Source organism: Mesoplodon densirostris, chromosome 10 (assembly GCF_025265405.1).
Source record: "Mesoplodon densirostris isolate mMesDen1 chromosome 10, mMesDen1 primary haplotype, whole genome shotgun sequence".
In the NCBI taxonomy this organism is placed as follows: Eukaryota; Metazoa; Chordata; class Mammalia; order Artiodactyla; family Ziphiidae; genus Mesoplodon; species Mesoplodon densirostris.
In genome coordinates this window covers 106962228-107103342 of record NC_082670.1, presented here as the reverse complement: position 1 = coordinate 107103342, position 141115 = coordinate 106962228, and the positions used below count along the sequence as shown (strand labels likewise).

Below are 141115 nucleotides of genomic sequence, written 5' to 3'. Positions count from 1 at the left end.
TTGCCATAATTACAGGGAAAAATAAGTTTTGGAACTTACGTAACCCCACTGCTCAGGCCCTGAGGGTTAGGCCCAAATTGCTTTTCTTTTCCAGGAAATTCACTATTGCACAGCTGCACCTGCACACCAGGGTCACCTCTGTGGCTCACAGGACGTGCAAAAGCACAGAACAAGAACTTGGTTCTCGACCCCATTTCTCAGATGAGGCCAGACGAGGTTCAGGGGGCAGAAGCGTCTCGTGCAGAGTCATGTGATCTGGACATAGGACAATCTTCAAGTCCCAGTTCCCAGTTATCCTGCCTGGAAACCTCTCCAGTGTGGAGACTGTGGGTGAGCAGGACAGAGGGAGACTTGCTCTGCCTGAGAGAGAGGAAAGGAAGGCTCTGGAACTGGTGCCCTCCTTTAAGTATGAGTGGGGGTTGGCAGGCCGAGAAGGGGGAGGAGTGCACCAGGCAGAGGAAACAGCATGGGGGCTGGAAAGAGCAGAGCATGTTGGGAGGAAGTGATCGTCCCCTCCAGCTGAGTGCCGGTGGAGGGCTGGGCTGGGGAGGAGGTTGAGGTGGGCTGGCCAAGAGGCCCAGAAGCAGCGGGAGGCACTGAAAAGTCTCCCACAGCTTGTCTTCTTTAATCCTCACAGTGACCCTGTGAGCGAGATGCTTCATTGTTCCCACCTGACGCATGAGTAAGTGGAGGCTCAGGGAGTTTTAAGACACAAAGCCAGGAATTAGAACCCATGGCTGTAGGGCTCAAAACTGCCCCCTTAACCATGCTGCACCGCTCCCAACTCTCCTGGCTTCCTAGTTCAGCTCAGCCCGGATACCTAGGCATGAAGTTGCTCAGGCCAGGGTGGAAAACCATCAGGATCTCCAGGAAGAGGGAAAAGAGAGGAAACCGCTTGCCCAAGGGCAGGGCAGTGGCAGGGAGCTGGCTGCCAGCCTCAAGCCTCTGCAGAGCCGTTTCCAGGGTGAGGAAGCCCAAGAAGCATGGAGGCAGGGAAGGGGGGAGTTATGGGGAAGCCGGTTCCGAATGAATTGTGGGCTTCCTGGCCAGGAAGTGAGCATCCCATCCCAGGAGGTATGTAAGCAGAGGATGGACAGGGAGGCAGGAAAAGGCAGTCTTGGATCAGATCCCTCCCAAATCTGCTCATCTGAGCTCTCAGGAGCCCCCCACTTCTCCTGGGAAAAACCCTTCCTGGCTATTGGCAACTGAGGGATGTCATCAAATGAAGCTCCAGGAAGAGGCTACTCCCACCTGAGGGGTCCATTTGCTTGCAGAATGTTTCCCTCTTCAGACGTCTCCAGCACCTTGAAAACAGTCCCTGAGTAGAACCTGAAGGAAAGGTCCTTAGTGTGCGGAGAACTCTCTGTGCGGTCCTGTCTCCCTTGAGCAGGAAGCAACAGACGCAGTAGCAGAGAGAAGAGGAGTGACCAATGGGGCATCGCACAGCATGGTCCAGGTGGGCCTCCTGGAGGAGGGATGTGGCCAGGCTCAACCCTCTGGGCGAGGCCCTCTCTTTGGGTTAGAGGGTCCTTGACGTCGCCCTTAGTCAGGAATGAGAGTGTTTGTTTTTGGCTGAATATCTTCCCGACCGCAGACAAGGACAGAACCGCCCATTCCAGATTTCTGACAGCTTGGGAAACTACTGTGGGTCCTGCCCGGTCACCTCGCTTCCTCCTGGTGACCTAGTGCCCACCCCTGAGGCCTGGGGTCTGGCTGCCAGATTATATGAGAACCCTGCTTGTGACAAAAGGTGTTGACAAAATTCACTGCCTTTCCTTTTTCCCCATCCTTCCAGACTCCGTGGTCCCTCCCCTCAGATCTCATCTCCATAGCTGTTAACCTGGGTGGTTGGTGTTTCATCAGAGACAGCAAGGACAAGCATCTTGGGCAACGGAACAGCATGTGCTGCAGCCCAGAGGCATGACAACAGTGTGGCCTCCTCAGAGAAGGGCACAGGTGCTCTGTGGCTGAAGCACGAGCCTCCTGCTGCATGGGTGAGGAGACAGATAGGCAGGTTTGGCCAGCTTTCCAAGGCCCAGAGCACTAAGGACCTGTGTTTTATCTTAGAGTGATGGGGAGCCCCAGAAGTTGAGCAGGGGAGTGCCATGGTCAGAAATGTGTCCCAGAAAGCTCCCAATGGATTGGACAGGTGAGAGCATGGAAGCTGGGAGATTGGGGAGGGAACCAGACTGAGAGCCCAGCCCAAGCATGGTACAGAGGAAGAGACCAGACAAGCACTTCCAAACAAGAAAGGCAGGGCCAGGTGATCAGCTGGTTGTGGGCCTGACATGTGGACATTAGGGCCCCCATTATACAGAAAAGGAAACTGAGGCTTAGAAGGAAGTGACTTGCCCATGGTCACTCCTCTAGGGAGTGATGGAGCCAGCACCATAGATCCAAGTACAGCGCTGTCTTTCTCTACTGCATCCCCCTTAGCAAAGTTCACCACCTTTGCCACCTGTGGCCGTGATTTGCGAGGTGATTCACTCCCCCTAGCCAGGCCCTGGTGAACTCCTATTCATCCCTTGATGCCCACCTCCTTAAGGTTGCCCTCTCAGACTGCTGCAAACAGAATCAGTCTCTTTCTTGGGACAGACAAACTCTGGGAAGTTTGTCTGTCCTACTGCCTGGGAGGGCCTTGGGGGCAGAGGGCCTATCTCATCTCTGTCTTCCCAGCACCCAGACCAAGGCCAATATACAGTAGGTACTCAATAACTGTCGATTAGAGACAGATGAATGAACCAACAAATGAGTAAATGAAAGAATGATAACACATACACTCAGGAGTACAGATGGTCAAAGACAGGTTTTTTGTTTTTTGTTTTTAATTTTTATTGGAGTAAAGTTGATTTACAATGTTCTGTTAGTTTCAGGTGTACAGCAAAGTGAATCAGCTATACATATACATATATCCACTCTTTTTTAGATTCTTTTCCCATATAGGTCATTACAGAGTACTGAGACAAGTTCCCTGTGCTATACAGTAGGTCCTTATGTGGAATCTAAAAATATGATACAAATGAACTTATTTACAAAACAGAAATAGAGTCACAGATGTAGAAAACAAACTTACGGTTACCAGAGGGGAAAGCGGGGCGGGGGGGGGGGGTGGAAATTGGGAGACTGGGATTGACATATACACACTACTGTGTATAAAATGGACAACTAATTAAAGACAGGTTTTGAAGTCAGACAGGCCTGGACAAATCCCAGCTCTGCATCTTGCGGGCCAGTGGCCCTGGGGCTTCAGCCCCCAAACCTTGGCTTGCTCCTCCGTGGAGCGTTGGCATTCACCCTCGGTGTGCAGCCTGATGAGCAAGTTTGGGAGCACACTGATGACAGACAGCCCAGAGGAGCGCTTGAGCACGTGCTCCATGAAGCCAGCAGGCCTGGGCTCACATCTTGCCTCTGCCACTTAACATGCGTGAGTTTGGACAACATGCTTGACTGCTCTGTGCCTCAGTTTCCCCATCTGCAAAATGGAGAATAACAATGCTCTCCTCGTAAGGTTATTTTGAGGATCACATGAGGAAATGCATGTAACATGTTTACAACAGAATGTGGAGAGTAGTGAGTGCCAGACAGGGGCTTGTTACGTGTGGTTGTTCATGACACGCCTGACACGTGGTATGTGCCTGACGGGCGAGGGTCCTGCTCTCCCACCCCCTCTCCTCCATCCTGCGACCCAGGAGGGGTGCTGCAGGGACACAGCTGGGCCAGAGGGGACTCTGATTAGCAGTCAAAGCCTCAGCCTATCTCTCCGGAAACATCAAACACTGCAGGATCTCCTGCTCCTCCAGACAGAAACCCCACATAGACATCAAATTAACCGCCCACGTCAGCAATAATGGCGTTCATTTCAGAAACTTCAAGGAGAAGGAAAATATGAAGCACGTCTTGCTGTGATGGGACTTCAACTTAATGGTTTCAGCCTCTGAGCTCCGCTCCGGAAGTGCCTTTTTAACATGCTCCTTTTAAATCCCAAACGGTTCCCTTCTACTCAGCAAGGTCGATGTTACTATGAGCATGATTACTTTACTTGCCTTTTTAAAATAATATTTATTTATTTAGGCTGCGTCGGGGCTCAGTGCGATCTTCGTTGCGGCGTGCAAACTCTTAGTTGTGGCAGGCATGCGGGATCTAGTTCCCAACCAGGAATTGAACCCGGGCCCCCTGCCTTGGGAGCACAGAGTCTTACCCACTGGACCACCAGGGAAGTCCTTAGCTGCTGTTTTTTTTTTTGAGCCCTAAGTACTAGGTGATGAGCCCAAATTATATGATAAATCCCTTCAGCCCCGTAATGGAGTGTCATTCCTGATAGAAGGAGGAGATGAAGGCTCAGAGAGGTTGCCAAACAAGCCCAAGGTCACCCAGCACGGAAGCAGGGTCAGGAGTTGAGCCTACACGTATCCGACTCCAAAGGCAGTGCTCTTCACACCAGTTCTTAGTGCTGGCCTCACGTCAGAATCAAATGAGGAAGGACTTCCCTGGTGGCGCAGTGGTTAAGAATCCGCCTGCCAGTGCAGGGGACACGGGTTCGAGCCCTCATCCAGGAAGATCCCAAATGCCGCAGAGCAACTAAGCCCGTGTGCCACAACTACTGAGCCTGTGCTCTAGAGCCCATGAGCCACAACTACTGAAGCCCGCACGCCTAGAGCCCGAGCTCCACAACAAGAGAAGCCAGCGCAATGAGAAGCCCGCACACCACAATGAAGAGTAGCTCCCGCTCGGCACAACTAGAGAAAGCCTGCATGCAGCAACAAAGACCCAACGCAGCCAAAAAAAAATAAATTTATATTAAAAAAAAAAAAGCTCCCCAGGAGATCTGCCAGGCAGCCAGGTTGGCAGGACAGGTACAGGGGATGGGGGCTCATACCCAGGGGAGATGCATCTGACGGGAGAGTTGCAACCCATGCAGCTCTAACCCTTGCCCCCTCAGCTCCCCTCAGCCCCACAGGAACAATGTAATCATTCGAGACCAGACCCCAGGCTGAGAACTTCTGGAAAGCTGCAACTCCACCAGGAGTCAGCAAGGAGGCAGCAGGTGCTGGGGCAGAACTTCTTCCAGGAGCCGCTCTTGGGCTGGAGGCTTGGCTGCATCCCCCTGATCTGGCCTGGACCCCTCCGCCGCTCACAGCTCAGCACAGGCCTGGCTCTCCAACCTTTTATTCCTCTTTCAGCAGTGGGATCATTTCTTCAAACAAAATCTGGGGAATTTGGCTTGTCCAGACTTTGACTCAGGCCCATTCCTGTTGATGTTGCAATGAAATGTCTCTGAGCCTGCATCCTCCCACCAAAAGCTCTTCCCAAATCCACAAACGCAGGTCCTGGTTGCACATCCACCTTCCCCGAGGCTGGCGGATTACACAGCCCCTGTAAGATGCTGGCTTCCAATCCCGGTTCTACTGTTTCCGAACTGAGAGGCCTTGGGATGGTCGCTTAACTTCTGTGAGTCTCAGTTTCCTCATCTGTAAAATGGGCACCTACCTCATATTCATAGAAAGGCCGCCAAGATTGCAAGAGAGAAGAGGGTAACACCCTTTGCCAGTGCCTAACATGCAGGAGGCACTCAATAACGACACTTGTCAGCCTGATTGTGATAGGGGAGGGACAGCAAGCAGCCTAGACTGCAGGCCTCTGGGATTCAGAGCCCACAGCTCTGACCCTGAGTCATTGTCCTGCTGCCAGAGATTGACTCCAGGTGGCCATCCTATGGGTCAGAGGCCAGCACACCCACTGATGCACTCCCGTCCCCTCCCCCCAGGCCACCACACCAGCTTTAGTAATTAACACAATGAACCTGGCCCTGGCCAAGAGACCCACTGGGTGCCACTGCCCCTCACACCCCCCTCTAAAGCTCTCTCACTCCACCCCCACTGCCACCACTGTAGTCCAGCCCCCCAGTGGTGCTCATTTCCTCCCTCCCACCCTGTCTCCGGGCTCAGCCCCTTGAGTGGATTCTCCACCCAGCCGAAACCAGGTAGATCGTTATAAAGCACTGTGATCATCTGTTACCATCCTCCATGGCTCCCCAGTCCCTCCATCTCAGCCAGCTTCCGGAGTCCTCTTGTGACCTGGCCATAGACTCTTCATCACCTCCGGTCTCCACTGTATGCTCCACCCACCCTGCACCTCTTGGTGCTGCCCAGGTGTGCCAAGCTCTCTGTTGCCTCTGAGTCTGAGCCTTTGCACATGCTGTTCCCTTTTCCTGCTGGAATGCCCTTTCCCCATCCCCTCTGCTGGTCAACTCCAGTTCATCCTTCAGCTCAAGTGGCTGGAGCCTTTGATCTTCCCTATGTGGGTCTCCACAGGTGACTTGGGCTTCCTGACAGCATGGTGGCTGTCAGGAAGAAGACCAGATGGATGGTGCCTTGCCTTTATGACCTAGCACTGGAAGCCATTCAGCATCACTCTGTCTTTGCCACAGGCCACACAGACCCAAGGGAAGAGAACATGTAGACTTTACCCCCCAAAGAGAGGAGTGTCAGAGCCATATCATAAGAAGAGCCCGCGCAATGGAAGATGTTGTGGCTATTCTTGGAAAACAGAAAACAAAAAGAGGGGGAAGGAAAATGTAAGAACTCAGCACACAGCTGGGGCCACCAGTGCAGGGTCTGGTGTCCATGACCTCACTGACTTACAGCTAGTGCTTCGGTAGGCGGTATGGCTCTGACTCAGTCAGGAAAGTTGAGCAGTGTTAGTCTCGTCTGCAAAGCGCATGAGGTGTCATGGGAAGATTTCTGTGTATATTGGAAACATTTACAATTTAAAGCTCTAAATGTTAGTGATCTCGAAAATTCCCCTGTGTTGCTGAAAAAGTAAGATGGGCCACAAGTGATTTCAAAGAGGTCTGGGGCAGGAGAGATCGGAAATTTTCCAAGTACACCTGGCCCACTAAGGATCACGTCCTCTGAGGGTTGTTGGGAGAAAAGGATCTACCTGGCATCCATCTTTCCAACCACAGGAAAGGCCTGGAATATTCTGGGGGGAGGTCCAATTTGTTCTGGCATGCACACACTCCATGCAGAGGTTACAGAAGGAAATTGTAAGATGGTGCTGAGGGTGCTGGTGTGAGCAGAACCAACCCAGATTTCCTCTCTTCTCTTTCACCCTGAGTTCTGCTTTCTCTTTCCTTTGCCAGTTGGGCCCAGATAATTCAGATTTCCAGAGTGTGAGGAATCTTCAGACCCCATGGTTTAGCCAGTGACACCCTATCTTGGCTGTTACAGCTGTGGGACTCCCTCACCCTTGAGCGTTCGGCTGTGCCATGTGGGTCTCCCTGGGCCTCCAGCAGTGACACCTGCTCTGTCTCCTTGGCCAGGAAACGTGAAGCTGTGTGACTTGAATCATGTTCCCTCACCTCTCTGAGCCACTCCCAATAGCACCCTGAGCTGCTGGTCTCACGGAGCAGTTAGGGAATCACCAGACAAAAGTGCTTCATGAAGAAACTGACAGGCTGTACAGTTAGCACTCATGGTTAGTAGTAATGGAGCTCCATCCCAAGATGAGAGCAAGGGTGCAGACAGAGAAAGGAGGAATTTAGGAGCTCTTTTGCTTCCAAGTGTGAGTGAAACTTTCACTGAGCATTTACTGAGCACCACCTGTATACCAGGGCCCAGAAAGCACCATGGACACAGTGATGCCCACGATATATGTGGCCCCTGCCCTTGAGGGCTCACTATCTGGACTGTTCCAGAAACAGAACGTGAGGTCTAAGCAGAGACCCGAAAGATGGAGAACCATCCAGATGGGAGGTGGGAAGGGTTGCTTTCCTGATAGATGGAACAGCATATGTGAGGGCCCAGGGTCCAGGGAGAAGAAGGGCTTCTGGAAGGTAGAGTTTCAGCACAGAGGTGGAGCTAGAGGGGGATAAATAGTAAGAAAAATAAATAAATAAAATATATAGCATGCTAGGATTTGGTAAGCGTTACAGAGAAAAATAAATCAGGAAAGAGACTGAGAGTATGTAGGTGGTAGGGGTGGGGGTGCCATTTTAAAAAGGGGGAAGCCTGCACTGAACAGAGCCAAGGAAGTGAGAGTCATGTGAGTATTTGGGGAAAGGGCCTTCCAGGCTGGGGGAAGCAAATGCAAAAGTCCTGAGGCAGGGATGTCCCTGCACTTCGGAGGAATAACCAGGAGCCAGTGCAGCTGGAACAGAGAGACCAGGGGAGCATGGTGGAAGGTGAGGTCTTGGAGGTAACAGGGCTCAGACTGCACAGGCTTTGTGGGCCACTATGAGGACTTTGGCTGTTATCCCAAATGAGGTGGGAGCCATGCGGGGGGCGGCTGAACAGAGGAAGGATGAGGGCTGACTTTAACAATATCCCTTTGGGCTCTGTGAGAAGAGGCTGAAAGGGCAAGGAAGGAACAAGGGAGGAAGCGAGAGATTATGGTGGCTGGAGCAGGTGGCAGCAAGTAGATGTGGCAAGAAGTGATGGGTTCCTGGATGTGTTTTGAAAGTGGAGCCAACAGAAACTGGAGAGAGAGAAGAGAGGCATGAAGAGGGGAGGGGAGGGGGGAAAGAGAATGGAAAATCCATGGCGCACACACCTCTGCTCCCTCCTGGGTCCGTGACAGACGTCATTAACTGAGACCTTTTCCCCGTTGATCCCAGATTGGTCCTCAGACTCCTCCTCAACCCAAGCCTACAAGCCATTATTCCCCCTAATCCAGATTGAATACTGAATGAGGTTGGAAAGCAGTCTAGGTTCACACAGGGATGGAAACCATTATTTTGGGACATCTACCACATGCCTGGCACTAGCTAGTTGCTTTTCTCTTTATTTATTATAATTTTCAAATTAGTTAAGTAATTAAGTTCCACCTTTATTGAGATCTAATTGACATATGCTGCTCGTTTTTCACATTCTCTCATTTCAATACGCACAACACACACTGTGTGGTTGGCATCAGCATCCCCATTTCACAGATGAGGAAACTGAGGCTCTGAGAGGTATGGACACTGGTCCAGAATTTCCCAGTTAGGAAGTTTAGCACCAGGGTTCAAACACAGCAGTCACTGATTCCAGTGCCACCCCCAGCTCCCCACAGGACACCTCCCTCCCCACCCTGCCCAGGCCTCACCCACCACACCTGGGCCTCCTGGCCCTGTGAGGCTCTACATTCCAACAGTCTGGTAGAGAAAGGTGTGGGCAGAGCACACCTGCAGGCTGAGAGCCCCGCCTGCCAACCCCCAGGCCATCACCAGGCGGGGAGTTTGGAAGGGTGCATGCAATGACGTTGAGAGCTGGGCGCTGGCTGGGGGCTGGCCCTGCCTGGCCAAGGTTGTCAGTCACTTCTCTCCTTTGGCACATCTACAAGTTCAGGGCCAAGACTTATTAAGGAAAAGGTAAAACTGAGGACACGGCACCGTCAATACCTGGAGGTGATGCCAAGCTCCAGGGGGTGTGGCTGGCCGTCATCACCTGAGCCACTCTCTTCTCCAGTGGGGCATCTTCCACATAATTAGAGAGTAGATGCGTCTGTCTGTCCTGATGTACTGTGGGGTCTCTAAGAGGCTACTGTGGCTTAGGAGGACAAAGAGAGTCATGATTCCATGGGGGGCTCCAGAGCCAGACAGCCTGAGCTCAGATCCTGGCTTGGCCACTTACCTGCTGTGGGGCCTTGGGGCAGTTACTTTACCTCTCTGGGCCTCTTTCCAGGTGAAGAGGGAAAAGTAATAGTATCCACCTCATACAGTTTGTGAGTATGGCGGGTAGTATACATGTGAAACATTTAGCACGGTAGGTGCCCAGGAGAGCAATAGTAGTACTATTACTAGTAGTATTATTAGTATTTCATCATCATCATCATCATTATTCATCCCTGAGTCCTCAAGATCCATGTGGACCTGAGCAGGTGCCCAGTAATTCTGTGGAGAAACACAGTGACAGCCAATCTCCTTGAGGTGGTAGTGGGGGCTGGGGCCTGAAGGGTATGAGCCCATGTCAGTCACCATCTTGCTGTGTGACCTTGGGCAAGTCCAGTGCCCTCTCTGGACCTCCATCTCCCCTTTGTTCACGTGTCGACATACACGAAGGTCCTCCCAGCTCTGCGGCTCTGTGACTAGACTTTTTATGGGCACCTGCTGTCGGCCCAGCCCAGGGCCACGTGCTTGGTGAGGAGTTGATATCAGATTGGGAGGGGGCTTGGGACCTCTGGGCTCCCAGTCCCTTGGAGGGGGTGCTTGTTTTCTGAGGAGGGGGGATTGGGTCTTGCTGGCTTTTTGGTTTCCCCATGCGCATCCTCCCACTCCCCCGCAGGCTGAGGTCCACGCTCTCTCCCTGGTGTGCAAAGCTCCAGCCTTTTGGTACCAAGCCCGCTCTCCCTCCTCCTTTCACACTCAAGTCGGCTCCACCTCCTCCAAGAAGCCTTCCTTGACTCAGGCTAAGTTAGTTACCTCCCTGGGCCAACTCATGGCCTTCTCTCATGAGAAGTTGGGTGTTCATCTCTCTACCAGACAGCTCTTGGAGGGCAGGGGCTGTGTCTGACCTGTGCTACGTCCCTGGCACCATGGAGTGCCAGCCATGTAGGCACAGGGAGTCTTTGATGAATGAAGGAAGGGAGCGAGGGGGAAAGGAAGGAAGGAAGGAAGGTCGGAAGGAAGGAAAGGAGTGGAGGCCACCGAAGGCTCTAGTCTTGGAAGGAAGAGAGATCTTCGGCACTGTCCGCCTGAAGGGATGCGATGATGCTGAGAAAAAGGCCAAGAATCAGGAGCCACACAGATAAGGATCTAAATCTGGCTCTGCTCTGTCCTAACTGGGCAAACTTCCCCTCCGCGAACCTCAGTTTCCTCATCTGTCACAAGCAGGCAATCCTCGTTGCCTCTCAGGCAGGCCCACATGAAAGCCTGGTTCCCCGAGATCCTGGAGATGGTGTGTATGTGGTTCTGAAGGGTCCATGCTCGGTGGGTTTCTGTCTCCCCTCTTCTGGCCATGGGCTCCCCAGAACCCTCCCTGCCTCGCTGGCTTCCCGACACCAGGCTGGCCCTGACTCACACACAGGGTTAGGGTTAGGGTTAGAGTTAGGGTTAGGGTTAAGCTGCACTGGCCTAGCCACCTACGCTGAGCAAGGGACGGTCGCCCCACAGGCACCTGCGGAAAGGACAGGTCCTGACGAGGTGCCAGCCTGTGGGAGTCTGAGCAGAAATCCAGGCAGGCTGGGCAGCCCCTACTCACCCCACCCTGGCCAGGCAACCTCAAGCAAGTGACCAACAAATCTGAGCCTCCATTTTGTCACCTGTTAAGTGGAGATGTTCAGGGCTGTCCCAAAGATTAAAAGAGCTGTGGATTCAGGGCTTCCCTGGTGGCGCAGTGGTTGAGAGTCCGCCTGCCGATGCAGCGGACACGGGTTCGTGCCCCGGTCTGGGAAGATCCCACGTTCCGCGGAGCGGCTGGGCCTGTGAGCCATAGCCGCTGAGCCTGCGCGTCCGGAGCCTGTGCTCCGCAACGGGAGGGGCCACAACAGTGAGAGACCCGCGTACTGCAAAAAAAAAAAAAAAAAAAAAGCTATGGATTCAGAGCCGGGCATGGCCTTTGAGAAGAATCTCACTGTGTGAGAGCCCTTCCCTTTGCTAAGCTAATGCCTTCAGTCCTTCTGACCAAGGTGAGGGCTCAGCGCAGGGTGGGGTATCCTGGATGCCTCTCTGCCACTGGCTATTCTGTCCTTTAGCAAACCGAAAGCAGGTCTCTGGCTCTGAGCTCCCCCAGGTAACAGAGTCTAGAAAAAATTATTACAAAACCTTATTCTGTCTTGCTTTTATTTGTGTTTCTGGTACCTTCTGTTCATAGCAGCCGTTTCTCAGGTGTGACGTGGCTTTTCCTTTCTAAATATGCTGACCTAAGCAGTAGTGTCGGGCAGCAGAGGGCTTGAGCTCAGGGACCCTGGGGCCAGATGGTCCTGGTTCGAGTCCCAGCTCCGCTCCTCCGTTGCCCTGTGCTTTCAGGCAGCTCCCGCCTCAGTTGCCCCGCCTGTACAGCACGAGGATAACCCCAGGACCCCTGTCTGTCCTGAGGGCTGTTATGATGGTTGATGTGTATGCAGTGCCCAGGGCCGGGTCAGGGTTACCTCTTGCTGTGAAGACAGTTTAAGAAGTAAGTTGACATAGAGCACGCTTGGGACTAGTGACTGCAGCCATCACGCACGGCCTGGAAAACGCCAGCCTGCCCCGCTCCGGCAGGCCTGCTGCTACCTGCCCGCCTCCCTTGTAAGCTCCCTGGCAGCATCAATGTTAATCTCCAGGCGGGTAAACAAGCGATCAGGTTTCCCAGGCTTTGTCCTGTTACTTGGAGCAGTTCTCAGGCCCTTCACTCTCCTCCACCACCCTCCTCCCACCAGCACTGCCCCCACCCTGCCTCCAAAACCCCGGGTTCCCTCTGACCCTCACCTACGCCTCAGTTCCCTCATCTGTGAGGTGGGCAAGATACCTAGCTCTCACCCCGGAAATGGGCATCGCGCTGTGCTGAGAAGTGGCTCAAACGCTGGACGGCAGGGCCCCAGAAGGTTCCGCCGTGCCCTGCACGCTCCTCTGCTCACTCCCCCAACGCTCAGCCTTTTCCAGCCGGGACCCTCCCGCTCCTTCCTGTCCACCCATCTTTGCCACCCCTCTGACATCCCATAGTATGGAACCAAGAACATTACCTGCTACCTGGCAGGTGGACTGGGGCAAGGAAGGCTAGCAGAGGCAGGCCAGACCTGGGCTACCCGCTCATTTGACTCTGCGTGCCTCAGTTTCTGCATCTACAAAGTGGGAATAGTAACCGTTGCTTCCTCACGGGGTTATCCTGGTGGTGCCCTGAGCCACAGGCCTGGTGCACCCTCATGCCCCCATGACTGTATTACTGGCATCATCATCTGTTTGAGAATGAAACGGGAGACAATCCTGCCTTTTGCACGTCGTTTCCGGCACTGTATTCAGTCTTAGCACGTATGGAAAAATTCACCTCGTCTCTCGCTCTCTGCACACATCTACCTTGGCAGGATGGCCCGGTGCCTCTCACCTGCCCACCACCACGTGCCCATCTCTAGAGCCTGAGAGCCGCGCCCCGCCATCCCACCTCCACCGAGGCCAGAGCCCTGGAGCACGGCTTCCAGACCCCACCTCTGAGCGGCTCCTCCCCTGCCGTCGTCCCTCCCAAAGCCCTCCCGCTGCCGCCAGGGTCCCCTGGCCAGGCCCTGTGACGTGTGGTTCCCCAGATATGCCTCCTGCCTTCCTGGCTGGGCCTCCAGCCCGGAGGCCTCTTGTGCTAGCCCCAGCCCGTCACCCGCTAAGATCTTTCTCCTACTTCACAGCCTCGGGCTTTCTGGACAGACCGGGCGGCGGGGGTCGGCTGGGCCTGGTCTGGATCCTGGCTTCTACCACTGACATGCTACCTGGTCTTGGCCAAGCTGCTTGTCCTCTCACAGCCTCGGTTTCCCTACCCGGAAAACAGGATCATGTTAGAGATCAAGGAAACATAATTTATGGTGTGGTTCCCACACTCCAGGCACCCAGCCAAGCATTTCACCCACATGATCTCATTTTCCTTTCCCAGCTGCACTGTGACGTAGGTAACAACTGTGTGCCAAGCGCTGTTCCAAGCACGTTATGTGTATTCACTCATTTACTCCTCAGAACAACGCCATAGACAAGGGGCTGGCATTATCCCCGCTTACTTATGGGGAGACCGAGGCAGGGGAAGGTGGAGGGACAGAGCTGGGCAGTCAGGCTTCAGAACTCATGCACTTGGCCACTGGGTGATATGATCTCTGAGGAGACCCAGAGAGCAAGAGTGACTTGTCCAAGTCCACACAGCTGGGACAAAGCAGAACTGAGTCCAAGGATGGAACACTCCAAACCCTACACCCACAAGGCCAGCCACCTAATAGAGTCTCTGTAGAAGGGATTGAATGGGACTCCCACTGAGGGGAGATCGCTTCCTGGGGAATCTGCAGGCTCTTCTCAAGGGCCCCTTTCTGCTTGGGGTGGAAGTGAACCGTGAGCAAGGGTAACCCTCCTACCCACCTGGGAGCTCCTTGACTACAGGGACTTGACCTCATTCACCCATCCACCTACCTACCCACTCATCCTTTCACCCATCCACACACATACCCCATCCATCCACCCACCCATCCATCTGTCCATCCATCCGCAGACCTATCTGCCTATCTATCCACCCATCACCCATCCTTCCTTCCATCTTTCCATCCATTCACACATCCGTCCACCTACCCACACTCCACCTTTTGTCCACCCGCCCACCTGTCTTTCCATCTATTCATCCAGTTTTCCTTCCTTCTTTCCTACTTTCCTTCCGTCACGCATTCATCCATTCATCTTTCCATGCATCCAGCTAGCAGCTCTTCTGTGCTAGACCCGGTGCTGGGCTGTGCTGAGAACCTGGGTGAATTGTCTCCAGTCCCTAATATCCAGGACTCACCCCCCAGTACGGGAGACGGGGCCTTACAATTCAGTGGGATATGGTGTGACAAATGCTGTGGCACTGAGGCAGCAGGAAGGGCTCTGATACACCAGGAAAGGCGAAGACTCTGCTTAGGGATCAAGGAAGAGTTCCTGGAGGAGGTGTCCTTTGAAGAGCATCTGTATGAGCCAGGGCTCTCTAGAGAAACAGAACCAATAGAAAGTATAGAGAGAGAGAAAGATTTAGTTTAAGGGATTGGCTCATGTGATTATGGAAGCTGGCAAGTCCTACTTCTACAGAGTGGGCCAGCAGGCTGGAGTCCCAGGAAGAGCTAGTGTTACAGTTCAAGTCCGAAAACTATCTGCTGCAGAATTCCCTCTTGCTCAGGGGAGGTCAGTCGTTTTGTTCTCTTCAGGCCTTCAACTGATTGGATGAGGCCCACCCACATTATGGAGGGAAAGCTGCTTTACTCCTGGTCCATCAATTTAAATGTGAATCTCATCCAAAAACACTCTTACAGAAACATCTAGTATGATGTTTGACCATATATTTGGGCACTGTGGCCCAGCCAAACTGACACGTAAAATGAACCATGACAGCATCTGACGTAAGGAGGAACAGGGGCTCAAAGCATCCTAGGCAGTGAAAACCATCCTTACGTCGGTCCAGAGATGGGACGCAGCTTTCGGACAGTGGATTCCGCTAAGGGCAGAGAATGTGGGCAGCAAGGCCAGTGAGTAGGTGGTCCTGTGCTGACACGCAGAAGGGAGCAGTTGCTGAATTCTGACTCCCCAGGCAGATCTGGGGGAAATGGGGTGGTTCACAGCTGACACTGCCCCTCTATTCCCTTTCTCCCACCCCAAGGCCTTGCCAGGCCCAAGCCGGATGTGGTGGACAGGGAAGAGGGCCTGGCAGACCGGGCTGCCTCCAGCTGCCCCTGGGTTAGGGGCCCTGTATCTGCTCTCGGGGCGGGGCAGGACTGGCCGGGTTCACTTGTGCCCCCCTCTCCAAACTCTGATGTCTCTCACCCCCAGCTCCACACCTCTACCTGTGTGCCTCCTCTGTTCTACTTTTGTCCCCGGCTGTGTCTGCCCCTCTGTCTCTCTCTCTCCATCTCTGAGATAAATGAGGCATACATCAATGGCTCTTTCCCTCCCAGACATTCAAGCATCCCAAATACAGAGACTAGCCAGCTGGAAACATCTCAGAGACCACTTTGTCCAACAGCCAGGACAACTGAGGCCTCTGAGTCCTGCCCAGGATCACTCAGCAGGTGCGAGGGGGTAAGGAGTGCCTCCCACTGCCACCAGCTCAGGGGTGGGCCATCCACAGGGCTTCTGGAGTCTGGGACCCCCTCTCCTTCTCTCCAGCTCCCACAGCAGCTAAACCTAGAAAGAGCAGCAGAACCTTGAAACAGCAGTCAAACCCCAGGCTTGCAGGAGGGGCTGGTCGCCGAGGGCCGAGGACTCTGCTTGGTGAAGAACAGGCTCCTTGAAGCCTTAGGGCAGGAGAACACGCAGGCCTCCAGGGGAGGAGGTCAGGGGCGGCGCCACGTGTGGGCCTCCGTCTCTTGGCCTCCGTGACCCCACCCATCCTTGAAGGCCAAGGCTGGGGCCTGGTTGGGACGTCCGCGCCCCAGCCCCTCTCTGGCCTGCGCCCTCAGCGGCCCACACATCCCGCTCTTCTGTCCTCCTCAAACCCAAGGTCTGAGGCCCAGGAGCATGGAGTTCTAGCTGTGTGGCCCTGGGCGAGGCAAGACCCCTCCTCGTAGGAATGGAGCTAATCCTACTCCTGAGCAGGGCTCTGGGGGCAACCAGGTGCCAAGTTCCTGGCATTAGTCTCCGTGTGCCTCACTTTTCTGATCTGTAAAATGGGGAGAGTGGCCTCTGCTTCCTAGAGCTGCTGTGAAATCGAGTGAGTTCAAGGTAGAAGTGTCTAGAACAGTGCTGCACAGAGCAGGGGCCATGGACCTCCTCCTCTCCCTGCTGGCACTGTTATAATCTCTGTTCCCACCCGACCAGTGGCAGGGCAAGACAGAGAAGATGCCGATTACGTGTGTGTCTGCTCTGGAGAAATGGCTGATTCTGCGATCTTGCTACCAGGGCCACCCAGAGAGCAGGAGGCCTGGACACTCGCTCCAGCTCTGCCGGGTGACCACAGGCAATCCCTGACTCACCCTGTGCCTCAGTTTCCCCATCTGGGACATGATTTCACCCCAAAGCTTCTTCCAGCTCTGACGTGAATCAAATCTGGGAAATTTTGGCAGAAAGCTCAGCCCACCTATTTAATGTGAATTGTTGGGCAGACCACCATCCTGGCCCGAGAGTAGCAGTGCCAAGGTCAGACCCAGGCTGTCTGACCCAATTCCCAAGCTCTTGCGTCAGCCTGCCGTATCTCCCTCGAGGGTGGGCCCCTTGAATCGCCTCACGATGGGTCACTCTGAAGCTGCTGGGGACATGGGAGGCAGAGAAAGATGGAGTTTGAAATAGATAAAGCAACAGGGTAGGGTGGAAGGGACCAACAGGGCCCTTGGCACTTGGTGACACCCCAGATAAGATTTCCAGCAGGGCCTGCTGTGGTCTGAGCCCTGAGCTGTCTCTGAGGGTGACCTGAATTGGCTCTTGTGCCCGGTTCGTGCTTGTGTCAAGCCGGTGTCTCCTGCCCGAGCGATGACGTGGGGGTGGGCAGGCTCCCCTGACAGCGGCCGCCCCTGGCAGGGTGGGCGGGGCCTGTGCCAGGCACCAAGGGCTGAAGGTTTTGGTGGGTGGGTGTGGGGTGCGGGCTGTGGAAACCCTGTGAGAAGCAGCTGCCTCTCCTGGGGAGGCGGAGGGCGGAGGAGACGGCAGGGGAGGGGTTTCCACAGCCCCATCCTTGGGGCGACGTGACCCCGTGTCTGGTGCATGAGCTGACCGCCGGCTGTGTCCGCGCCGCACCCCAGGGCCCTCCCAGTTTGGGGACAGCGCCAGCAGCCAGCGGCCCTGGGCTCCAGGCTGCTCCCTGGCGCCCTTGCCGGCTGTGCTCTGCCCACACCGGGGAGGGGAGATGCATGTCAGGGCACTTCCCACATCTTCTCCCACAGGAGCCAAGAGAGCCGGGCGGCCCAGGGTCGCACAGCCAGCTCACGGTCCGTGGCTAAAGCTCCGTCTGCCATGGCTTGCGGCTGTGCCCTCCTGACCCCTCATTCTCATAGACACTGGGCCCTCAGAGCTGCACTAAGCACCTGGCCCAGGGCAGGGAGGGGCCTAGCACATGCTCGTTGAATGAATGAATGAATCAGTCAATCAATCTGGACAAAACTGGAGTAGAAGCACCTCGGGATCATTAAATATCAGATGCTCTAAACAATGTTCAAGCCTCCCTCTGAGCAGGTACCATGGTTATCCCCAAATTACAGTTGAGGAAACTGAGGCTTCCAGTGGAGTCTGGCTCAGGACCGGCTTCTTCAGCAACCCGGGCAGGAGGTGTCTTATGGAGCCAGGCAGTCCCCCTGTGACTTGTGTGTTGTGTCCCTGGGCTACCTTCCCAGGGGACATCATGTCAAGGCCCCCTCCTGGCTGCCCCCCGAGGGCTGAGATGGCCTCAGTGCTAGCCCGGCTGCATGGTCTCTTCCCCTTCTGTTCGTGGATCTTAATAAAGGAGGTTGTGAGCCACATCATTTGGGGCTCAGTAGGGGGGTTTCTGCCCCTCAGAGGCTGGCTAATCCCAGACAAACTCCTTGATCTCTCTGAGCCTGCTTTCTCATCTGTAATATGAGAACCAAAATCACACCTGCCTGAACCATTGGAAGTGAAGCAGGAACAGCAGTTTATGTAAGAGCCTTTCCGTGGACCACTGTATATCAGTGAAGAATCAACATCCTGCAGCTTCGTGTACCAGTTTGCTGAACCTCAGAAATACACTGCGGAGGGAGAAAAGGCAAGTTCCGGAAGAGAGCGTTCGTGTGGTCCTCTTTATAGAAAGATTAAAGACACACACGACCTTTGGTACATGTTATTTGTAGATACATACATAAGTTTTAATAGTAAAAGAATAAAAATACATTTGAACGAGAAACACCAAGTTCAAGACTTGGTTACCTTTGCGAAGACTGAGAGGCGCCCAGAGGTGTGTGTTCAACTTGCCCAATGTACCCAGATGTCTCAGCATCCTTTGTCCCACCTGTGCCTCGTCCAGGCGAGTGATGCAAGAAGATGGGACCAGCATGGTGGCAAGGACGGAGAGAGCGGGTGTTTTGCAGGTATATTTTGACAGGCATTGCCTCTGGGTTGCCTGTGCCTTTGGGCAACCGACTTGACCTTACTGAGCTCAGTCCCCTTGTCTGTGAAATGGGGACACACTGCATGGAGGGCCGTGGGGGCTCAGTGGAGTAATGCCTGTAAGGCACTCAGCATGATGCCTGCCTCGCCAAGGTGCTCATTCAGCCGTGATGGCCTTAACCACTGTGGTCTGTGCAAGTGTGGGGGGGTGGAAGAGGGGGGAATCTGTGCGGGGCTCTGAACTTGGGGCTCTGAAGCTGGGGCAGCCCCTCAGGAGCCCCCCGGTAGCCCAGGGCCTCTGCAGCTCTCCCTGTGGAAGGAGGTCAGTCCCAGGGACATTTTGCTCCACTGCAATCCCCAAAAATCCCTCCCCATGTGACTCACGGGCCCCACTAATTGGTCATAAGATTGACCTTGACCACAGAGGCTGAGCCACACGACTCCATACCGCCCTCCTCCCACGTCATGAAGCCCTGGGCCTGCAGGGATGTCCTGCTCGTGGTGTAGGAGGGGCAGCACCTGCGGCCCAGCGCATCCCAGAAAAGCCAGGCCACCGGCTGCTGCACCCGCATCTGTCTGGGCCCCAGGCACGCACTTACAAGGCCTGGGAGTAGGCCTTGTTCCGTGTCCTTGGCCAGTCCTTCCAGCCATGAGCCTTGGTTTCCTCATCTGTCAAATGGGGATATGATCGTGCCCACTGCAATCAGATGATGGGTGGACGTTGCTTGACCGGAATAGAGCTACTTTTACTACTAGTAATCATCTCAAAGCCAGCTCCAGACCCTGTCCCTGACACAGGACCATACTTTGAAACACTGTGAGGGCTGTTTCATCCACTGCTGGATCCCAGTGTCCAGCTCAGGCCATGGCACACAACACAGTGCGTGAACAATTGCTTTGTGTCAAGTAGGAGTTGGGGAGTGTGTCTCAGGAGGCGTGGGCTTGAGCCCCCCATCTGCCCTGACCCCTGTGTGACATTGTCCCCCACCTGCCTAGTTCTCCTGGACGTCCACACCAGCTCAAACGCCACCTCCTCCTGGGGCCTTCCCTGATTGCAGGGCCGGGAGCTTTCTCTCTCTCCTAGGTCCTTTTACCCTTTGTCCCAGCACTCCTGACACGTCAGCCGTGTATGTGAGGCCTTGGCTGGTGTGTAAGGCCCTGGCTAAGGAGGCTCTGTCCAGGTTGCGCAGCTTATTCATCCTGCGTGGCTCACAGGGCCTGCCCACCTAGTGAACTCTCTGAATGGATGGAGTTCTTTCTCTGCTTACCTCACCCCTGCACACCAAGGCCTAGCACAGGGCCTGGCACACCGGATGACTGGAGGGTGGGCAAATAGACAGAAGTTTTTCCCTGTTACTTGCCATCGACTGCCCACGTGCCTCCAAGGTGGGTCCCAGAGATTCTCTCCTGACAGTCACACCCTTGTGCAGCCCCTCCCACCGGACAGGGCTGTGTAACCCATAGGATATTGCAGAAATGACGGTATGTGACTTCTGTGGTTGAGTCACACAGCGTTGCAGCTTCCGTCCTACTCGGGGGGAGGCAGCTGCCATGAGGGCAGCAGCGCTTGCAGAGGGCCCGAGGCCTCCCACCAGCAGCCAGCACCGACAGCTGGCCCTGTGAGTCGGCCACTGGGAAAGCAGGGCCTCCAGGCCCAGTCAAGCCTTCTGATGACAGCGATCTCATGAGAGACACCCCGCTAGACCAGAGCACCCAGCTAAGCCACTTCTGAATTCCTGGCTCCCAGAAAACACAAGCTGTAACCAATGTTTGTTGTTGTTCGGGGTAACGTGTTACACAGTGATGGGTAACTGACACAGGCAACATTGGGCCAGAAGGATTCATGCAGGAGCCACTCCCAGGGCACTGGGAGACGACTTGCCAGGTACAGATGACAGGCAGGGGCCTGACCCTCCCACCCTGGACCACGGTGGGGAGGCATGAGTCTGAGGCCTGAGGAGGCCGGCAGAGCTCTCTGTCCCAGGCCTTAGCTGGGAACTTTCTGTCGCCAGGAGACAGGTCTGACTGTTGTCAACACTGTTTGTCCCTCTGGGGCAATGTGAATGGAGCTCCTCAAAAGCAGAGGCCTCCCTGGTGTCCGGGGTGGAGGACTGAGGGTCTTATTAATCAGAACTGCTGCAAGGCCTGCTGGGTAACCAGGTCAGACTCTTCTTCTGTCTTTTGGGGTTTTTTGTTTTTGTTTTTTTGCAGCATCAAACCCCCAAAGTCGGGACTTCCCTGGCAGTCCAGTGGTTAAGACTTTGCCTTCCAATGCAGGGGGTGCGGGTTGGATCCCTGGTCGGGGAGCTAAGATCCCACATGCCTCACAGCCAAAAAACCAAAACATGAAACAGAAACAATATTAGACTTTAAAAATAGTCCACATTGGGCTTCCCTGGTGGCGCAGTGGTTGAGAATCTGCCTGCCAATGCAGGAGACACGGGTTTGAGCCCTGGTCTGGGAGGATCCCACATGCCGTGGAGCAACTAGGCCCGTGAGCCACAACTACTGAGCGTGCGCGTCTGGAGCCTGTGTTCCGCAACAAGAGAGGCCGCGATAGTGGGAGACCCGTGCACCGCGATGAAGAGTGGCCCCCGCTTGCCGCAACTAGAGAAAGCCCTCCCACAGAAAAGAAGACCCAACACAGCCAAAAAATAAATAAATTAATTTAAAAAAATAGTCCACATCAAAAAAAATCTTAAAAACAAAAAGTCACAGTTTCCCCGAATTCAGGCACACCCAGATATGACTAGGATGTCCTCTCTGCCAGGCCCCAAGCTGGGCAATGGGTGCTGGTCACGCAGAGGTGTGTGAGTCTCTGCCCTCTGGAAGCTCAGCCCGGACCAGCCGACGTTGAAGGAGGGCCCAGTCCATGCAGGGGCTGCAGGCACAACCGTCCCCTCCACTACCACCACTGTAGCACTGCTCACTCGCCTGGACTGTTGCAGTAGCCCCCCCACTTGTCTCCATGCTCTGTCCTGGCCCCCTGCAGCCTCTTCTCCTCCAAATGGAACTCAACGTGGTCTTTACAAACGTAAATTAGACCCCGTCACTCTCCTGCTCAAAACCCTCCACTCACCCTGACAGAAAAACGAAAACTTACCTCAACGGTGGAAAGCTCTGGGGCCACTACCTGACCCACCTGAGATCACAGACGGTGGGACCACCTGCCATCCTGGGCATCTCTGGGTGGGATGTGATACTTGGGGCCACTACCTGACCCACCTGAGATCACAGACGGTGGGACCACCTGCCATCCTGGGCATCTCTGGGTGGGATGTGATACTTGGGGCACAGCCCTACCTGCAAAATCTTGACTTGGTGAATTCGATGTGTTTTGCTTCATACGACTTCACGACACATTAGGTGACACCACGAGGAAAACGGTAGACACCACAACTGTCCTGGACCCCATACTCAGTGTCGCCAGACACACCCCAGACGCCCCCCGACAGGACAACAGGAAAGTGTGTAAAGTGTGTTCCGCCCGGAGCTGAGGCTCCTGCATCCTGGTGCTTCCCGCGGGTGTCAGGCTGAGCAGAAGCAGCCCTGCCCGAGAACGCTGTCTGGCCCCGTGTCCACAGAGCTCCAGGACACCCGCACTGGCCTGCGGCGATGGATGGATCCTTGGCTGCCTTGGGCGGGGTGGGGATCACCTGGAAGAGTGAAGGGAACCTTCTGGGAGGGTGGGAATGTTCTCTATCTTGATCTGGGTGGTGATTGTATGTGTACAGATTCACCAAGCTGCATCCTGAAGATCTGTTCACTGAATGTGCGACAAACCTCAATTTAATAAGGCAATTGAATGAATAAACTTTTTACAAAGTCAGTGTCAGGGGAAACAGGTGGGAGACTGTTCTAGCTTAAAAGAATTTGGCATAGTCGTCAAGTACGACATGTAATCCTTCATCAGATCCGGGGTCCAGGAACGAAAAGAAGGAAGGAGGGATGACCCAGCCACGTGAGACATTCAGGGTCAACTTGAGTATGGATTGAGAATTAGAGAATCATTTTAATTTTCTCTAGTAATAATGGTGATGTACTTATGCAGAGGAATGTCCTCGCTCTTAGGAGACATATGATCAAGTATTCAGGAGTCAGTAGGCATAAAGTTCTCAAGTTTTCTTCAAATGCTAAGGGGAAAATGAAAGTGTGTGTGTGGCGGGCGGCAGGTGGGTGGCAGGCAGGCAGCAGGCAGGCAAGTTCCCCGGTGGCCTAGTGGTTAGAATTCCTGGCATTCACTGCTGTGGCCCGGGTTCAGTCCCTGCTTGGACAACTAAGACCCTGCAAGCCGAAAGAAAGAGAGAGAGAGAGAGAGAAAGAAAGAAAGAAAGAAAAATAGCACACCTATGTGAAGATAAGGCAAATATGCCAAGACATTAACAGTGGTTGTGGGACGTCCCTGGTGGTCCAGTGGGTAAGGCTCTGCGCTCCCAGTGCAGGGAGCCCGGGTTTCTATCCCTGGTCGGGGAACTAGATCCTGCATGTAAGCCTCAACTAAGCGTTTGCATGCTGCGACTAAGACCCAGTGCAGCCAAAATAAATAAATATATATATAAAAAAACAACCTAGTGGTTGAACCTAGGTGGAATATATGAGTGTTTATTCTATATTCTTTCAAATGTTTCAAATGTTAGGACATTTTTATAATAAAAGTTGGGATACAATGAATAAAATCTAAAGGTCTGTCTGTGGCCTGTGTGGTCCTGTGTCATCCTGCCCCTGCCATCCCTGATCTCATCCCCTGTCACTCTCCCCCTCACTTTCCCTGCTCCAGCCACACACGCACACGCACACACACACGCACAAGCACATGCACAAGCGCATGCACACGTGCACACACATGCACATATGCACACACGCACACACACTGGTCCAGAATACACGAAGCTCCTTCCTGCCTGGGCCTTTGCACTGGCTGTTCCCTGTGCCTGCAACACCCTTCCCCTCAATTACCACACGGCTGGCTCTTGTCACTCAGGTCTCAGCTCTGATCCCAGGGGGACTCAGTAGCTCAGTGCTGTCCCAGGGACCCCAGCACTTTCTGACGTCCCACCCTCGGTGATGACACCTTCCTCAGCTTGTCAGAGACACCTTCCCTCATGGACACGGATGACGGCTCCAGCCCGGTTACCAAGTGCCCTCAGCTGGGAGAGACGGGGCAACAACTTCCTCCCCTGAACAGTGAGGTGTCCTCTTCTCTCCACGAGGAAAACCTTTCCCAAAAGCCCCTCAGCAGACTCTCTCTTACGTTTTATTGGCCAGAACCTGGTGGCACATCCACCCCAGACCTGTCACTGGCCATGGGCAATGGGAAGGCTGGTGCTCCCTCCCTCTAAAGCAGAGTCCTCTTGGCCACAGGGGGTGGCTACTGGGGAGACCACGCCAGGGTGGTTCTCCCACGTGTCTGGAACTTGCAGATGACAAAGCTCATTTTGCATCTGGGCCTTCTTTTCATTCTTCCAACAGGCCAAGGGAGCAGCTGGTAGTCTCAAGTCCCATTTTACAGATGGGCAAGTGGAGGATCAGAGAGGCAGAATTACTTACTTAGACTTGGCTGGTCCAACTCCAAATCCCCTGTAAGTACAGAAGTTGCAAGGGCAGGGTGGGAAAAATGTCACGGATGTCCAGGAGCTGGGGGTTCCTTGGGACTGGGAAATGCAGCAGGCTTCCCGGAGGGGGTGGCCCTCGATGGTGCCTGGAGAATGGAGGGGGTTCAGCAGGGACTGGACAAAGTGTCAGATGAAGAGAACAGAGTGACCAGGGCAAGGAGGGGCAGAGCACAGGGCACATCTGGGCACCACGGAGGGGGAGAGCTGGGAGGAGGGTGTGGCCAGATGTCAAGGCCTCCTGGAGCACCAAAGGAGGGGCTGTTCTCTGTTCTGCAGGTAGCGGGGAACCACCGAAGGTTCTGGGGGCTGAGCCTTGCAGAGCGAGCTGAGAGAGGAGGACTGGAGGGGTGAGATGGAGGCTAGGAGACTGTGGAGGAGGCTGGCACAGAGCTGCGCACGTGGAGAGGACAGTCGGGGGCCACTGCTTTGGGGAGAAAGTCTCGACTTCCGGGGGATTAGGCCTCATCTGTGAAGTGGCATCTGCAGTGCCCCCACCTCGTGGGGCTCTCACGAGGACTGAAGTTCTAACGGCGCCTGCTCATGGGGGCCTCCCCTGCCCTGGGCCCTGTACTGAGAACTGCGCTTGCTTCTCGTCGCACTGAATTCCTGCAGCCCCCTGTGAGGGTCGCGTTATTTGAAAAACCTCATCCACCACACACAGCTAGGGAAGGGGCCTGGCCGCGGTGTCCTGGAAATCGGGGCCTTTGCCCCAGCTGCCATGTGACCGCCTGCCTGCAGCCCCACTGAGTCAGGCCAGCCCAGCTCAAGGGACCTGCAGTGGCCTCTGATGACCTCACCCACCTCCAGCCCACCTCTGGGCCACCTCTCAGGTCCCCCATCCCTGCCTCTGTCCAAGCTTCATCTCCCAGCCCCGGCTCCCTTCTGACAGTGCCTCTGCCCTCTGGCCAGGCAGAGGGATCTGAGCCTCCTGGAGGCCAAGAAGACAGGCTCGGTGCCAGGCGCCTCCTGCCAACCCCGGGGCACAGGAGTTTTGGTCTCCAGGAAACCTCCCACTTGGAAGAAGTACCTGGAGTCGGCAGTGAGCTGAGGAGTTCCTTCCACTGCTGACTGATGCAGTCCTGTCAGTCATGGAAATTGGCACAGGGTACAGCTCTTCGCAGCAGAACCACCATTGGCAACAACGGCCTCAGGTAAGCCTCTGGCCGGCATCTTCTGAGATGCTTTGGGTGCAGGATGGGGGGGCTTGCCGGCTTCTCAGGTTCGCTCAGGTTTGGAGGCCCCTTAGGCCTAGATGCTAAGTCTCCGCTGCCTGATAGTCCCCTTTTAGGACACTGGGACTCCACTGAGGCTTATCTCCTGTGGCTTCTTGGGCTGAGAGCCCACCACTGTTCCATCCTCCCCGTGAGCCTGGGGAGGAGGTGCAGGGGTGCAGGGGGTACAAAGAGGGCCAGACTCTGCCCCCAGCCTCAAGGAGCTCAGGAGTAATTGTGCAAAATGCACAATGGTCAGACAAATTACCAAGCTCTGTCCCCTAATTCAGGAGGAGCCCTCTGCTTGACCTGGGGAATAGGAGGGTGGACCCACCGAGGGGCTGCTCAAGCAAAGGCATAACAGTGGGAAAAGCCTAAAGGAGGGCTTCCCTGGTGGCGCAGTGGTTGAGAGTCCGCCTGCCGATGCAGGGGACGCGGGTTCGTGCCCCGGTCTGGGAAGATCCCACATGCCGCAGAGCGGCTGGACCTGTGAGCCATGGCCGCTGAGCCTGCGCGTCCGGAGCCTGTGCTCCGCAACGGGAGAGGCCACAACAGTGAGAGGCCTGCATACCGCAAAAAAAAAAAAAAAAAGCCTAAAGGAAAGAGAATCCTTTCATGTGGCTGGTCAGAAGAGTTTAGGGGAGGCAGCTGGCAGTCCTGGTGGAGAGGTAGGCTTATGAGAACTTGAGGGCTGGGCTGAGGGATTTGATCATTCGAAGGGCAATAGGGAGCCACTGAAGGTTCTTTAGCAAGAGAGTGACATGTGAGTTGGCTTTTCCCCAGGGGCTCAAGTGGAAGTGAGCCAGTGAGGAGGGTTCTGGCAGAGGCCGGGCAGGAAGCAGGGCCTGAGTCAGGGACAGGCCTTGGGCATTGCATCCCCATGGCCTGGGGACAGGGACTGACGGGGGGCTGACTGGGTGGGGCATTTAAGCCCCCGTGAAGATCAGGAAGAGGCCAAGAGAGAGGACCCTCTAGGAATTCAAGATGGCTGGGCTTAGCCCCTTTCTGGCACAGGTAGGGCAACCAAGGTCCGAAGAGGGCCAGGGTCCCACAGCAAGTCTGTGGCAGTTGCGGGCCCCAACCCAAGGCTGCGAGCTCCTCATCCCAGGCTCTGTCTGCTCAGACAGCCACCCCCTTCCCTGATCTCTCTGGAATCAGGCCGCCAGGATTCCAGTCCTGCTCTCCTCCCAGGTTCAGTCACATGGGGTGGATTGCTTCATTCCCCTCTTGGCAAAGTGCAGATGATCACAGCACCTGCCTCGCTGGGCTTCCGTGAGGATTAAATGAACTAACGCGGTCGGAGAGCTGAGAATAAGAGCTGCACTCGGGCAGGGCTCAGGAGCCTTCCCGCCACCATTACCCTGTCCCGTGTCCCTCCTGCCCCTCACCTTCCTTCCTCTACTCCACAGACAACTCTTCCCCCATTTTCTTTTCCCCTTCTTAAAAAAAAACAGGCATTCACCTGGTCAGGTGTGTTTCACGAAAACAAAAATATCAAACTCACAGCTCCCTGGGGGATCCGCCAGCCAAGGGGAGCCTCTCCCACCCACATGCTGATCACTGAGCCCTCCCTCCTCTAGGTCCCCCTGCTCCTTCTCATCAAAGAGCCTGAAACTACCACAGCTCCACTGCACAGGGGAAGAGGCCTTAGCTCAGAGAGGTGAGGTCATTTGCCCAAGGTCACACAGCTTGGACGTATGAGAGCTGGGGCTGTCCTACCCGAGAGCCTGTGTGCTGGGCCCCAGTGCTTTGCTGGGGCGAAAGGCTAGCCCTTGGGGGCATTTACCCAAGAAGATTTCACTCATTCATTGGTTCATTTATTCATTCGTCCATGGTCTCTGTGTCTCCTCATGGATCTCGTGTTTCTTGAAGATGTAGACTGTACTGTTTACTTCTGTATCCCCCAGACCGTCGGGGCATAAGAGGTGCTCCTAATAGAACTGAAGAAATGCATACATAAGAATATTTGGGAACATAATACGTCCACACTGCATGCCTTCCCTTGCTCACCAGCTCACTCCCTGAGCCACTGTGCTCAGACTTCCGTCTCCTGCACTCCGCAGAATCCCATCTCTAGGGCCATTGATGGCTGGCCTCCAGGTGGACACATCCAGTTGTCACTGTCAATCCTCTTCCACTGACTCGGTTAACCCCTCCTCCTCCTTCATGATTCCCATGCTCTTCACTGGGCTCCCAGGACATGCCCTCTTCCCTCAACCCCCACCACTCGTCTTCAGGCCCCTTTATGAGCTCCTCTTCTGAAGTCCACTCCTTCAAGGCTGGGGTTCCCTTCTCTCTCAACATACTCTCTCTTGGGTGTTCCCATGGATTCTAAGACACTAGTCAAGGAGGACATGAAGGGTACCTAACCCCAAGCCACCAACAGGAGACCCTCTATAACTAAGACATGGAGAAGGGAACCAATCTCAGGTGAGATAAAATTGGTGGTAAAACTCACCAACCCCACAAGAGGCCTCACCTTCTTTCTTTCACCTTTGACGCAGGAGTAGGAGAAGACCAGCACTTAGTGGGCATCCTCTCTGTGGCCGGCACTGTCCAAAGTGTTCCTTACTCCTTCCCAGCCAGAGAGGATTGGAAGAGGAGGTATTAGTTAGCTCTAGCTGCGTAACAAACATCTGGAAACTAAGTGGCTTAAAATAGTAGCGACTTATTTGGCTCACAATTCCATGGGTTAGCAGTTTGGGCTTGGCTCAGCTGGGTGGTTCTCTGCTGGCCTGAGTCTATGGTCAGCTGGTGGGCTTCCGCACATGGTCTCTCATCCACCAGTGGGCTAGCTGGGCTTTTTCACGTGGCAGGGAAAGGTTCTGAGACAGCAAGAGCAGAAGCTGCAAGGCCTCTCATGGCCCAGACTTGAAGCCGGCACATCGTCACTCCCGCTGCATTCTATTAGCCTGAGCAAGTCACAGGACAGCCCCGAATCACGGCGGTAGCAGCAGACCCCACCTCTTTTTTTTTTTTTTTTGCGGTACGCGGGCCTCTCACTGTTGTGGCCTCTCCCGTTGCGGGGCACAGGCTCCGGACGCGCAGGCTCAGCGGCCATGGCTCACGGGCCCAGCCACTCCGCAGCATGTGGGATCTTCCCGGACCGGGGCACGAACCCGCGTCCCCTGCATCAGCAGGCGGACTCTCAACCACTGTGCCACCAGGGAAGCCCAGACCCCACCTCTTAATGGGGAAGACTACAAAGCATCAAGGTCATCTTCCTATCTGCTGCAGAGACAGTCTTCATTTTACAAAGGAGGCTGGTAGTGACAAAACAGCCGGGTGGACTCCAGCCCACTGACCCTCCCACAGACACAGACCTGTGGGCCTTTGAGCTCGGAAAGGCAGGCCTCACCGAAGAGGCTGTTCAGAGGGGTCCCAGGCAGGCCGGTGACAAGCAGGCGCTTGACTCAAGAGGAGGATTAAGGACACTAAATCCGTCCTGAGGTTTGAAGGGTGGCCAAAGCAGCAGGGCACTGCTCCAAGTGCAGGCCTCCCTCCAAGGGAGGGGAGCACAGTGGCCTCCCCACCCGACTGCCTGGCTCCAGCCTTGCTGGCCCAGCCCACTGGGAATCTGAGTAGCCAGCATGTGCCAGGCCCAGGCATCCGATGACCAGCCATGGTTCCTGCCCAGACTAGCAGGGCACACAGGTGCCACTGACAAGAGCCCTTGGTGTTTCCCCTGTGGGTGTCCTAAGGGCCAAGGCTGAGAAAAATGAGGCTTTGGAGCCTGCCTGTGTAGAGCCCAGCCTTCCTGCTTCCCAGTAAGGGTCAGGCCTTGGGCAAGTACTGCTCTCTCTGGGCCTCGGTTTCCTCCTCTGTAAAATGGGATTGAAGATGATGCTTTCCTCACAGGAAGGTGACAAAGATTCAGGAAGACAAGCACATAAAGTGCTTCTCTCTGGGCTGGGCAGATGCAACATTGTCCAGAAATGGTAGCCATCACCAACTATAGCCTAGGGCCCTCAGTCCTCTCTCCAAGGCCCGAGTCCCAATGTGACTGGGGATTAGAAAAGCGATGTGATGCATATACCACATAGTACACGTCACCCCTCGGGGCTAGAGCAGCCCCCATCCATCACACTGATTTGTCTGTGGTGGAGCTTGACTATTCAAGGCATCTGGGCTCAAGTTTCCAGATAGCTTCATAGAATTTCAAGTTTTCCCACTAAATCAGTTTTTTTTTTTTTCAATTTCATTTTTCAACAAATTGTTGGCTATGAGAAGCACAGGTAAGGGATTCTTTGGATCATCGTAATTATTACTCAGCAGTCCTCAGTCTTGGCTGCATATTAGAATGAGGTGGGGAGCAGGTTAAAATGCAGGTTCTTGCACCTGACACCAGACCAAAGGAATCGAGTTTCAGGAAGTGGGTCCCGGGGAACAGCATTTAAAAAACGCTTCCAAGGTGAGTCTGATGCATAGGCAGGGATGAACCGTATTCTAGAGATTATAAAACAGGGAAGGGGCTTCACTGGTTTAGGAGGGTCAGGGAATACTTCTCCGAGGGCAGGACCAAGGTTGAGCAAACTGAGTGGGTAAGAAAGGGGAGGAAGAAGATTCCCAGCAGAGGGGACAGTGGGCACCAGCTCCTCAAGGCAGGAAGGCACTCAACAGCAAGTTAAGGGAACGGAAAGGTCCCGGGTGGGCTGGAGGAAGGGCGAGCTGCCTCCTTGGGTTCTTCTTTTGGTGGGGTTCATGGGGGAGATTTGAGACCGGGACCTTCCTGAGGGCGAAATCTGTGCAAAGAGGCTCTTTCTTCCCAGATAAAAGGGAGCAGCAAGGCCAGGGGAGGGGAATAAATTAAAATCAGCACGTGGGGACTTCCCTGGTGGCACAGTGGTTAAGAATCCGCCTGCCAACGCAGGGAACAGGGGTTCGAGCCCTGGTCCGGGAAGATCCCACATGCCGTGGAGCAACTAAGCCCGTGTGCCACAACTACTGAGCCTGCGCCCTAGAGCCCGCGAGCCGCAACTACTGAGCCCACGTGCCACAACTACTGAAGCCCACGTGCCTAGAACCCGTGCTCCGCAACAAGAGAAGCCACCACAATGAGAAGCCCGCACACCGCAACAAAGAGTAGCCCCCTCTTGCCGCAACTAGAGAAAGCCCGCGCGCAGCAACGAAGACCCAACGCAGCCAAAAATAAGTAAATAAATAAATGTATAAAAAAACCAAATCAAATCAAATCCGCATGTGTTGGGCTGGGAGACGTCCCACAGTCCGATAACCCAATGGGTTTTAAGCGTTTTTAAGCTATTTTGGTGGCTTTTTGTCAAACAAAATATTTTGCCACTGTCCCTGTAATGGTTGGAGGAAAGTGATGGTGATGTAGGCGATCTGGGGTCCTGCCCCCTTTGACCTTCGCCACCAACCCTCCCCAGGTCCCCTTGGGACTCTGAGGAACCCAGTTTGAAAACCCCAGGGAACCAAGGCTCAGAGAGGTATGATGGGATTGCCCAAGGTGCCCCCAGTCACGAGGGCAGGGCTGGGGCAGGACCCTGGCCCCCTGGCTCCCTTTCCTGTGCTCCTTTGTCCTGGGCAGAGTCCCCCAAATCTTTGTCAAGTAGGTCTCCCTTTACAAGTTTTTCTTTTGCTACAACTCACTTATGGGTTGAACTGTGTCCCCAAAAAAAGATATGTTGAAATCCTAACCCCCAGGACCTTATTCAGAAGTAGAGTCTGTGCAGATGTCATCAAGTTTAAGATGAGGACATTAGGGTGGCCTTTATCCAATGTGACCAGGGTCCTTATAAGAAGAGGGAAATTTGGGGACTTCCCTGGTGGTCCAGTGGGTAAGACTCCACACTCCCAATGCAGGGGGCCCGGTTCCATACCTGGTCAAGGAAGTAGGTCTCACACGCATGCTGCAACTGAAGGTCCCGCATGCCACAACTAAGAAGCCTGCATGCTGCAACTAAGACCCGGTGCAGGCTAAATAAATAAATAAATACATTAAAAAAAATAGAAAGAAGAAGAGGGATATTTGGCTGCAGAGGAAGGTGGCCATGTGAACTCAGAGACACATGGAAAGAAGCCCAGGTGACCCCCGAAGCAGAGGTGGGAGCAATACAGCAGCAAACCAAGAAACAGCAAAGATTGATGGGAACAGCCAGAAGCTAGGAAGTGGCAAGGAAGGCTTCTGCCCAGAGCCTCAGAGGGAGCACAGCCCTGCTGACACCTTGATCTCAGACTTCTGGCCTCCAGAAATGTGAAAGAAAACATTTTAGTGGTTTTTAAGCCATCCAGTTTGTGGTACTTTGTTACGGCAACCTTAGGAAATTAATATACCTCCTAAATCATTACTCATTTAATGTTTTTCCTTCAAACAGACTCATTTTTAAACAACACATTTTGCTAAAGAGCACACATTTTGCTAAAAAGTAAATCTCCCATCACTGCTAGAAATGGAAGCCCACGATCCTTTCCATAAACAGTAGGTGCCTTAAAAGTAAAGACAATGAAAACTGGCTAATCTAGCTGGAGGAAGTTGCCTGATGGCTCTGATCTGGGGATGTCTTTGTTGGAAAAGAAGATGAACAGTTGACAGAGGGCATTGAAGACACACAAGCCCCCAGCAGAGACCTCTCCATGTATCAGAGGGAGAAAATGAGAATTGAAGAGAGAAAACTCCCTTATTACCCGAAAATGTCTCATCCTGAGATGTGTCCAATGATTAGGATTTCAGGATGGCCATCCCCCACCAAGCCCATCCTCCTCTTATGTTTGAGGAAATTGAGGCCCAGAAAGCTTCAGTGATTTGTCCAAGGTCACACAGTGTTGGTGGCCAAGGTTGGATTTGAACCGAACTCCTATGTGCTTTCCAGGAAATTACATGTGAGAGACTTCTTGGTCCCATCCAGCAGCCCCGGGTCATGCTCGGGTGGCCATGGACCAAGCACAGGGACACAGAGTAGGGGCAATAAGCTCTGAAGGCCAAGCAAACAGACTCAGCCTGTGTGTCCTAATCCCATAGCAGTTGTAGCCAAGTGAAGGCCATGCAGAATTATTACTATGCTTCAAGGCAGTTGGACCTGAGCAAAACTTGGCTCACACCGAGGGTTGTAATTCAAGTGATGATCACAAGATTTTTTTACTTCTTGCTTCATTAGACTGTCTGTATCGAAAATCAGCGTCGATGCAGGCAGCCGTCCTTGTCCTGTTACATATAGTCACATGCTAAACAATGGAGGTCATGGGGCCCATCCCCAAACCAGGCATCTCCTTCCCCCTCCTCTGACCAGGTGGCCACCCTCTTCCCTCTCCCTCTGCTTCTCTCTCTTCATCTCTTAGCTTCCATTGCCTGCTATGGCCCCTGTGAAGGAGCAAGGCTTAGAAAGTAGAATCTGATACACTTGAGTTCAAATCACAGCTCCCTGTGTGGCCTTGGGTGAGTGGCTCATCATCTCTGAGCCTCAGTTTCCTCATCTGTGAAATGGGTCTCTTCCTCTGAGGTCATGTCTATGAGCGTTTGACTCAGCGCCTGGCACATGGCAGAAGCTCAATAAACACTGATTTTCTCCACCTTCCAGGATGCAAGCTCCTGGTTTCTCTGCCAAACCTCAACTGCCATGGGAGTTTTCAACATCACCAGCCATAACGCTAACTGTGCCTCTTTATGAGCCGAGTCCTGTTCCTGCATTAACCCATTTCACCTTCCCATCAACTGTGTGCAGGCCATACTGTTACTGCCCCAGACAGAGGGGCACACACCTCAGAGGACCTCTCTGGGATCCTCCCCTGCTGCACACCTTCCCCCAGAATGAGGGTTCTGCAGGGTCAAAGGGAGGTGTACATACAGAGCCGGCACGCTACAGTACCCCAGCCCTGAGTGCTCCACTGTCAGCCCCTCCCCCATCCATCCACCTGAGGGTGGAGAGGTCCACGGTGTGCACCAGGCCCAAGGGTGGATGAGCGGGGCTCCGCGAGGGAGTGCGGGTGTGGCTGAGCTGGAATGGGAGGCCGGGTTGTCCATATAGGTGAGTGTGCAAAGCTGCTCAAGGGTGAGGGCGGAGCCAGGGGTGGCAGGAGAGGGGTGAGGGGGGCCACCAGCCATGGCCACAGGCGGAGGACGGGTTCTCCCTTGCCCCCACTTGAGGTATAGAACTCCAAGGAGACTGAGACATTTTCATTCAAACCTGGCCCCTGGCTCGCCATGAAAATACACCTGCCAAGGTGAGAGAGCAGGATAGCTTCTAGTTAAGAGCGCAGTAGCTTGATGTGTAATTTGTCAATATCAAAACAGTTACATGTGGGTCTCTTTGAAGCCTGGGGGCCACCCCACCAGCGTGAGGAATGGCCTGGTGTCATCTCTGTTTTCTCAACTCCCGACCCATAGAGGACAATGCATTTGTCAAATAAAGGAATGTGCTGGGCCCAAGGCTTTCTATACACAAGTGGCGAAGACCGGGCTTAAAAACAGCAAATAGCGTCTAAGCACAAGCGATGATAACATCCCTGGAGACCAGGTTCAGGGCCCCGGTGGCAGCCACCTCCTCCTTCACTGCCTCGGTTTCCCCACTTGCACAGGAAGGGCATTGGCTTCTCTCCTACCCCAGGGCCTGACTAGGATCCCCCTTGGTAATCTAGACCTAGACCTGTCTCTTCCCTTCCCATCCTCTAAAACGAGCCTCTTACCCCAGGTCAGGCATCTGAGATCTGACAGATAACGTCCTATATCCCCCTTTCCCACCGTCCTCCACATGGTCTTCTCACTTGCTCATGCCAGCTGGCTTTGTCAACTTGGCAAAAATAATCAGAATGATGGAATCACTTTAAGGACTCACCTTGTACAAGCCCTGACCTTCACAGAGCCCCTGGAAGGGGCTCTAGTGCCATCCTCATTTTACAGATGGACAAACTGAGGTTCAGTTAGGGACTGGTCCCTTGCCTAAGGTCACAGCTGGTAAGGGGCAGAGCCTAGAACCGAACACACGTCTCTCTGACCCCTAGATCCCACACATCTGCCCTACAGCCAGAAATCACAGAGAAGAGGGGCCTTCTCGGCACTGCTGTGTGTCCTGGGACAAATCACTTGTCCTTTCTGAGCCTCCATTTCCCCAGAGAAGTGGCCACGGAGGGCGCCTGGGGTCACCTAGAGCTGACAGATTCTGGGATTCCAGGAGTGGAGCTGGGGCGGCTGGCATGCCAGGGGCCCACCCTGTCTGGCTCAGATGACCAGTCCTGAGGGCCCAATCAGGCCAGTCTTGGATCAGGCCATAAGTGGGAACAAAACAGTCAGGGAGCTTGCCTCCTCAGCTTTGTTTATTGTCTGGGAGCTGGGAATATTTTGAATTGTTGTGTTTGGGGAGGGAGGGAAAAATAACCAAATATAAGAAGGCAGCCAGCGAGAGGCCTAGGCAGGAATGCAGAGGAATTAGGCCTGCCTGGGTATGTCTGGGAGACGGTGATGCTCCCAGAGACCCAACACCCTCTGGGTCAAGGATCCTCCACTCTGACGAGACATTCAGATTGCCTGGAGAACGTCATTTAAAAAAAAAAAAAAAAAAAAAAAGCCTCATTTCCTATTAAATTAGGATTTTGGAGGGAGGGTGGGCCCCAGATAGAAAGATTTTTTAAGCTTCCCAGGTGATGGGGATGGGGATGTGCACCGAGGTTGAGAACCAATGCTGCTCTCGGCAGTGCCCGTCAGAGGGCTGGGGAGACGCGATTGCTGGCCCTGACCCAGAATTCCAGATTCCGGAGGGCCGGGCGGGGCCTGGGACTGGGCGTTCCTCACAGGTTCCCAGGCACTGCTGCTGGTCTGGGGGCCACACTTTGAGAGCCTCCCCTCTGTACTCTTATGACTCAAAGCGTGGTCTGGGGAGCAGGGGCATCTGAGCACATCAGAAATTCAGAACGTCAGGCCCCATGCCGGACGGTGCCATCGAATCTGCCTGTGAACCCGTGCCCAGGAGACTGTATGCACTTCGCAGTTGAGGGTCTGACCTAGGTCACCTTGGCTAGCCATTCAGGCCACAGATGGGGAGACCAAGGCACTGAGAAGCAGAGGCCCTCAGGGCTACAGAGCCTTTAAAGATCCCTCGGTGCTTGGATCCAGCTCTCTCCGGGGAGGGGCTTCCATGTGGGGTTGAATGCACAGTCTTGAAGATGGGGGAGGGAGGGGCTTTAACCCCAGCTACACAAACGGTTAGTTTTACAGTTTGTGGACCTGAGTGTGTAGGAGGGGGTACCCAGCACAGGGGTGGCGAGGCATCTGTAGGCGGCTACGGTCCCATTCATTCATTCAGCAGAGGTCTGGGGGCACCTACCAAGGGCCAGGCACTGCTCTAGACCCTGGGAACCAGGTAACTCAGCCCTGCCGTGCAAAGCCGGCAGCCCAGATGTGGAAGCAGTTATGGACAGGTGGACATAAAAGCGATCAAGGTACATTGACATGGTTCTCTGAGTCAGGGTGAAAATATAACCAGGGAGGAGACATTGGCCTAAATGATGGGAAGGAGCCAGCCCGGGAAGGGCTTGGGGGAAAGTATTCCGGGAGGGGGAGCAGCCGGCAAAGACCCTGAGTGGAGTCTGGGGTTTGAGGGAAGCCTGAAGGGCTGTGTGTGTGGCTGGAGGGGAGGAAGAGGTGAGTGACAGAGCCGGGGGGCGGGTCTCAGAGGCTGTGAGGAGTGTGGGCATGGGGCCAGCGGGCAGTGCGTGGGCTGCTTCAAAGCAGGAAGAACTCAGGGGCTCTGGGGCTCTTCCGTTTGATTTTTACTGAGGTATTCATCGCATTGAGTGATACGTTCAGATCTAACGTGTATGGGTGTTTGCAGATGTACACACCTGAGGGGGCTTCACTAGATCAGGAGATGGCACCATTCCAACCCAGAAGGTGGTCCTTCCAGCCAGCCCCTCCGCCACCCCAGGGGCAACCACTGCTCCTATTTCCAAGACCATAGATTCGCACTCCTGATTTAGAGTCCATATAAATGGCCATTTAAACGGTGGTCTGTGGTGCCTGGTGTTTCGGCGATCAGCCCTGGTTTGGGGCATCTCAGGAGCCCTCCATCTGTCTGTCTATTTTGCATAGTCCTCCTCTGGATGTTCCGTCTTTTGGCTCTTAAGAATAATGCTGCCATTCACATGCTTGTACGGTCCTGCGTGGGCGTCTGTTTTCATTTCTCTTCGGTCAATGCCGAGGCATAGCATTGCTGGCAGATCGTTGAGGTGGATTTTTAACATGATGAGAAATGAACTGTTTTCTGCAGTCTCTGTGCCATTCCTGCTTCACCAGCCATGGAGGAGAGTCCTGGACCCCTGCAGCTGCCGCGTGGAGATGGGCCGGGTGGGAGGGGACACAGGGAGGAGGCCTGCCGTCACCAGAGGGAGATGAGGGTGGCCTGGCCTGGGGAGCTGAGGACCTGGACAGCTAAGCTACGTGGTGAGTGAATACACAGGCGCACGTGTTCCCTCCCCACAGGTTTGTCTCCTGCACTGTCCCCTTCCCTGGGGTAGATTTGCCGTCCCCACCAAGGGAGAGAGGGAAGGGCGCCCTGGAGGCCTGCCACCCACAGACCACATCCAGGCAAGGGCTTCCTGGGATCCTCTGTGCTCCGGCCTTGTGCTGGGCACTACCAGGGACCCCTGCCTACTGGGTGCTCCCAGTCGGGCTGAGATCCAGGCTGCTGGAGGGCAGTGGGCAAAGTGCTTTGGGGGAAGGAACAGCATGGGGCAGGGAAAGGCGTGGGTGAAGGCCGGGAGGTAGAAAAGCCCAAGACACGCAGGCGGGAGGGTGGGCAAGCGCCTGGTTAACCAAAGGCTAGACTGTGTGCAGTGCTCTGTGTGAACCTCCACTTACTCCCCACAGCAACATGGCAGAGGGGTTCTGACCAGTCTGGTTTTACAAATGGGGAAACTGAGGCACAGAGAGGTTACACAATTCCCTCTGGGTCACACAGCCCCTGAGAGATGAAGCTGGGATTTGGCAGCAGATAGGAGGAGGGTGGGTGGGCAGGAAGCAGATTCCTGAGGCTAGATGTGCCGATAAGGCCTCTATGGTGCCACCATCTGTCCGTCCACATCCAGAGATGTGGACACGGCCGTGCCCAGGAGAAAGTGACCAGGATGGGGACCACTCGGCCACTCCATCACCATCCCTTCCCCCTTCAGGGAATGAGGTTCTGAGAGGCAGGGAGGCCGGCCAGACGACCCTCGGCAGGGCTGGTGCCAGGGCCTCCCTGCACTGGCCAGATGGCCCAGCATGGCTGGACCCTAGCAGTATTTCAGCAACTCTTGTTGGTCGCCTGATAGATGGATGAGACGGACTATTCCCTGGCAAGGGACGAAGGGTTTTGTTCAAAGCCCTGGATCGATTTTATGTTATTATTGCCAGCTGCTGAGAACAGCATCATCAAGCAGCCTTTTCAAAATTTCATTCACTGCCTTTGAGTCCAGGGCCTTCCGTGAGCTTTCCCCGCAATTGATTTCTGTTCTTGGAATGGGAGGAGTTAGTCCCCACGGAATTTCAGGCCAGGATGTGGCTTCTGAAGGAAACCTCTGCCTGGGTTTCCTTGAAGGTCCCTCCTCCTGCCAACATGTTCACTTCCTTGGTGCTCACAGCCTTGTCCTGGAGCTTCAGACACCCCACCCTGGCAGGGGGGACAGGGCCGTGCACAAAGGACACCCAGGTCTCACACTCAGCCCTTTGCAGGGAACTGGCCGGGTGGGGACTGGCCTCTGGGGAGCCACATCCCCATGGGAGGGGGTGGTTGATGCCTCTCAGCTCCAAGTGACAGTAGGTAGGTGCTCTGAGGTGGCTCCATCTTGCCGCCTTTTCCAGAGAAAGCAGACATTCAAGTTTGTAAAATGTCAACCCTTCCAAACTTTCATTCACGGCAATTAACTCAAAATATTTTAAAGCACAGTGAAGGCCAAAGAAGTACATCTGGGAGCCGGATTCAGTGCAGAAGCACCAGCCCCAGCAAGTTTGAGACCTCTTGTCACAATGGCTCAATGAGGCCAAACTATGATCTCCTAATATGGATGAGGAAACTGAGGCCCAGAGAGCGGGCATGCAAGCCCAAGTGCCAGCAGAAGGGGGCTGGAACCTGGGGGTCTCTGGCCTCCATGCTGGCTCTCCCCACCTCACCCGGCCCTTCTCTGCCTCTTGCTGCTTCGCCTTGGGGTGGAGGTTGGAGCATTTCCTGGTGCCTTTCCTCCTCCTCCTCTCCCTCTCCTGCCCTCTGGGGTTGGGTTGCGGTCTGGCAACCACTAAAGGCCCCAGAATCCCTTCAGTTGAGTGGGGCCTCTGGAACTAGATGGCCTGCTGAGTGACCTTGGGCAAGTTACTTAATTTCTTTGTGGCTCAGTTTTCCTTTCTGTAAAATGGGGGAGATTAATAGTACCAACCTCACAGGGTGGTTGCAAGGATTCGGCAGGTTAAGATATTTAAATGCATTGTACAGCGCCCGGCACGTAGCTAAGTGCCATACGAGTGTTCGTTAAAATAAATGCAATGGGGCTTCCCTGGTGGCGCAGTGGTTGAGAGTCCGCCTGCCGATGCAGGGGACGTGGGTTCGTGCCCCGGTCCTGGAGGATCCCACATGCCGCGGAGCAGCTGGGCCCGTGAGCCATGGCCGCTGGGCCTGCGCGTCCGGAGCCTGTGCTCCGCAACCGGAGAGGCCACAACAGTGAGAGGCCCGCGTACTGGAATAAATAAATAAATAAATAAATAAATAAATAAATAATAAGTAAAATAAATGCAACGAACATTTGTTGAGTACCTGCTGTGTGCCAGGCCCAGGTCTCGATGGAGGCACAAGGACAAGGTCCTGTCCCTCGTGGAGTTGATGGTCTAGAGGAAGAAGGCAGGTGGTTGAAAGGGCCTCGTCCGTGGTCCTGCACCGATAGCGTCTGCACTGCACCGCCCCACCTGGAGGTTAGCCGATCCAACAGGCCTTTCCAAACGGCAGCCGTGGACATGCCGCTCCCCATCACAGGTCCAGTGGCCTCCACTGCCCTTGCTCACTCCCTGCGGCCCTCAGGCCCACGTTACCTTTGCTTAGGGCCTCTCACTCCTGCCAGCAGGCCTACGCACAGCAGATTCCTCTGCCTGGAACACGCTCCCTCTCCCTTCCCCTCAACCCTCTGGCTTAGTCACAGCCTCCTCGTGGTTCAAACCTCAACGCCAGGGTCACTTCCCTGCACTGTGACGTGCCACTCTGCGCTGTTTGCAGTGACACTCGGGGGGTCTGGGGAGTTTTTGCTTGCCGTCTGCTCCTTCAGCTCACGGGGGAGCCTCACGCACATCAGGAGAAGGGGACAGGTGTGGGGACTCAGTTGCTCGATCTCCAGCTTTGGTTTCCTCACCTATAAAAGGGGGGGCAGGTACTCTGAACTCAAAGGAGAGAGCTGAGGTGCCCAGAGTAGATGCCACCCAGAGTGGCTGGGGTGCTAGAGGCACTGCTGGTCCGTCGGCGCTTCCTGGAGGAAGGGGCACCTGGGCCAGCAGAGAAGGGCAGGGAAGGCTCTGGAGAAAGGTGCAGGAGGGTATGTGCCAGTGTCTGGCTTGGCTGGAGCTGCCATGGGGGCAGCCTCTAGAAAGTCAAGCTGGAGCCAGAGATCAGGAGCCTCAGTGAGGAAACCAGGGAGAGATGAAGGGTCACTCCCGAAATCCTGCTCCTCGCATCCCTCCCTGGGTGCCTTCTGGGGCCGCTCCAAAGAGGGTGTTACACAGCACATTCAGGAGGTGGATACAGGCGGGGCCAGGTCTGGCAACGGGGATGGCTCTCTATGGGGCCTGTTTGGTATTTGTTCTTTCAACCTCAATCTAAAAGGTTCTCTGCACACAGCCTCCCAGGTTCAGAGACGGAGTGAGAGAAAGTGAGAGACCAGCACTGGGCTCAGAGAGGGGAAGGGCATGGTGGAAGTCACACAGCACTTCCCTCAGGCCTGGCCAGGGCGTGGATGTGGAACGTGGTCTCTGAGGACCTGCTCATGCAAATAAGGACAAGAATAATGGCACATTCCCCATTTTTAAAAATTTTTATTTATTTATTTTTGGCTGCGTTGGGTCTTCCTTGCTGCGCGCAGGCTTTCTCTAGTTGCGACAAGCGGGGGCTACACTTCATTGCGGTGCACGGGCTTCTCACTGTGGTGGCTTCTCTTGTTGCGGAGCTCCGGCTCTAGGCGCGCGGGCTTCAGTAGTTGTGGCACTTGGGCTCGGTAACTGTGGCTTGCGGGCTCCAGAGCATAGGCTCAGTAGTTGTGACACACGGGCTCAGTTGCACCGTAGTATGTGGGATCTTCCCGGACCAGGGCTCGAACCCGTGTCCCCTGCATTGGCAGGCGGATTCTTAACCACTGTGCCACCAGGGAAGTCCCACATTCCCCATTTTCATTTAAAAATAGACACTCACTTGGCACTTCTGTGCCGGGAGCTCTTCTGAGCTCTTTGCACTGTTAACCTTGTGTCTTCATAGAAGCCAGAAAAGATAAATTCCATTATACATATTTCCATTTTACAGATGAGGAAACTGAGGTAAGGAAGAGAGCCTGAGTAGTCCCCCAAGGTCAGCCAGCAAGGGCAAAGCCAAGAAGCCGGGGTGGTTTCACATCACTTTCTCAGGTCACCCTCCGGCCTGGGGGAGGCGGGAGGGTGGAGTGGCTGTGCCTGGTTTTGGTGGGGGGGGTTGGGGGGTGCATACAGAGGCTCAGAGAACCTGGATGCCGCCCAGGAAGACGCAGTGGAGTGCTTCAGACCTCACCACTCAAGGAGCCCTGGCCCCACCCCATGAGCCAGGTGGGTGACAAGTGGTGAGCTTTGGTGGCTTGTGTTGGGAGGGAGCGAGTAAGCGTCGTGGGCTCTCTCATTCCTAATCGGAAGACAGGAGGGGGCTGAGGACGCGCTGCACTCACTCCTTGTCTCCAGGGTTTGGAGTAAAGAACGCGCTAAGGGGGAGGCAGGGGACCGAGTGCTCGCCCGCCGTAGGAGGGTGTGTGCACGCGCGCTCGGCGAGCCCGGGCTCTTTGTGTCCGAGCCCGAGCGCGCGTGCGTGTGCGGTGTGTGTGCGTGCGTGCGTGTGTGTGTGTATGTGTGTGTCCGTGTGTGGGGCGGGGCTGGCGCCCCGGCCCCGCCTCGGCCCCGCCCCCGCCCCGGCCAAGCTGGTATTTTTCCACCCAGCAGGATGGGTGATGCTGAGAGCTGCCTGCTCAGACAACAGACACGCGAGGTCAGGAAGAAGCCGCTTATAAATTACCGCTTCCTCCGCGCCGCCGCCAGCGCCGAGCTTCGGGTCCTGGCTGCAGCACCGCTCGCTGGCCGGCGCCGAGTCCCGAGGACCGCGAGCTCTGAGGCCGAGCCCAGACTAGAGGGAGCGCCGAGCGCGGACCCCGCGGGCCAGAGATCGAGCCGGCTGGCAGCCCTCGGTGAGCGGAACCGACTGCAGCCGAGTGCAGCGCCGCGGCCGCCCCAGGTACCGAGGGAGAGGGAGCCGGGCGCGCGGAGCCCCCTCCCCATTCCCGCGCCCCAGCTAGCCACGACCTCCTCCCCGCCCAGGGACCCCGTTCCGGCGCCCCTTTCACCACCCAGCGGGGGACGGAGGGTCGCCCTCTCAGTCCCGCTGCGGGGCTGTTATTGTTTCCCGGGCGAAGGGGCTCGGGCTTCTCGTGCAGGAGCTAGGTGTGTGTGTTTGTGTGTGTCTCTTTTGGTGTCTCGATCTCACTGGGGGTCTGCATGTATCTCCGTGTGTGTCTGTGTGTTTCTGAGGGTGGCTGTTTCTCCATGTTCCCAGCAGCATGCACTTGAGTGTCCCAATGTGTGCCTGCTGTTCTGTGACCTGGGCTGTGCATGTGTGTGTTCTAGTGTGTGATACCTGTGTGGCTGTGTCTTCAGATGTTTGCTCTTGTGTGTCCTGGAGTGTGTCTGTGTGAACCTGTGTGTGTGTGACTGTATCTCCGAGTGCCTGGCTGCGCACGTGTGTGTCCCAGAGTGTGGCTCTGTCTCTGGATCCCTGGTTTCGGACACTCATGTGCCTTCGACTGTACCCGAGGGAGTGTCCCCGGTGACTAGAGGGCCACACAGCCAGAGATGGTTCTCCAGAGCAGGCGCTGAGTGGGTAGAGGTGATAGGGCGGCATGGCTCCAAGGGTGCCGCCTGTGTGCAGCGTGCAGGTGGCAGTGCCAACGTCCAGCAGCCTTCAGTGGCAGGATCCAGGCCCCGAGGGACAGCTGGGAGCCAAGTGGACAGTGGGCAGGGAGAGCAGGACACATCCATCTCTAGACCTTTCCCTTCCTTCTGGGGGTTCCTCTTTTGAGCTGGAGGTTCTGGGCCCCCTCCCACTAGGAAAGCCAGAGAGAGGATCTCAGGGATTTCATCCTCCAACCGCTGAGGTTTCGTCCTGGACCGAAGGGGGACCTCTGGGCTACCCTCCCTGGCACTCAGAGGGAGGTGTGTGCTGGGCAGGGCCACCGGCCTGGCTATTTTGGTCACTGCCCAGCCTCTGCCAGATCCTGGCCTCCCCCAAGACCAGCCCCAAAAGCTTGGGAGGCAGCCTGGACCCCCATTTCCTGCCTGGAGAAATAAATCAGCTCAGTAACCGCCCGGACACTTGAACAGAGGGTCTTGGGGCTGAGGTTAAGAGGCACGTGGCTCCATTTGGACTTGGGTGAATTGGCCCATGCTTTGGCACCGCTGATGTTCAAATAAATGTCATGGGGGAGATCTTTTTAAAATTTCTTTTTAATTTTTTCTTGGCTGGAAAGGAGGGGATCTCATCCAGAGTCTCCCAGCCAGAAGGAGTTTATTTTTATGAGAAAGAGCGGGTGAGCGCTTAGCAACCGCCTGCCTCCCTCTCGACCAGGGAGTCATCCGGGGAGTGTGGGGTGGGCACAAGGGAGGTGTGGTGTGGGGGCGGAGTGGGGGGAGGAATTTCATCAGGATGGTTTTGGGGGCGTTTGGAGGGGGCCCGAGGGCAGTGGCTGAGAACCCACCATAGCGTAGGAGTGGGGGACTGGCTAGAGGTCTTGGGCCTGGCTCAGCCCCCTGTTGACCTTGGGCAAACTTTTTTTGTCCTCTGTTTCCTCATCTGTAAAATGGGTGGAGTAAAGTGGTTATGGGGTAAGCTGAGAATGAAAGGCAGGAGCTCTTCCCCAGGGAGCTGAGTCCAAGTACTGTGCCTCTGTCTTAGTCAGCAGGCGACCTTGGGTGATTCCCTCAGCCGCTTTGAACCTCAGCGTCGCTGTCTGGGCAGCAAGGACGCCAAAGCCGGCCTCACTGCGTCCTTGAGGGGATTGAGGGAGATGAGGCAGAATAAGCCTGTGGTAAGCTGTAAAGCCGGGCTCGGCTTCGGAGCTGCCGATTAGAGGGTGTCACGAGGTCCTAGGTCACTGTGGTATGTGGCAAGGGCCAAGGCTCGCTCTCAAGCTCTTGTGCTTCGGGGATGTCCTTGTACCGACCTGTGGCGCAGCCACAGTCACCTCTCCTGCCCTTTCCCTCCCATCTCATCCTGCGGAGATCCGGTCCCATCTGCTTTGTGGAGTTGGGAGGCCCTAGCGAGCGGGTAGTGCCCCTTTTACAGATGGGCAAACTGAGAGCCGCCCAGAGGACTTTGCCTTGTTTGGACAGCAGCAGGATTGGGCTTCAAAGGCCTTCCCTGGGCCAGCCGCGAGTTTGGGCTCTGTGGGGCTTTAATCACTGATGTCCCGGGGAGTTGAAATTGGACCAGAAGCTTGGGAGAACAAGGGACAAAGGCTCCGGGTCTTCAGGGTTGGAGGGTGAGGGCATGGGCCCCACTGGCACCTGGATTCCAGCCCTGGTTACTCATTCTCCCTTCTCTGTGCCTCTCAGGGAGCCCTGCCACCCTTCCTACTCAAGTGTCAGCCCCCCACGAGGCAGTGTGGGCTCTGGGGGTGGTGTTTTCTATCACCGATCAGCCTATCGGCTTGTCAAAGGATTTGGGAGCCTGTGAGACTTTATCTGGAAGTCTTTCCAAAGGTCCCGAAATGATAAGACACTTGTGAGTCATTCAACACATTCCTGTGTATAGGAAAGAGGTGAAAAATAAATGACAAGGAACACCTGGGATGCAGCCTGGTCACAGCTGGAAGGGGTCTGGGTGGGAATTCGGGCTGGCCTTGGAACCCCAGGGCCACCCGCCAGGTGTGGGCTGACCCCCGCCCCCCAACTTCTGGCGAAGGTCATAAGTGAGGGTCGGATTCTTCAGGGCTGCATCTCCGAAGAATGCAATCCCGTGTTGCAATCCCCGTCTCCAATCTCCATGTTGGCTGACTTATCTTGGCCAAAGTGTTTGCTTGAATTTACGGGTTCTGGGGAGGAGCCCTGGGTGTGGAAATGCCCAGGGTGGCCTTCAAGTGTGAATGGGAGCTCTTTTATAACACGCCTTGTTTCTTTGCTGCTGTCAGTTCTGGCCAGGCACTGGATTTGGGGTAGAATATTGGCTTTCGAGGATCTCATAGCCCAGAGGGAGATGGGCAGCGCAGCAGCCGCTGTGACCGTGCTGCGCGTGGGTGCCCGTGCTGAGCGTGCCTAGATGGTAGGGTCACAGGCAGGAGGCATTTCAGCTTCTTAGAGGAGGTGATGCTGGAGCTGGCAGCTTCTGTGGGCAGAGGCACAGGGTGGGCTGGCATTCCGGGAAGGGGGCATAATAGGTGTAAAGGGACAGGGCATGAGATAGCCAAGCGTGTTTGTAGAACAAGCCTCACAGGGACCCAGCGGGAGAGAGGAATAAGAGCCAGGTGTGGCGGGCCTTGGGTTAGGCTTTATTCTGAAGGCAGCAGAGATAGAAATAGCATCAGGCTGGGTTTGGGGACAGCAGTGTCGAAGCCAGTGAAACCCGGGAGACCCTCATTGTGAGTGAGGAATTAGGCTGAGGTCCAGGACTGAAGGTGGCCGGGCCACTGCTAGTCAGGGCACAAAGCATTTTCCATGCCAGCGAATCTTGCCCTGAGCTCTTTTTGTAAACATGGGGTGAAGGCCTGGACATGCTGTCTAACAAGTACACAGGCCATTAACTGTGCCTCTGACCTCCCCGGAGCACACAGCCCTGGCGCCTTGGGTGGATTACGTCTGTCCTGGACAAGGCTTCTTTTGGGGTTTCCCTGCCCGCCTCACCTGCTCAGAGTTTCCTTTTGGAAACCTAAGCTGAGGGGCAGGGATTAGGGGTGGTGGGGAGAAGGCAGAGAGAATGGAAATTGCTCTTCTGTTTCTAAAAACCAACATAGAAACAACAAATCACCCAAAACAATCAAAGGGGGAGGGGGTGTGGGGGGAGGGGCAGGTCGCCTTAACTCTAGTCAGGCATCAGAATTACCTGAGTGACTTTGTACAAATTCAGGTTCCCAGGCCTGGACATATGGAATCTGAATCCCCAGGGGGTGGAGCCTAGGAATCTGTATGTTTAAAAGTTTTCAACTGTGACTGTTAGAAATATGAATATGAAAATTGAGATATAATTTGCATTCAGTGAAATGCAAAGATTCTGTTACAGTTTGTTGAGTCTTGATACACCCGTGTAACCACCATCCAGATCAAGATATAGAAAATTTCCAGCTCCCCTGGAAAGTTGACTTGTGTGCCCTTCCGCTCCCAGAGGCAACCAGTTTCTGATTTCTATCACCATTAGTTTTACCAAGCCTAGAACTGGATGGATTTGTATGGTATATACTCTTTTGTGTCTGGCTTCTTTCTGCTTGATGATTTTAATATACATTCATGCTGTTGAGTATATCAGTAGTTCAGTCCTTTTATTGCTGAGGAGTAAACCATCATATGGATGCCTCACACTGCGTTTATCCACTCTCCTGTGCATGGACATTTGGCTTATTTCCAGTTTGGGGTGATTATGAATGAAGCTTCTATGAGCCTTCGTGTACAAGTCTCTTTGTGGGCATATATTTTCATTTCTCTAGGAGTGGAACTGCTGGGGCGTAGGGTAGATATTTGTTAACTTTATGAGAAACTGCCAAAAGAGTCTCTTTTAATTACGAAAACAATAGATCTCAAGCAATACAGCACTGTACGAACAAAAGGTGATTCTTAAAGATCATTTTTTTAAAAAGTGCAATCTAGTCTTCAGTCATCTGTCCATCATCTCTATCTTCCTATAATAACAATAAAAGCCTTTAAGATTATACATATTCCTCTGCATACAGCTTTGACTGTACCCCTCAGATATCTAGATGGACTTATATTCCTTTTTATTCTTTTTAGATCAGTTTTCATTTCAGTTTTGATTTCCTCTTTGACCCAGGGTTATTTGGGATCATCTGTTGAGCAAGCTAGCTGTAGTTCTGTTTTGTTGTTAACGAAAATGACATCATACGGTTCTTGGTTCTGCCACAACACTATTCAAACAACAGACCATTGTGGAACGGTCACTTGTCAGAACATACAGATCTCCAGGCCATTCTGAACAGCTTGTCTGCATGTGGGAATCACTGACTGAGTCTGGCTTGTCTTAATCACCCCGAGTACTGCCACCTTAGTGAATGAAACGCTTCCACCCAATGGCTTTGAGCTTACTCTGAAGGTGGGCAGAGAAGCAGCCCAAGGCAGCTCAGTATTCTGAGATGGGAAGGAACCAATACTTTTTCAGCACCACTAGGTCCCATCTCCCTTCCTGCATTTAAGCCCTGTGCCTGACTTGGGGGTCCTTACCTCCATCTTCTGGAAGAGTTCATCCAGTCTCAGAAAAGTGACTTACCGCCCCTCACACAGCTGGGACCTGGGAGGGAGAACCGGAACCACTGCCCATCCTCGTTCCACTGCACGTGGTTTTCACTGAGCACCTACAAGGTGTCTGGCATAGGGCCAAAGCCAGAGGGAGGGATAAACAGAACAGCCCCTGGGCTCAAGTAGCTCACAGTCTCACAAGAGGGGAGAAGATCTGTATCAGGAAGAGGTTAATGAACAATCCCAGAGGATTATGCCAAGGGCAGGGAACCCAGGGAAGGTGTCAGGGAGGGTGCGCAGTCCACTGGCTGGGAGTGTGGGGACTTTGGGGTCATGGAGTTAAGCCCCCCTGCCCACCCACTTAATGGATGAGGAGACTGAGGTCTGAATGAGGCCTAGATCAACAAGAGGGCCATTATTCACAGACTTAAGGTTCTCCCCCTCCCCGCCCCGGCCCACCTGCCGTTCAGTGCTGATGAAGTTACGGACAGTGTTTTTACTTCAGTCTCGCACTTTCGATGACTCTCTTCACAGCTCTCCCGTCCTGATTGTGTCACAGCAGTGGGAAGGGGGATGGAAGGGCCAAGCCATACAGATCCGAACGATTCCTTGGGCTTGGCTGTGCAGGAGACACCTTCAGCATCTGGAACAGGGCTTCCTGGGCAGCGGGACCGCCTGCTCAGGGAGGAGCGGGGAGCCTGGCTCTGGTGGGCAGCTCTGGCCACTGTGTGGGACGGAATGGAGGCAGTTGTGAGAGGGCTGGCCAGTGTCCCTCCTGGAGGGCGGGGCAGCTGCCTTCTGGTTCCGCTCACCTTGGGTCCTCAGTGGACAGACACCGGCCCTCAGCTTTGCCCCCGCCCTCCTCCACTGAGCGGAGGCTGGGACCACATCTCTGTGGGGTCCCTAGGGTGGACATTCTGAGAGTTTTTTCCTTCCCACCGCTCTCCTTTGCACACGATGAAGGAATTCTACCATCCGCTTTCCTGCAGAAAGTTCTTAACGCAGCCAGGTTGCCAGCCAGGTTGCCGTCACCTGGTGGTGGTGGAGGGGTGTGGTTGGCCTTGGGTTTCAGCAGAGTCATGCTTCCCGGGGGAGGGGCTTCAGAAGGGGGCGGTCCTGAAGGCTCTGCCCTTTTGCCCCATGGCCATTTGGCACCTGGAGACAGAGGGCTGCTCAGTCCTGACGGTGGACTCAGGCCATGGTTTTAAGAACATTCATTCTATCACCAGATGGCACCTGGTGTCTCCTCTCTGGGTGGATGCCACCACAGCTCAAGACAACAACCTCCTCACCAACCTCCACGCCTCCTGGGCTCTATAGCATCGGGGGCCAGCTCTCAGCATGTCACTCTCCTGCTCCCAAGCCTTCTGTGGCTTCCTAGTGCTTTGTGAAATCAAGTCCAAACTCCTTAGCCTGGCATTCAGCGCCCTTCATGATCTGGCTCCTGGCCAATGTTTATTGTCATCTGCCACCACTTCTCTCTGTTCCCTGTGATCTGGCTGGTTTCTGCTTAGTCCGAGCCTCAGGCTCTCAGCCCTGCCCAGACCTCAGCCCGAAAGGCTCTTCCTCCCTTCCCTCCTAATTCCCACTCTTCGAGGGCCAGCTTGAGGCCACCTGCTTCAGGAAGGCTTCCTGGAACCCCTTAATGGTACATGACACATCGTAAGCACCCAGCAAAGATCCTCTGAGTCAAAGTGGACTTAACCTCGCCCTGCTCTGAGCCCTGTGGACCTTTTCTCTGGCTGGAACCCAGACCTGTGTGGTCTTACCTTTTTTCCAGCCACCTGACCAGAGGCACATCAGGGGAGTGACAGATGCCTCAGCAGCCAGCCAGCACGGGGCCTGGTGCACAGTAGGTGCCCAGCACAGAAATAGAGGCCGTCTGATTCCCTCTGTCCTGAAATGAGAGCCTATGATTTGAATATCTGAGTGGGTCCAAGCTTGGAAATTATATCCACCCATCACTATCCATCCTTCCAACAAATGTGTGTTCTAGACCCTGTCGTAGGCCCTGGGGATGTGGCTGTGAACAGGATGGACCAACTCATGCCCTCAGGGAGCTGACCACAAGAGTTAAGTGAATTGTTACAGGAGCACTGTGACACCAGGGTTTGGATGCCCTTGGCCACTGACTTGCTGTGTGACCTAGGCAAGTCCTTTCCCTGCTCTGTCCTAACCTGTAAGGAAGCTTCATGTTTGAGGGAAATACCTGCTGAGTGAAGGGGGGAAAGACCCTTGCTTCTCTCTGTTGGGGAGCACATGTCACTACATGGGTGATGGTCCTGTGGGATTTGATTGTAGTCCCATTGGTTTTCAGTATGTTTTAGCCCTCGCTCTGAAAGGGGGCACCCGATTTGGGGACTGGAGTTCAGAGATGCTCTGAGCAGAGCTGTAGCAACAGGATTTTAGTGGAAAACACTTCCTTGGAGAAGAAAGTGGGGTTTCTTTTAAAAATATTTATTTATTTATTTATTTATTTGGTTGTGCTGGGTCTGAGTTGCGGCAGGCAGGCTCCTTAGTTGTGGCACGTAGGCTCCTTAGCTGCAACAGGTGAACTCTTAGTTGTGGCATGCACGTAGGATCTAGTTCCCGGACCAGGGATGGAACCCGTTTCCCCTGCATTGGGAGCGTGGAGTCTTAACCACTGCGCCACCAGGGAAGTCCCAGAAAGTGGGGTTTTATTCCATCATTGGTAGAAGAGTATAGATCAGAATAGACCTTTAAAAAAAAAAAAAAAAAAGACCCAACCTGCCAGCCTCTGTCGCCGGGACTGAGCAGAATCTGTTTCTGCTTCCACTTCTCACCAATGCAAGGTGTGGGCTGTTTGCAAAGGATTGCATCCCAGGCCTGAGAAAACAGTACTAGTCGCTGCAAAATCGTCCCCCACAGGCAGCTCCAGGCCTCCTGTATGGTTTGTGTTGTCCACTCAGAGTTTTACAAAATCGAGCCAGTATTTTTTCAATGTGGGTTTTTTTGTTTGTTTGTTTGTTTGTTTTTCTGCATCTGCCTCTGGCCATTTGGTTTCTCTGAACGGCCCTCCGTTGGTTGGGACCCAGCTGCCTTGAGGCAGGGACATGCTGCCGGTGGATCCTGGGCAGGTGGGAGCCTTCCTGCGGTGTTCCTTCAGCAGGACTGATGGTGCAGCGTAGGGAAGAGGGATTCCTACCCCTTTCAGGGGACCCGTAGTGCTTTCAAGGGGCATTTCAGGGCTGGAGCAGGAGAAATCCAGCCACCCCTACCTGCGCACTGCTCTGTGGGTGGCTGGGGGGGTGGCCTGGCTGCAGCACGCACCTCCCAGGGCAGCCCCCTCTGCCAACCTCTGCTGGGAGTTCCGGGTGGTGCTGCAGGCAGAGAGGGTGATTTGCCTCCTTGAATGTAAAGCGTTCAGCCTTCTGGAGAGCAGACCAGGCAGCCGGGTCTCTGCCAAAACCCGCACATCTGAGATCTGTAATTTTTTCAGTGTATTTTGTTGCCTTGACTGAGCCGGGTCTCTGCCAAAACCCGCACATCTGAGATCTGTAATTTTTTCAGTGTATTTTGTTGCCTTGACTGAGCCGTGAGTTAAGCCCCATGGTCCGCACCTACTCGCTAAGCCCTGTGTCGTTAACGACAAGGGGCTTGTCGTTAGTTGGGAGGCTGGGGAAGCTGGAGAATTTTTCTTCCCTCTCTCAACATTTCATTACCTTTGACCCCTGCCTGCCATTCCCCCAGGCCTAGGGGTTGTGGGTGCATCTTGGGTCTGTCCTGGGATGTTGCAAGAGCGACAGTAATAATTATCACGTACGCTAGCACTCCTCAGACTTGGAAGATGTAGGCCTCACTCGCGATCTTGTTAAAATGCCCCTTGCCTGGCAGGAGGGCTAAGGTGGGGCTGAGATTCTGCATTTCTAACCAGCTCTCAGGTGCTGCCATGTTGCTGGTCTGTGCGGGTAGGGCACACTTTGAGTAAAGGAGGTTCATCATAGCTTTTGCCACACTTTGTAAGCCAGGCCCTGTGCCTTATAAGCATCATCTTCCTAACCATCACAAAAGGTACCATCTTCCCATTTTGCATGTGAAAAGCTGAGGCCCCAGAGAGAGCAGGTAACTTGCCTGAGGTCACACAGCTGGGAGGCGGCTGAGCCAGGCCAAGCTCTCTGGGCCGGTGCCACCTTGGAAAGGCTGCTGGTGGGGAAGCCCTTTTCTGCTGAATGGTGTCCGTGGTCCAAAAGCCACAGGAGGCTTTTCAAGGCAGCCAAGTCGGATGTAAATCAAGGAGAGCCAGGGGCCAGCCAGGCCGCGCTGACAGCAGGGTGGCCCAAGGCAGTGTGTCAGGACCAGGCCTGCTGCGGGATTTGGTGCTGGCATACGGCCTGGTTGGGGGAGCAGCTGGGGGATGCTCACAGCTCCTGTACGACCGGTGTGGGGCCTGCCTGGAGCCCAGAGGCACCAAGTCACACTTATTGGCTCCCCATTATTTAGATAACTCCCAGGATGCAGGGCTGGCTGGAAGGGTCAGCAGTGGGACAGGCGGAAGCTGGTACCTGGTGCTTTAGTTGTTTAAAGGCTGGCTCATCCTTGCAATCACATGGGCACTTTCCCTTAATTGGCGGTCTGCTATGGGGACTGAGGGGCTGTGGTCTGCCTGTCTGGGCCTTCATTTTTACACTAGACACCTGCCCCAAGCAACTGGGAAGAATAGAATAGATTTAGAGTCTGGGTCCTCAAAATGTGGTCACTGGACGAGCAGTCTCAGCATCACTGGGAGTTTGTGAGAATGCAGTATCTCGGTCCCTACCCCAGCCCTGCTGACTCAGACCCTGGGGTAGTACCCAGTCCTCTGTGTTTTAACAAACCCTCCAGGCTTAACTTTGAGAAGGGCTGATTTCTCCATCTCCAGCCAAATGCCCAGGGGTAGGGGAAAATCAATCCTAACCTTTGCAGTTGGCTAGAGTGCCAGGGCTGCAGGAGGACCGCAGATGTCATTTCATCTGTGCCTCCCTTTTCTGATGGCCTGAGTGTCAGAGAGATAAAGAGACATGCATAAACTTACACCGCAAATTCAAGGCAGATTTGGGTCTGGGTTCTTAGGATTGCAAGTGGCGATAATCAGTTCAAACATTTACTGACTCATTTAACAGAAAAGCCCAGAGTCGTACTTCAGGTATGGCTGGATCCAGATGCTGAGAGATGTCACTGGAGCTCAGTTTCTTCCTCTCCCTTTCTGGCTCCATGTCCCTCCTCTGTTGGCCCCATTCTCCTTGGGGTGCCCCCAGCTGCACAGGGTGTTGCCCACCCGCACCCCCAGCAAAGCCATCCCAGCCTAGAAAGAGCTTTCTTTTTTCCCAATATTTTCAGCACAAGTCCCTGTTGTCACTCTCAGTGTCCAGTCTTGGTCATGTGCCTGTCCTGGAGCCACTCATGACAGCCCTCTGATTGGCTCAGCCTGGCTCATACACCCAACCCTGGAAATAGGAGGTGGGCTCAGCCCCACCCAGAACCCCATGGGCTGAGAGTGGCATGTGGGCGTCTCCAGGGGGAATAGATGCAGGCTGTCCCCAGAAAAAAGGATCCAGCTGCCAGCACAGTAGCTGGAGATACAGGGACTTGGTGCCATTTCTCTTCTCCTCTGAGCTGGACTCATGCAACTGCTAACGTCTCACCTCAGGTAACATTATACTCTCATTCCTCGGGTTCCTTTAACGTTGTGCCTGTAATTGTGCATTGAACATGCTACCTTCATTTCCCCTTTGTCCCTCTTCCCTTGGTATGGTCCTGGATAACCAGGAAAACATTGCCACTTCCACCACCCACACCTGCTGCAGACATTACTAATCCACCCAGACTTCACAGAGCCGTGCGTCCACCCAGAGAACGAAGCCTCGATGGCATCCGTGTCAGCCCCTCCTGTGTGATTCCAGGCTCCAGGAGAGCAGCAGCCTCAGCTGTCTTGTTCACTGCCGGGTTCCAGTGCCTAGCATATAGTAGATGCTCAATAAATAATTGACTCAGCCTTCCTACACGCAGTGCCTCAGACACAGTGGGTGCCCACTTGAGCCTGGTGAACGTGGAAGCCCAAACACGGCAATGAGGTTGTCTAATTTGGGGGACAGGGGGCTCTGTAGACTGCTGGAACCCAGTTCTGAGTCTGGGGAAGAGGCTCCAAGGGCAGGGCTGCAGGTACAAAGAGGAAAGAAGTGAGCAGCCCTGGAGGCCTCTCTGCTCTTCCACCACCACCCCCTTGCCTGCTAATCTGTTTAACTGTTCATTGAAGTGTAAGATCTTCCTATAAGGAAGCATTTCCTGGTTTTCTGCATTTTTTATTCCAGGAAACCAGGAGAGCCTTCCAGAACAGCTCTGCCGGTGGAATGAGGCAGAGGTGATCTGCCCCCACTTGCATTGTTTCCCAACCGAGTCCAGAAGAACAGAGGTGGTCTATTTAAAAAAAAAAAAAAAAAAAGCTTCAGGGGTCAGTCACACTTGGGGACTACTTGACTCAGCACAGTTCAACAGAGTTTCTTGGCACGGTGATGCTCAGCCTCTAACCAGGTGATGAGTATCGGGTTCTCCATCTGGCTTCGGCGCATCCCTGTGCTCACAGGGGACGGTCACTCACAAACCTGGGCAAGTGGCTGAGCTCGTGGGGGGCTTGGGGGAGCGCAGACTTTTGGGTTAGGGCTGGGGAGCTGCTTGCCTGTTCTCAGCCAGCCACCCCTCCCAGCTCTGGTTCTTGCCACTGACAATTTCAGGGATGCTGCACCCGGGCAAGGGGTGTGTGAGCACGTGCCTGTGTGTGAACACGTGGTGTGTGTGTGTGTGCATGCATGTGCGAGTGTGTGCAGGAGCACCCGGACACCTGGCTTTCCCCCACCCCGGCCCCACTGGGTGTGGACGGGGCCCCTCCCAGTTGTGTGTGCTGGGTGGTCACACGGAATAGAGTCTGGGTCCTGAGTACATCACACCCTGACCAGATCTCTTCTTTCCTTCTCCGCCTTCTTTCCTTGCAATAGGTCCAGAGCGACAGCGCTTTGTGAGGAGCCTCCAAAACGTAAGTGGCATTTGACCTCCCCATGGTCTCGGTGTCTCGCCACGGGTGGCAATGACCCCAGGTGGGCGCTCAGGATCTCAGAGGAAGAGACAGAACCCCCGAGGCCCCAGGACCTTGTCCACAGGTCACCTCTGGGTGGTGGGTCCACGGCCCAGCTTGGCCACCTGTGCACATCGGTGGCAGGGAGGTAGCCCTACAAATGGGCTGAGCACTGATTTCGGAGTCCTGGCCTGGACCCCAGCCTGGCTCTGCACCAGGCGGTGAGGGGGCCTTCGTGGAGTTGATTCTAAGGTTCGGGGTCAGAAGCGTGTGAAAGGGTGAGCTGCTTGGCTCCCAGCAGACAGGATGCTCTAGGAATCGGGCTGCTGTCCCAACTATCTCTCTTTTTTTTTTTTTTTTTTTTGCGCTACGTGGGCCTCTCACTGTTGTGGCCTCTCCCATTGCGGAGCACAGGCTCCGGATGCGCAGGCTCAGCGGCCATGGCTCACGGCCCAGCCGCTCCGCGGCATGTGGGATCCTCCCAGACTGGGGCACGAACCCGCGTGCCCCGCATTGGCAGACGGACTCTCAACCACTGCGCCACCAGGGAAGCCCCCAACTATCTCTTTATTGAAGGTTTTATTTTTTAAAAATTGAATACCTTCAAGAAAGTTGCACGAATGTTACAATGAACTCCTCTAAGTCCTTCACTTAGATTTTCCCATTGTTAACATTTGCCTCCTTTGCTTCCTCGCTTTAATATATGCTATAAAAACAGTCACATTGATATCCTGAATCACTGGGGAGTTTCAGGCATGATGCCCCTTTACCTCTAATCCTTCAGCATGCATTTTGTAAGAGCGAGGCCATTCATTCTCTTATATAAGTACACAATGATCAGCCCTGGAACATTTAACATTGACACAGTTCTGTTATCTAACCTAAGAACTTCATGACGTTTTGCTGATTGTCTAGTATTTATAGAACCTCCCGCGCCTCCACCCCAGTTCAGGATCACAGTAGCGTTTTTAAAAGGGGTTTAATGGGGCAGGAACCTGACGCAGTCACTTTTCTGCAGCTGCCTTCTACACCTTGATTTAAACATTCTCACTATAGGGGCTTTCAAAGAAGTCTTTGACTCGTGACATTCAGTAAGAAGTATACTTTACAGCAGGATGCCGCGTGTACTTAACACACACGTGAAACTGAAACGAAAGTTTCACAAAATGAAACTCGTAGCCTCACAGTCTGCAGGGCTCTGTTCTGTTCTGTTCTCTTTTATAAAAACGATAGCCCTGACCTCCTAATTTGATTGCACGACCCATTAGTACACCCTGCTCTGGAATTTGAAAAACCTGGCTTTCTGGGCAGAAACTTCTCGGGATCAAGCTCCCACAGCTCCGGGGCCAGGTTTGGTTGATTGGGGTCCCCTAGGAAGCCAGGACTGGGAGAAAAGCCTGAAGGCCCTTGGCCTCTTGCTGCCGGTGGTGGACCCGATTCCACCCCAGTCATCAAGCTCCCAGCCCTGGGTCTCTGTCACCGGCAGCCACCGGCCTCTGGCACCACCCAAGACCTGTTCTTCATGCTGTGACATCAGATGCGGAGAATCAGGCTGCCATATCCCTGGTGGTCAGGGGATGCCCCGCTCCGGATCAGCCTCCAGAGTCACCACTGTCATAAATAGCAAGAGGAATAATCGCGAACATTTACGGAACTCTTTAACAACGTCCACGATGCTGCCGAGGGTTTAATGATAGCAGCAGATTTTATCCTGCACCTGTCCTGTGATGGGCGCTGTGGTTCCACCATTTATTGAGCGCTTGCTCTGTCTCGGGCAGTGCTAGCACCTTAGTCGCCTGCAGTCCTCACAGTAGCCCTGTCAGGTGAGCACTGTACAATGGTGGTCCCCATTGTACAGATGGGGATACTGAGGCTCACAGGTGGTGAACTGCCCGCCCCCTCACCCCCAGGTCACACAGGATTTGAACCTGGTTGATCTGACCCTGGTGCCCACACCATCCAGCATGGCCCTCCCCTCCCCCTCCCCCAGTCTGGAGCAGACTCTGGTCCAGCCCCTTCCTGAGGCCTCTCACTGGTTAATGAGTAGCCCAGGGCAGCCAGGAAGCCAGGTGCCTGCCGCTGTGAAGCTGGAATGTGAGTTCTGCTTCCAGATAAAGAGAATCTTGTGCAAGGGGCTTGGCCTTTAGAGGCAATAAACAGAGGCCGGCCTCAGTTCCTCTCCCTGAGGCTTGCTGATCCGTCATACTTGGTGGGAGCCCATTTTACAAGAGAGGCCGCTGAGGCTGAGAGGCCTGTCTGACACCTCCTCCAAGCAGCCCTTTTGGTTTAGTCTTGCCAAAAGTGCTCACTGCCGCCTGACATGGCAGGCAGTGGGATTTGGAGGGAGGTGTCTTTAGAGAACAGTTGTCGTTCTCTGAAGTCTGAGCCCTGCTGGGTGTGCGGCCTTCAGTTCCCACCTGCGAAAGGGGATGGTGATCACTCAGGAGCCTCCGCAGGGTCAAAGAGATGACAGATGTGTGCATGTCCGTTGGGTGTTCAGCAGAGCCTGGGGTATTAATGAACCAGCCAAAAATAGTATTCCTGAACTGGGGGCAACCCGGGTAGTAGAAAGTCCTTGGAGCTGGAGAGTCAGACAGCCCAGGTTCAAATCCCGACTCCATCCCTGGCCAGCTGTACGACCTTGAGAGGGCAGTCAGAGCCTCTTGGAGCCTCCTCTTCCCCACCTGTGAAATGGAACAATAACAGCCCCGGGAGGAGCAGAAAGTGAGTATGGGATCAGGGGTAACGATCAGTCATCACAGTGGGGTTTAGAAGAGCGCAAGAGGCCTAACAAAGTCAGTGCCCCGCACCCAATAGCATTTCTTTTATTTATTTATTTTTTATAAATTTATTTCTTTTATTTATTTATTTTTGGCTGCATTGGGTCTTCGTTGCTGCGCGCGGGCTTTTTCTAATTGTGGTGAGCGGGGGCTACTCTTTGTTGCAGTGTGTGGGCTTCTCATTGCGGTGGCTTCTCTTGTTGCAGAGCATGGGCTCTAGGCACACAGGCTTCAGTAGTTGTGGCTCGCGGGCTCAGTAGTTGTGGCTCGCGGGCTCAGTAGTTGTGGCATACGGGCTCAGTAGTTGTGGCGCACAGGCTTAGTCGCTCCGCGGCATGTGGGATCTTCCCGGACCAGGGATCGAACCCTCATCCCCTGCACTGGCAGGCGCATTCTTAACCACTGTGCCACCAGGGAAGTCCCCCCAGTAGCATTTCTTATCTCATCTCCCACATGGGATCCCCTGAGCGACTCCCCCCAACCTGAAAATCAGATCCACCCTCTTGGGTGCCCAGGAATTTTAGGGAGGGGGAACCTCTCTGGGCTTGTCGTGAGAATTCCAGCAGGGCCTTCTCCACCTGTGCCTCCCCCGACCTCACCGCCCTCCCTCCCCAGCTTGTAAACTCTGGCAAGGGAGGGGGTGTGTCAGCACGACCTCTGACCATCCACCAAAGCACTCGCTGCCTAGAAGGGCCAAGACAGTGAGAAAATGGTATTTATTGTTTGTTTACCCTGATTATAAAAGTCATACAATTTTTCAAATATTGAGATAGGGTTGGCATACAACGTTGATGTAAATTTAAGGTGTACAGTGTGTTGAGTTGCTCCATTGCTATTGTGGTATGAGTGTCACCATAGCATTAGTTAACAACGCCATCCAGTCACTTAATGATTTTTTCTAGTGTTGAGAAGTAATATGTTTTACATACAGACAATTTGGAGAGCACAGAAAAGTCAAAACAAGAAAATAAAATTCATCTCTATTCCTACCATCCAGAGATAAGCACCTAATGGTACATTTATACACATGTGGATAATATACCTTATTTAAAATTTTCCTTTCCAAATTGAACTCGTAACATAGCTCTTTAGGAGCCAGTTTCTCCCAGCACACCCTCCAACCTATTTCTGATAGCGTTTTGGGGTCTTGGGTCTTCCAAGTCCAGGTTTGGCAAACTTCTTAAAGGGTTGGATAGTGTGTATTTTGGGCTTGTGGGCCATGGGCTCTCACCTCTGCTATTGCAGCTAGAACCCAGTCCAAGGCAATAGGCAAATGATGGATGGAGCTATGGGCCAATAAAACTTTATTTACAAAAACAGTGCTGAACCTAGCCCAGGGGCCACAGTTTGCTGACCCCCTGTTCTAGTTTGTTTTGATTTGTTTGGGTAAACCATCATTTATTTAAGTAATCCCCTAGTGAGGAGAGATTGGCTGTGTGTAGTTTCTCTTTCTTGAAAACCACTCTGCTGTGAACATTTTTTTTGTCTATTTTTAATTACGGTAAAATACACATAACATAAAATTTGCTGTCCTAACCATTTTTAAGTCTACAGTTTAGTCGTGTTAAGTGTATTCACATTGTTGTGCAGTCAATCTCCAGAACTTTTTCATCTTGCAAAACCGTGTGCAGTAAATTACACATTGGTCTGGTCAGGAAACTGGAATCGCTAGCATGAAGGGAGTGTGCATTTTTAAGATGCTGGCACTTGTTGCCAAATTATTGACCCTCCAGAAATTGCCCTAATGTCATCAGTGACAGCCCTCAGTCCTTGAGAGAGAGAGGTGGCACGTTTCTGGTGAATGTGCTTTCAGGGTCTTAGCGGGCAGAAGATTTAAAACAATCCATCCCAGAGGAGCTGCTCCCAGTCTGCCAGCCTTCCGTTTTTGGGAAGAACATAAAAACTCAGGAAATATAAAATGCTGTGAATCCTAGGCCTCCTCCGAGGCTGATAAATACACCCTTTAGAGAGAGGAGAGGTGTGTTTAAGACCTAATCTCACCATGAGTCTGGGTGTAACTGTCTTTTGGTCTCTACCTTGCTGTGTGACCCAGGGCATGTCACTTAACCTCTCTGGGCCCTGGGGTCTTCTGTCAAAATAGACTTGATGTAGAATCTCCCTTCTGTGGTTGTGGTGAGGATCAGGGAAGAAAAACTATGAACCTTCTCAGTACAGTGAGTAGCCCATAGCAATTACTGAAAGTGGTAGTTGTCACTGTAATTGGTCTTCCTGTTGCTACTATTACTGTTAATACTTTTGGTACCTCTATCAGGGTAGGCTGAACATATGGACGATAATAGCGTGCGCAGCTCTTTGCAATTCTCAAAAAGGTCTCCCATCTTTCATACTTGCATTATCGTATAGCGTAGTTATTACTGTCGCCATGTAACAGGTGAGAGGTGTGAGGCTCAGGAAGGCAGTGGCCAGCTTGAGGTCAGCCGTGTTTCAGGAGGGGACCTGGGGTGAGCCACATCTTTGGCTTCTAGTCTTGAAGTCAAAGGTGCTGGGAGACGGGTCCTCTGGACCACCAGGTCAAGCAGGAGCCTCCTCTTCTGGCTTAACCTGTGGTGGGAAAGCTTGGGCCTCAGGTGGAGAGAAGATTCCTTGGGCGTATCTTCCTGTCTTGGCTCTGACCCCAACGGGGGTCACACAGGGATTTCTTCGAGGAGAGAGATTATTATTTTAACGTGTGTGGTTCTCTCCCCACACCACCAAGCAATTCTCCAGCACCAGCTGGGCGTCCTACGACTTAAGTCAATACTGACGCTGTTGGTGTGGAGGTAGCCTCAGGTTCCCCAGGTGAAGGGCTCAGTCCCACAAGACTGCCCCCACCCCCGACTTCAGCCCGAATGGCTATGAATCGGAGGGTCCCACGACCCCCTCCTCGGGTTGGATTAATTTGCTAGAGCAGCTCACAGAACTCAGAGAAACATTTTACTTACTCCATCACCAGTTTATGACAGAACGATATAACTCAGGGACCAGATGGCAGAGACACACAGGGCGAGGTGTGGGGAAAGCGAGGAGCTTTCATGCCCTCTGCAGGCGCCCCTGTCCCTGAATCTCCACGTGTTCACCAACTGGAACCTCCCCAAACCCTGTCCTTTCGGGATTTTACGGAGGCTTCATTACCTAGGCGTGATCCATTCAACCTCCAGCCCCTCTCCCCTCCGCAGGGCTGGGGGGTAGTGGGACTGAAAGTTCCAGCCCTCTAATCACTGGTGGGTTCTCCTGGCAACCAGTCCCCTTCCTTAGCTCCCTCCTAAGTCGCCTCATTAACATAACAAAAGACACCTTGATCCCTCTCACCACTTAGGAAATTCCAAGGGTTTTAGGAAGTCTGTGCTGGAAACGCGGATGAAGACCAACTTTATCTTTTTTATCATAAATCACAATATCACAGTTTCCACCCCACCCCCGACCCCCAGTTTTCAAAAACCAGAGCTTCCCACAGTGGTGAAACCTGTGAGGTTTCTGAAGGATACTGCTAACTGTTAGCCTGTGCTCAGCCACCAGACAGCAAGTCCAGAAACCTGGGCTCCTAAAGCAAAGCAGGCACCTCCCAACCCCTGGGGCTGCATTTGGCCTCTGGCCTCGGAGGGCCTGGCTCCCTGGGGCAGTTCCCTCTAGCACCTCCTTTATTTACCCGTTTGCTGGGGGACCTTGGACGAGTCACTTCCCTTCTCTGGGCCTTAGGGTTTCCTCACGTGTAAAACAAGGGTCTGGAATCCTCTCCCTGGGGTGGCTGCTGGCGTGGCAGTGCCGAGCTTTGGCTACGAATGTCAGCTCTGCCATTTCAGAGTCAGGTGCCCTAGTGTAAGGGGTCTCCCTGACTGAGCTGGGTGTTCTCTGTAAAAGGGGCAAAAGTGCACGTGCCCCCCCCCCCCCCCCCGGGGTCTGCAGGCTTAGGAAAGGGGCCGCCCCCACCGCAGCCTGGTCGCTGCTGGCACACCCTCCGTGGGGCCTTACACGGGGACACCTGGCATCCCCTCATTGCTCCTCCCCCAGAGGGAGTTTGGGATTGGCCTGCCCTCCTGCCCCTCATTCCCACCCTCCTCACCCCCGAGTCCCCCTCCTCACTCCTCTCCTCCTCCCGGAGCTCCTGCTCTGTGGGTCCACGAGGGCCCACACCTCCCTCCCTCCCTCCCTCCTGCCACAGTGAGGGGGACGTGGCTCTTCTTTCTGTTTTTGGGGTCCAGTGCCGTGAGATTCTGCTTGTCTTGCTGCCCCCCTAGTCTTTTCTGGGCATCCTGCCTGCCCCTGACCATCTCCCTCATGTGAGCGCATTCTCTTGTCTGTTAAGTTCCTGAGGTCCAGAGGGACGGGGTTCTGATAAGGAATCTAAGGCTGAGTCCTGATGATCGGTGGGAAGTATGCCATGATCGATTAGCAATGTCTGTTGGGGGTGCGGGATAGGATAAGGTGGCATGTAGGTGGTACACGACCCCCTTGGTAGCAGACACCTGCTTTGGAAAAAAGGAGGAGCTGAGAAGACTGTGAAAGTTCTGTGCAGCCACCAGGCAAGAGGCTTCTTCTGGGCGGGAAGAAAGAAAGGAACATGACTATGGGAGAGGGTGACCCTCAAGTCCCAAGTTCCTTAATTCATATTTAGGTGGAGGTTTTCGGGCTAGGCACCCAGAGTATTTGATTCCTCTTATTTTCTGGGTCTCATATTTTTGCTAGATATGGGATGGCGGGGTGATAACACATCAAGACCCTCCAGATGAGGTTGCCAGATAAAATGCAGGTGCACCTGAGAGGTGCAGCGACCTGCCCAAGGTCACACAGCACCTTGACGTTGGGCACCTCTCCTCTGCTGCTTCCTGGCTGTGTGACCTCACGTGAGTCCCATCCGCTGCCTGGGCCTCAGTTGCCCCATCTGTTAAATGGGGACAGAGATCAAGATGCCCAGCGGGTGAACTGGCACACGTAGGAGAAAGCAGCTTGGTGTATTGAAAAGTTGATGAGCTGATTTCTTATTAATGTGGCTTATGAATAATAGCTGTAATAAAGTGCTTTCAGGGAAGGGTTAGTCACACTAAACAGACCAGACATTGAGTGAAGTCTCTCGCCCTAAAAGAGACAAAACTAGAAAAGCTTGGAAGGTGCCGGGTGGCTGCTTCTGGGCAGTGATTCCCGACACCTCGGACCTCTGGGCTAGCTGATCCCCATGTGGCCAGTCCTGAGAGCGCCACGGCTTGGGCACCTGGCCTGAAGTGCTTCTGGGGAGAAGGGTCCCCCCTAACTTTATTAAATTAATTTTATTTCATATTCATAAACATTATGACAGGTGCTGGTGATACAAATATAAGCAAGATAGTGTCAGTTTTTTAGAATTTTACAGTCTAGTAGGTGAGACTGTGTGAATGTGTAAATTACATTAAATTTTGGTGATTTTTTTTTCCAGTTTTATTGAGAATAAACGACATACATCACTGTATGAATTTCAGAGGTACAGCATGATGGCTTGATTTGCATATATTGTGAAAACAGTGACCACAATACGTTCTGTTAACGTCCATCACCTTGCGTAGATACAACAGCCCCCAACTTAAGGTCATGAGGGGCAGACCTTTGCCTTCCCTTGGGCCTTTCCAGTCCATTGAGAAATTCGCATGTTTTCAAACCCTTTCCAGCTCTGCTGAGTGGGGGAAAGGCCCAGGCAAGAACATTTGATGTCAGGGGAAGTTTGGGGAAAACCTGTAAGCATCTGAAAACCGAGAATTGAAAGTCTGCTCATTCAGTCATCAGGGAGTTATGGACTTGTCCCGTGGCTCAGGCCCCTGCTGGGCCCTGGGGACCCAGAGATGAGCCTCTCTCTGCCCAGCCTGGGAACTGCCTGGCCAGCAAATCGGGATGCTGCAAATTGGGCCTCCATTGGCGGGGTCTCTTGAAGATGCTTGGGCACCCAAAGTTCAAAGAACTTTCCCAGAGGCCTTGAATGGCAAAGCATGCCAGCTGGGCACAAAAGGGGAAGGGCATTACTGGTGAGGAAGCAGCCCGTGGAAGGGCTGGCAGAGCGTGAAAGCGTGGAGCGAGGACCCCGGGGCTGAAGGAGCCTGGGTGGCTGGGGGGCTGTGTTCTGGGGCGGGAGGAGGAGCCGGATGGGTGTTGGTGTAACCTGGTGACCCCAAGTGCCCTGCTGAGTGCTTGGTCTTGATTCACTTTGGGGAACCAGCCTGGAATCAGAGTCCTTATTTAATGCTTCCAGGTGTCCCTTAAAGGTAGTAACTGTTTAGTTGTTTTGACAACTGGCTTCTGCTCAGGAAGAAAAACAAACAAGCCCAGCCCTCACCACCCAGACCCGCTTGTAGGAGAATCACAGGCTCGGCCAGAGGTCCCAAGAGGAAACCCACTCTAATGAGATGTCTAACCTAGTTTTGCTGATTCACGTGGTTTGGGGAGCACACGAAGTGCCTTGGGAGGGGATGGCGGTGCCAGCAGACTTGGCTGCTGGTTTGACACAGCACGCTGGATGGAGAAACTGTTTATTTGGTATTTTCCCTGCTTGACAGATCAGCCCTGGGTGTTTGCTTCTGCCTCTCCCAGCACTTAGCTGGATGATGCTAACAACGGGTGGAGTCCGTGTTTGTTGATTTAACTGCATGAAATGCAAGGTGGCTGATCTCTCTGGTTCAGGGGCAAACTGTTTCTCCTGAGAGCAAAGCCAGGCTTGTATTGAGGCACTTCCTTGTACCTTCCCTTGTGTAATGTGAGGTGGCCCATTTTACAGATGGTGCAACTGAGGCCCCGAGGGGAAGAGACATGCCTGAGGTTACTATTTGCCGCTGACAAGTGGCAGAGTTAGGTTCCAACTAAAATCTCTGATGGTGACGCAGAACAGGCGAAAGCGGAACCAGGCAAAGGGTATTTGGGGAACAGAGTCTCACTGGTGGGGTTGGGGGCGGGAGGCTCACTCTTGGGGAATTCAGAGAACAAAGCTGGAGAGGCCAGGAAGGTCTTTCCTCTCCACTGACATTATGCGGGGGAGGGAATTTTGTACAACTCGGCCATCTGGGGGTCAGCCGTAACTGACTGACCAAATAAATAGATGAGTCAGTTAAAAAGGACAACGGATTTCTCCACTATTTATAGTTGTGGCCTAGATCTCAGGTATCCTTGCCCCCAAGGAGTAAAAGGAGACTTTTTCAGATGGCCCAGGCTCTGCACAGGTTGAATAAGCTGATTAAGTCCCAGGCTGCAGTGGATGGGACACTTTGAGGGGGGTCAGGGTGAGAAAGGTCAGAGGAGGTAGGGGCGGGGGGATGCTTCTGGGGCTGAGAGGGTGCAGACAGGCGGGTACACCATTTCCAAAAGCGGTGCAGGCTAGCAGACCCCACACCCCTCCCTTCTTTCATCAGTTCTCTGAGATTAGCCGTATCCCTGGACATTAGCTCTGGGCAGGCTAAATTTAAAGGGTTAAAAGCTCTTGCTGGCCTAAGGGGCCAGTATTTAGCCATCCCAGCAGGTGTACGTAATTAAATGGGAAGGTCCTGTAGAGCACACGGCCTCAGTGAGGTGGATTCTTTTGGTTGCTGCTGTTCTGTGGTTGAGGCCGCTGGGTCCTAGTCCATGAAGATATGTGTGATGTGGGCCCACTCAGGAGATTCTAATCCTAGCTGGTGAATTTGCCAAATGACACCCCTACCTCCTGCTGGCCTCAGTTTCCTCCTGTGTCAGGTGAAGAGGGAGACTTCCTGGTATCCAAGGTCATGGCCAGGAGATGCCCCAGAGCCCTGGTCGAGGACCCAGGACCCTCGAGTCTTGCTTCTTCCTGGCTGTGCAACCCTGGTTAAGTCGATTGATCTCTCTGAGCCACAGATGGGTAAGATCCGTCATCTCATAGGGTGGTTGGTAAGGACTGGGTAAAATAGGGAACCCAGGTGCCAGGTGGTGCCCCAGGCACACTTGGGTGCTCAGCCCAGGGATCTGGTATTCCTCTCTGGAACTGACTGTGCAGCTGGAGGATTTTTCCATACATTTAAGGTATTTCAAGTGTGCTTTTTCTCCTATCAGACTCTCTGAAAATGCTATAAAATCTCATTACCTTTGGGCTGGTTATAGGAAAAAAGTGAGCAGCCATAATCAGTGAAAAGTGATTTAAGGAAATAAAAATATTTAGCTTTTTTTTGTGTGTGTGGTATGCGGGCCTCTCACTGTTGTGGCCTCTACCCTTGCAGAGCACAGGCTCCGGACGCGCAGGCCCAGCAGCCATGGCTCACGGGCCCAGCCGCTCCGCGGCATGTGGGATCCTCCCAGACTGGGGCACAAACCCGTGTCCCCTGCATCGGCAGGCGGACTCTCAACCACTGGGCCACCAGGGAAGCCCTAGCATGTTTTTAAAAAGTTACTATTAACTAAAATCATATCAAGTGGCCAACACAATGCCAGGTACATAATGTCAGCCGCAATTATTATTGTTTCCAGGATGTAAGAACAGCTGGAATTAGAACAAAGGGTTGTTATGACAGTGGTAGACCAGGCTCCTCATTCGCTGCCGCCTGGGAGGAAGCCGGGACCCCTGCACTAGAGCCCCCAGATCAGGGGAGGAAGAAGACACGAGGATTACAGCTGAGGAATGAGCACCTCATTCCTCTGGGAGATGGGCAGGGAGGGGACGGTCAGGGAAGTCTTCCTGGAGGAGGTGGCATTTGAGGATGGAGAAGAGTGGAGATGTGCATTCCAGGGCCTGGAATGGCCTGTAAAAATGCACCAAGCTGTGACAGCCTAGGGTCTTGCAGGCAATGGTGTGTAGAGACGGTAAGCTCTGTGATCAAGGAACCCTCTCTCTGGCTTTAGTTCTGCTAAGGGATGTTCCTAATTGGTGGCATTTTTCTGGAGAACGAAGTCTCTGGGCACCTGGGCTGTGTTGGAAGGGGCATTGTGACCTCATGAGCAAATATTCTGAGACCCAGAGCCGAGGTGCTGGGCATCTTCTGTACTCTCTCTGGCCTCCGATGGCATCCCATTTCCCAGTGCCTGGGGTAAGTCACATTTGCTTGTCCACCCGTGTCTCTGTTTGCTCACAGAGCCCCTGTCCCCTTAGAGGACCACCCTGGGCTGTCTTCTATGATTCAAGCTTGTGAGGTCTCCAACAGCTGCAGTTGCCTAGGAGATGGTGTTCAGGGAGACTGCCCCAGAGGGGGAGCAGGAGACAAATGTGGGAGCCCTTCAGCACTTACAAGTTCTGACCCAGTGGTCCCGCTGGGGGCCTGGTGGGAGGAAGGTCTTCCTCAGAGGCATCCAGCTCGGAGCAGGCCATGGCTCCCCTGGCTGGAACTGCTCTACCAGGTCACCCACCCCGGACCACCAGTAGGACCCTCTGTTTACCCACCTCCTCAGCCCAAATCCTTGCTTGATGGAGCCTCTCAGCCCCTGAGCTGACTGCAAGTAGGTCGCCGGGTGAAGAGACAACGGCATTCCCTTGGGGTCAGGGGCCTCCATGGAACTTGGGGCTCTGGATTTCCTGAGCCTGGGAAAGGGTCCTCAAATAAGGAGTTGAGCTGGTCCAAGGCATCCAAACAGCAGGAGCTGGCGGGAAGGGGCACTGGCTGTGGAGAGCTCAGAGCTGAAACCTTGGAGACTGAAGCTCGTGCACCTGGGCCTCAGTTTCCCCACCTGTAAAATGGGCACATTAGGCCAGATGATGGTGCTGAATTTCATGAACTAGTACATGTTCAAAAATCAAATTGGGGTTGAGGAGCAGAGTGGCCCACCCTCGGGCCGTACACCTATCATTTTACCCCTTCACAGCAGTTCTATAAAAGTGACCATCTGGTCTCACTCTGATGCTGTGAAAGAAAGACAATTTTAACCTCCCCTCTAAATAGGAAGGCTGCAGTTTCAGAAGGTGGGGGCACATGTATCTAAGAAAGAGCCCTTGCAGCCTCCAGGCTTATTAGCCTCTTACTGCACCATGGGCTGGAAGAGGTTTCATCCCAGTTGGCCCCGCCTGGTGTTGGGCAGCTCGGAGTACAAGCTCTGAGAACCACCCCAGCCCTCGCTGTGACTCGCCTTCCTGCTGCTCGGCCCTTCCCCAAGACCAGCCTCAGTGTGAACAGACGCTCGTCCTCACGCAGGACGTGGTGATAGCACCTGTCTGTGTGCCCGCCCCATGCGGAGCGGCGCGCCTGCATCAGCTCACACGGGAGCCCTTCCACCCTGAGAGGTCGAGGCTGCTCTTGGCCGCAACTTATAGCTCAGGAAGCAGGGTCACCCTGAGCCTCCTGGCAAGCCCCCTTCCCTTTCAGGCCTCAGTTTCCTTATCTGTAAACTCTGGGTATTGGGCTCCTGGGTTGATCTGTCACTCAGTGATGGCCAGGAGAGGGGTCTCACATACCCAGGGACCTCCAGCTAGGATCCTTGGGCTTTTGAGGCTGCCAGGAGTTGAGGGGTCACAGAATCCGATTTCTGCAGCTTCAGCCATCCTGGGGGACACCAGCGAGACCACCTTCCCCTCATAAAGGTTTTCTTGACTGCTGCCCAGGGCCTCTGGCTGTGACCAGGGGGATGGAGGGAGGCTGCTTGGCCACTCTTCGATTAGCTGGTCTGTAGTTCACGCCATGGGTTGTCACGGCCACTCTGTAGCCCCATTTCCCAGCAGCAAAGCCTTTGTCTGCTCTCAAGTTCAGGTCCAGCCCCTGTAACTTCCACCTCCCCTGCTTGGCAGGTGCCACCACCCAGGGGCCCGAAGGGTACCAGCACCTTGTATGGGGAGCTGCCTGAAGTGCTGTCCAGTCCCACCCCAGGACTAGGCCAGGGAGGTGAGGAAGGTTTCCATAGCCAAGCTCAGATCCCCAGGGAGTATCAACCCAGGGGACCCCAGGGTCCACCAGTCCCACCCACTGTGGAAGCGGACAGGAAGTTGGAATAAGAGGGGGCAGGGGTGTTAGGGTGATGCTCCGAGTCTCATAGCTGGTTGACCCTGGTGCTGGCTCTGTGGGGTATCTGTCAGGTTCCCAGTAGGCCTGGCACACAGGAGATGCCCAGTAGGGCCTTGGCTGTGAGTCCAGTCTGCCGCTGGCCTCAGGCAGAACATGCGTGAATTTGTTCACCATCCTGACGCTGATAGCACACACGCTGTCCAGGTGCTGTTCTCAGTGGTCTGTGCATACTCGCTTATTTAATCTCAGCAGCCCTAAGAGGCAGGTCCCCATTCACTATTACTGTCCCCATTCTACATTTGAGGAAACTGAGGCACACAGGGTTTACTGATGATGTACATTTTCTCCTGCTGGGGAGACTGCCTTCGCTGAGGGAGAGAAGGCTGTGTGTACACGTGTGTGGGGAGGGACAGGACACTGCACCTCCAGGCTTGGGGTCTCCTGGTCCGAGGGTCTAAGCCATAGCCCAGAAAGGGGAGGCCCTCTCTTGGTCAAGCAGCTGTCACTGGCAGAGCTGACCCCACCAGGGCCTTGTGCTTGGGAGGCTGGCATTTAAAGGACAGGGGTTTCTTTAGGGAAGGCCCCACCTGCTGCCTCCACCTTAGAAAAAAGTGACTGCCAGGGTGACAACCATGGGGTCCCCGAGTCCCAAGCGGTGTGCCGTGCACCTCGTCCCTGTCCTTGGAGAAGCTGCCTGAGGTCTGCTCAGCTGGACTCTGCCCTTTACCAGGCTTCAAAACCAGGTCCTGGCTTCCTTTGTGTGTCCCACTCCCAGGGTAGGGGGCTCTCTCTGATGCTTGTCCCTCCAGGATCACATATACCCACTCAACTCCCTGCCCCAGAGGCCCCAGGTAATGCACCTGCCAGCCCTCACCTTCAGTTCTCAGCCCCCTTTTCACTTAGTAAGCGGATATAAAGGAGTCCTGGGTTCAGTCCTGGCTCTGTCACTCACTCTCTGGGTAACCTTGGGCCAGGTCCTGTCTCCTCTCAGAGCCTCAGTTTCCTTATCTATAGAACGGGGCAAAAGTGCCCATGCCCCAGGGTGCTGCAAAGAGCAGCGGCAACAGGGAAGATCAAGTCTGGGATGGCCCTGGGCTCAGCAGGGCTGGCAGAGGTGAAACCCAGCCGGCCCAGCCTCCAGCTACTCACAATCTGGTGGAGGAGACCACGCACGTGTGCTCACACACACACACTCACGTGCTCAGGTGCATTGTCATCACCAACAAGAGTCCTTTTCATTGGTTGGTTTTCTTTTGCATTTTACCAAGAGTCTCCAGTCCATTGGCACCACTGTCCCTGGCCTCACCTGATGCTGAGATTCGCCTGGGGGCTCGTTTAACAGCTTTGAAGATTCAGTCAGGAGAGGTGGGTGTTGGGGGGAGGCGTCGGCATGTTCAGCCAGAGCCCCAGGTGATGCTGGTGTTGAGGCCCGTGTGAGGGTCTTGGGCATCTACTAGCTCTGCCCGAGAGCCCAGAGACTTCAGCCAGGAATGGCTTTATAGATTAGGAGGCCCATTTTACAGGAGAAGAAACTGAGGTTTCCCAAAAAGAACTTTGAACTTTGTCCAAAGTTGCACAGTTCTGAACAAGAGCCCAGCACCTGGGAGATGGGGGTGGGGGTGTGGCACTGGCCAGAGGAGGTGAGGGAAAGAGTGGGGTGGGCATGAAGGGCTTCCTGGAGGAGGCGACACTTGGGCCAGGTCTTCAAGGTGGGTGGGATCCACCTAAATATAAGGGAGCCCACAAGCAAAGCACAGGGCGGAAGGGGATAATGCTGGGGAGAACGAGGAGGCCTCAGGATTCATGCAGGACAAGAGGAGAAATAAGGCGGCAGGGACTGCGGACAGGGCCAGACATGTAGAATGAGCCTTGGTTTCCAGGTGGGGAAATTGAGATGATTAGTCTCCAAGCATCTGGGATAGTTCCACTGATAGTTCTTGAGCTAAGGGCGACATGGCGGGCAGTGGGGTCTGCCAGAAACAAGCTTGGCTAAGCTGGTGGGAGCAGAGTTCAGGACGCCCCTCTGGGGAGTTTCCAGGGGCTGGGTCGGCCTCGTCTTGCGGTGCTATTTGAGTGGCAGGCTGTGCCAAGTCCCCCACACCGTGCTCTTGGCAGGCACCATGGAGGCATAAGAGGATCGCAGTGAAAGGTTAGGGGTCATGGAGGCTGTGTGGGGCTGCCTGGGAGGTGGTCTGCACGTGTAAGAAGACCACAGTTGAGGAATGTCAGCCATCCCTGGAGCCCGCCCCGCACCCCTGGGGTGGATTTTAATGCTGAGTTTTTCTTCTAGCCAAGCAGTAGCTGCCGTTAGGCACCATCTTGTAGCCCTGGAAGTCGCCGCTGCTGCTCCACCAACATTCACCAACCTGACGGAGTTAGATATGAATCCGGTCCACTCAGGTTTGGAATAAGACCTTTACTTTCTGCCTCTGGCACCCACTGTGCTCCACTGGGTTGGGGGTGTCGGGAGCATCCCTGCCCTCCATCAGCTCCTTCCAGCCTCAGTTTCCCCTCCAGCTCTGATGGTCTGTCTGTGAAAGAGGCTGATCCTCTTTGTTGATCCGCCGTGGGTCCAGGGCCTCGGTTTTTCCATCTAGAAGGTGGGCTTGCGTTCACACATGCCAAGACCTCTAAGGGCCCAGCTGGAGCCTTCAACTTTTGTGCAGGATCCACTGGGATCTCCAGCACTGGACAAACCTTTAGGGAACCAGAGAGAATTCACTTCAAACTCATTTTTGGAAGATGCCCGGGGAATACGATTAATGAAAATTGATTTCCTAAAGATTTGGGGCTCATCTCTCAATAAAAGGCAAAGCTTTGTGGGGTTTTGATCCTTTGGGGGCAACTGTGCTCAGATGCCAGGGATACATGTAATAGAGTTACATCTACAGCTCTTTGCTCCATCACCCTCATCGAGGGGCCTCACAGCTGCAAAGTGGAAGAGTCTTGTTCCTGCAGTGAGTGTCCCCAGAGTCCTGAGCCCTAAGTGTTCCCTCTGACAAATACTCATAGTGCCAGGCCTTGTACTGGGTGTCGGGAAGCAGGCCCGGGGAGTATGGGGCAGAGGTGGAGGTGGTGTGGCCTGCGGAGCCCAGGGAAGGCACTGGGGGGTCCTCGGGGCCACCATCCTGGGGGATTGCCTGTGAGTTACTCGGGGAGCAGCGTGCTGGGCTAAGGAAACAGCAGGAGCCGAGGTATGGAGGGAGGCATGGGAAAGCATGGGCTGTGTGGGTTCAGAGGCCCCTGGGCATCTTGGGTGGGCTCTGGATTGTGGAGGATGCTTGAAACTTGACTTCCAGACAAATGGAGTAAAAGCCCAGGCAACAAGCCCCTTTGCTCTGCGGTGGGCGCAGCAGCAGCCCGTGCCAGTGGATCGCCCCCTCTTCCTTGCTGAATCCCAGGCTGTTTCACTCCACAGGCACCAAACTCTCCTTGAGCTAAATTTCTAAGTGAGGGAGAGGTAAGCGTGGAGCTGGGCAGGAAAAAGAAAGTCCTTCCTATTTGAGAAGAAACATGATTAAAAGAGGAACAGTGAGAACGGGGAGCTTGTTTACAAACACTAAAGAGCTACGAGTTGTCACAATGTAGACAGGATGTGATGCCCATCTTACGGAAAGTGCCACCAAGGCTGAGAGCAATGACTTGCTCAAGGCCCTACTGCAAAGGCTGCTCTGGCTGGTTTACCTGGAGCTGTAACTTCCAGCAGAGTCCTGGTGACAGAGTGGGGGATGGCCGGCTCTGAGCGAGCACTGAGCCACGCGTGCCCTTAGCTGGCCTTGCCCCCAGGGCCTGGCTCTCTCCAGTTTCTGTAGAGGGAGGGAGGGGCCTGCCCTCTGTTTGCTTTTTACAGCCAGCTAGAGAGGAGTGAGGAGCGTTAGGGTTCTTACAGCTTGAAAGGGGAAGTTTGAGGAAACAGAAACCGAGCCTTTCTTTTTTCTCATGTCTCTTTTTTTTTGTGGCCTCCAGAAATAATCCTGGGTTCTGCAGAGCCTGCCTCAGGATCCTGGTTGACCTACTCTACCCACACTTCCGGCAGAGCCCGGCTGGGGCCGGGGCGGTGGGGAAGCAGGCGGGGAGAAGAGTGACAGGCTTGCGGCTGGTGAGTCAGTGGCAGGAGGCCGTTGCCTGCTGACTCACCGCCCTGTGCGTGAAAACAGGCCCCCTGAGTCCCCCCGCAGCCACGGCGCCCTCCCGGCTCCCTGCTTCCTCTCTTTCACCTGACTGGTGGTTACAGCGCGTGCTGGCAATCTCAGTGGCATTTGGGGTCCAAGCCCCCTCAAACGGATTCATGCAGCTTGACTGTTCCTGGACATCCAACTTACCCCAGGGATCAGGTCCAGCCTGGCCGCGGGCCCAGCCCAGGGGGTGTCACGGGACCTGCTCCTTGAAGCCTCGCTCCAACCAGACACGTGACTCCTGTCCTCCTCCTGAACTGAGAACCATTTTTGTGATATTGTGACAAAATGAGACCCCCACCCCCGGATATTAGTACCCTGAGGACAGGAAGGCGGTAGGTGCTCGGTCCAGGTAAGTCAGGTTCGGCTTTTCCTGGAACCAGTCCGAGGGAAGTGACGTGTCCCAGATCGTATAGCGTCAAAGACTGACCCTGTTCTTTCCAAAACCCATGGGTTTTATCCACGGAGGGGCCAGGGGTCTAGACTCACAAGGACATTTTCTTCTCTCGGTCACCCATGTTATGGTCCTTGGCCAAGGGACAGCAGTTCTGGCCGCCCATCCTTCGCTGGTCCCTCTTTGCAAAAGATGGCGGTCACTTCAGCCTGTCCCATGGGTGCTCGGCTCACAATGAGGAGGCCAGCGGCTCCTGAGGTGTCGGGGTTCAGGACTTGGGCTCTGCAGGCCCCACTAGAAAGTTCCTACTGGCAACAGCTTATAGAGGAAAGCCCAACATGGGCCCTCGAATCCCTTCAAGGTGGACGGGAGCCAGGTGGTCAGGGACAGCCTGAGTTGAGCACTCCTTGGACAGCACAAAGCTCTCCAGGGTCCCTCACCACCCGCTAGATAAATCCAGGTTCTGACCTGGCCTCCAGGCCTGGCTTCCTCTCCACGTTGCCCCATGCCCTGTCCCCCTTGCTCTCTCCCTCTGTTCCTTTGCCGTGCCCAATGTGGCTTCTTCACACACGCTGTCCCTGCTCTGAGAACACCGTTCCCCCAGATGTTTGCTGTGCAGATCCCAGCTTCAAGGTGGTTGAAAGCACAGACCCTGAAGCCCATTGCTGTGTGACTTTGGGCAAGCGACTTCACCTCTCTGGGCCTCATTCCTTCATCCAGGCTAGTGAGAGGAGTAGATGAATTGGTACCTGCAAGGGCTTAGCACAGGTCCTGCCCAGAACCAGTCTTTAGTGAGCGTCTGCCACTAGGAAACGTCACCTCCTCAGAGGGTCCTCTGACTCCCTGTGCCCTCATGTTGCTTGGTTGTCTTCTGCTCACCGGTCCCAGTCGTAAATATTTACTCATGTATGTATTTAGTGTCTGTCCTCCCTTCTGGAATGTCAGCTGCAGGGCTCACCTCCGAGTCCCCAGTCCCTACAGCAGCGCCTGGCCCCCAGTAGAGGATGCTCTCAGTAAATATTTATTCATGTATGTATTTAGTGTCTGTCCTCCCTTCTGGAATGTCAGCTCCAGGGCTCACCTCCGAGTCCCCAGTCCCTACAGCAGTGCCTGGCCCCCAGTAGAGGATGCTCTCAGAAAATATTTATTCATGTATGTATTTAGTGTCTGTCCTCCCTTCTGGAATGTCAGCTCCAGGGCTCACCTCCGAGTCCCCAGTCCCTACAGCAGCGCCTGGCCCCCAGTAGAGGATGCTCTCAGAAAATATTTATTCATGTATGTATTTAGTGTCTGTCCTCCCTTCTGGAATGTCAGCTGCAGGGCTCACCTCCGAGTCCCCAGTCCTTACAGCAGCGCCTGGCCCCCAGTAGAGGATGCTCTCAGAAAATATTTATTCATGTATGTATTTAGTGTCTGTCCTCCCTTCTGGAATGTCAGCTCCAGGGCTCACCTCCGAGTCCCCAGTCCCTACAGCAGCGCCTGGCCCCCAGTAGAGGATGCTCTCAGTAAATATTTATTTGGTACTCACTGCTTGCCGGAGCTGCCTTCTCTCCGTCTTATCCCCAAATATCCAAGAGGCACAGGGGAAGTGCTTGGCCTGCAGAACTGGACCTGGAACCAGACCCAGTTTTCTGACTCTTCACCTACTGCTCTGTCCCCTGACTCGGTGGCCTACTGGGCCAGTGCCTGGGGCACCTCTGTTTTGGGCGTGTTGTGTGCCCAGCTTGCTTTCCCCTCGAGGGCAGCGCCTGCCTTCCTGCTGCCCGCCTGCTGCCCGCCCATCCCCGGGCCACCCGGCCACCGAGCAGCCTGCTCACGCCTTCCTCCTCCCGCCCGCCTGCAGGTTTGGTGCCGGGGAGAGGAGAAGGCTGTACACTGGGCCCACATCCTGCTCCCCGCCCCGGCGTTGTCCTAGAGGCCAGTTCTTTGGAAAACCTGCCCACCTTCACCCACTTTTTCCTCTGCGAACCATAGATCAAGAAGTATGACCTGCTCTGTTAGGTCCCTGTTAGGTCCCTGTACAGAGGCCACCTTACCCTGGGGTGTCACCAGCTACGTGGAGTCGGGATCTAGGTGCAAATCTTGGCCTCGCCTGGTGGCTGTGTGACCTGGGCCAGACCCTCCCCTTCTTTGAGCCTCAGCTTCCTCATCTGTGAAAAGGAAGGCTCCGTGAGGCTTGGGGCGAAGTCAACACTCCTGTAGGTTGAAGGCCAAGCCTGAGCCAGGCAGGGTGTTCTTAGCAGAATGGGGGTAGACATGAGCCTTCGTGGGGGCAGGGGAGGGCCTTGCCCACGGACGCTGAGCCCAGGAGATAACAAACCCTGTCCCCAGAGCTGCCGTGCTGAAAACAATTCCTCAAACAGAACTCACTTTCACTAGGACCACAGAATTGTCGCTCATTGTTTCGACTTTGTTCCTGGCAAAACAATGCCGGGCTTCCTGGATGACCTCACTGGGGCGAGCCATCGGACCTTGGAGGCTGGGCTGGTCAGCATCTCCAGCCGAGCCTGCACTGCCCTTTGCTGCGACTGCCTTGGGTGACCTGAGACAATGGTCTGACCAAAGAGGACAAACTGGGTATTTGGCCCACACGATGTTGTAGAAATTGGAAGTGGTATGTGCACATACGTCTCAGATTTCAACACCTCTCCAGAAATTGGAGGATCTGGCCTCGGTGGCCTCGATCCCAAAGGCGACCACAGTAGCTGGAGCTGAGGAGAGCTGCCCGTGGCGTATTCTGCAGGCCCTTCCCCACTGGCCTCCATTCTTTGCCTGCCAGGTCCCTGGAGGCCTTTGAGCTTGTCATGCTTGAGTTAGCCTGAGTTAGGAATAGATAACCAAGAGAGAAGGATACAGACCTTCTGATTGAAGGTCAATCAGATGATCAAATGATTCAATCAAATGATCAAATCTTTTAAAGTTGTACCTTTTCATGAAAAAGAATAAAAACACTTTTTAAAAATTAATTCCTGCCTTCTTTTCAAAATCAGCTAGCCTAGGTAGTGAAATCGTGCTCTTAACACACGTTTTTCTTTTCCTTTGGTGCTTAACTGTTAAATACTCTCTAGGGCCAGGATTGTATGTAAGCAGCGTGCCTGGGGTACACATTATTAATTGATCCTGGCCCTCCTCCTTACTGAGCCTGTCCCTCACCTGCAGTCTGTGGGGACAGTGCTCGAAGGAGCCCCTCCAGGGCTATCAGAGAAGTTTGGGAGAAACTCTTCCTGTTTGCTAGAGGAAGCCTCAGGTCCATGGCTCCATCCATCCTGCCCCAGTGAGTGTTCCATCGGCCTGCTCAGCCCACCCCTGTGGCCCTGGGCACTGACTGCTGCACGGGTCCCCAGGCCCTGCCCTGTCTGTCTCTGTCATGTGGCCCCTCACTTCCCTGTTTGCCTTCACCTACTTCCCTAATTTGTCAGCCTAGCCCAGTAGCTTGAAGCTGGCATAAAGGCGCCAGACCTGATTTCACTTTGTGACATATCTAGAGCAAGTGATCCAAAATAGTCGAGTGGTTGAGAACATGGAATTGAGAGGCCAAAATAGACCTGGGAGCCATTCGAAGCTTCAGCGGCCTTTTGCTTGCTATGTGACCCTGGGCAAGTAACTTCACCACTCTGTGCCTTGTCAGCGAAAGGCAGATGGAAATGGCCACCCATGGACAGGGTTAATTCAGAAAATGCTTGCAAAGTGCTTAGCACAGTGCTAAATAAGTGTGCGTTGCAGCCAGTACCCAATAAATGCAGCTTGCTTTCTTTTTCTTTTTTTTAAATGCTCAGGATATGATGCCTGCCACATATGTAGTAAAATCCCAGTGTGATCAGATGTTTTCTTCAATAATAGCTAATATTTATTAATCACTTGTATGTACCAGGCACTGTGCTCAGTATTTTACAGGCATCATCCTATTTGATCCCTGTAAGGCGAGTTTTATTTTTACCCCCACTTTTTTAACCAGTGAGGAAACTGAGGCACAGAGAGGGTTGTCACTTGGACCAGGTCACTCAGCTTAGTTGTGGCCTCTGTGAGCCCAGAACACTGGGTCTGGAGTGGAGACGGGGGACAAGGAAAGGGGAGAGGAGGAGGGACGCTGCTCTGGAAAGGGCAGACAAGGGGTCCAGCCGCTTGCTTGTTTCCATAGCAGGCCCAGCGGGCTGCGGGCCGTGCAGGCTGCAGGCTCCCTACCTGTGAAATGAATGGATCTGTCGTCCAGCTGTCCTCCTGCCCCAGTTCGGGGATTCTGGGAGTCGCTTGCCAAACCCCAGATGTCAGGCCCAGAGATAGATCCTATAGCCCAGCTGTGGGCTATGCCCTTTTGGGGTGGGGAAAGTATTCCAAAATGGAAACAGAAGAAGTACCTGCCCTCTTATTTAAAAACCTTGTAGGGACTCCTGAGTGACAACAGGGGACTTGAGTCATTGTTCTCGACAGGAGAGAGCCACACGGGAAACTGTTTACTTGAGAAAGTTCAAGTTCTGCAGGGGAGGGCAAGGCAGAGAGCCCCCCAGCTTCTGGGCTTGGTTCCCCCAAAGCCTTGGGCTGAGGTGGCAGGTGTTGGGGAGGAGCCTCAGTAGCATCTCAATTTCAAGACCCAGATGGCTGGTGCGTGGGCACCTGCTGGCTCTGTACCTCTGCGGTCCTTTCCCTCTGAACTCAGTGTCCCCATCTGCCAACCCTGCAGAGGCTGCTCTCTAACCTTCGCTCCAGTGCTTTTAGCGTTGGGCAGACCAGCTGGGAATTCTGCCTCCAGTCTCCTTCCCACCTGTGTATCCTCAGCCAGGCCACTCTCTTCCCTGCTTGAGCCTCAACTCCCCCCATCCGTAAAATGGTCCTAAAAATCCCTTCTGCAGTATTGACGGTGTCTGAAGAATGCCTAGAAAACTGTGTATAGGCAGCTCAGCACAGAATTAAAGTACTCAAAAATTTGGTAGTTTTACATTGGGAGGAAGCAGAGGAACATCTTGTCAACCCACGGCATCTCTGGCCCTAGGTTGACTGTGTCTGAGTACGCGTCACAAGCCAACCAGGTGATCTGCACGTTGGTCTTCAGGCACCGGAAGCAGGCCCTGGCTGTGACCTCCACCCCAGGAACAGAGTAGGAGTTTCAGCTGGGCAAGAAGGGAGCCCTCGTCGTGGAACCTCTGTATTGGAGCCGATTCTAATCACTCGTAGCTGTAATAAGCAAATAGGAAGCTCTTAAAATGGGGAATAATGTATCACGGTCGCTAGAAAATAGCCCTGGGCCTGGCGCCAAGGAAAACAGCGCTCAGCGGCGGCCTGCAAGGCAGCGGGCGTCTGGGATGCCTCGGAGGGGGCTCGTTCCCAACTGCTGGCTGCACCGGGGGCGTGATGTTGGTGTGTGATGGGCGAGAGAGAGTTAGTGAGTCTCTTGGGGGCCTGCAGAGTTGGACGGGCTGGACTGGCCAAGGGACAGTGAGGCGGAGCTGGGGGCTCCAGAACATCATGGTCGCTGTCACTCCCAGCTTCGTGACCTCAGGAGTGTCACTTGGCCTCTCTGGGTCTTGCTGATCTCACCCTGAGTAGGACTAAGGCCTTCCGTACCGCATGGTCAGCGTGGACCCCATAATAATTAGAGCAATAACAGCAGAGCAGTACTGGCAGATACTAGTTCAGGAGCACTTGCCATGGGCACCCCCTCGTTCAGTCCTCATAACATCCCTATGAGGTGGCCACAGTTATCCCCCTTTACACAGGAGAACACTGAGGGCCAGAGGGTGGAGTAACTCGCCTGAGGTCACTCAGCCAGGAAGCGACTCTCAGCTTCTAGGCCGGGGCTCACCCTTTGATTCTTGCAGGGGCCAGGCTGCCACCAGAGGGCCTGGAGCGGCCATGCAGGAAGCCCGAGCCTGAGGGGTGGGCTGAACTAAAGCGCTTATGTGGGACCAGTGTCCCAAGGAAAAGGGGCCTGTGGTGAGACCCAGTAGCTGTGGTGAGGGGTGTGTCTTTTCTTCCGGGAGGGACGGAGGGTTGCGGCGGGAGGGCATTATGATCTGAGTCTGCTTCGTAAGTTGCCTTCAGCTGCTGTTTTGAGAACAGATTGTAGGGGTGGGGTGGGCAGAGTAGCAGCAGGGAGACCCAGGAGGAGGCTGCAGGGGATGCCCATGGAGGGCTGTCGAGCCTGGAGCCACGCAGTTGCCATGGTGATGGAGAAGTGGGTGGATGCCAGGAATGTACAAGAGGCAGAATCCACAGATCGTGCTGCCGGGGCTTCCTCGGACACCCCACAGGAGCTTGGAAGGAGCCCTGCTGAGAGGGAGTTGAGGTGTCTGCACCTGGGTCAGACCACATCCAGGCGTGAGTCTTGAGCGAGGCCATGGACATCCCTGGGCTATGTGTTCTCAATGGCCAGGTGAGCCTGTGATGGCAGCAGCCACAGGTGGGACAGGTGTCAGTGATGCAGGAACACATCTGCAGGTACACCTTGGCAATGAGGAGTGAGGAGACCACTACAACACCAGGACACGACAGGCCTCACCCCCGATCCTGGCCAGGTACAGGCGTCGGGAAGATTGGGTCCTGAGTGCGGAAAAGGGGGCTAGAGGTCTCATCTTATATGGAACCAGGGCCTGGAGCCAAGGGTCTCAGGGAGCTTGTTGCTGCTCCCTGCCTCATGTTTCGAGAGGGTTCTCTGAGGGCCAGAGTGGCAAGTGGGCCTGGGGCCCAGAGGGCAGAGCCAGGACTCAGGGTAGCTTTCGCCAGTGCCCCCAGCCTATGTGAGCAGAAGCCGGCCACCTCCCCCCTCCGTCTGGCTGACCTGGTGAAGTGCCTTCCGGCCCCGAGATCCAAGGAGGGCCCGAAAGGGCGTCACCGGCCCTTCTTGGAGGAGGCTCAGGGGTCATTCCCTGGAAAACATCCCCACTTGGAGGGAGTGGAGTCCCACATCCTCCAATTATGCTCCCATCCAGCCAGCCCACAATGGGCTGCTCAGATAACCATCGGGGGCTGCACGGATCAGCGCTGGAACAATGTTGGCCGCCCGGGCTATTTTTACAGCAGCCGTGCGCTCGGCAGAACCCCGCGTCGCCCCGAGGGAGCGGGCAAAGAAAGGCCTGCGGATGCCGTCGCCGGGAGACAGAGGAAGGCCCAGTGAGCCGCCCGGCGACTCCAGGAAGCCTTTTCTTGGTCTGCTCACCACCAGATAGCGAAACAATCGGGGTCCCCCACCCCCAGCCAGGAGAGGAAAGAGGCGTGGGGGAACGGGGGTTCTGTTGTGCTGTGTGCCTCTTCTCCTCAGAGCACGGCCCTGGAGGGCCCACTGCTGGGGCCAGGCCAGCGTGTCCCCTGGGCAGCCCTCGCCTTGCCCTGCCCCGATGCCTCTGGGCCACATGCCGAGGACCTGCCAGTGTCATGGGGTTGGGAAGCGGCAGAGCTGGGGTTGGTACTTGGCCCCAGCTGCTTGCAGACACACTCTGGGAACCATCTACCCAGCAGTCCTTGCCTGACGACCTACTGTGCGCCAGCTCGGGGCACCCAGCAGTGGACAAGGCAGGTCCCGGTGCCACGGAGCCTCTGTTCTAGCTGTGGAGGAGACCATTAACAAGGAAGCAAGGAAGGCATTTTCAGCTAGTGCCACTGTGACAGGGGGGCTCAGATGCCCCTGGACAGGTCCAGTGAGCCGGGGTGATGGCTGCCTCTGGTCCAGCTGGTGGTCACTGTAGGGATCGTGAACCCAATGTGGCCCACCTGCCGATTTTGTAAGAAAACCTAGAAATCTCGACTTTTCTCTGGAATCTGATATTTCAGTGTTGACCACCGAGTTGGATCACGGAAGTAAGCAGGTTGTGTTCAGAGCTGCTTGACTGTGAGTCGGTCACCTCTGCCGTCATCCTTTTCGTTCTGCAGGTGGGGAAACTAAGGCTCATCTGTCTTCACGGTCCTCTGCCACGTGGGGGTAGAAGGCACCCTCTCCCCCTGGGCTGGGACTTGGGGTGCTCTTGCCCTCAAGGTCGAGCTGCCAGGGACAGTGAGGACTCGGGGACCTGAGGAAGTACAGAGAGCAGGGGCGCTGCGCTGGCCGCTGGCCGACTTCCTCTAAAATGGGGTCCCAGCAGGGGTGGGCTGAGGGTGACTGTGAACGGCTCCTGGGGGCTTAGAGATTTGTTGTCTCCTGGGGCCTCCCCTTGCGAAACCCACAGGGTAGTCAGAGGGCCAGGGCCCTGGATGATACAGGGGTCAGAGCAGGCCAGAGCATGGAGAGAGAGGGCTGGACACGTGGGGATTAACCGGCATTCTTCCATAATCCTGACCAGTGCAAATCCCTTACTTCTTATGCCGCAGAGATGTGACTGGTTAATAAGTTGCAAATATATTTTATAAGCATCCATCTTCTGTATGTGATGGAAACCCTGTTTTCAAATATCGTCTCCATTCCAGCCTGAAACCCCATTCCTCACTTGTTTGTGTTTATCCACTCTTTAAACAGTGAGGAACGAGCACCTCCTGTGGGCCAGGCCCTGTGCTGAGGTGTGAGTGAAATGGGAGGCATCGCTCTCTGTGCAAATCTGAAATTTGGAGATCATTTCTAGAAAATGCAGGCAGGCTGTTATTCGGAAGCTGCCCTAGACCTGCCTGGAGGGTGCTGTATTCTGCAGAGATGCTGCCAGGGCTGGGTGGCTTCATGCTTATCTCCCTGCAGGTGGAGGGTGCGGTGTGACATTCGGGGATGCCGGGCGTGGGCCCCGCTGCTTCCGTTGGGAATGGCACCTGTCAGTCCCTGGATCACTAGGTCCCCCGATCACCTAGGAGGTCAGAGGAGTGGACAGACGAGGCGGCGGCAGGCCAGAGCCGGCCAGCCGGGTTGTGTTAAGACACACAGGGTGTCCCTTACTGACGCACGTTGTGCTCTGTTCTGTCCTCCACAGAAAGCGAGAAGGACATGGCCACCAAGGAGAAGCTGCAGTGTCTCAAAGACTTCCACAAGGATATCCTGAAGCCATCCCCAGGGAAGAGCCCAGGCACACGGCCTGAGGATGAGGCTGAGGGGAAGCCCCCGCAGAGGGAGAAGTGGGCCAGCAAGATTGACTTTGTGCTCTCCGTGGCTGGTGGCTTCGTCGGCTTGGGCAACGTCTGGCGGTTCCCGTACCTCTGCTACAAAAATGGTGGAGGTGAGCCTGGACTGGGCAGAGAGTGGCATTGGAGGAGAAGGGTCGGGCCAGAGCGTGGGTGGCCTCCCCATGCCTGGCTTTCCAGGCTCCCACCTTCACCTCCCCCGGGTCAGCCTGCTTAGCCCCCAGCCCACTCCTCAGAAGCAGAAGATGAGCATGACTAGGAATCAGGTGGTGTTCTGTCAGGGTCTTACTGTGTTACCTTGAACAGATCCCTCACCCTCTCTGATCCTCCAGTTTACCATCTCTGAAGAGTGCCATGAGGCCAGGCCGGAGTCTCCCAAGCCTCAGATATTCCCACGCCCCCTTTGTAAATTCCCTCACAGCTCTGCACCTCCCCAGTCTTCCTTACTTTATAACTTTTTTAACCTTTGCTTTTCTAACTTAAACCAAATGTAGTTCAAAAGCAAGCTTGGTTTCCCACCTTAAATGTAAAAAGCCAGTATCATTTGCCATAATGGAAAGGTGGTATCCAGGAAAAAAAAATACAGTGAAGATTTTTAAAATTTTTAATTTTTACTTTTTTCCAGTTTTATTGAGATAGAATTGACATAAAACCTGTTTTAAGTTAAGGGATACAATATGATTTATGTCTATATTGAGAAATGATCACCGTAGTAAGTCTAGTTAACATCCATCACCTCACATAGTTACAGATTTTTTTTTTCTTGTGATGAGAACTGTTAAGATTTTGTTCTCTTAGCAGCTTCCATTTTTTGTTTTGTTCTTTTCTTGCCGCGCCGTGCGGCCTGTGGGATCTTAGTTCCCTGACCAGGGATCAAACCCGTGCCCCCTGCGTTGGGAGTACGGAGTCTCAACCACTGGACCGCCAGGGAAGTCCCTTAGCAACTTTCAAATGCACAGTCTAGTACGTTGTTACTGGAAGTCACGATGCTGTACATGACACGCCCAGGACCAACTTATCTTATCACCGGAAGTTTGTCCCTTTAGACCCCTTCACTTAGGTGAAGGTGTTTTTTAAGTGTACATTCTCTGTTTGGTCTGCTGGTTAGTTGGTTGGTCTGAGTTTTTTGGGTTTTGTTTTTTTACCTGTTGAAGGCTCTGAGCTAGAATCCTCTTCTGTTGGAGAAGTTCAAGTTGGTCAGACACGATGGAGACTTTCTTGCTGATGCAGTAAGAACTGGTAGTAAGAACTCACTCCCAGCTCCTCGTGGCACCCCATGACCGAGGGCTGGCGCACCGGCAGAGCCGGGCATGCGCGTGCTGCTCCCGTCAGGAGAACCACCTTTCGGGAAATTCTGCCTTCGAGCCTGGTTTCTTAACGTTTTGTAGGTCTCAGGTGCCTCTGGGACTCTGATGAGTACCCTACACGCTCCCCAGAACAAAGTACATACACATAGACCCAAGTTGCCCACAGTTTCAAAGGGTTTATGGACCCGCTGAAGCCATTAGTGGACAGCAGGTAGGAACTCTTGCCCGATTATTTGCCCCTCCCTCGTCCCCTGGCTCCCACCCCCGGCTGGAGAGGCCCACCTCTCGCTTCCCATCACCCTTCCTAACTAGTTCTTCTCAGCTTCCTGCCCTGGGCGGGCCAGGGAAGGCTAGCTGAAGGCTTCAACGAGGAGGCCCGTTTGAGACGGATGTTAAGGGCTGAGCATTCCTTCTTCGGGTGGACGGACATGGGGAAGGCAGGCAGGTGGGCAGGCACGCAGCTTAAACAAAGGCTCAGGGACTTCAGGCACCTGGTAGATTTGCAGAAGACGAGGGCACCCAGGAAGGGTGATGCCGGCTGGACAGGTGGGCAGGGCCTGGAGAAGTTTCAGCCAGGTCCAGGAGTTTGGCCTTTACCCTCATGTCCCTCACCCATGCCCTCTGATTCCACTGGCCGGGAGGTCTTGGGAAGGAGACCTACAGCCTTGGCCCCGTGACAGCCGCCGCCTGAGCCTCACCCCGTTCTTCTCTCTCTGCAGGTGCATTTCTCATACCATATTTCATTTTCCTGTTTGGGGGCGGCCTGCCTGTGTTTTTCCTGGAGGTAATCATAGGCCAGTACACCTCTGAAGGGGGCATCACCTGCTGGGAAAAGATCTGCCCCTTGTTTGCTGGTGAGTGTGGGACAAAAGTCACCTGGGGCCTGGTGTTCATCGGTTCAGCAAATTTTTATTGAGCACCTACTGTTTGCCAGGTACAATGGAGCCTCACGCAGGCCGCTTGGCACCGTGCCTGACGCAAGTCACAGCCAGCACATTGTACACGCGATGCTGCTGCTCATTCCACATAGCTGTTCCCGCCTCTCTGGGTTGTTAAAGGATAAGGGAGCCAGTAGCTTCTAAGCAGTAGAGTGTAGAAGAGAAGCCTTTCAGGAACCGTTCTGTCTGGCTTCAAGTCCCAACTCCTCGTTTTGCTAATTCTTGTGTCTTTGGGAAAGTCACTTAATCTCTTTGTGCCTCAGCTTCCACATCTGTAACATGGAAATAATATGCTTACTTCAAGGATTGCTATGAAGACAAAACGACATAGCCATGTAAAAGTGCTTTGTACACATAGTAAGCCCCAAACCAGTGGTAGCTTTATTATTATTATAGCATTTAGTCCTGTGCCTAGTTCCTAGTATGCCCTCATAAGGTAATACTGTCATGATTATAATTGGCAGGGGTGGGAGAATGTGTGAGTCTGTTCACTCAGTCATCCATGTAAATCTACCCATCCATCTATCCATTAAACCTTTCTTTCATTAAACTAGTCAATAGTTAGGCAATCCATCTATCCATCCAACCATCCTCCATCTACCCATCCACTCGTTCATCCGTCCGTTCATCTACCTAAACTTCCCTTCAACCACCATCCATACATCCATCCAACAAAGTGAATATCCATCATTCCAACATCCATCCATTCATCTATGAGTCCATCTAATCATCTATCAGTCCATCCATCCATCCATCCATCAATCTATCCCTCTTTCATACATCCTTCGATTCATCCAACAATCTGATTTATCTAAGCACCCATTCTTTCACCTATCCATCCATCCAGTCATCCATTCATCCTACAGATATTTGCTGGTCACTGTTGAAGGACCCCTTCTGGCCCCAGGCCTGCAGATTCGGGGGTTTTCTGGTTGAGGGTGTGGCTGTGGTGGGTCTGGCCTCCCTCTGATGCTTGTCTCGCTTACCCACACTTGCAGGCATCGGCTATGCCTCCATTGTGATTGTGTCCCTCCTGAATATATACTACATCATCATCCTGGCCTGGGCCACGTACTACCTGTTCCAGTCCTTCCAGTCGGAGCTCCCCTGGGCAAACTGCAACCACAGCTGGAACACACCCCAGTGCTTGGAAGACACCTTGCGCAGGAACAAGAGCCTGTGGATCTCCCTCAGCACCACCAACTTCACCTCCCCCGTCACCGAGTTCTGGGAGTAAGGCTGGCCTCGCGGAGGATGGAGGGGGCAGGGGAGGAGGCAGTGGACAGCCCGCTCCCTCGTCTTCTCCCCAGGGATATGGGAGCCACTCTCTTGGGGTGGGGTGGGTGGAAGGAGGGGTACAGATCTGGAGATAAATCCATGCCTTTGGTCTCAGACAGGCCTGGAATCGAACCTCAGTTCTGCCATTTTACTGGCTGTTTGACCTCCAGCAAGTCACTGCCCCTTTCTGAGCCTCAGTTTCTTTAACTGTCAAATGAGGGGAATGAATCGTTCCTACACCCATGGGATCTCTGTGAGGATTGTTTCCCAAAGGCAGGTATATGTTCTTATGTTGTCTGAAAATGATATAGTTTTCTTAATGTATTTTAGAAAAGATATAGTTAGCACATCAAACCTGTTATTGCACAGAGAAAAATGCATATATGAAGCTGAAGTAGTTACTCAAGTCAAGAGGTGAGTAGCTAGAGTGAAAAATATGTATCAGTTAGCATTTGCCGGGTAACACCCATCCCCAAATTCAAACAGCCACTTATTTTATTTGGCTCATGGTTCTGCTGTTTGGCAGTTTGGGCTGAGCTTGGCTGGGCAGTGGTTCTGGTCTTTGCTGGGCTCCCTCACTAGTAGGTCAGCTTTAGGGCATCAGGGTAGCTCTTCTGGAAATTGGCTGGCTGGGGTGCCACAGAGAACTGGTCCCTAAGGTCTCATTACCCTGCAGGCTAGCCTGGGCTTGTTCCTAGGTGGCTCAGCATTCCAAAAACAACAGATGGGGAAGCCCCAGTGCAGGAGCGCTTTTCAAGCCTCTGTTTGCACCATTTTTGTTAATGTCCTCTTGGCCAGAAACAACCACAAGACTAACTCAGACTCAAGAGCTGGGGAAATAGGCTCTGTCTCTTTATGAGAGGAATGGAGAATTATGGGCATTTTTGCAGTTTTCCACGATATAGTCAATAACTGCAGAAGTATACACATAGACCAAACATCAGAAAGGCAGAACATGGAGGCCTGAAGTCTGGGTAGCTCTTAGCTGACAGATCGGGAAGTCCTTCTAACACAGTGCTTGGAGACGAATCAAAAATGTATTAGTGCATTGCTTTTCCTGCTCTCCATGAGCTATTAAATTGAGTGCTCAGTAGTCGCTTCGATCCTGGAAATAACAGATGAGGCCTTGCATGGGGTTGAGAGCCAGGGGCAGGGGACGGTGTTAAGGAAGGGGGTGGCCCCTCATGATCAGAAGATGAGACTCCCTCTCTTTTGTGTGTGGATTTGCTGCTTCAAGGTGTCTCTCCACCTCTTAGAACCTGGCCCAGGAGCAGGCCCACAGAAGAAGGAGTTAATTGCTGGCTGGTCCCAGCCAAGCGTTAGGACCAGGCCTGGGGAATCTTAGGCCAGAAAGGGTCAGTCGGCCTACCCAGGTGGTCCACGTCCGTCTGCTGACACGCGGGCCTTCAGTATGTGCTCACAAATACCCGGGCTCCTGGAACTGGGGCTCTTTTCCATGGACATATTTCCCACTTGCAGACAAAAACCATTACAGACACATTCACCCCCTACCCTTGCTCCCCACCCTCTGGACAGCTGAGTTTATAGACAAAGAAATGCAGGCACTTCATTCTCCTCACTTGAATGGGGCCCGAGACCACAGTCCTGTCCGTTCTCTGCCGTGCCTGGCACAGCCTGACCACCTAGGGCCCTGGCACTCAGCCAGCTACTCAGGTGCCCACCGGGGCCTCGTTGCCTCAGGCATGGCTTGGCTGCCTGGGCTGAAACCCTTGCTCTGCCACTGCTAACTCAGGCAGGTGCCTTTTCCTCTCTGGGCCTCAGGGTCCTCAGCTATGCTTGGGGAGATCATAACCCTGCCCTCCTAGGGTTGTAGGGCCGCCCTAATGGAACAAGGTCGTGTATGGCCAGCCCTGAGAGCCTGCTTGATAAATGTGGGCCATTACTGTTAATTTAGTGTCCTCATTGTGGATAAAACTGCCCCCTGGGGACATTTAAAACTCAACTTCAGAGGGACTAAGAATGGCCCATTCTCAGGTGCCCGTATGGTCCCACTATTACAAAGGGGCTGTGCCCTCTATCTCAGGCCCGAGGGCTCTTGGGAAGGAGCTCACGTGACCGTGAGGTCCTTACCTGTGCCTCCTCTCCTGCCTGTCCCCCAGCCTGGGCCCTCCTGGGGGCTTCTAGGCCTCCTGCCTTCCAGAACCCCCATTCTGAGTGCCCGAGCTCCCTTTCCTGAGCCAGAAGACATTGACAGGATTTATCTTTGGAAACATCCTGGTCCTGCAGGCACCTTCCCAATCCTTGCATGGTCCACATAGACTTGCTCAGTCCAGAGAATGTCGGCCACCCGCCTGGGCTCCCCTCCCGCTCTAGCCTTCACACCCTCCCCTGGGCCCCGGCAGGGCTCTGTGAGCCCACCTGAACATTCACGCATAACCTTCCCTTTTTTTAGAACCCTAGGGAGGACTGGGGTCCACAGAGGAGAGGAGAGGACCTGCCTGCCACCTGTGAGAGCGGAGAGGCTGAGGCCACCTGCCTTCAAGGGCCTTCCCTTCTCTTGGGCATGAAAGAGGGGGAAGGAAAGAGAACTCGTGTGGAACAACTGACTCCCGTGAGCATCGGCCCAGGGACTTGCCCCTGTCATTTTGTCCCATTTTTGCAGAGGCCCTTTAAGTAGGGAACATATCTAAGAATCATCCCAAACTCCTTTCTGCCTCAAACCCCACATCCAATTCGCCGGTCCTCTTGGCTCTCCGTTTAAAGTACATCCAGAGCCTGGCCACCCTCCCCACTTGCACTGCCGCCCTTCCCCCACAGGACCCCCTCATCCCTCTCCCAGACCCAGCATGGCCTCTTATTGCTCTCTCCACCTTACCTTTGCATCTCTGCAGTCAGCTGTGAATCCAAACATGTCATTTCTCAGCTTAGAACGCTCTCATGGCTTTTTCCATGATCATAATCTTGCCCAGCCAGGGAGGATTAAGTGAGAGTGTTTCAACACTGAGTAAGTGCTCACTGAGTGCTGATTCTTATTCATTCCATGTTTGCATCCACCTGGCTGTGTAGCTTGGAGCAACAAGTCACTACCCCTCTGGCCTCATTTCCCCATCTGCAAATGGAGGGGCCATGTGAGCTGGGCTTTGGGGGATGAGTAGGAGTTCGTTAGGCTGGAAAAGAGAGAGGGAAAGACATCCTGGACAGAAGGAACAGCCATGCTGAGGCTCAGCGTTCGTAAAGCATATGAGTAGCAATGAGTCATTGGTTTGGCCGGAGGATAGGACACATGGGGCCAGGGAGAAGGATGGAGGCCTTGGATGTTAGGCAGATAAATTTGGGCTTTGTTCTCTAAGAGGGGGAGCCACGGAAGCTAAGGAGAAGGGAAGGGGAGTCATGTGATTGAATTTGTGTTTTCTAGACTTACTCAAGGAACGCACTGGTGAGAGAGAGGCTGGGACATATATTAAGCGCCTACTGTATACAGGGCCTCAGAGGACTCAGCCATCAGTATGGCTGAGTATGGGTTCCCTTTAAGGTGACACTTAGCTTATGTGATTTCCCCTGAAAATAGCCACCAGCCCGGCAGTGACTAACTCTGGGATTTCCACTGAGAGAGAATTGCTGAGAAGTGACTGAGGTGTCGCTGGCTGGTACCCACTGGGCTGCTGAGCAGTAAGCATCCTCTCAAGGCTGGTCTCTGGGCCCCTCGAGCCAAAGCCCAGCCCCGGCCATCGCTTCCTTCACCTCTCTCATCTGCACCAGACACGTGGGTCCCTGAGCTGGCCCTTCTTTCGGCAAAAGAGGCCTGACAGTGCTCGGGAGCCACCTGGGGTTCCAGATAACAAGACACCACGGAGCTAAGGCTCCCTCCTGGCTCTGGACAGGAAAGGACCTGGTTGATCATCCCTGCCAGTCCCTCTGCCCGCTCTGGTTTCACAAGAGGAGCTACCGGAGAGCCACGGGCCATGCTCCTGTCTCCTAGAGCAGGGACAGTGACTCTGGTCCGGGGTCCCAGCTGCATGGCCTCAGTGCAGTCACCACCTCTCCAGAGCTCAGAGGTAGCGTGGTCCTAACACCTCACAGCCTGGCTGAGTGTTAAAGAGCTAGAACAAGCGATATGCTGAGGATGGAGCCTCTGGGTGTGACTTATTAGGTGGAACGCTGAGGACCAGAATGGTTAAGTGACTTACCCAAGGTTACATAGGCAGCTAGACATAGCAGAGAGCTCAGCCCTGATCTCCAGTACTGGACGCCACCTCCAGGGTCTACGTCCCCACCAGCCGTAAGTCCAGGGCAAGTCCACGGTCACAGGTAACATTGTGCCGTGTGTGTGTGACCCCACTGTCAGGTTACGCATGGGGTCTTCTCTTGGCCTGGATCCCCGTGCCTACCCCGTCTGCAGCGCTAAAGCACCATCCTCAGTGGAAGCTGGTGAGACGCCCCTCTCCCTTGAAAGCCGCCCAGGCCCCTGAGACAGTCATTTCACGCTGGCTTTATAATTTAACTCTGAATCACTCTGTGATGGGGAAGCAGAGCTTGTGCCCACAGTCAGCCTCATCCTGCTCGCCCCTGCTCTGAGGTCACCTCAGTCCCGAGGGTCCTGCTTCGCCCCCAGCCCTGGAAGACGGGTGGGGCCAGATCTGGCTAAATGCCCTCCATCATCCTGGAGCCATGCCTTCCTCCCCGGTTCCTCCAGAGCCCCCTGGGAGCTCAGCACATATCATTAGACTTTATTAGAATCAAAGAAATGAGTCATATTTGCAAACAAGCCCTGCTCAGCCAATCTTCCCCTGCAGCTATCGGAAGGGAGAGACGGCGGAGAGAGCCCTGTGCGGCCCCATGCTTGGGGCGGATGGGCTCTTTTATAATTGTTGCCTCCGCCAGTCTCCAGGGAAGAGCCATAGCCAATAAATGGCTGGCCGGCAGTCAAAAGGAAACGATTTGGCCCACTCGGAGGACGTATTTACATCTCTGAGTGCCGGCTGGACGGCAGCGGGGCGGCCGACTCAAAACAGACGTCCAGGCGATTCTTTTTTGGATCCCACCCTGGAATGAATCATTACTATTCTTGGACAAGAATGCAACTCACCTCTAGGTCTCCTCCTCTCTGTATGAGAGAGGCAGGGAAGCCTGGGATGCTGGGGCCCCTCTCGAAGGGTAGCATGGTACCCAGTGCATGGGCGGCTGCTCCCCAGGGTGGGATCAGAAAAAGGAACCAGGCCTAGGGTTGATTTTTTTTTATCTGGGTAATTTCAGATGAATTCCTGAACCTCTCTGAGCCTCAGTTTCCCCATCAACCAAATGGGTATAATTAATTTACTCAACTAATGTCTATTAAGCATTCACTATGTGCCAGGCACTGTTCTGAATCCAGCAGTGGTCAAGACAGACACAGGTCCTGCCTCCATGGAGATGACATTCTAGTAGGACAGACAGACATTAAACAGATGATACAAGTAAAATTGTAATATACAACCGATGGTAAGTGATGTAAAATAAAGCCAGGGCAGGGGAAGGAGAGTGACCAGGGATGCTTTTTACATTGGGTGGCCAGGAAAGGCTGCCCTGGTGAAGTGGCATTTGAACAGAGACCTGAAGGTGGTGGGGTGGCATGTCATGTAATGAGTGGCCAAGGGAACAGCCAGTTCAAAGGTCCTGAGGCAGGAGCATGCTGGACCTGTTCAGGAAACATTCCAGGAGCCAGTGTGGCTAAAGGAGGAGGGGAAGGGGCCACGAGGATGAGGTTTGGAATGGGACCGCTACACACGGAGCTTGTCCTGGACAGGTGCCATTTATGCCTGTGGTCCCAGCCTCTTATTAATAGGCACCACCCTGGCTCTTTAAGATGTCTGGGTCTGAATGACAGAGTGTTTCGTCACCTTATTCAGGGAGGCGAAAAGGATATGGGGCAGGTAGGTGGGAGCCATGGGGGTTGTGGAGCAGAAGTGGAGTATCACCTGACTTGGGTATTGCCAGATTCTGTCTTGATAAGAACAGACTGGGGGTGAGAGTGGGGGCAGGAAGACCAGTGAGGAGGCTGCTGAAACAGCCCTGGGGAGCAATGGGGCCTGGACAGGGGTGGTGGCAATGTTGGGGCGATGTGGCCAGATTTGGGGTAACTTGTGCAGCCTCCAGGCGAGGTTAGGAGGCATTGGTGAGGGCCAGTGCACCCAGTCCCTCTGGGGCACAGAACTCTACAGAGCGCTCCCATGCACCAGAGGGAGAAGGGTCAACAGACCCTGGTCTGTGCCTTGTGGCTGAGACTGTGCGGGCCCGACAGGGAAGGGTCCTTCAAACTGGGTCCCTTCAAGAAGGGGTTCAGATGGACTCACACAGTCTCCAGCCTCCTCGGCTATCCCTGAGATGACTTTGGAAAGGATGTCGGTTACTTTGGCCCCGAGCCTACATCAGGCTCTGTTATGACAACTGCTGTTTGATGAGACAAGTTCACTCCATTCCTAGAATGTCTGCATGGCCCCATGCAAGCATTTTTAAGAAGTTAAAGTAATTTTTATAAAGGTGATATGAGCACGTTGAAAACATTCAGATCGTTTAAAAAACATATTCACTGCCAAATGAGTCCCCACGCCACCCCCCGCCCCTCCATCCCCCGGGGCAGCGACTGCGCCATTGTCTTGTATGTCCTGCCAGAGTCTGCGAACCTGAGCGCGTGTGCCCGCCTTCCGCACAGTGAGGCAGCCTCTCTGTTCACTTATCTCGCCCCTGGGACGTCGCCCCTTATCAGCACACAGGGAGAGTCCCGAGGTCTTAAGGGCTGCGCAGCATTCCGCCAGGAGCCTGCTCCGTGCCTGCTGGGCCCCGACCCATGGCCATCTGGATGGTTTACAATCATTTGCTCTCTCCGACACAGTGGAGATGAATAGCTGGGGGTGGACCCTATCATTGGCCACACCTGCAGATGTAACTGTAGGAGAGTCTTAGGATAGAACTGCTGGGACACAGAAAACGTGCCTTAAACTGTCGCAGGAGGGCACCGCAAAGGGGACTGCCACCAGCAGTGGAGAAGCAAGTGCATGACTCAGTTTTCCTCTTGTGGCCTCCGTGGCTGGTCAGCTGCCCAGAGCAAGGCCATGTGGCAGCCTCCCGTCCATAGTGGGCACCACAGGTTTGCCCAGCACGGTGGTGGGAGAACGCAGAAGGGCACCAGTGACCTGAGCGCGGCTGGGTGTGGTCAGAATTGGGGCTCTGGGGTTTCAAGCTCTTGGCCAACTTGCCTTAAAGGAGAAAAGGAAAGGCCGCCTTGTGACTGGGCACCCCCTCGGCATTGGCTGAGCGCCAGCTGTGTGCCTGCCGTGGTGTGTCTAGAGTCTGGTAGGCAAGACAGACTCTCACCTGAGGGTGACGTCCAGTGTAAGAGGACGGCCTGGGAGACAGAAGGATGCTGGTCGTCCGGAGCATCATGGGAGGCCTCCCTGGAAGCACGGGGATGGTGTGCCTGGCGGTGGAGAGGTGCCTACCCGACGCAGCCCATTCACAAGGAGGCCTTGGCTGCTGCCCAGCAGGCCCTGGGCTTTCATTGAAGGCGCCGAGCTCTGGAGGCTGCACAGGGAAGGGCTTTTTGTTCTAAAGCTGCCGTAGCCACCAAACTCACGTGCTTGGCAGGGCCCCAGCCGGGACATGGTTGGCCCACAGCCTGCCTTGTGAGGATGCCCCCTGCCCTGAGGCTCCAGTGACCCCTGTTGAAGCAAGGCCCGGAGAGATTCTTTTCAAAGTTTAGGCTCTGTTTTCTCTATTAAGCAGAGGGGCAAGGTAGTGGAGTCCAGAGAACACTGGCGTTGGGGATCAAGACAGCCCGGGTGTAGGGTGGCAGTTCTGCCACCTGGTGGCTGTGTGTCCGTGGATGATTGGTTCTCCAAACCTCAGTTTTCCCCATCTGTAAAATGGGGCAAGTGACGTCTAGTCCTTGGACCAGATGATATAAATTAGAAAAGCTCGTTGATGGAGCCCCTTAATGTCGGTGTGACCAGAAGAAAGGCCTCACTTGAATGCCAGTTGAGGCGGGAATCTTGGATTTATTCAAGGTCCTCGTGCTGAAGCTTCTTTGGGAGAAAAGGAAAAAGCAATGAGAAAGTGACCTGGGCCAGTGGGCCTTCCGAGCCCTGACCGTGGCGATCATCCCACAGACTAACTGAGAGCTGGGGATGGTCTGGGGGCAGGAGCTAGTGTTCGTGTTTTACAAAAGAGGAAACTGAGGGCAAGGTCGCACACCCCTCCTGCCTCTCCTGCCTGAGACTGTGGCCCTCGAACGGGGAGCTGACTCATTAGACGGAACCCAGCTTCTCCCCAGGGAGCACGAGCCCCCATCTCCTGTGACTCCTGTGACTTCGGTGGCAGTGACCCCTGTGGACCGATGTCTCTGTGCTCGGCGTGGCTGCCCTTGGTCACTGCCACAGCAGTCGGAGCTCTGGGACCATGGGGACACTTTCTGGGCATTAGGTCTCGTGATCTCTCGGCTGCAGCGTCCTGCGTCATCCCAACCCAGCTTCAGAAGGCTCCTGCCCCTCGGGGGTGTGTCTGAGTAGGTGTTGCGTGCGTCTGCCTCGGTCAGCAAATTTCTTGGACTCCAAAGAGCCAGGCTTTGCCATGTGATGCTAGTCGGGGTTGGTGGCTGCCCTGTGCTGATTATCCTGCAAACCGTCCACTCACCTCCTCCTGAGCCCTTCACAACCCTGGCAGGGAGCAGGGGAGGAAACGGCACTGCTTAGCTGTCCGGAGCTGCTCTGGGGTCTCTGCGCCACGATAGTAACAACCGCTGAGGTTTACCGACTGCTGGCTGCATCCCAGGCCAGTAGCTAATACTTCGAGTGGGCTTTCTCCTAACCGTGTAAAAAGGTGTGTGAGTGTCCTACAGCCACAGATAGAACAAACACTCTGCCCGCTTGAGGCTTACCTTTTAGAGAGAGATCCAGGTAAGAAACAGGGGCGAGTACAATAAAAGAGGGACAGGACAGAGAATGTTGGGGGTAGGGTAGTTGTTCCCATTTTAGAGATGAGGAGACTGAGGTCGGGCAGTTGGGTAGCTAGCCCCAAGTCAGTGGTTGCGTGGTGGAGCCCAGTTGGAACCCAGTGTTTGGCCCACAGTGGGCACTGAGGAAGGGTCTGCCGAGAATCAATCACACAGGAATCAGCACTCAATTCACAGATGAGGAAACTGAGGCTTAGGGGTTTAACTTAACTTGCCCGAGGCCTGGCTGGGTAGAACCCAGGTTCGCCTGACTCAGGAGTCCGAAGCTATACCCTTGTTGGCCTCCCCCACGACTGTGACACAGGTGTTAACTATTTCCCAAGGTCAATGGGATTCCACAGCTTGGAGCCAGGATTTGAGCCCCAGCCTGTTGGAATCCAGGCATCAGCTCTCTCGGGCCCCGTCTGACTTGTGTCTCTGTTTGCTTGAAGGCGTAATGTGCTGAGCTTGTCTTCTGGAATTGACGAACTGGGCGCTCTGAAGTGGGACCTTGCTCTCTGCCTTCTCCTCGTCTGGCTGGTCTGTTTCTTCTGCATCTGGAAGGGCGTCAAGTCCACCGGCAAAGTGAGTTGGGCTCCTGTCCCTCCCCTGCCTCATGGAGACTGGCCCTCGGCAGAGACCGTCTCCCGCGCCCCCAGGTCTTCCTGCTCGAAACTGGTCCTGATCAACCAGTCCTCCCAGCAAATACAGAGCCCTGGTTTGTGGCATTTGCCCACCTCATGATTTAAATATTCCCACCAGGTCCAATTACAAGTTATTGATGGTTCAACGGCCAGCTCAAAAAATTCCTGAAATTCAGCTCTCCTGAGCCTGCCTGCACAAGCTCCCACACACCACTGGCTCCCCATCAGGGAGTGGGTAGCAGTGTGAATGTTAGCAGATAACAAACCTTGGAGATGCCACTGATAAGTTAGCTGGTAATTGCATTGTTAATTACCAGCTGCTCTCCGGCCACATGCACCCTTGTAGCCTCAACATCCCCTGGGGGCTCGTTAGAAATGCAGACCTGTGGGCTGACCCCAGACCAACAGAATCAGAAGCTGCATTTGAACACTTTCCCCAGATAATCCAAATGCACACTGAGGTCTCAGAAGCACCAACTGGGATTTTTGCTGCTAAATCAGATTAACTGAATTATCTGACGATTTGCATTTCAGCTGGTAGCTAAGATGTTTGTTATTAAGGAAAGCTTTCACTGATGATTAAGTCGTTCGCTCATAACCAAAGTGTTAGTTGTAACTAAAGTATCTGCTGCTGTTTAATATATTACATGATGATCAAGATGTTAGCTATTAGCAAAGGTGGTAGCTGATAATTAAAATGTTACCTTATAATTCAGGTTTTAGGTGTAGCTGGTATATTGTCAATATGAAAATGTTAGCCTGTAACAAAAATGTTACCTGTTAGCAGAGCACAGCAATTACCTGGTAACCAAGACACTGGCTGATATGATATCATAGTTTTTCTGATGACAGAAATCTGTGCAGAGGGTTCTGTTGGGATCACAGGTGTGAACCCAGCGCACTGACTAAGCCACAGCAAAGGTGTTGGCTGATCTGCCCTACGTGCCCCTGTCTATCATGCCCCGACCCCTGTCGTTTGCATCTCGATAGGGGGAAAATCTCTTTAAGATCAAAAAGCGCTCAAAGGTCAAAAGAGTAAGTTAAGGTGGCATTTGAGGGACATCGATGGGCAGTGGGTGAAGTCATTTGGAGAAGGGGCCTTGCTGTACACATTCACCCCAGACAGAGAGGCCCTTAGGCAAAGTCATGGATCTGAAGAGATCCCAACAGTACTCAGGGACACGCCGGGCAGGAGGTGGGTGTCCGGTGGTGGAGGCAGAATGCTCACGGAGGCCTGCGCGCCCACGCCCTCCGCCTGTTTCTCCGAGTAGAGTCACCTGCAACCCTAAAACCCAATCTGGAAAGGAAGCGGGCCAGGCTTCAGAAATCTGCACGGGCACACCCGCCGCTGACATCACCCACCCCGAGAGGCAGGAAGAGGGGACGTGGCGTATTCCCGCCGCTCCTTGGGACGTGCGTCCTGTCTTGTCCCATGTCCTCCACCGTCTTGTGTGCGAGCTGTTTCCTTACCACCTCTCTTTAAACAGTGAGGGAACTGGGCTGGGATTCGTTAATGACTCGTCCAAGGTCGCCCCTCCCTCTGAGCTTCAGTTTCCTCATCCAGAGATGGGTGAGGGTTAAAGCAAGCTGTGTCAGCACCCGGCACAGTGCTCGGCACAGACTGTGCGGTAAGCGACAGTCCCTGCTTCCCTCTGTCCCTGCTCCCCACGTGGAGGCGAGCCCATCAGGAAGCTCTGTGGACCCTGGTCCCGAGCAGTGCTGCAGACACACTTACGCACGCGTGCTTTGAGCCTCTGCCATCTGCCGGGCGCTGCCGTGGGCATGGGGCCTGGGGTGCACAGAACAGACAGAAATCCCTACTGTCCAGGAACTGACAGACTTGTTGGTTGCAACAAGGGGAAGGTGTAAACCATACAGGCGTCAGTTGGCCACAAGAGCTATGGAGGAAAACAGGAGTGTCGGGTGCAGTTTCAAGGGGGGTCGGCCAGGCAAGGCTCTCCGAGAAGGGCACTTCGAGGCAAGGATCTGAAGGAAGTGAGGGTGGGCCGTACAGAGGCCCGGAGGTGTGAATGACCAGACCCTCGGGGAGCCCCCAGTCTGATGGAGGAGCTGATGTCCCCTAGGAACAGTGAGCAGCGCTTGAGACACTTGCTGGGGCCGGAGAGTAGGGTCAACGCGAAAAGGAGAGGGTATGGGGCTGCATCGGGGGCGGGCTGAAGGACGTGACTTGCTAGAGGTCCCCCTGCCCACCCCCAGAGACGAGGCTCCAGGCCCCCAGGGGCGGGTGTGGTTCCCAGAACAATAGCAGGGCCTGGGCCAGCCGGGAGAAGCCAAGACAAACACAGTGAGGCTCAGTGGACTTCCTCGAGCCCCTCCGCCTGCCTACCCGCCCACCGCCAGCCGGGACTTCCAGCCCTGGCCACAGACCAGGCTCGCAGCCGCCATGGGGGCTGGGCCCACGGGCAGCAGGACGGCCTCATTCCTGGCCGTGGCCTCGCTCCAGTGGCTGACCCTGGTGCGGCAGGGGGTGGAAGGAGGAGCGCCGGGTCCTGGGAGGCTCAGGACCTGAGTTCAATCACTTTGCCTCTCTGGGTCTCAGTTCCCTTTTTTGTAATGTTCAGCCTTCTGAGGGTCTGACACTTGGCCCCGAATTTGCTGCCGCTTCATTCATTCAAGAAATTGAGATAATGGCGGCAGATGCTCTGTGGCACGTGTGTGCCAGGCACTGTTCTCAGTGCTGATTATTAATTATTAGTTCATTTAATCTCCTGATGCCTGAGGTATGTGTGGCTCTTACTACCATTTTACAGATGCGGAAACAGAGGTGCAGAGAGGTTAATGAACTTGCCCAAGGCCACACGTGTTGTCGTGGCCGAGGTGGGATTTGAACTCGGGCAGCCCAGCTCCTAGCCTCAGTGCCCGTCGCCTGCTCTCTGCCCTCAGTCCTGTGCTGGGCTGACGGTCGTGTCCGACGCGAGTCGCAGCACGTAAAGTCCGGGGAGGTGACACAGAGGCCCAGATCCTCACACAGGAAGTGCAGCTCTGTGGACCCAAATGGCAGTTTGGTCCCGGACACGACACAGGCGCTGGCCTCTTCATCACCAGCCTCCAAGGCAGCTCTTCTGTCCAGTGCTTAGAAACAGGCAGGGGCAGCCGGCAGAGCCAGACCTGGTTTGGGATTTCAGCTCTGCCCCTATAGCCAGCATGACTGGGTGCCAGTCCTTTTCCCCACTCTGAGTCTCTGTTTCCCCTTGTGTGAAATGAGTAGCGGTACCCACCCCCCAACAGGAGTGCTGTGAGGACCCTCAGGACCTGCCCAGGCGCTGGTCCCAGACCCTCGGCCCCAGGTCTCTGGGATGAGTGACCCACGCTGCCCAGGCCTTCTCCTCAAAGGAAGCTCAGGACAGCAGGAAACAAGCCCATCTCCCCGCTGCCTGGCTAGCCACCCTCTCCCTACCGTCCCTAAGGAATGAGGTAGCGTTGTCCTTGTAAGTTTCCAGGGCAGTTGGGCCACAGGGCTTTTGGGTCGAGGGCTCAGAGGAGCCACGGAGGTTTGCCAGCAAGAGTGGAAAAATACCACATCCCATGGCAAGGCCTACTGGGCCCCCGCCAGAGGCCCATTGGTGGCGGCTGGCACCAGAGTCTCCCACGGGCATCCCCGGAGAGTCACAGAGAAGTTGAGAGAATGGCTCTCAGGGGCTTGTCCTCAGCGACAAATTTTGCAAAATAAGGGTGTCTTTCCAAAGAGGCGGCTGGGTGGCATGACCAGGTGGGCTGTCCTGTTCTGGGTTTGGGGAAGACAGTGGACACACACACACACACACACACACACACACACACGCACGCACGCCAGCTGGCCTGGACCACATCCCACCTCTGCCACCTACTGGCCCTGGGCCCCCGGGCAGCTGACATGACCTCACTGGGCCTCCCTGTCCTCATCTAGAAAATGCAGGTGATAATAGTTCTGCTTCTTCCAGTTGTGAGTTAACACGCATAAAGCTCTGGCATAGCGCCCGGCACACAGCAAGCGCTATATAAGTGCTTGTGAAACGAATTAAATACGTGGAAACACGGGAAGCCACCCCCACCCGGGAGGTGGCCTGTGTCCGTGACACAAAGCCCTCTGGCCACAGCCCCACGCCCGCCCAGCCCAGGGGGCCCTCAGGCTTTGAAGCAGCTGCCCTCCGCCCTCCGCCCTCCACCCTCCACCCGGCCGCTGTCAGCAGCCATTGTTCTCCGAGCCCTGAGCTAGGGGCCGTCGGGCCTGTCGGCAGGAAGGGAGGAACGGCCTGCGGGCTGGTCTTCTTTCTTCTCTCACCCCTTCCGTGGCTTCCTGACCTGCCTCCACCCTCCGTGTCTGCCTTCTGGTCCCTGGGAAATGGAGGGCTCTCTGCCTCGGGAGAAGAGAGTAAGGTGGCTGGGGAAACTGAGGCCCGGGGGAGAGGGGCGTCCAGGGAGGGTGTGGCAGAGGCGGAAGGAGGGTGGCCTTTTTCGCCTGGGACCCTCAGGAGGACCCGTTGCTAGGGTGAGTGGGGAAGCTGCCTGCTGGGAGGTTGCAGAGGTGCATACGGACCCCAGTCTGTGCAACCCCAGCTGACCCTCTCGGCCACTCCACCCCTCCCGCTGGCAGAGCTGGAGGAAACCTTAGAGCCCAGCTGGTTTGAGTCCCCCAACTTGGCAGGTGGGGAAACGGAGCCCAGAGAGGGGCAGTAACTTGCCCAAGGTCTCACAGCAAGCTTGTCACTGAGCCTGAATTCTGACCTGAGCCCTAGAGCCCTTGGGGAGTCCAGCTTCCCTCTGGCCTTTGGGAGGATTGAATGAACTGCCAGACGTTGAAGGGCTTTTTACTGCCGTGCTGTTGTCACTGGAGGAGGTTCTAGGCCACCCCCGCTCTGCTGCTTAAATGCTGTGTGACCTGTGGGCGAGGGACAGACTCTCTGGGCCTCAGTTTCCTCGCTTTCAAGATGGGGTTAGGGCAGGACCAGGTGAGTGTAGAAGTCACTGCACTTGGATTAGCACTAGGCACACAGTAAGCGCTCAATAAATGCTGGCTGGTGGTATTGACTGAAGGCAACTGAGCCCGACAGTCCCTGAAAGCTTCCTTCTTGCCTTTTTCCAAAGCCCCCTGCTAGTTGTTTCTACTCAGAGGGATGGCGGCTGTCTGAGAACTGGGCTCCGTTATGGCAGCTGGGTGAGGTTCAGGGCTCTATCACCCGCCCCCCCGCCCCATCGGTGTCTGTTACCTGCCTGAGTCCCAGAAGTGCCTGGCAGTGTTCTGGCACTGCCCCCTCCCCCAACACCACGAGCCTTTCATCCTGTTCTCAGTTTCCTCACCTGTAAAATGGGTGCATTGGCCATGCAGTGGTCCCTCCCTGGGCCCCTGGCCCCAAGGCCCTCAGAAGGGGTCAGGGGCTCTGTGAACTAGTCTTAGCATTTCCACTGGTCACCACGGACTTTTGCATGTCCTGCACCTTGCAGTAAGATGCCTCATGCCTTGGCTCGGGGCTGACCCTCCACCCGCTGGGTGCAGGCCTTGAGCACGGTGGTGGCTTAGAGAAGTCTGGGAGCCCTGCCCAGCCTCAGTTCCTTCTCCAGTGGCAGGTTAGCCAACGTACCGATTTGGGGGTGTGGTGAGCATGAAGTGGGCTGGTGCTGGGGAGGCCTGGCTCAGCTGGTGCCCTGCTGAAATATCAGGATTTCACTGTCCATTCAGCCAGGCATCTTTGAGCTCCTCTCAGGCGTAAACCCTGCCCGGGAACTTCTTGTGTTGAAGAAAAAGTTGGGAAAATCCATCCACGAACTGAGGCTACAGGAGGTATGAAGGCTGGTGCTTTCGGGACAGGAGGAGTAGAGAAAGTAGGGCAGGGCCCTTGGAGATGGAAAGGCCTGGCCCGGGTCATCTCTGGTCCCCACCTTGATTGACCTAGGCCTGCCTGGGACGTGCTGTGTGACCCAGGGAAGGCTGTGGCCTCCTGCACCTCCAAGGAAGTGGAGGCCTTCCCCATCCTTGTTTCTCCTCTCCAGAAATTCCTGTTGCTTCCTGCACAATCACATGGCCAACGACAGGCCCCATTTCTTGCTCAAGCACCTAAGTGGCCACCTAAGTGCCACACACTGTTTTGACCACATCATGAGCATCATTCCATTGAATCTTTGCCTAATCCCTTAATGAGGGCCTTCTATTACTCTTTCTTTTTTTTTTTTTTTTTTTCTTCTCGTGGTACGCGGGCCTCTCACTGTTGTGGCCTCTCCCGTTGCGGAGCACAGGCTCCGGACACGCAGGCTTAGCGGCCATGGCTCACGGGCCCAGCCGCTCCGCGGCATGTGGGATCTTCCCAGACCAGGGCACGAACCCGTGTCCCCTGCATCGGCAGGCGGACTCTCAACCCCTGTGCCACCAGGGAAGCCCTATTACTCTTATCTTCGTTTTACATGTGAGGCCACAGGCCCAGAGAGGTTAAGCATCATGCCCAAGTTCACACAGCATGTGAGGGGACAGAGCGGGGATTTGAACCTACACTTACCTGGTTCTGAGCCATGAGTCATACTAATGGTTGGAATGTTAGCTGATCTGTGCTGCGTCCTGTGGGCCAACCACTGGGCATACACACTTAATAGTTTACTGTCATATTGTGCATTTTCCTTCTTCACCTGCTAGAATGTCAGTTCCATGAGGGCAGGGATTGGTTCACTGTATTTCCCAGGCCTAGTATATATTTATAGATTTTTTTCATTGAATCTCAGTACATCTATGAGGTAGGTACTTGTATTATACCCAGGTTACAGGTGAGGCACCTGAGGCCCAGAGAAGGTAAGCAGCATGCTCAAAGTCACCCAGCAAGGGAAATATCAAGCTCAGCTCCAGAATGCCTGCCTCGGAGAGGATGCTCGAATTTAGCAGCAGCAGGCCCCCTAAATCGCTCTCGTCCCTTGCAGGTCGTCTACTTCACCGCCACTTTCCCGTTTGCTATGCTCCTGGTGCTGCTGGTCCGGGGACTGACGCTGCCCGGTGCAGGTGCAGGCATCAAGTTCTATCTGTACCCCGACATCAGCCGCCTGGAGGACCCACAGGTACTGTAGGGCAGCCTGGCCCCCCTCCTACCCAGGGCCGGTGTGGGGAAAGGAAGCTGAAGCAGTGTCCGTGGTTCTGGGCACACAGATCTAGCCGGGCCGTCAGCCCTGGTACTTTTCCACTGGGCTGTGGCGGGTTGTTCACGGTGCTCGTGGGCCATTCCGGCTGCGTGTATCTTTTCACATCGAGGACTCTGGAGGCCGGCCAATTATAAAGCTTCTTTAGGTATCGCGCCAGGTAAGGGAGAGAAGTCGCTATGAGCTGTTCTCCTCCTCTGCCACAGCGGCCTTGAGGGCTGCATCGTGGGGGTGGGAGAGTTGGGCTTCCTTGTCTGAGGATGGAATTCAGAGTTGGTGACTACTTAGAAGGTCGGTGGTGGTGGGGGCAAATACTAAACGTCCACCTCCAGGCACTCAGCCGCATGACCGCAGGCAGTTGAAGAGTTTATTGGCCCATCTGGGGATCTGGGGACCTTCAGTCCCCAGGGTCCTCAGCCTTTAGGTTGCCTCCAAGGGCCTGTGCTGCTTCGGGTCTCTTCCCCACTGTCCCCCTCGCCCTGGGCAGAAGGTAGGTGGGAAGGGCTTGGCCATCATCAGAGGACAGCTGGGGAGGCAGCTCTCCTGGCCGTCAGGAGCCACTTGATGAAGGTTCTGGAGAACAGCTTTGCCTGCATAATCCATTCAGGAATTCCTCCCCCTTCTAACTCGGGAGTCCCCAGACAATAACAAGTGCAGTAATGGTAGCAGCTTTGACTTACAGGCTTACCGTGTGTCTGGCACTGGGCTAGATCTTAACTCTTTGAACCTGCAAAATAGCGCTGTGGGGCAGGGCAGTGGAGCCCATTTTACAGATGTGAAAACTGAGGCTCCAGGAGTCATATTTACATCATTCCACTGTTGGAATCCAGGTCCCTCTGCTTCAAAAGCCAGCCTCTTAACCCTGATGATGAATGACTGGGGGCTTCTTAGACTTCTGGGATTCCTTGCAGCTTGGATTCCAGCGCAAACGCTCCAATTGCATCAAGAACCTGCATACTCCGAGGTGGTGCCCTCGGGGCCCGGTGGCCAGGGACCCGCGCCATCTCCTCCAGGCAGCCGGCTCTAAAGTCTCCTTTTCTCTCTCCTTGCCACCCTTCCCCTGCACCCTTCCCAGGTATGGATCGATGCTGGGACCCAAATATTCTTCTCCTACGCCATCTGCCTGGGGGCCATGACCTCGCTGGGGAGCTACAACAAGTACAAGTACAACTCGTACAGGCAAGTGTCGCACCAGCGGGCCTGGTGGGCCTTAGAAATGATGATGATGTTTAAAGAAAAAAGAGAAGAAGTAGGGAGCGTGGCTTCCTTGTGTTGTGAATTAACTTGCTCCCTGACATATGTGTAACATAGGGACTGTATGCTGCTGGGATGCCTGAACAGTGGTACCAGTTTTGTGTCTGGCTTCGCAATTTTTTCCATCCTGGGCTTCATGGCACAAGAGCAAGGGGTGGACATTGCTGATGTGGCTGAGTCAGGTATGGTGGTATCGGTGGCAGTGGTGGTGGGCACTGCCACCTAGTGTGTAAGCCGAGTACTGCAGGCATGAAGCCAGACCCCCCAGGGGGCTTTGTGGGGGGGATGAGCCTGGTTTCTGAAATGGACCCCCCCCCACCAAGACGTCCCCCAAGTATCAAAGAGTATAAAAGCTAAATTTTAAACACTTCCAATTGCAATTTTGCCCAAGGGGCGGCAGAAACATGGGGGTTGGTTAAGTTGGGGAATATTCAGCTGTTCTCATGTGGTCTTTCCCCCTCCCTGTCCTTCCCCAGCAAACTCCTGGTTTCAGCAACAGAAACCACTTCCTAACTCAGGCCCAAGGCAGCCACCAATCGGCATTCCATCACCACCTTCTCAGCTTTGGTTTCTGTATTTTGCACTTTGCTCCCAGCACGCCCCCTCTAAGTGAACCCATTCATTCATTCCACCGCTGTTTCTTGATTTGCTGAGTCTCTGCCCTGTGTCAGGCACCACCGTAGGCCCGGGTGGGGGAGGGACAGGGGGTGTGGCAGGCCACCCTCTGGGACGGTGACAGGTCCAGTTTGGGGGAAGGTTGTTGGGGACACCATCGCCCCCCCTGGGGTGTGGGCCCCATTGGTGGGGCACTTCCTGCAAGACACCTGCCAGTGGAGAGAGAGTCTTAGAATCAGAGTCTGCAAAGCCTGGGGTCTTAGGCTGGGATCCTGGGGTTCCAGCGAGATGGTTCTGGAACCCGAGAATTGTGAGGGCTTCAGCTGCTAGAATCCTAGAACGTCAGAAGCACAGGTGTCCCAGTTCTAAGACGTGCCCGTGGGTGCTCCCAGTCCTGCACCCCAGCTCTGCGGCTGCGGGGGCTTTGATGTGGGAGTGAGAACCTTATTCCCAGGGTCCCCAAGGTCCGCCTTTCCGGCCTCTGTGCCCTCCTCCCATCCTGCTCAGGTCACTTGGAGGGTAGTTGTTGCTGTTTCACAGCCTGACCACCTGACTTCCCACGACCTCTCAGGGGCCACTTGGAAGCAGGTGAGGGCCCTGGGCTGAGGCCCCTCCCAGGCCCAGAGGAGAGCGTGAGGTCCTAATTCCAGGGATCACAGACCAGGGTCAGGCACAGCTGGAGTCCCCGTATGGCGCTGCCTTTGCCCTTGTTGGAAACAAGGGCTGGTGTCCTGGTTCCCCAGCCAGGGACCCTAGTGTTGGGGGGTTGGGTGCCCCAGCATCATGCATTCAGATGTCACCACCGCAGATGAGGCCAACGGCTTGAGACCTAGGGCCTTGCTTGGGCTGGTCAGGGTCAGAGCTGGGATCTCCTGGACAGGCCCCTCTGACACAAGGATATCCCCCTGCAGCCTCCCCCTCCCACCGTGCACACATGCGACCGCTGGCTTCCTCTGGCCTCTCAGAGCCCCAGGCCCCGCTTCCCCGCCTACTTGGTGAAGATGCTCACTGCCCTGCCCACTCCTCCCACGCCCAGTGCTGCAGGACAGGCCTGACAAGCCCGCGCCTCAGCCCCACAGCTTTCTCCACTGTCCCCGCTCCCAGACCGGACCTTCAGACGTAGTTTTCCTTCCCTGAGAGCCCCCAGAGGCAGGCCAGAGACTGAGGACACAAAGTAGTTCCAGAAGTGAAATAGCCACACGCGTGTGGGAGTTCGGCAGAGTGACGAAGGGGAGACAGTTGACATCTCCTTTGCGAATGGCTTTTTTTCCGGTTGAGGGCTTGCAAACCAATTCTGATCGATGGGGAATCGCCAGGAGCATGGAGGGAATTTGGCAGTGGGAGATTATGAAATATGTGAAATAGATCTTTCAATAGATCTGTCAATATATGAAGTAGATCTTTCTCTGTGGACAGCTAGATACTTTTATATATGTCTTTATCGTCAAGATAAGTTGTTTCTTATTCCCGTCCACCTCAAAGACCTTGTCATTTATTCCCCACGGTGATGTCTGAACAGCCGACACATCAAGAGTGATTATTTCGCTAATAAGCTTTTAACAAGCACCATATTGAGCGAAGTGCATTGGAACGAGATAATTATTTAGCCGAACGGAGTGCAAATTGCAAATGAAGCGTAGAGCGGGGCATCTCTGCTGCCCCAGGGGCTCCAGCGGCTGCCGTGTCTCCCCGACTTCTCTCTCTAGTTCCCGTGCTTTCAGAGAAGGATGCTCAGACCCTCCCCCGGAGGCTGGCTTGAAAAAGGCAAAACTGAAATACAGAAACAGCCGTTGAGAAGCTTCAGGGCCCAGCGGGCGGGCGGGGCAGGGGCGGGGCGAGGGCCCCATTTTACATCTGTCTCACAGCGGCTGGATTGATTCCTTCCGGTGCCGCCTACAGTCAGGCCAGAGCTGACCTGGGGGGCCCAGGGGGCCCCAGCCAGGTGGAGATGCGGGTCCTACTCCAGCTGGGGCTTTGGGGTTGGGACGAGCACCCTTCCACTTCTTCCGGGGTTTTTCCCCCATTGCCTCCGAGGACGTGGTCACAGTCACCGTTGGGCTTGCCTCACGTCGGGGACTCTGGCTGTACAGGGTCTCGCCCTCGCCACCACGTGTGTGGTCAATGCCGTACGATGTGGTTTCTGGCTCCAATTTATTTCAAAGTTTTTTTTTTTTCATTCTCAGACCATTCATTTGGTTCCTGATACCTGTTTCAAATATCCTGCCCTCCAGCCCTTCTTGTTTCACATTTCTTGTCTTTTTTTAATTGTTTTTGAGTTGTGGATTTTGCTCTATTTTTTTTTCAGCCCAGGCCCTCCCTGTCTCCTTTCTTTGGCGGCTCCCGACCGTCTGGTGGACCCACAGGTCTCGGTTACAGCTCCGTCTTTCCCCCGGCGTCTTCTCTCAGGCCGACTGGAGGCGAGAGGGGACGTTTCCAGTTGGAGGCACCCCCAGAGCTGGTGGGGCTCCTGCCTGCAAATAGTCACGGCCCTCCCTAGAGATCAGAGCCCTTTACCAGGGAAATGGCACCAGCACCCAAGAATCTGAGCAGGAGAAACCTCGTTGGGGTTCACGTACGGGAACCTGCCCCTCACTTCTGGGGGGCGCCTGAGGCCCCGAGAGGGCGTACGGTGACGTGATGCGGAGGTGGTGGGCCGAGGACTGGACTGCAGCCTGGAGGGCTCTCCGCCTGGGGTCTTGCCCCGCACTCGCCTCCCTCCGGCTTTGGGCCTTGGCTGTGACGGTGCTCCAGTGGGTGCACAGATGCACCCCCAAGAGACATCGGCCCCACGGGGCGTGGTTCTGTGTTCTTTTTTCTGGCCACTCATTTAGTGTTTCAGTAGAAAGCTTTTCTTTGCAAACAGGGCGTTAGTAGTCAGATAACTCTGGTAGTCAGGACGCTCCCTGTTTTTGCTTCCTTCCAGCAAACGTTGGTGTGGTTCTCTGGTTTGGGGGGAGGTCCTCCTTTCCCAAGCCGGCAGACTGAGTCCCAGGCTTGGTCCTATTTCCTACCCCATAACCGGTGTCTGTTCGGAACCTGGCGTGTGAGGAGGCCACCTGTGCTGTTGCATAGGAGACAGATGCTAAAACGGGGCCCCGCCTGAGCCCCGGCGCGTCCCACCCCACAGTGAGACAGGCCTGGCCTCTTCCCCCAGGCGGGACCCTGCATCTGGGGCTTGGGAGACCCGCCTCAGACCCGAGTGTCTTGTGTGGCTCCGGGGCTCGGGGCGGCTCGGGCGCTGATGTCTCCCCTCTGCCCCTCCCCATCTTCTCTTCCGTTAGGTCCTGGCCTGGCCTTCATTGCCTACCCGAAAGCTGTGACGATGATGCCGCTGCCCACGTTTTGGTCCATCCTTTTTTTTATTATGCTTCTCTTGCTTGGACTGGATAGCCAGGTATGTACAGAGCGAAGGGATGGCCCCTGGGTGGGACCGCCTCCGCCCCCCTCCACCCCCCCAAACCTGGTTCTGGAAGAGCCTCCCTCTTTGTGCTGTGAGTGAGCTGCTCACACCCCTTCACACCCCTCTGCAGACCTGCAGCAGCTTTGGCCAGCCAGGGTTCCTCGGGGACCCCAGGAGTGGAAACAGCCCCAGGGCAGCAGCAGGATGTTGTCTGCCCCAAAGCTCGAGTCTTTGACCTCGGCAAGGGGAAACGGACAGCCACAGGGTGTGGGCCACAGGGAGCCATGGGTACGACTAGCAGGGCAAGCCCGAAAAGCAGTGGCGTGTGCCGTGGAGCATGGGGCACCCAGGCAGGCCAAGGAGGGACATGGCACACACGCCGTTTGGGCAAGGGACCAACACCTCTCTCTAGGGCATGAGGTGGTCACTGGCCAGGCCGTCACTGGCAGACCTAAGTGTGGCCACAGAAGCTGGAACTGCGGCTGTGTTCTCTGCTTCCTGGGGCACATGGGTCCACGAGCTTGGCCCCCACGGGGAAACTGATCCTCTGGAGCCTTGCCAACACCCATCCTGCCCTCCAGCCTTCCCGGCTTTCTGCCCCCTCCCCGCAACAGGCAGGACTCCATGTACACCATGATTATTTCCTGCGCTTCTTAACCCCCGCGTCCCATCCCTCTAGGACTCAGGCCTCCCCCCGACCCCCTGGGGATGTCAGTGAGAGCCAGCTGGGGCTACATCTGGCTTTGGAGTAACACTGTTCCCAGCCCCCATGCTGCTCTGTGTCATGGAACACGTTTCCTCCCCCACTCAGCCTCAGTTTCCTCATCTGGTAAATGGGTATGATTATACCTACATTGCCTTGTGGGAAATACCAGGCACAGTGCCTGGTAGGGAGCAGTCAGTGGTGCTTGGAGGACCGTAGAGTGAGCCCCTGGGACACTTTCCCTGGAGATAGGTGTGTTTTCTCTGAGGCCTTCTTGAGAGCACAGGTGTGGCTCCAGGGGTGGACAGGTAAGGTGTGCAAGGTGGGCTGGCCCTGTGCGCATGGCCATACGGGCCTTCATCTGAGGTCAGGCACTGAAAGGCAGCTTTGTCTGCAGGCTGGGCTCCGCTGCCTCACAGAGGTCTGGTCTCACCCTGTGAGAGGTGGGGTCCTGCTCCTGTTCAGGAGAGAGCTTTGCCACTGCCCCCTGGGCAGCAGCCTCAAAGCCCGTGCCCGGATGGTCCCCGGGGACTCAGAACCGGGCAGGAGGAAAGTCTTAGAAGGTCAGGCAGCGGAGAGGAGGTGGTCCACTAGCAAGGTTAAGAGCAGAGTGGAGGATTTGGCAGAAAGAGGACCAGGATTATCAGAGAAGACGGAAGGAAAACATTTGGGAGACTGTAAACAAAATACTTGTGCCGTTGTTGATGGGCTTGAGCTGTGTAAACAGCAAGAGGACTCCATCCATCATTCCTAGTTAATGAGTTTGGCCTTCAGAGGCCCCAAGCAAATGGCTTTTATAACTTCTTCCAGAGCTCTCAGTGAAAGCCAAAGACAAAAACAGAAAGAGGTTAATAAATGACAAAACATGACATCTCCATGGGCCGAAAATTGGCCTCTTGGGATGCGGAACTGCTTCGTGAACGGGCGGAGGTGGTTATTCATTAGATTCCCCCTGGTTGAGGGTGTGCACCTCTGAGCCAGGCCCACTGCGGCTATTTGCTCAGGGAACCTCAAAGCTCTCAAAGCCAGCCTCGCAGGGAGCCGGTGCTCTCCTGCTTCAGAGCAAGGAACTCATGGCACTGAACGACCTGCCTAACTGATGTGCCAGGAAAGGGCACGGTGGGATTCGAACCCTGGCATCCCTCCCCTGCATCTACGTGCTCTGTGAAGTCAGGGACGTGGGGGAAGGTTTTGCAGATGCCAACGACCACCTCGTACAGCACCAGCAGTGATAAGGGCCCTGCCCTGCGAGCTGTCCACTCGGACCAGGCTTCACGTGTCGTGTGTGGCAAAATACAAATAACACAAAATCAACCATCGTATCCTTTTTTTTTTTTTTCGGTACGCGGGCCTCTCACTGCTGTGGCCTCTCCCGTTGCGGAGCACAGGCTCTGGACGCACAGGCTCAGCGGCCATGGCTCACGGGCCCAGCTGCTCCGCGGCATGTGGGATCTTCCCAGACCGGGGCACGAGCCCGTGTCCCCTGCATCGGCAGGCGGACTCTCAACCACTGGGCCCCCAGGGACGCCCCATCGTAACCATTTTTAAGTGCCCAGCTCAGAGCGTTAAGTACGCTCACGTTGTCGTGCAGCCATCACCACCATCTCCAGAACTTTCTCATGTTCCCAAACTGAAATTCTGTCCCCACTAAACACAAACCCTCCCCGCTAACCTAGCTTTTATGCATCAGCTCCTTAATCCACGCAGTGTCCCGATGCCTGGGTACAACTGTTCCCCAGAGCCGAGAAAACTGAGGCTCAGAGAGAACTGGACCTGGGCTGAGGCCGCACCCAGTGGGTTAAGGACTGGAGTCATGGCTGCCTGTCCCCAGACCTGCCCGTTTGTCCCTGCTAGTTGGCCTTTCCTTTGAGTTCCCCCCAAAGAACTCCGTTCTTTGGACATGCAGGGATCCACAGCCAAGTCTCAGGCAGGGGGCGCGTGAGCCTCGCTCATTAGAGGAGGGAGGGTTCCTAGCATTTGGGGGGAGCACTGTGTTTGGCTGAGGGGCCATCGTACCGCTGTGTGTTTCCCAGGGAGAGGGAGTAGGACCGTCACCCATATGGAGGCAGATGCCTGTCGCTAGCTGGCCCGCCCAAGGGGGACACAGTCTGTGAACAAACAGCGCAAGGAGAAGAGAGCTGGATTCCCTCTCCCCCAGGAGCTCACCCATTCAGCCCCTGATGTGCGTTAGCAGGAATCACCCCATTGCCAGTCTACTCTAATGATTTCCCATCTTTCTCATCACCCCTGTTGAGTACACAAGATGCTCCCATTCTACAGAGAAGGAAGCTGAGGCTCAGAGAAGTCAGGGTCACACCACTATTAAGTGAGGGAGGTCTCGAGAGGCTGGTGGAGGGGTGAGGGCTGGGGTTGGTGTCCCCCAGAGGTGCAGTGAACTTGGAAACAAGTTTATTTTTTATCTTTGGCTGCGTTGGGTCTCTGTTGCTGCGCGTGGACTTTCTCTAGTTGTGGCGAGTAGGGGCTCCTTTTCGTTGTGGTGCGCGGGCTTCTCATTGCGGTGGCTTCTCTTGTTGCAGAGCACGGGCTCTAGGCGCGAGGGTTTCAGTAGTTGTGGCACGCAGGCTCAGTAGTTGTGGCTCATGGGCTCTAGAGCACAGGCTCAGTAGTTGTGGTGCACAGGCTTCATTGCTCCACGGCATGTGGGATCTTCCCGGCCCAGGGATCGAACCCGTGTCCCCTGCACTGGCAGGCGTATTCTTAACCACTGCACCACAAGGGAAATCCCAGAATCTTTGTTTTTAACTGCTTTTCAAGCTTAATGTTTGAGCTGCGGGTCTGCTATAATCCAGTGGCAATTTAGGCTCAGAACCCCTTTGGCTGACACATCAATCAGAGGTCAAATCGTCAGTCCCCTGTTCTCTTTGGACCCCTTTCAAGAGCCTCTTGATCATCTTTTCCCTGAATTTCCAGCCCCTTTGGGCACATGAAAGGGACTTGCTCCTTGTGTATATTCCTCAATCCTCCCGTGATGCTTCCCAAAGGAGTCAGCGGTTGGCCATGTCTTGTAGGAAGGCTGGGGAAACCTCCTTCCCAAAAGCCTCTCCCAGATGAAAGAGCAGACAGGTCGAGGTTTTAGCTTTTTAACGTTTAAAGGAATCAGATGGCCTCAGAGGGTGTGTTGGTTGGCAGAGCAGTTTGGCTATAGCCACCCCAATTATAAGTGCATCTGCATGGCCTTTAACTCTGAAGTGTACTTCTAGACTGTGCTACGGATACTTGTGCACACATGCCTAAAGACAGACTTGGAGGAAGAGTCCTGCCCAGGTCAGCAGCCGCGGAGGCTGGACACTGTGTACAGGGCACTGGTTAGATCCATGATGATAAGCGTCCACAGGGTGGAGTTTTATGCCACCATTTAAAAACCGAGGCAGCTGCATGGACTGCTGTGGGATGACCTCCGGGATAAATCATTAGGTGCAAAGATGAGAAGGTTTAGAAAGATTGAGGGTCACCCTGGAAAGTTACCCATGGACTGGCCTTTTCGATCAGCTATTTTACCTTTGGGAGCCCAGGGGAGGGTTCCTGGGGTCACGGGCAGCATTTGGCTCACACACATGGGCCTTTGGGCGGCATGCACGTGTGCAAAATCCCCCCACGGGCCCATGATCCCCACAGGGTTAAAAACCACCATGTGAATTGGATGGGGAGCTGAGGCCCAGATTTGCCTGGGTTACCACCCATTGGTCACGTGCTGCCGTGCGGCCCTTTGTGCCAGGCCCGGCCGGGTGCTCAAGGCCCAGAAATGATGGGGCACCGCCCTTGGCTTCAAAGATGACCCAGACCAAAGTGGGAGGTTGCCGCGTCGACGCACGCGTGCCAGCAAGCGTGCCCAGTGGAGGGTCAGCACGGGCCTCAGAGAAGCGCTCAGGGCCGCAGAGGTGTGGAGTATGTGGGCAGCGGCGCGTGGCCCGCCAGGCCTGGCTCAGCGGGCAGGACTACTCTCCACACGTAGCCCAACGGTGTGGACACTGCCCCACAGCCGACCTCGCCGGGGCCTTGTCTCTGAGCTGAGGGGCTGCTGGACCTCTGCCACTCACCCCTCTCCTTTCCTCCCCAGTTTGTGGAAGTGGAAGGACAGATCACATCCTTGGTTGATCTTCACCCATCCTTCCTAAGGAAGGGTTTCCGCCGGGAAATCTTCATCGCCTCCATATGTTGTGTCAGCTACCTGCTGGGGCTGACCATGGTGACGGAGGTAGGTGGCTCTCTCACCTGGCATGAGGGGCCTCCCCTGGCAGGGCTCTTGTTGCTCTAAATATGTTTCAAAGGTCAGTTCAAGGCCACGCCACCTCCCCGCTCCCCCCTGTGGAGGCAGCTGGGTGAGAGCTCCAGGCCCGCTGAGCTCCCGGCCACCCTACTTCAGGAGTCCTGCCCCATCCAGGGGAAGCAGGAGGCAGCTCAGGACCCAGCACTTGAGCCAGACTCCCTGCCCCATTTCGCTGTTACCCTGGTAGCACAGTGGCCACCCTCTGCCCTCTGTCCCTCCTCATCCCCAGAGGCCTGAGGAGGGGTCCTTCAGCCGAAATCCATTTTAACCACAGCTCTGTTTCCCCCCCCCCCGCCCCCCACTGTGTGCAGTGGCCCTTCTCAGGCCTGCAGGGGAGGCATGTGAGCGTGTGAGCCTAAGCCCGGACCCGGGCTCATCCCTCCTGTGCCCCTCACCCATCTCTCCATACTCTCCAGCACAGGGTTGCATTTGCCCCCAAATTTGGGGTTTCACATCACCGATTTTCCTTACCAGAAGTAAAAATAAATGCTTTTCTCGAAGTGTCTGTAAGAAACACCCCCTGAAAGGCAGACCACAGGTTCATACACTGAGCAATGGGGTCTCACTGAAGTCTTCTGTGTTGGCCACAGTGAGTGTTAAGCCCCTCCTTTGGAAACAGGCTTCAGAGAACCCATCATTTTTTGCTAAGAAAGACATGTTTTGCTTTCTTTGCTGTGTGTGTGTGTGTCTCTTTAATTAAATTTGTCATACATGAAGTTAAGCATCTTTTTAGACATGTGTCTGGTCCTTACACCCTCTGCGCTTTTTTTTCCCTTGGGTTTTCTATTTCTTATTGACAGGCCAGATCTCTTTATATATTGAGGGAATGAGATGCCAAATAACAAATCCACTTTCTCTGGTTTTTTCTTCACAGGGTGGCATGTATGTGTTTCAGCTCTTTGACTACTATGCAGCTAGCGGTGTATGCCTTTTGTGGGTTGCATTCTTTGAATGTTTTGCTATTGCCTGGATATATGGTGAGTAGAGATGTTTGCATATCTTACTCAAGTCTCTCCTTTGGGCTTCTCTATCTAGAAGCTTCAGAAACAGAATTCTAGTGGGAATTTCATTTTGAGTCAGACACAGAGGCGCTCCCTGCCCGGACTTTTCCTCTCAAGGCCGCCCCTTCCAGCACAAATAATCTGACCGTAGCCACACCGAAGATTCTCCCCATGCTGAAGGTGCGAGGTGTGAGTGGATGCTTTGACAAACGCAGAATTTGGCCGTGCAGGGGTCTGTCTTTGATGAACCACTCTAGGGTCCAGGAATGGTCCATTCTGACTTCCTTGAGACCTTGGAATGGCCACATGGGGATTTGGGGGTCTGTGTAAAGTTGCCAGAAAAATACCGGGTGCCCAGAGACATGTGAATTTTAGATCATTTCAGATAAACGTCTGCCAACACTTGGGTCTATGTGGTGTGGAGTTGCAGGGACCTGGATGAGGCCCTGGAGACACCCCCTCCCCGCCACCACCCCCAGGGCCCTTGAGCCCCTGCTGTGCTGTTCCCGGGGCGGATGCCTCATCGGACACCAGGTCAACATCTGTCTGCCTCTGTCTCTTACAGGCAGTGATAACTTTTATGACGGTATTGAGGACATGATCGGCTATCGGCCTGGGCCCTGGATGAAGTACAGCTGGGCCGTGGTCACTCCGCTTCTCTGTCTCGTGAGTGTCCTTCCGCGCGGCCGTGGGCAGTAGCCGTTCCTCCCTGGGGCTTGACAGTTTCACCCGCTAATGCATCGTTCGCTCAGCATCTGCTTAGTGCTGGCCTCTGACAGGCCTAGTGACAGCTGTGCTGGGGAGGGGCCAGGCTGCTCCGGAGGGTTCCCCATGCAGCATGAGCAGGAGCTGGTCAGGAGGAGGGAGTAGGAATGGCAGTGCTGGCAGAGGGGTGCGAGGTGGGCACGCCAATGCATTTCAGGGTTCCATCACTGAGTACATGACCTTTCCCCAAACCCTTCCAGAGTTCATGGGCACAGTCAGGGTCACTGATTAAGTTGAGGGGCCTTGGGGAATGTCGAATGGAGACGTCATAGACCCTGGAAATGTGGTGTTTCCCATGGAGGGTGGGGCTTGTGCCTGGAGAGTGCAGGTCCCAGCAGAGGGGAGCCCTGGGCTCTCCCAGGAACAAGGAAGCTTGGTAGCCGCCAGGACCCAAGGGCAGTGATGTGCACGTCCCCCTTCGCAGCAGGGTTCCTGCACCTGCCATCTGGGGACGTGGCCTTGGGGCCCAGGCACCCGTTACGCTCCGCTAGGAGGCTCTGGCCAAAGGGAGGTCCTCTGCAGCAAAAGCTGCTTCCCTGCCGGTGTTTGAAACCTATCGTGAGCTTGGAGCTAATTGCAAGGAAAGACGTCTGCTCTGCTGCTCTCAGCTCAGACCGTGGGGAGCACAGATGGCAGAAATGTTCCTTGTGTTTAGGAACCAGGTGCCGGGAGATACATGGGCCCTCCCCTCAGTGACCTCTGTTTCCAGGCCTTTCCTCGCAGGGCCCCAGTTCCTGCATTTGTAAAACAAGGAGACTGACTGATGCGGGGCTGAGTGGCAGCGACCGTCTTAGGTTGTCTTAGGTTGTTACTTTATTCCTGAGCGCGGTCTCGGCCTTTTCATCTGAGATGCAGATTTTCCCCACAAAATTAAGGAAGCTGTGGCAGCCAGTAACCACGATCGGGGAGTGCATTGTTGGAGGTGAATTTAGGTGGGTGCAAAGCCCATGTTCTCATCCTCACTTAATGATTTATTTGTGGGCGACTCCCCTCACCACTCTGACCATCAGATTCCTCCTCCCTCCCTCCCTCGGGGATTGGATAGGTGAGAGGCTGCATTCTGAGGTGGCGGGAAGAGAAACGTGACACAGGCAGGCACGCTGCTTCCCGGGTTGAGTTGGGAGGGCAGAGCTACCCTCCCTTGGGACCCTCCCCGACTAAGCTTCACCCCACACGTAGGACAGCAACAACAGGGCCAGGCATACAGTAGGTGCCTAATGAAGAGCTTTCCCCCCACCCCCTCAAACCCCCCTTATTAGATAATGAAGGTTTGAGTCATTTTCACTGGGTTCTACACGGAGAGGCTGTAGTTCTGACCAGAAGCAGCCCTCCAGCCAGCCTAGCATGCAGGCTTTGGGGCGCAGAGCTGACCCCACCCCACCCCTATGTTCCTTAAGAACTAAAAGCCACTTCTGTTTTTCCTTTTGATGCCACCATTTTAAAGTATCATTGATCATTGGTGAGTCTGACCCTCCCAGAGGATAAGACAGTCCTAGGGAGGACCACAAGCCCAGGCAGGCAGCGCCACACTGAGAGTGCAGGGGAAAAAGCCTGTTTGGCTGGAAATAGGTCTGTCAGTCAGTGATGTGGACACGCTTAAGGGACAGAGCCCTATGCTGTGTTCTGATAATGGACCCCTGGATGCAAAGGTGGTTCAAAACCAACCTTCAAGATAAAGACAAGCTGATCCTAAAATATAGTTCACTTGAAGTTTTTGGATGCTTATTTTTAAGATTAGAAAATGCTTAGGATTATTATAAATCAATATTTATCAAAAAGTAAACATTTTTGATAAATGGCTTGGGCGTGGCTTAGGCTGGACCCCCCCAACAGGGCAGCAAGGCCCAGGTCCACACCCTGCCTTGGGGGCTGGGCCTGGGGCTCAGAGAGGGAGGTGGAGGGGTGGCAGTGGGGGAAGGGAAGCTGTGTGCCCCCAGAGCTACACCACGTGTCAGGGAAACAGGGGAATGAGACAGACAAACCTCCCGCTCTCATTGACTCAGGCTGGGTGGGGGACGAGTAATTGTGATCACGAAGAATCAAAGAATCGCGCTTTCTGGGAAGGGAAGTGTGGGCACCTGACTGAGCCTGGGCGGGGCCTGGGCAGGACCATTAGTGCAAATTTAGGGTGAGGAGAAGGTGAGCAAGAGAGAGGTTCCCAGTGAGTGGGAACAGCCTGCCCGGAGGCCCCAGGGCAAGCGGCTGAGAAGCTGAAAGGAATTCCAGCTGGAGTATAGTTGCAGAGGACAAGGCAGTGGGTAGGTGACAGGGAATTGCCGGCCAGACAAGGAGTTTGCATCCCGAAGGTCCTGGGGAGCCGCAGAAGGGTTTTGAGCAAGGAGGCGGCTTGATCAGGTCTACCCTGGGGGCAGCCCTCCTGCACCAGAGGGAGAAGGGTGTGAGCCTCTTGGGTGGAGCCTGCCCTGGTCCCAGAAGCCCCCTGACCGCCCCCGTCTCTCCACAGGGATGTTTTATCTTCTCTCTTGTCAAGTACGTACCCCTGACTTACAACAAAGTCTACGTGTACCCCAACTGGGCCATCGGGCTGGGCTGGAGCCTGGCCCTGTCCTCCATTGTGTGCGTCCCCTTGGTCATGGTCATCCGCCTCTGCCAGACGGAAGGGCCATTCCTCGTGGTAAGCACACAGGGCCCTGAGTCTGGATTTGGGGTGGGGGCAGGATGCTGAAGGCCAGCCAGCTGTCAGTTTGCTGTGTGACCTTGGGCAGGTCACTTGCCCTCTCTGAACCCCAGAGCCCTCACCTGCCCTGTGGAGTGGTTGAGACTGTGGGCAGGAGAGTGTGTAGTGGGAAAATGGGCAGCAGTGACACATTCAGGGGCCGGGCCGGGGGCCGGAGAGGTGGTGGCGCCTTTGGATGCCAAGATGAGAGCCAGGGCTTCACCCGGGAGCAGTGGGGACCAGTGGGGACCAGGTTTCCCAAGCGGTGAGACGGGAGACAGGAGCTCAGGAGCAAGGCTAAGCTGCAGCCAGATGCCTTCCCTGGCCCTGGAGCCAAGTTTCAGACGAGCCCAGCCCGTGCTGGTGTTCTCCTCGCCGGACATGTGGCCCCATCTGCTGCCTGACCCTCAGAAACCACCTGTGCACCGAGCAGACCCTCCAGCTCCCAGGCCCCTGTGCCCGCCAGTCTCCTCCCTGAGCCTCCCTCCCGCCGCCATGCTCTCAGAAATTCCTCCAACAATCCTGGAGATTCCAGGCCCTGGCAAAAGTCGGGGCTCTTTCCAAGAAATCCTTTTCTTAGAATCTCCCTTAACCTTTGGGCTTGGGCTGGCTCCAAGACGGCACTGTTTTGTTCTGGGCTGTTTTTATTGTTATTCTCTTAAAAATCTGGAGCCAGGATGTCCTGGGGCCCTGGCTCCCTCTTGGGCTGGGCCGGTTTCCTTGTGGGCAGGGGATTGGCCTGGTGGTGTTATTGGTGGGGAAAGATGCCAGGCCGGGCAGAAGGAGACCAGACCAGCCTTCCCGAGACAGAGGAAGTAGGCAGGGGTATGCCGGGAGGAAACCATGAGGCTGGGGTCTGTCTGAGCCAGGAGGACCCTTGGGGTGTTCCTGCAGCACTGGACCCATTGTATTTTCTCAGAGGACACAGGGAAGGACCCCAGCATTCAGCTAGAATGCTGATTGGCCCTATTATTTGTCAAAATACTGAAATACTGGGCCTGGGACGGACCCAGCCCCTCCCCCAGGAATTTCCAGAATGTCCCTACCACCCAGAAATCAAAGGGTTAGTTGAGGGCACAACAGGGGGTGTTGGATGTCTGTCCTGATTGCTCAGTGCCCACAGCTACACCCAACAGGTCACTGACTTGTGTCTCTTTGAAGCCTAATTTTAAAATATTGTTGCATCCCAAGTTTAGAGGTTTGGGCACAGTGGGGTTGGTGTGGGGGAAGGATTCGAGTCCACCCCAAATTCACAACCGGTCCTCACCCCCAAACCTGACCATTAACCAAAGCCCCCTCCTCTGAAGGCAGCTGGCCGCCATCCACCTGTCTTCACCACATGCCCCTCGACCACCTACCTGCACAGGTTGCCAAGGGGTCCTCCCAGCCATGAACTTCTCTCTGAGCTCCATCCTGGGAGGATTCCAATTATGTCTGCATTTCCTGCATAAACGGGGCCCCAGGTAGCTGCCCAGGGGTGTTTGCCTCATGTCCCCAGTTCGGGGCTCACACCCATTGTACAGATGTCAGGAGAGGCAAAGTGATGAAGGGGGAGCAGGGCCCTCCCCTCCTGCTGGGTTCCACCCTCGCCCTGTACCTGGGGCCTCTGGTCTGGTTCCTCCAGGGCCCAGGCAGCCAACCCAGGTGGGGAGGGGGACTGGGGAGCGGGGGCTCAGGGGAAGGTGAGCACCATCGCAGGATGCAGTGATGCTCTCAGCTCTGGCCCCCGTTTTCAAGGAGATGTGGGCCTGGGGTTGCCAGACCTGTGGTTTTTAAAGAGTAGATGGAAGTCCGGATTTTCAAATGAAATATCGTAGCTTTTAACAAGCAGCTTTTAAAAATTGTTATATACCTAATTTGAACGTAAATGCTGAGATAGAGGGTTTCTTGTTAGCACCTGCTTCCTACTTAAGCCTCTGAGTGGACGCTTGGCCGGAGGTGGGCCGGGAGGCGGGAGCTCTGAGTTCAAGTCCCAGCTCTGCTGTTGCTTTTCTGGGTGCCCTGGGGAGGGCTCTTTCCCTTACTTCCCTTACTGATCCTATTATCTGGCAACCTGGGGAGGACAAACTGCCGTGTGCCTGGCAGTGGTCCAGCTTCTGGCCCCTCTGTTGGGAGGGGCAGCGCAGACCCAGGCAGTGGTCTCCAGGCCCTCAGTGGGGAAATGGAGAAGGCAGGACATGCAGCTTGTGGGAGACGGAGGTTCTCCTCCGGGAAAGTGGGAGCCATGGGAGGCTCAAGACAGTTACCCAACCTCGGACATACGAATTGCAGAAACTCAGCTGCTTTGCAAGTAAGAGAGATAGGGGAATGGGAATCACAAGGAGGTGTATTTCAGCTCCATGGGAGAAAGAATGGGGAAAGAGTTTGGAGGCGTGAGTCCCCTGTCCCTGAGGTATGTAAGCAGGGCTTGGCCAAGGAAATTACCGGCGGGCACTCTGCCCTCATTCAGGGCCTGGAGGGACCTTAGTTCAAGTCCTCTATTTGCCAGTGGATGAAATGGGTGGTCCAGAGAGGGTACTAGTTTGGCAAAGGCCACAGAGCACACTGGCAGGACCCGAGGTGAAGAGGGAAACCAGGCCCGCTGACTTGCCTCCCTATGCCTGTCCCCTTCTTTCTCCAGAGACTCAAGTACCTGCTGACCCCGAGGGAACCCAACCGTTGGGCCGTGGAGCGAGAGGGGGCGACGCCCTACAGCTCCCGCATGTCCGTTAACAGCGCGCTCAGGAAACCAACCCACATCATAGTGGAGACCATGATGTGAGCTCTCTCCCAGTCGACGGGCTGCTTTCCTGCTGTTTACTAACATTAGATTCTTATAGGACCAGGTTTACAGAGCTTTATATTTGCACTAGGATTTTTTTTTAATTGTCACAGAAAATGTGTGTGTGTGTGTGTGCGTGTGTGTGTGTGTGTGTGGTGTTGTGTGTATGTGTATTTTGTTTTGATTTGGGGATATTTTGTACAAAAAGTATACCCACGGGCAGCTGCCCGGGGTGAGGCACAGCTTTCATATGGAATTAGATGTATTTTATGGGAACTTGGTCAATTTTTCTTTGTATTTTTTTTAACATATAACTGTGTAGACACGTAGAGATTGTCCTACACTTTTACCACTTGAATTGATCTTGCCAGCAATAGATCTTGTTTTCAAAAGCAATTCTTCGGTGCTGTGTAGCTGGCAGAAAGTTCTGCCCCCAAAATGCAGGGTGGAATTTTCCTGGGACAGCAGACCCATTTTAAAGGTGTAGTACCTTACCAGCCTGGTTCAAGCGAAGCAAACAGCTATCTGGCCAGACCCCGAAGGGGCTGGAGAAAGGAAGGCTGTCAGGAGACGCCTCACGACACTTGTCTTAGCCAACAAGAGAGATGCCAAAATAATGAACCAACCCCTCAAATATAAAGGGACTCAAAGCCCACAGATGAGGCCCAACAGGAAAAGTCTGATGCTAAGAGCACTGGGAACCATTGCATCAAGAGCAGAGTCCCTTTTACTTCGAGTTTGAGGGGTGGATAGCGAGAAGGACCGTGAGAACCATCCGTGTGCGAGGGGGCGGCGTCCTTCCTGGGGCGTCCCAGGGAGGGAGTGGAGGCTGCCCAGCAGGAGCCGGGGGTCTCAGGGCTGCAGACCTCACACAGATGGGGCTCTCGCCTGGATGGGGATTCCGATCAGGTTCTGGTTGTTCCCCCAGCCGACATCTCTCGCAGCTGCTTGTAGGGGAAGCGTGGCATACGTATTTGGTGAGGGGCGAGGGGTGAGCAAGTGGACCAAAGGACGTGGCCCCAGGCGCCCGGGACCTGACTTGGGGGAGGGGGCGGTGCTCTTCTTTCCTCAGCTCTCCACCCTCAGCTCTGTATTCATCTCTCAGAGGCTCTTGTTGAAGACCCCAGCCCGGGGCCGCCCTGGCGCCTAGCAGGGAGTGCCAGGAGCGAGCTTTCATGGGGGCGAGGTGCTCCCCAAACTTTCCTGCAAATTCAGGCACAAGTACAACCCGCGCTGGTAACCTGGGAGATAAGGAAAGTCTTTATTCCCCCTTCCCCACAAAAGCTGGGGTCGGGTATGCACTATGTGGGTGATCGAGGTCAGGAGGTGAGTCAGGGTTGTTCGGGGGGCAGGCACCCCAGAACCGGCGTTCCTCCCTGAACCAGGACGGAAGGTGCTCCACCTTTAAAATCCCAAGTACGGACACCCCTCCACCCAGCCCGCATTTGGATCTAAACGGTGCCATTTAAACAGAAACTTCCAAGTTCAGGGTCTAAAGTAAACTGAAACGTTGTCACGCGCAAACGGCAGTGACTGCCTCGGGGGGGGGGGGGGGGCGTGGAGAGCAGGATCCAGCTCTGGTGTTCAGAGCAGGGGCTCTCTGAATCCTGGGACCCCCTCCCCAAATCCGGGCAGGGGAGGCGTCTCGGGTGTCCCCCTCCCAAGGGGCAGAGACGATTCTGAACCTCTCGTCTTCAGCAAGCATTCACAGTCTGCTGTCTCCAAAACATACACCCTGCCAAACAGCACCCAATCCTATTCCAAACCGTCAGCAAGTCTGTGTGCCTGTTTTACGATGCATTTATGGTTGCTACTGTGTCTGATTGGATTGTATTGTTTTTGGTTTTTTTCCTAATTTTATCAAGTAGGAATGTGACCTGTTCTCCTTTGTCTTACGGAACTTTAGTAAACTAACCACTGTTGATGACTGGGGACAGGTTACGTGCGGGGGTGACGAGGGCCACAATGTTTCGGGTTGGTAGGCAAATTGCAACATTCTGGAAATGGCCCGAAAAAGGCCTCTTCTTATAAGATTCCCAGACCAAATTCTAGACCAAAGACACATGCAGACCAAGCCCCCAGGCCCCGCCTGGAAGGGAGGTCAGCCACTTTCCCAAGCCTGGTCCTCGCCCATCTCCCGGAGCACCTGTCTCCACTTGTGGCCCTCCTGTCTGATACCCTGGCTCTTGTGTATCAGCAGACTCTGCTCTATGAGTACAATGTGTAATGGTGTGTGACTTCTATGACTCCACATAAAGGAAACTTGTCATTGGAGCTCACGACTCTGGTCCGCCTGTCCCTGGGCAGTCCCCCATCCATGCTCTGCCTGGGATGGGTTGGAAATTCTGATGCTTGCAGCCATATCTGGAAGGGATGCAAGAGAGAGGTTTAAAGGATGTTTTTAGCATGCAGAAATGGGTAATGGCCCCAGGATAATCTCACCTGGGGAGATGCTCTGTCCAGCTGGGCCTGGGCCCTGTTAGTCCCTATGGTGGAACCGCAGGGCCACTGATAGAGAGGCTTCCTGGGCCCCCCCCCCCCCGGTCAGCACCCTCGTTGTCAAAGGGGCGTGTTCTCCCTGAAGACCAAAGACCAGCCTTTATGAAAAAGGACATGCTCCGTTCATCCCTGAACTCTGGGGACGCGGTGAGCTGCAACCCACCCTGTGACCATGCTCATGGGCCAGCTGGATCCCAAGCTATGGCTTAGTGGGACGGGAACACCGGTCCACCCGGCAGCCTCCCCTCAGCAGCCGTCTGGAAGCGAGGCACTGAGACGTCTGTTGCACCACAGGAAACTGAGGGGTCCAGGCAGAGCCCCTCAGACAGCATTTAGCCTGAGGCCACGTGGGAAATTCCCAGGTGGCCGGAAGTGGCCTTGGATGATTTCTGGGCCATACACAGCTCCCTCTCTGTAGCTCCGGTCCCACATTCTCACCCCAGATCCCCAGCACACCCCAAGATGGTGGGGAGACAGAGGGGAGAGGGAGCCCCCCTCAGCCTAGCCCAGAGTGTTCTTGTGTCCCCAGGTGCCACCGCACGGTGGTCAGGGCCCCAGCCAACATCTCCCAGCACTACCCCTCCAGCTGGGGCAATGCTTTGGGCAGCCAGTGCTCCAGCAGGCGTGCCTCCCTTCCGCACCAAGCCTCAGACACAGTCTGGGAAAGGACCCAAGAGAAACCCCCTCAAGGCGGCTACAGGTCCCATCCAGCCCTCAAACCCAAGGTCAGGTGGGCCAGGCAAGGCTGTCCACGTGGATGCTATGAATATCACTGTGCAAAAATCCAGCAAGCACAAACCCACAAAACAACAAAGCTCAGACATCAAAACTTGGAGAGGGGTGTAGGTACCCAGCAGCCAGGAAATAGCATTCCCCCCTCCTCTGTGCTCCCTCTCAGTGCCAGGCTTTCAGACTGCAGCTCGGAAGCTGGGTTTCATTGTTCTCTTATGGGTGTCACTACAGACTATTCTGCCGTGTTCCCTGAGGGATTGGAGCATCTTGTTATATACTTGGCTTCAAATTGAGATGTTGGCTTAATTTTCTTTTTTAAACCCAATTAATTTTCGAATCCTAGCAACTGTGACTGTATTTAGCACAAGAGAATGCTGAGAATGTGGGTCTTGCTTCCTTCCAGAAATATGTCTGGCTCACCAGAACTTTTTTTGAAACTTCAAAATATTTTTAAGATATTTTAAACTTTTGTAAAAAAAAAAAAATCAACCAACAAGAGACTCTTCTGAGGAGGAGCATTTGTATTTGAATAAAATCCTTGGTGTGTAATTCAGTCTTGCAGTATACAAGCTTTTATGTATAAATGTTTTCTGTTATGAATCCCTGTATTTTGCAGGGGTTTTCTTTTCCTCTTTGGCTTTTTAGATAAATATGTATACCTATATTTTAAATTCATCTTTGCTTTTTTTTTTTTAGAGGAGTTTGTAATCACCTTATAACATGAAAATAAACATTTCCTTTTTAAAATCCAAAACGTGTGGGTTCTGTTCTGACGCAGCTGTTTCTCTTTACGTTTGGCAAGTAGTTTACAGTTTACAAAGGGCTTTCATTTCTGCCCTGGGACATTCCTCAGAGCGGGGTGTTATTCCCTGAGGTTGGAGACACTGAGGTAGAGGTTCAGGAGGGGACAGTTTGCCTCAGGGCGCATGAGTCCCTGAAAGAGTGGGGACTCTCCCCAGATTCCGCCTCTGCTCCAGCTGCTTCTACTGATGTCCTGCGACTGGGAGGTCTCATCACCTGAGCCCACCCCCTTCATGCTGATTGGAGGCGGTGCTCACCACGCCCCAGCACCAGGTGGTATCACTTACACCCAAACGAAGGCTCTGACCTTCCGGCCGAGAGAGCGCAGGCTGCTGGGAGTCTGGTAAGCGACCAGCCCCGGAGGGATGAAGCCGCGGACACTGGGACCTCAGAAGCGAGGGCAGTCAGGACCCCAGAGGTCAGTGGTTGGCATAGCCGTGGTTGGCCCTGGGAATCATGAGCCCAGCCCGCTGTTATAAACGGGGAAACGGTGGCCGGGAGAGGGGCCTGGCTTCCCTGGGGTCACAGAACCGGTCCGTGTTTGAGGCAGCCTTTGGGCCCACTGGCCCAGCCACCTTTGTGAGTGTGCGAGGTCAGGGGGCTTGCAGGGTCTTTTCCCCAAATCCCCAGACCAAAAAACCTTTCTCAGTAACTCATTCTACGTAGACAATGCTAGAGTAAAATCTCCCTCCCCACTCTTTCTGTCTGTCTCCCTCCCTCCCTTCTTCCCTGAGTATCTTGGTCACCTGGCCTGTGTTCACATCCTGCTTCCATCCCTGACTACCTGTGTAAAGTACTTAACCTCTTGCCTCCTTCACTCCTCTCTATGTTGAGATCATAATACAGCTCCCTCCGAGGCTGTTGGGGAGATCTATAAGGGGATTTCTTTTTTTATTGAAGAATAGTTAATTTGCAAAGTTGTGTTGGTTTCAAGGGTACAGCAATGTGATTCAGTTGTACATACATATATACTTTTTCAGATTATTTTCCATTATAGGTTATTATAAGATATTGAGTAGAGTTCCCTCTGCTATACAGTAGGTCCTTGTTGTTTATCTATTTTACATAGTGTGTATGTTAATCCCAAACTGCTAATTTATCCCCTTCATCCCTTTTTGAAATTATAAGTTTGTTTTCTATGTCTGTGGGTTGATTTCTGTTTTGTAAATAAGTTCATTTGTATCATTTTTCTGTACTCCACAAATAAGTGGTATCATATGGTATTTGTCGTTCTCTGATTTACTTCGCTTAGTATGATAATCTCTAGGTCCATCCATGTTGCTGCCAACTGCTTTATTTTATTCTTTCTAAAGCTGAGTAATATTCCATTAAATATATGTACCACATCTTCTTTATCCATTCATCTGTCAGTGGACACTTTGGTTGCTTCCATGTCTTGGCTATTGTAAATGGTAATGCTGTGAACATTGGGGTGCGTGCATGTGTCTTTTCAAATTATGGTTTTCTCCGGATATATGCCCAGGAGTGGGATTGCTGGATCATATGGTAACTCTGTTTTGAGTTTTTTAAGGAACCTCCATTCTGTTCTCCAAAGTGGTTGCATCAATTTACATTCCCACCAACAATGTAGGAGGGTTCCCTTTTCTCCACACCCTCTCCAGTATTTATTGTTTGTAGATTTTCTGATGATGGCCATTCTGACTGGTGTGAGGTGATGCCTCATTGTAGTTTTGATTTGCATTTCTCTAATAATTAGCAATGTTGAGCATCTTTTCATGTGCCTGTTGGCCATCAGTATGTCTTCTTTGGAGAAATGACTATTTAGGTCTTCTGCCCATTTTGTGATTGGGTTGTTTGTTTTTCAATGTTAAGCTGTATGAGCTGTTTGTATATTTTGGACATTAATTCTTTGTCAGTCACATCGTTTGCAAATATTTTCTCCCAATCCGTAGGTTGTCTCTCTCTCTTTTTTTTTTTTTAAGAAACACTTTTAATTTTATTTATTTATTTATTTATTTATGGCTGTGTTGGGTCTTCGTTTCTGTGCGAGGGCTTTCTCTAGTTGCGGCAAGCGGGGGCCACTCTTCATCGCGGTGCGCGGGCCTCTCACTGTCACGGCCTCTCCCATTGTGGAGCACAGGCTCCAGACGCGCAGGCTCAGTAGTGTGGCTCACGGGCCTAGTTGCTCCGCGGCATGTGGGACCTTCCCAGACCAGGGCTCGAACCCCTGTCCCCTGCATTGGCAGGCAGACTCCCAACCACTGCGCCACCAGGGAAGCCCCATAGGTTGTCTTTTGGTTTGCTTGTTTATTGTTTCCTTTGCTGTGCAAAAGCTTTTAAGTTTAATTACGTACAATTTGTTGATTTTTCTTTTTATTTCCACTACTCTAGGAGACAGATCCAAAAAAATATTGCTGCGATTTATGTCAAAGAGTGTTCTGCCTATGTTTTCCTCTAGGAGTTTTATAGTATCTGGTCTTACATTTAGGTCTTTAATCCATTTTGAGTTTATTTTAGTATATGGTGTTAAGGTGTGTTCTAATTTCATTCTTACTACAGCTGTCCAGTTTTCCCAGCACCACTTATTGAACAGACTGTCTTTTCTCCATTGTATATCCTTGCCTCCTTTGTCATAGATTCATTGATCATAAGTGTGTGGGTTTTTTTTTTTTTTTAATAAATTTATTTATTTTTATTTTTGGCTGTGTTGTGTCTTCATTGCTGTGTGCGGGCTTTCTCTAGTTGCGGCGAGCGGGAGCTACTCTTCGTTGCAGTGTGCGGGCTTCTCATTGCAGTGGCTTCTCTTGTTACGGAGCACGGGCTCTAGGCGTGTGGGCTTCAGCAGTTGTGCCATGAGGGCACAGTAGTTGTGGCTCACGGGCTCTAGAGCACAGGCTCAGTAGTTGTGGCACACGGGTTTAGCTGCTCTGCGGCATGTGGGATCTTCCCGGACCAGGGCTCAAACCCATGTCCCCTGAATTGGCAGGCAGATTCTTAACCACTGCGCCACCAGGAAAACCCCAGTGTGTGGGTTTATTTCTGGGCTTTCTATCCTGTTCCATTGATCATTATGTCTGTTTTCTGTGCCAGTACCATATTGTTTTTTGTTTTTAATAAATTTATTTATTTATTTATTTTTGGCTGCATTGGGTCTTCGTTGCTGCGTGCGGGCTTTCTCTAGTTGCGACGAGCAGAGGCTCCTCTTCGTTGCGGTGCACGGGCTTCTCATCGCTGTGGCTTCTGTTGCGGAGCGTGGGCTTCAGTAGTTGTGGCTCGCGGGCTCTAGAGCATAGACTCAGTAGTTCTGGCGCACAGGCTTAGTTGCTCTGCGGCATCCACTGGACCAGTGATCGAACCCATGTCCCCTGCATTGGCAGGCAGATCCTTAACCAATTTGCCACCAGGGAAGCCCACTATGTAGCTTTGTAGTATAGTCTGAAGTCAGGGAGCTTGATTCCTCCAGCACTGTTCTTTCTCAAGATTGTTTTGGCTATTTGGAGTCTTTTGTGTTTCCATAGAGATTTTTAAACAGTTTGTTCTCGTGCTGTGAAAAATGCCATTGGTGATTGGACAGGGATTGCATTGAATCTGTAGGTTGCATTGAACAACATGGTCCTCTTAACAGTATTGAGTCTTCCAGTCCAAGAACACAGTGTATCTTTCTGTTTGTTGCAGGGAATTCTCGCAAAGCACGCAGAACAGAGCTTGGTTTGCAGCCAGGCTGTAGGACCGCTGCTGCTTCTGTCTTAACTGGCCTGGCCCACACCTCTGTCCTGTCTCAGAAGAGCCCCAAGCCTGTCCCCCTCCCAGTGCTAGGGAGAGCAGCAGTGCCCTGTGCACAGCTCTGGCCCCCAGCGACTCTGGCCCGGTCACATAAATGCACCCGGTATGACCCGGAGCCTGCTTGCACACCCTCCAAGACAAGGTGCTCACTCCCTCCTGCATAGCTTATGGCGAGAGGCTCTTCCTCTGCTCACAGAGCTGTGGTTCTTCCAGCCAGGCCCAGCCCTGCGCTCTGGGCTCATCCTGCCCTGGAGCCCATTTGGAGACTCAAGGGCATCGCTGGGCCCCCGCCCAGGCTAAAGGGGCTCCATACAGCAGACCCAGCACTCAGTTGCCTCAATGGCTTCCTCTGCACACAGAACAAAATCCGTAGTCCCCACTCAAGCTTCACGCCTGGTCCCTGCAACCTCGAGCCCCACACCCCTTCCTGGCCTCCTTTCTCTTCCTGAGCCCACCAACCTCATTCCACCTCAGGGTCCTTGCACTTGCTGTGCCCTCTGCCTGGGACACTCTACCTCTAGATATCAGCACAAATGTCACCTTCCTGACCCCTGGACTAAAGCCCCCGGTCACTCTATCCCATGACTCTCTGGTTCTCTCCACTGCACTGTCTACCTCTTAGAATAATTCCTTATGACTCACTCACTGGTTCACTGTCTTGCACGAGAACATAACCCTCCTGTACGCAGACAGGTCCTCATCTGTCTTGTTCATGAAGTTTGCCAAGGGGGTAGAATGATGCATACTATATTAGTGCGTTTTGAATGAATGCATTAATCAAAAGCAGGTGACATGTGACAAGATCCAAAAGAAAGATGACTCTTGCCAACCTCTGATTTTCTTTCTTCTTTATTTTAAATTGACAAATAGTTCATTTAAAATACTGTTAGGTTCTGAAATACACCAGAGGGATTCAGATATATATGTATATATAAATTTAAATATAGGGCTTCCTTGGTGGCGCACTGGTTAAGAATCCACCTGCCAGTGCAGGGGACACGGGTTCGAGCCCTGGTCCCAGAAGATCCCACATGCCGCAGAGCAACTAGGCCCAGGTGCTACAACTGCTGAACCTGCTCTCTAGAGCCCGGGAGCCACAACTACTGAAGCCCGTGTGCCTACAGCCCATGCTCCGCCACAAGAGAAGCCACTGCAATGAGAAGCCCGTGCACCACAACGAAGAGTAGCCCCCGCTCGCTGCAACTAGAGAAAGCCCGTATGCAGCAACGAAGACCCAATGCAGCCAAAAATAAATAAATAAATAAACATATATATATATATATATATATATATATATATATATATATATATATATATATATATATATATATTCTTTTTCAGATTCGTTTCTGTTATAGGTAATTAGAAGACATTGAATCTAATTCCCGGTGTGTACACTAGGCCACTGTTGATTATGCATTGTGTGTATAGTAGTCTGTATCCGTTCAACCCAACCTCCTATTTATCCTTCCCCCACACATGTCTCCTTTGGTAACAGTAAGTTTCTTGTCTATTTCTGTTTTATAAATAAGTTCATGAGTATCATTCTTCTAAATTCCACATGTAGGTGATATTATAAAATATTTCTTTTCTCTGTCTGACGTCTTTCACTTAGTATGATAATCACTAGGTCTCTCCGTCTTGCCAGAAATGGCATTATTTTATTCTTTTTGATGATTGAGTATTCTATTTTGTGTGTATGTATATATATATACACACACATGCCACATCTTCTGTGCAATTTATCTCTCACTAGACACTTAGGTTGCTTCCATGTCCTGGCTATTTTAAATACCGTTCCTATGAATGCTGAGGTGCATGTGTCTTTTCGAACTATGGTTTTTTCCAATATATGCCCAGGACTAAGATTTCTGGATCGCTAGGTAGCTCATGTTTTGGATTTTAAAAAATACTACATACTTTTCTCCACAGTGGCTGTTCCCAATGTACATTACGACCAGCAGCTGAGGAGGTTCCCACTTTATCCATATCCTCTCCCAAATTTATATTTGTACTCATGATACACATTCTGACTAGTGCAAAGTTACCTCAATGTAGTTTTCATTTGCATTTCTGTAACAATTACCAATATTGAGCAGCATGTCATATGCGTTTGTATTATTACAAACAGGGTGAGTAAAATTTCCCGCTTGAAATTGGCTACGTGAAAGTCTACTCTGTTTCGAATTATCTTTTGATTACCTACCCCAGGTCATTTTTTGAGCACACGTGCCATGAAAAGCCCCACAGGCTTTGTGAACAAAACATGACCTGTAGCACCGGTTGTAAAATTGTTGTTAAGGGAAAAGTCCACAAGGCGGCAGCATTTCTTCGTGCCTAACTCTGGTTACTCGGCAACAAAAGATTTAGGAAAATTCATCTTACTGGGCTGTGAATTAGAGAGGAAGGTGCCAGAGGCAACACCCAAGGGCTTGTGTGTCACTATGTCTTCCCCGTTAAGCCTCATGTCCCCGAAAAATCCGACCCCTGGCTAAACCTGCGGGTGCTGCGGTGTGAAGGTGGGGTGCCTCCTGGCAAGGAGGCTGGATGTGGTAACCCCACCACCAGCAGCCGTGGAGGCTCGGTCACTTTTTGAAGCTCCTGCAGCCGAGACGGTCCCCCATAGTTTGGGTGCACTCGGCTTCGTTTTAGCTCTAGGACAGCTCACGTGGACCCTGAAATTGTGGTTCCACCCAGAAGGGAAGAGACACTACATCTTTAATGAGGTGCATTTGCAGGCACATCCTCCTCAACTCTCTCAGCACTACCTCAGTGCACCCTTGGGACCCCAGGCTGCTCAAGCTCCAGAGATGTGACGCTATCGATTATCACAGAGACCAGAGGCAAAAAGTGTACTCATTTCTTTCCTTTTACATTCTTTTTGAGCTTCATTCTGATGTTATGTTGCACTAGAGTTGATTTCCAATGTGGTGTTTGCTGTAGGTGTGCAGCAAGTTGATCCAATTACAATATAATATATCTAGAGTTTTTCGGATTCATTTTTCCATATAGGTTATTGCAGAACGTTGAGTAGAGGCCCTGGTGTTGTACAGTAGTCCTTGTCAAGTTCGTGTTTTATACATATGTTTATAGGTATTTTACTGTGTATGTGTTCATGTGAACAGCCTAACTTATAAATCCTACCCCACCGATCTTTTTTGGTAACCCTAGGTTTATTTTGAAAGTCAGTGAGTCTGTTTCTGTTTTGTAAACTAGTTCAGTTGTATGTATGTTTCCATTCCTCCTATAAGTGATATCATATGCTATGGGTCCTCCTCTGTCTGACTGACTTCACTCAGTGTTTGGGCATCGCAGCTCCATCCATGTTGCTTCTAATGGCATTATTTCATTCTTTTTCACGGCTGAGTAACAGTCCCTTGTATACACGTTGGACCTCCTCTTTATGTATTCATCACTCGCTGGACTATTTCTTTTAGTGTCGTGGCATTTGTAAATACTGCTGCAATAAACATTGGCGTGCTTGTGTGTTTTTCAACTATGGAGTTTCCCGAATAGCACCAAGGAGTGGGACTGCAGAAATATAGGGTCGATCTCTCTTTAGATTTCTAGGAACTGAAATACAGTGCAGTTACAAATGTACAGTTCCACTCACCGCATGGGAAGATTCCCTTTTCTCCACACTCATTCCCCATCGATTGTTTTTAGACTTTTTGATGCTGGCCATATGCCTGCTGTGAGATGATGCCACTTTATACTTTTGATATGCATTTCTCGAATAATGAGCGATTTTCTGCCTCCTGTCGTGGTAGGGGTGTTTTTTTTTAAACAGTGTGAGTAAACCTTCCCTCCAGAAATTTGGCTTCTTGAAATTCTGTGTGTTTCCAATTTTTTTTCGGTTACCGAACCCATGTCATTTTTGAGGACACGTGTCATTAAAAGCCCCAGAGGCTTTGTGAATATTAAGGTCCATGAAGCACCAGTTGTAAACTTGTTATTACCAGAAATGTCCACAAGGAGGCAGCATTTCAGCGTGCCCTACTCGTCCCCCCACAACTAAGTGCTTTAGGAAGAGTCATCTTCCTGGGCTGTGAATTAGAGAGGAAGGTGCCAGAGGCAACACCCAAGGGCTTGTGTGTCACTACCTTTTCCCTGTTAAGCTTCATGCCCCCGAGTATTCCAAACCCTGGCTAAACCAGCCAGTGTTGTGGTGTGTAAGTTTGGTGACTCCTGGCAAGGAGGCTGAATGTGGGAACCCCACAACCAGCAGCCGTAGATGCTCGGTCACTTTTTGAATCTCCTGCAGCCTAGATGGTCCCCCATGGTTTGGGTGCACTGGCTTCCTTTTAGCTCTAGGAAGGCCCACCTAGATTCTGAACTTTTAGTTCCCCCCAGAAAGAAAGAGACACTACACCTTTAACGGGGTGCATTTGCAGGCACACCCTCCTCACGTCTCTCCGCTAAACCTCAGTGCACCCTTGGGACCCCAGGCTGCTCAGGCTGCGGGGATGTGACACCAGCACATATCACAGAGGCCGTAGGAGAAAAGCATACACATTTAGTTCCTTTTACTTTCTTTTGCAACTTAATTCTGATGGTATGTTGCACTGGAGTTGATTTCCAAATTCGGGTTTGGTGTAGCTGCACAGCAAGCTGATTCTTTTACACATATAATATATCTAGTGTTTTTCAGATTCCTATTCCATATAGGTAATTGCAGAACGTTGAGTAGAGGCCCTGGTGTTGTAAAGTAGTCCTTGTCCAGTGCTTGTTATATATATATGTTGATAGGTATTTTACTGTGTATGTGTTCATGTGAACCACCTAACTTATATCTCCAACCCCACTTCCTTTTTAGTAACCCTTGGTTTATTCTGAAAGTCGATGAGTGAGGCTGTTTCTGTTTTGTAAACTAGTTCAGTTGCATGTATGTTTCCATTCCTACTATACGTGATATCATATGCTATGGGTCCTCCTCTGTCTGACTGACTTCACTCAGTGTTTGGGCATCCCAGGTCTATCCATGTTGCGTCTAATGGCATTATTTCATTCTTTTTCCTGGCTGAGTAACAGTCCCTTGTATACACGTTGGACCTCCTCTTTATGTATTCATCACTCGCTGGACTATTTCTTTTAGTGTCGTGGCATTTGTAAATACTGCTGCAATAAACATTGGCGTGCTTGTGTGTTTTTCAACTATGGAGTTTCCCGAATAGCACCCAGGAGTGGGACAGCAGAAATATAGGGTCGATCTCTCTTTAGTTTTCTAGGAACTGAAATACAGTGCTTTGTAGTGGCAGGTACAAATGTACGGTTCCACTCACCGCGTGGGAAGCTTCCCTTTTCTCCACACTCATTCCCCATCAATTGTTTTTCGACTTTTTGATGCTGGCCATATGCCTGCTGCGAGATGATGCCACTTTATACTTTTGATATGCATTTCTCGATTAATGAGTGATTTTCTGCCTCCTGTCGTGGTCGGGTTTTTCTTTTAAACAGTGTGAGTAAACTTTCCCTCCTGAAATTGGGCTTCTTGAAAGTCTATGTGTTTCCAATTTTTTTTCGGTTACCTAACCCAGGTCATTTTTGAGGGCACGTGTCTTTAAAAGCCCCAGAGCCTTTGTGAATATTAGGTGCCCTGAAGCACCGGTTGTAAAGTTGTTGTTACCGGAAATGTCCACAAGGCGGCAGCATTTCTTCATGCCGAACTCGTTTCTCGGCAACCAAATGCTTTAGGAAAGTCATCTTCCTGGGCTGTGAATTAGAGGGGAAGGTGCCAGAGGCAACACCCAAGGGCTTGTGTGTCACTACCTCTTCCCTGTTAAGCTTCACACCCCCGAAAATTCCAAACGCAGGCTAAACCAGCAGGTGCTGTGGTGTGTAAGTTTGGTGACTCCTGGCAAGGAGGCTGACTGTGGGAACCCCACAACCAGGCGCTCTGGAGCCTTGGTCACTTTTTGAATCTCCTGCAGCCTAGATGGTCCCCCATGATTTGGGTGTACTGGCTTCCTTTTAGCTCTAGGAAGGCCCACCTAGATTCTGAAGTTTTGGTTCCCCCCAGAAAGGAAAAGACACTACACCTTTAACGGGCTGCATTTGCAGGCACACCCTCCTCACGTCTCTCCGCTAAACCTCAGTGCACCCTTGGGACCCCAGGCTGCTCAGGCTGCAGGGATGTGACACCAGCACATATCACAGAGGCCGTAGGAGAAAAGCATACACATTTAGTTCCTTTTACTTTCTTTTGCAACTTAACTCTGATGGTATGTTGCACTGGAGTTGATTTCCAAATTCGGGTGTGGTGTAGCTGTACAGCAAGCTGATTCTTTTACACATATAATATATCTAGTGTTTTTCAGATTCCTATTCCATATAGGTAATTGCAGAACGTTGAGTAGAGGCCCTGGTGTTGTAAAGTAGTCCTTGTCCAGTGCTTGTTATATATATATATGTTGATAGGTATTTTACTGTGTATGTGTTCATGTGAACCACCTAACTTATATCTCCAACCCCACTTCCTTTTTAGTAACCCTTGGTTTATTCTGAAAGTCGATGAGTGAGGCTGTTTCTGTTTTGTAAACTAGTTCAGTTGCATGTATGTTTCCATTCCTACTATACGTGATATCATATGCTATGGGTCCTCCTCTGTCTGACTGACTTCACTCAGTGTTTGGGCATCCCAGGTCTATCCATGTTGCTTCTAATGGCATTATTTCATTCTTTTTCCTGGCTGAGTAACAGTCCCTTGTATACACGTTGGACCTCCTCTTTATGTATTCATCACTCGCTGAACTATTTCTTTTAGTGTCGTGGCATTTGTAAATACTGCTGCAATAAACATTGGCGTGCTTGTGTGTTTTTCAACTATGGAGTTTCCCGAATAGCACCCAGGAGTGGGACTGCAGAAATATAGGGTCGATCTCTCTTTAGTTTTCTAGGAACTGAAATACAGTGCTTTGTAGTGGCAGGTACAAATGTACGGTTCCACTCACCGCGTGGGAAGCTTCCCTTTTCTCCACACTCATTCCCCATCGATTGTTTTTAGACTTTTTGATGCTGGCCATATGCCTTCTGCGAGATGATGCCACTTTATACTTTTGATATGCATTTCTCGATTAATGAGTGATTTTCTGCCTCCTGTCGTGGTCGGGTTTTTCTTTTAAACAGTGTGAGTAAACTTTCCCTCCTGAAATTGGGCTTCTTGAAAGTCTGTGTGTTTCCAATATTTTTTCCTTTACCTAACCCAGGTCATTTTTGAGGGCACGTGTCTTTAAAAGCCCCAGAGGCTTTGTGAATATTAGGTGCCCTGATGCACCGGTTGTAAAGTTGTTGTTACTGGAAATGTCCACAAGGCGGCAGCATTTCTTCGTGCCCATCTGTTGTTCCTGGGCAACAAAAAGCTTTAGGAAGAGTCATCTTCCTGGGCTGTGAATTAGAGAGGAAGGTGCCAGAGGCAACACCCAAGGGCTTGTGTGTCACTACCTTTTCCCTGTTAAGCTTCATGCCCCCGAGTATTCCAAACCCTGGCTAAACCAGCCAGTGTTGTGGTGTGTAAGTTTGGTGACTCCTGGCAAGGAGGCTGAATGTGGGAACCCCACAACCAGCAGCCGTAGATGCTCGGTCACTTTTTGAATCTCCTGCAGCCTAGATGGTCCCCCATGGTTTGGGTGCACTGGCTTCCTTTTAGCTCTAGGAAGGCCCACCTAGATTCTGAACTTTTAGTTCCCCCCAGAAAGAAAGAGACACTACACCTTTAACGGGGTGCATTTGCAGGCACACCCTCCTCACGTCTCTCCGCTAAACCTCAGTGCACCCTTGGGACCCCAGGCTGCTCAGGCTGCGGGGATGTGACACCAGCACATATCACAGAGGCCGTAGGAGAAAAGCATACACATTTAGTTCCTTTTACTTTCTTTTGCAACTTAATTCTGATGGTATGTTGCACTGGAGTTGATTTCCAAATTCGGGTTTGGTGTAGCTGCACAGCAAGCTGATTCTTTTACACATATAATATATCTAGTGTTTTTCAGATTCCTATTCCATATAGGTAATTGCAGAACGTTGAGTAGAGGCCCTGGTGTTGTAAAGTAGTCCTTGTCCAGTGCTTGTTATATATATATGTTGATAGGTGTTTTACTGTGTATGTGTTCATGTGAACCACCTAACTTATATCTCCAACCCCACTTCCTTTTTAGTAACCCTTGGTTTATTCTGAAAGTCGATGAGTGAGGCTGTTTCTGTTTTGTAAACTAGTTCAGTTGCATGTATGTTTCCATTCCTACTATACGTGATATCATATGCTATGGGTCCTCCTCTGTCTGACTGACTTCACTCAGTGTTTGGGCATCCCAGGTCTATCCATGTTGCGTCTAATGGCATTATTTCATTCTTTTTCCTGGCTGAGTAACAGTCCCTTGTATACACGTTGGACCTCCTCTTTATGTATTCATCACTCGCTGGACTATTTCTTTTAGTGTCGTGGCATTTGTAAATACTGCTGCAATAAACATTGGCGTGCTTGTGTGTTTTTCAACTATGGAGTTTCCCGAATAGCACCCAGGAGTGGGACTGCAGAAATATAGGGTCGATCTCTCTTTAGTTTTCTAGGAACTGAAATACAGTGCTTTGTAGTGGCAGGTACAAATGTACGGTTCCACTCACCGCGTGGGAAGCTTCCCTTTTCTCCACACTCATTCCCCATCGATTGTTTTTCGACTTTTTGATGCTGGCCATATGCCTGCTGCGAGATGATGCCACTTTATACTTTTGATATGCATTTCTCGATTAATGAGTGATTTTCTGCCTCCTGTCGTGGTCGGGTTTTTCTTTTAAACAGTGTGAGTAAACTTTCCCTCCTGAAATTGGGCTTCTTGAAAGTCTATGTGTTTCCAATTTTTTTTCGGTTACCTAACCCAGGTCATTTTTGAGGGCACGTGTCTTTAAAAGCCCCAGAGCCTTTGTGAATATTAGGTGCCCTGAAGCACCGGTTGTAAAGTTGTTGTTACCGGAAATGTCCACAAGGCGGCAGCATTTCTTCATGCCGAACTCGTTTCTCGGCAACCAAATGCTTTAGGAAAGTCATCTTCCTGGGCTGTGAATTAGAGGGGAAGGTGCCAGAGGCAACACCCAAGGGCTTGTGTGTCACTACCTCTTCCCTGTTAAGCTTCACACCCCCGAAAATTCCAAACGCAGGCTAAACCAGCAGGTGCTGTGGTGTGTAAGTTTGGTGACTCCTGGCAAGGAGGCTGACTGTGGGAACCCCACAACCAGGCGCTCTGGAGCCTTGGTCACTTTTTGAATCTCCTGCAGCCTAGATGGTCCCCCATGATTTGGGTGTACTGGCTTCCTTTTAGCTCTAGGAAGGCCCACCTAGATTCTGAAGTTTTGGTTCCCCCCAGAAAGGAAAAGACACTACACCTTTAACGGGCTGCATTTGCAGGCACACCCTCCTCACGTCTCTCCGCTAAACCTCAGTGCACCCTTGGGACCCCAGGCTGCTCAGGCTGCAGGGATGTGACACCAGCACATATCACAGAGGCCGTAGGAGAAAAGCATACACATTTAGTTCCTTTTACTTTCTTTTGCAACTTAACTCTGATGGTATGTTGCACTGGAGTTGATTTCCAAATTCGGGTGTGGTGTAGCTGTACAGCAAGCTGATTCTTTTACACATATAATATATCTAGTGTTTTTCAGATTCCTATTCCATATAGGTAATTGCAGAACGTTGAGTAGAGGCATGGTATGTTGCACTGGAGTTGATTTCCAAATTCGGGTGTGGTGTAGCTGCACAGCAAGCTGATTCTTTTACACATATAATATATCTAGTGTTTTTCAGATTCCTATTCCATATAGGTAATTGCAGAACGTTGAGTAGAGGACCTGGTGTTGTAAAGTAGTCCTTGTCCAGTGCTTGTTATATATATATATGTTGATAGGTATTTTACTGTGTATGTGTTCAGGCGAACCGCCTAACTTACATCTCCAACCCCACTTCCTTTTTAGTAACCCTTGGTTTATTCTGAAAGTCGATGAGTGAGGCTGTTTCTGTTTTGTAAACTAGTTCAGTTGCATGTATGTTTCCATTCCTACTATACGTGATATCATATGCTATGGGTCCTCCTCTGTCTGACTGACTTCACTCAGTGTTTGGGCATCCCAGGTCTATCCATGTTGCGTCTAATGGCATTATTTCATTCTTTTTCCTGGCTGAGTAACAGTCCCTTGTATACACTTTGGACCTCCTCTTTATGTATTCATCACTCGCTGGACTATTTCTTTTAGTGTCGTGGCATTTGTAAATACTGCTGCAATAAACATTGGCGTGCTTGTGTGTTTTTCAACTATGGAGTTTCCCGAATAGCACCCAGGAGTGGGACTGCAGAAATATAGGGTCGATCTCTCTTTAGTTTTCTAGGAACTGAAATACAGTGCTTTGTAGTGGCAGGTACAAATGTACAGTTCCACTCACCACATGGGAAGCTTTGCTTTTCTCCACACTCATTCCCCATCGATTGTTTTTAGACTTTTTGATGCTGGCCATATTCCTGCTGCGAGATGATGCCACTTTATACTTTTGATATGCATTTCTTGATTAATGAGTGATTTTCTGCCTCCTGTCGTGGTCGGGTTTTTCTTTTAAACAGTGTGAGTAAACTTTCCCTCCTGAGATTGGGCTTCTTGAAAGTCTCTGTGTTTCCAATTTTTTTTCGGTTACCTAACCCAGGTCATTTTTGAGGGCACGTGTCTTTAAAAGCCCCAGAGGCTTTGTGAATATTAGGTGCCCTGAAGCACCGGTTGTAAAGTTGTTGTTACCGGAAATGTCCACAAGGAGGCAGCATTTCTTCATGCCGAACTCGTTTCTCGGCAACCAAATGCTTTAGGAAAGTCATCTTCCTGGGCTGTGAATTAGTGGGGAAGGTGCCAGAGGCAACACCCAAGGGCTTGTGTGTCACTACCTCTTCCCTGTTAAGCTTCACACCCCCGAAAATTCCAAACGCAGGCTAAACCAGCAGGTGCTGTGGTGTGTAAGTTTGGTGACTCCTGGCAAGGAGGCTGACTGTGGGAACCCCACAACCAGCCGCTGTGGAGCCTTGGTCACTTTTTGAATCTCCTGCAGCCTAGATGGTCCCCCATGATTTCAGTGCACTGGCTTCCTTTTAGCTCTAGGAAGGCCCACCTAGATTCTGAGGTTTTGGTTCCCCCAAGAAAGGAAAAGACACTACACCTTTAACGGGCTGCATTTGCAGGCACACCCTCCTCACGTCTCTCCGCTAAACCTCAGTGCACCCTTGGGACCCCAGGCTGCTCAGGCTGCGGGGATGTGACACCAGCACATATCACAGAGGCCGTAGGAGAAAAGCATACACATTTAGTTCCTTTTACTTTCTTTTGCAACTTAACTCTGATGGTATGTTGCACTGGAGTTGATTTCCAAATTCGGGTGTGGTGTAGCTGTACAGCAAGCTGATTCTTTTACACATATAATATATCTAGTGTTTTCCAGATTCCTATTCCATATAGGTAATTGCAGAACGTTGAGTAGAGGCCCTGGTGTTGTAAAGTAGTCCTTGTCCAGTGCTTGTTATATATATATATGTTGATAGGTATTTTACTGTGTATGTGTTCATGTGAACCACCTAACTTATATCTCCAACCCCACTTCCTTTTTAGTAACCCTTGGTTTATTCTGAAAGTCGATGAGTGAGGCTGTTTCTGTTTTGTAAACTAGTTCAGTTGCATGTATGTTTCCATTCCTACTATACGTGATATCATATGCTATGGGTCCTCCTCTGTCTGACTGACTTCACTCAGTGTTTGGGCATCCCAGGTCTATCCATGTTGCTTCTAATGGCATTATTTCATTCTTTTTCCTGGCTGAGTAACAGTCCCTTGTATACACGTTGGACCTCCTCTTTATGTATTCATCACTCGCTGAACTATTTCTTTTAGTGTCGTGGCATTTGTAAATACTGCTGCAATAAACATTGGCGTGCTTGTGTGTTTTTCAACTATGGAGTTTCCCGAATAGCACCCAGGAGTGGGACTGCAGAAATATAGGGTCGATCTCTCTTTAGTTTTCTAGGAACTGAAATACAGTGCTTTGTAGTGGCAGGTACAAATGTACGGTTCCACTCACCGCGTGGGAAGCTTCCCTTTTCTCCACACTCATTCCCCATCGATTGTTTTTAGACTTTTTGATGCTGGCCATATGCCTGCTGCGAGATGATGCCACTTTATACTTTTGATATGCATTTCTCGATTAATGAGTGATTTTCTGCCTCCTGTCGTGGTCGGGTTTTTCTTTTAAACAGTGTGAGTAAACTTTCCCTCCTGAAATTGGGCTTCTTGAAAGTCTCTGTGTTTCCAATTTTTTTTCGGTTACCTAACCCAGGTCATTTTTGAGGGCACGTGTCTTTAAAAGCCCCAGAGCCTTTGTGAATATTAGGTGCCCTGAAGCACCGGTTGTAAAGTTGTTGTTACCGGAAATGTCCACAAGGCGGCAGCATTTCTTCATGCCGAACTCGTTTCTCGGCAACCAAATGCTTTAGGAAAGTCATCTTCCTGGGCTGTGAATTAGAGGGGAAGGTGCCAGAGGCAACACCCAAGGGCTTGTGTGTCACTACCTTTTCCCTGTTAAGCTTCATGCCCCCGAGTATTCCAAACCCTGGCTAAACCAGCCAGTGTTGTGGTGTGTAAGTTTGGTGACTCCTGGCAAGGAGGCTGAATGTGGGAACCCCACAACCAGCCGCTGTGGAGCCTTTGTCACTTTTTGAATCTCCTGCAGCCTAGATGGTCCCCCATGATTTGGGTGTACTGGCTTCCTTTTAGCTCTAGGAAGGCCCACCTAGATTCTGAAGTTTTGGTTCACCCCAGAAAGGAAAAGACACTACACCTTTAACGGGCTGCATTTGCAGGCACACCCTCCTCACGTCTCTCCGCTAAACCTCAGTGCACCCTTGGGACCCCAGGATGCTCAGGCTGCGGGGATGTGACACCAGCACATATCACAGAGGCCGTAGGAGAAAAGCATACACATTTAGTTCCTTTTACTTTCTTTTGCAACTTAACTCTGATGGTATGCTGCACTGGAGTTGATTTCCAAATTCGGGTGTGGTGTAGCTGCACAGCAAGCTGATTCTTTTACACATATAATATATCTAGTGTTTTTCAGATTCCTATTCCATATAGGTAATTGCAGAACGTTGAGTAGAGGCCCTGGTGTTGTAAAGTAGTCCTTGTCCAGTGCTTGTTATATATATATATGTTGATAGGTATTTTACTGTGTATGTGTTCATGTGAACCACCTAACTTATATCTCCAACCCCACTTCCTTTTTAGTAACCCTTGGTTTATTCTGAAAGTCGATGAGTGAGGCTGTTTCTGTTTTGTAAACTAGTTCAGTTGCATGTATGTTTCCATTCCTACTATACGTGATATCATATGCTATGGGTCCTCCTCTGTCTGACTGACTTCACTCAGTGTTTGGGCATCCCAGGTCTATCCATGTTGCTTCTAATGGCATTATTTCATTCTTTTTCCTGGCTGAGTAACAGTCCCTTGTATACACGTTCGACCTCCTCTTTATGTATTCATCACTCGCTGGACTATTTCTTTTAGTGTCGTGGCATTTGTAAATACTGCTGCAATAAACATTGGCGTGCTTGTGTGTTTTTCAACTATGGAGTTTCCCGAATAGCACCCAGGAGTGGGACTGCAGAAATATAGGGTCGATCTCTCTTTAGTTTTCTAGGAACTGAAATACAGTGCTTTGTAGTGGCAGGTACAAATGTACGGTTCCACTCACCGCGTGGGAAGCTTCCCTTTTCTCCACACTCATTCCCCATCGATTGTTTTTAGACTTTTTGATGCTGGCCATATGCCTGCTGCGAGATGATGCCACTTTATACTTTTGATATGCATTTCTCGATTAATGAGTGATTTTCTGCCTCCTGTCGTGGTCGGGTTTTTCTTTTAAACAGTGTGAGTAAACTTTCCCTCCTGAAATTGGGCTTCTTGAAAGTCTGTGTGTTTCCAATATTTTTTCCTTTACCTAACCCAGGTCATTTTTGAGGGCACGTGTCTTTAAAAGCCCCAGAGGCTTTGTGAATATTAGGTGCCCTGAAGCACCGGTTGTAAAGTTGTTGTTATCGGAAATGTCCACAAGGCGGCAGCATTTCTTCATGCCGAACTCGTTTCTCGGCAACCAAATGCTTTAGGAAAGTCATCTTCCTGGGCTGTGAATTAGAGGGGAAGGTGCCAGAGGCAACACCC

At 53.3% G+C, this 141115-nt stretch overlaps 1 protein-coding gene across 2 annotated transcripts; it reads left to right on the top strand.

Moving 5' to 3' along the window:
* Positions 1 to 41616: 41616 nt before the first annotated feature.
* SLC6A6 (solute carrier family 6 member 6) lies at positions 41617 to 122992 on the top strand. Of its 2 annotated transcripts, none has more exons than XM_060109270.1 (15): positions 41617 to 41852; positions 54105 to 54142; positions 81293 to 81535; positions 83467 to 83601; positions 84684 to 84918; positions 94339 to 94471; positions 101431 to 101565; positions 102719 to 102822; positions 102955 to 103079; positions 106794 to 106906; positions 111694 to 111831; positions 112778 to 112880; positions 113470 to 113570; positions 116134 to 116304; positions 118967 to 122992. In XM_060109270.1, the coding sequence occupies exons 3-15, from the start codon at positions 81307 to 81309 to the stop codon at positions 119105 to 119107; spliced, it is 1863 nt and encodes a 620-aa protein (XP_059965253.1). In that variant the 5' UTR covers positions 41617 to 41852; positions 54105 to 54142; positions 81293 to 81306; the 3' UTR covers positions 119108 to 122992. The 2 variants fall into 2 exon arrangements, with proteins under 2 accessions (XP_059965253.1, XP_059965251.1); XM_060109268.1 differs by having other exon boundaries at positions 41617 to 41899.
* The last annotated feature ends 18123 nt before the right edge of the window (positions 122993 to 141115 follow it).

What these genes read in the sequence shown, in the direction of transcription:
- SLC6A6 (XM_060109270.1), top strand. Translation starts at nt 81,307, where the DNA reads ATGGCCACCAAGGAGAAGCTGCAGTGTCTCAAAGACTTCCACAAGGAT. An exon ending in TACAAGTACAACTCGTACAG is followed by an intron (nt 102,823 to 102,954) that starts GCAAGTGTCGCA and finishes TGTGTAACATAG; the next exon opens with GGACTGTATGCTGCTGGGAT. An exon ending in TCACTCCGCTTCTCTGTCTC is followed by an intron (nt 113,571 to 116,133) that starts GTGAGTGTCCTT and finishes GTCTCTCCACAG; the next exon opens with GGATGTTTTATCTTCTCTCT.